The 136,127-nt window shown below is 42.5% G+C and overlaps 5 protein-coding genes, 2 long non-coding RNA genes and 69 other non-coding genes across 79 annotated transcripts; 5 read left to right on the forward strand and 71 right to left on the reverse strand.

Annotated features, from left to right (window-relative positions):
• The first annotated feature begins 2,532 nt into the window (after nucleotides 1-2,532).
• kcnj13 (potassium inwardly rectifying channel subfamily J member 13) lies at nucleotides 2,533-27,650 on the forward strand. Of its 3 annotated transcripts, XM_074639990.1 has the most exons (4): nucleotides 2,533-2,606; nucleotides 14,048-14,341; nucleotides 19,842-20,398; nucleotides 23,677-27,650. In XM_074639990.1, exons 3-4 carry the CDS (start codon nucleotides 19,882-19,884, stop codon nucleotides 24,237-24,239), a joined length of 1,080 nt encoding a protein of 359 aa, XP_074496091.1. In that variant the 5' UTR covers nucleotides 2,533-2,606; nucleotides 14,048-14,341; nucleotides 19,842-19,881; the 3' UTR covers nucleotides 24,240-27,650. The 3 variants fall into 3 exon arrangements, with proteins under 3 accessions (XP_074496091.1, XP_074496092.1, XP_074496090.1); XM_074639991.1 differs by lacking the exon at nucleotides 2,533-2,606 and having other exon boundaries at nucleotides 13,819-14,167; XM_074639989.1 differs by lacking the exon at nucleotides 2,533-2,606 and having other exon boundaries at nucleotides 13,825-14,341.
• Nucleotides 6,799-8,243, forward strand: LOC141770815 (uncharacterized). The gene is made up of 3 exons (XR_012594626.1): nucleotides 6,799-7,017; nucleotides 7,193-7,262; nucleotides 8,103-8,243. It is a non-coding gene; the product is annotated as an uncharacterized LOC141770815 (long non-coding RNA).
• A 3,098-nt stretch (nucleotides 27,651-30,748) lies between the features above and the next one.
• efhd1 (EF-hand domain family, member D1) lies at nucleotides 30,749-47,658 on the forward strand. The gene is made up of 4 exons (XM_074639993.1): nucleotides 30,749-31,180; nucleotides 38,007-38,154; nucleotides 41,180-41,314; nucleotides 42,825-47,658. Exons 1-4 carry the CDS (start codon nucleotides 30,852-30,854, stop codon nucleotides 42,957-42,959), a joined length of 747 nt encoding a protein of 248 aa, XP_074496094.1. The 5' UTR covers nucleotides 30,749-30,851; the 3' UTR covers nucleotides 42,960-47,658.
• LOC141770470 (uncharacterized) lies at nucleotides 38,434-39,539 on the reverse strand. Its single transcript, XR_012594571.1, has 2 exons — nucleotides 39,362-39,539; nucleotides 38,434-38,745 (listed from the first exon to the last, which is right to left on the reverse strand). It is a non-coding gene; the product is annotated as an uncharacterized LOC141770470 (long non-coding RNA).
• Nucleotides 47,659-47,991: 333 nt separating the features above from the next.
• Nucleotides 47,992-48,065, reverse strand: trnan-guu (transfer RNA asparagine (anticodon GUU)). The gene has a single exon. It is a non-coding gene; the product is annotated as a tRNA-Asn (tRNA).
• A 295-nt stretch (nucleotides 48,066-48,360) lies between these two features.
• On the reverse strand, nucleotides 48,361-48,434 carry trnan-guu (transfer RNA asparagine (anticodon GUU)). Its single transcript has one exon. It is a non-coding gene; the product is annotated as a tRNA-Asn (tRNA).
• A 374-nt stretch (nucleotides 48,435-48,808) lies between these two features.
• trnan-guu (transfer RNA asparagine (anticodon GUU)) lies at nucleotides 48,809-48,882 on the reverse strand. The gene has a single exon. It is a non-coding gene; the product is annotated as a tRNA-Asn (tRNA).
• Nucleotides 48,883-48,992: 110 nt separating this feature from the next.
• On the reverse strand, nucleotides 48,993-49,066 carry trnan-guu (transfer RNA asparagine (anticodon GUU)). Its single transcript has one exon. It is a non-coding gene; the product is annotated as a tRNA-Asn (tRNA).
• Nucleotides 49,067-49,176: 110 nt separating this feature from the next.
• Nucleotides 49,177-49,250, reverse strand: trnan-guu (transfer RNA asparagine (anticodon GUU)). Its single transcript has one exon. It is a non-coding gene; the product is annotated as a tRNA-Asn (tRNA).
• A 295-nt stretch (nucleotides 49,251-49,545) lies between these two features.
• On the reverse strand, nucleotides 49,546-49,619 carry trnan-guu (transfer RNA asparagine (anticodon GUU)). The gene has a single exon. It is a non-coding gene; the product is annotated as a tRNA-Asn (tRNA).
• Nucleotides 49,620-49,914: 295 nt separating this feature from the next.
• trnan-guu (transfer RNA asparagine (anticodon GUU)) lies at nucleotides 49,915-49,988 on the reverse strand. Its single transcript has one exon. It is a non-coding gene; the product is annotated as a tRNA-Asn (tRNA).
• Nucleotides 49,989-50,098: 110 nt separating this feature from the next.
• Nucleotides 50,099-50,172, reverse strand: trnan-guu (transfer RNA asparagine (anticodon GUU)). Its single transcript has one exon. It is a non-coding gene; the product is annotated as a tRNA-Asn (tRNA).
• A 110-nt stretch (nucleotides 50,173-50,282) lies between these two features.
• On the reverse strand, nucleotides 50,283-50,356 carry trnan-guu (transfer RNA asparagine (anticodon GUU)). The gene has a single exon. It is a non-coding gene; the product is annotated as a tRNA-Asn (tRNA).
• Nucleotides 50,357-50,651: 295 nt separating this feature from the next.
• Nucleotides 50,652-50,725, reverse strand: trnan-guu (transfer RNA asparagine (anticodon GUU)). The gene has a single exon. It is a non-coding gene; the product is annotated as a tRNA-Asn (tRNA).
• A 295-nt stretch (nucleotides 50,726-51,020) lies between these two features.
• On the reverse strand, nucleotides 51,021-51,094 carry trnan-guu (transfer RNA asparagine (anticodon GUU)). The gene has a single exon. It is a non-coding gene; the product is annotated as a tRNA-Asn (tRNA).
• A 110-nt stretch (nucleotides 51,095-51,204) lies between these two features.
• trnan-guu (transfer RNA asparagine (anticodon GUU)) lies at nucleotides 51,205-51,278 on the reverse strand. Its single transcript has one exon. It is a non-coding gene; the product is annotated as a tRNA-Asn (tRNA).
• A 110-nt stretch (nucleotides 51,279-51,388) lies between these two features.
• trnan-guu (transfer RNA asparagine (anticodon GUU)) lies at nucleotides 51,389-51,462 on the reverse strand. Its single transcript has one exon. It is a non-coding gene; the product is annotated as a tRNA-Asn (tRNA).
• Nucleotides 51,463-51,757: 295 nt separating this feature from the next.
• On the reverse strand, nucleotides 51,758-51,831 carry trnan-guu (transfer RNA asparagine (anticodon GUU)). Its single transcript has one exon. It is a non-coding gene; the product is annotated as a tRNA-Asn (tRNA).
• Nucleotides 51,832-52,205: 374 nt separating this feature from the next.
• On the reverse strand, nucleotides 52,206-52,279 carry trnan-guu (transfer RNA asparagine (anticodon GUU)). The gene has a single exon. It is a non-coding gene; the product is annotated as a tRNA-Asn (tRNA).
• Nucleotides 52,280-52,389: 110 nt separating this feature from the next.
• trnan-guu (transfer RNA asparagine (anticodon GUU)) lies at nucleotides 52,390-52,463 on the reverse strand. The gene has a single exon. It is a non-coding gene; the product is annotated as a tRNA-Asn (tRNA).
• Nucleotides 52,464-52,573: 110 nt separating this feature from the next.
• Nucleotides 52,574-52,647, reverse strand: trnan-guu (transfer RNA asparagine (anticodon GUU)). The gene has a single exon. It is a non-coding gene; the product is annotated as a tRNA-Asn (tRNA).
• A 295-nt stretch (nucleotides 52,648-52,942) lies between these two features.
• Nucleotides 52,943-53,016, reverse strand: trnan-guu (transfer RNA asparagine (anticodon GUU)). The gene has a single exon. It is a non-coding gene; the product is annotated as a tRNA-Asn (tRNA).
• A 110-nt stretch (nucleotides 53,017-53,126) lies between these two features.
• trnan-guu (transfer RNA asparagine (anticodon GUU)) lies at nucleotides 53,127-53,200 on the reverse strand. Its single transcript has one exon. It is a non-coding gene; the product is annotated as a tRNA-Asn (tRNA).
• Nucleotides 53,201-53,310: 110 nt separating this feature from the next.
• On the reverse strand, nucleotides 53,311-53,384 carry trnan-guu (transfer RNA asparagine (anticodon GUU)). Its single transcript has one exon. It is a non-coding gene; the product is annotated as a tRNA-Asn (tRNA).
• Nucleotides 53,385-53,679: 295 nt separating this feature from the next.
• trnan-guu (transfer RNA asparagine (anticodon GUU)) lies at nucleotides 53,680-53,753 on the reverse strand. The gene has a single exon. It is a non-coding gene; the product is annotated as a tRNA-Asn (tRNA).
• Nucleotides 53,754-54,127: 374 nt separating this feature from the next.
• On the reverse strand, nucleotides 54,128-54,201 carry trnan-guu (transfer RNA asparagine (anticodon GUU)). Its single transcript has one exon. It is a non-coding gene; the product is annotated as a tRNA-Asn (tRNA).
• A 110-nt stretch (nucleotides 54,202-54,311) lies between these two features.
• Nucleotides 54,312-54,385, reverse strand: trnan-guu (transfer RNA asparagine (anticodon GUU)). The gene has a single exon. It is a non-coding gene; the product is annotated as a tRNA-Asn (tRNA).
• Nucleotides 54,386-54,495: 110 nt separating this feature from the next.
• On the reverse strand, nucleotides 54,496-54,569 carry trnan-guu (transfer RNA asparagine (anticodon GUU)). Its single transcript has one exon. It is a non-coding gene; the product is annotated as a tRNA-Asn (tRNA).
• A 295-nt stretch (nucleotides 54,570-54,864) lies between these two features.
• Nucleotides 54,865-54,938, reverse strand: trnan-guu (transfer RNA asparagine (anticodon GUU)). The gene has a single exon. It is a non-coding gene; the product is annotated as a tRNA-Asn (tRNA).
• A 110-nt stretch (nucleotides 54,939-55,048) lies between these two features.
• On the reverse strand, nucleotides 55,049-55,122 carry trnan-guu (transfer RNA asparagine (anticodon GUU)). Its single transcript has one exon. It is a non-coding gene; the product is annotated as a tRNA-Asn (tRNA).
• Nucleotides 55,123-55,232: 110 nt separating this feature from the next.
• Nucleotides 55,233-55,306, reverse strand: trnan-guu (transfer RNA asparagine (anticodon GUU)). The gene has a single exon. It is a non-coding gene; the product is annotated as a tRNA-Asn (tRNA).
• Nucleotides 55,307-55,416: 110 nt separating this feature from the next.
• Nucleotides 55,417-55,490, reverse strand: trnan-guu (transfer RNA asparagine (anticodon GUU)). The gene has a single exon. It is a non-coding gene; the product is annotated as a tRNA-Asn (tRNA).
• A 295-nt stretch (nucleotides 55,491-55,785) lies between these two features.
• trnan-guu (transfer RNA asparagine (anticodon GUU)) lies at nucleotides 55,786-55,859 on the reverse strand. The gene has a single exon. It is a non-coding gene; the product is annotated as a tRNA-Asn (tRNA).
• Nucleotides 55,860-55,969: 110 nt separating this feature from the next.
• Nucleotides 55,970-56,043, reverse strand: trnan-guu (transfer RNA asparagine (anticodon GUU)). The gene has a single exon. It is a non-coding gene; the product is annotated as a tRNA-Asn (tRNA).
• Nucleotides 56,044-56,338: 295 nt separating this feature from the next.
• trnan-guu (transfer RNA asparagine (anticodon GUU)) lies at nucleotides 56,339-56,412 on the reverse strand. Its single transcript has one exon. It is a non-coding gene; the product is annotated as a tRNA-Asn (tRNA).
• A 110-nt stretch (nucleotides 56,413-56,522) lies between these two features.
• Nucleotides 56,523-56,596, reverse strand: trnan-guu (transfer RNA asparagine (anticodon GUU)). Its single transcript has one exon. It is a non-coding gene; the product is annotated as a tRNA-Asn (tRNA).
• Nucleotides 56,597-56,706: 110 nt separating this feature from the next.
• On the reverse strand, nucleotides 56,707-56,780 carry trnan-guu (transfer RNA asparagine (anticodon GUU)). The gene has a single exon. It is a non-coding gene; the product is annotated as a tRNA-Asn (tRNA).
• Nucleotides 56,781-57,259: 479 nt separating this feature from the next.
• Nucleotides 57,260-57,333, reverse strand: trnan-guu (transfer RNA asparagine (anticodon GUU)). The gene has a single exon. It is a non-coding gene; the product is annotated as a tRNA-Asn (tRNA).
• Nucleotides 57,334-57,443: 110 nt separating this feature from the next.
• Nucleotides 57,444-57,517, reverse strand: trnan-guu (transfer RNA asparagine (anticodon GUU)). Its single transcript has one exon. It is a non-coding gene; the product is annotated as a tRNA-Asn (tRNA).
• Nucleotides 57,518-57,812: 295 nt separating this feature from the next.
• trnan-guu (transfer RNA asparagine (anticodon GUU)) lies at nucleotides 57,813-57,886 on the reverse strand. Its single transcript has one exon. It is a non-coding gene; the product is annotated as a tRNA-Asn (tRNA).
• Nucleotides 57,887-57,996: 110 nt separating this feature from the next.
• On the reverse strand, nucleotides 57,997-58,070 carry trnan-guu (transfer RNA asparagine (anticodon GUU)). Its single transcript has one exon. It is a non-coding gene; the product is annotated as a tRNA-Asn (tRNA).
• Nucleotides 58,071-58,549: 479 nt separating this feature from the next.
• On the reverse strand, nucleotides 58,550-58,623 carry trnan-guu (transfer RNA asparagine (anticodon GUU)). The gene has a single exon. It is a non-coding gene; the product is annotated as a tRNA-Asn (tRNA).
• A 110-nt stretch (nucleotides 58,624-58,733) lies between these two features.
• On the reverse strand, nucleotides 58,734-58,807 carry trnan-guu (transfer RNA asparagine (anticodon GUU)). Its single transcript has one exon. It is a non-coding gene; the product is annotated as a tRNA-Asn (tRNA).
• Nucleotides 58,808-60,556: 1,749 nt separating this feature from the next.
• trnan-guu (transfer RNA asparagine (anticodon GUU)) lies at nucleotides 60,557-60,630 on the reverse strand. Its single transcript has one exon. It is a non-coding gene; the product is annotated as a tRNA-Asn (tRNA).
• A 110-nt stretch (nucleotides 60,631-60,740) lies between these two features.
• Nucleotides 60,741-60,814, reverse strand: trnan-guu (transfer RNA asparagine (anticodon GUU)). Its single transcript has one exon. It is a non-coding gene; the product is annotated as a tRNA-Asn (tRNA).
• A 110-nt stretch (nucleotides 60,815-60,924) lies between these two features.
• Nucleotides 60,925-60,998, reverse strand: trnan-guu (transfer RNA asparagine (anticodon GUU)). Its single transcript has one exon. It is a non-coding gene; the product is annotated as a tRNA-Asn (tRNA).
• Nucleotides 60,999-61,477: 479 nt separating this feature from the next.
• Nucleotides 61,478-61,551, reverse strand: trnan-guu (transfer RNA asparagine (anticodon GUU)). The gene has a single exon. It is a non-coding gene; the product is annotated as a tRNA-Asn (tRNA).
• Nucleotides 61,552-61,661: 110 nt separating this feature from the next.
• trnan-guu (transfer RNA asparagine (anticodon GUU)) lies at nucleotides 61,662-61,735 on the reverse strand. Its single transcript has one exon. It is a non-coding gene; the product is annotated as a tRNA-Asn (tRNA).
• A 110-nt stretch (nucleotides 61,736-61,845) lies between these two features.
• On the reverse strand, nucleotides 61,846-61,919 carry trnan-guu (transfer RNA asparagine (anticodon GUU)). Its single transcript has one exon. It is a non-coding gene; the product is annotated as a tRNA-Asn (tRNA).
• Nucleotides 61,920-63,476: 1,557 nt separating this feature from the next.
• On the reverse strand, nucleotides 63,477-63,550 carry trnan-guu (transfer RNA asparagine (anticodon GUU)). Its single transcript has one exon. It is a non-coding gene; the product is annotated as a tRNA-Asn (tRNA).
• A 110-nt stretch (nucleotides 63,551-63,660) lies between these two features.
• On the reverse strand, nucleotides 63,661-63,734 carry trnan-guu (transfer RNA asparagine (anticodon GUU)). Its single transcript has one exon. It is a non-coding gene; the product is annotated as a tRNA-Asn (tRNA).
• Nucleotides 63,735-63,844: 110 nt separating this feature from the next.
• trnan-guu (transfer RNA asparagine (anticodon GUU)) lies at nucleotides 63,845-63,918 on the reverse strand. Its single transcript has one exon. It is a non-coding gene; the product is annotated as a tRNA-Asn (tRNA).
• A 479-nt stretch (nucleotides 63,919-64,397) lies between these two features.
• Nucleotides 64,398-64,471, reverse strand: trnan-guu (transfer RNA asparagine (anticodon GUU)). The gene has a single exon. It is a non-coding gene; the product is annotated as a tRNA-Asn (tRNA).
• A 110-nt stretch (nucleotides 64,472-64,581) lies between these two features.
• Nucleotides 64,582-64,655, reverse strand: trnan-guu (transfer RNA asparagine (anticodon GUU)). Its single transcript has one exon. It is a non-coding gene; the product is annotated as a tRNA-Asn (tRNA).
• A 110-nt stretch (nucleotides 64,656-64,765) lies between these two features.
• On the reverse strand, nucleotides 64,766-64,839 carry trnan-guu (transfer RNA asparagine (anticodon GUU)). Its single transcript has one exon. It is a non-coding gene; the product is annotated as a tRNA-Asn (tRNA).
• A 110-nt stretch (nucleotides 64,840-64,949) lies between these two features.
• Nucleotides 64,950-65,023, reverse strand: trnan-guu (transfer RNA asparagine (anticodon GUU)). The gene has a single exon. It is a non-coding gene; the product is annotated as a tRNA-Asn (tRNA).
• Nucleotides 65,024-65,318: 295 nt separating this feature from the next.
• On the reverse strand, nucleotides 65,319-65,392 carry trnan-guu (transfer RNA asparagine (anticodon GUU)). The gene has a single exon. It is a non-coding gene; the product is annotated as a tRNA-Asn (tRNA).
• A 479-nt stretch (nucleotides 65,393-65,871) lies between these two features.
• Nucleotides 65,872-65,945, reverse strand: trnan-guu (transfer RNA asparagine (anticodon GUU)). Its single transcript has one exon. It is a non-coding gene; the product is annotated as a tRNA-Asn (tRNA).
• Nucleotides 65,946-66,055: 110 nt separating this feature from the next.
• Nucleotides 66,056-66,129, reverse strand: trnan-guu (transfer RNA asparagine (anticodon GUU)). The gene has a single exon. It is a non-coding gene; the product is annotated as a tRNA-Asn (tRNA).
• A 110-nt stretch (nucleotides 66,130-66,239) lies between these two features.
• Nucleotides 66,240-66,313, reverse strand: trnan-guu (transfer RNA asparagine (anticodon GUU)). The gene has a single exon. It is a non-coding gene; the product is annotated as a tRNA-Asn (tRNA).
• Nucleotides 66,314-66,423: 110 nt separating this feature from the next.
• trnan-guu (transfer RNA asparagine (anticodon GUU)) lies at nucleotides 66,424-66,497 on the reverse strand. Its single transcript has one exon. It is a non-coding gene; the product is annotated as a tRNA-Asn (tRNA).
• Nucleotides 66,498-66,976: 479 nt separating this feature from the next.
• trnan-guu (transfer RNA asparagine (anticodon GUU)) lies at nucleotides 66,977-67,050 on the reverse strand. The gene has a single exon. It is a non-coding gene; the product is annotated as a tRNA-Asn (tRNA).
• A 110-nt stretch (nucleotides 67,051-67,160) lies between these two features.
• On the reverse strand, nucleotides 67,161-67,234 carry trnan-guu (transfer RNA asparagine (anticodon GUU)). Its single transcript has one exon. It is a non-coding gene; the product is annotated as a tRNA-Asn (tRNA).
• A 110-nt stretch (nucleotides 67,235-67,344) lies between these two features.
• Nucleotides 67,345-67,418, reverse strand: trnan-guu (transfer RNA asparagine (anticodon GUU)). Its single transcript has one exon. It is a non-coding gene; the product is annotated as a tRNA-Asn (tRNA).
• Nucleotides 67,419-67,528: 110 nt separating this feature from the next.
• Nucleotides 67,529-67,602, reverse strand: trnan-guu (transfer RNA asparagine (anticodon GUU)). The gene has a single exon. It is a non-coding gene; the product is annotated as a tRNA-Asn (tRNA).
• A 295-nt stretch (nucleotides 67,603-67,897) lies between these two features.
• trnan-guu (transfer RNA asparagine (anticodon GUU)) lies at nucleotides 67,898-67,971 on the reverse strand. Its single transcript has one exon. It is a non-coding gene; the product is annotated as a tRNA-Asn (tRNA).
• Nucleotides 67,972-68,081: 110 nt separating this feature from the next.
• On the reverse strand, nucleotides 68,082-68,155 carry trnan-guu (transfer RNA asparagine (anticodon GUU)). Its single transcript has one exon. It is a non-coding gene; the product is annotated as a tRNA-Asn (tRNA).
• Nucleotides 68,156-68,265: 110 nt separating this feature from the next.
• On the reverse strand, nucleotides 68,266-68,339 carry trnan-guu (transfer RNA asparagine (anticodon GUU)). Its single transcript has one exon. It is a non-coding gene; the product is annotated as a tRNA-Asn (tRNA).
• Nucleotides 68,340-68,449: 110 nt separating this feature from the next.
• On the reverse strand, nucleotides 68,450-68,523 carry trnan-guu (transfer RNA asparagine (anticodon GUU)). Its single transcript has one exon. It is a non-coding gene; the product is annotated as a tRNA-Asn (tRNA).
• Nucleotides 68,524-68,633: 110 nt separating this feature from the next.
• trnan-guu (transfer RNA asparagine (anticodon GUU)) lies at nucleotides 68,634-68,707 on the reverse strand. The gene has a single exon. It is a non-coding gene; the product is annotated as a tRNA-Asn (tRNA).
• Nucleotides 68,708-68,817: 110 nt separating this feature from the next.
• On the reverse strand, nucleotides 68,818-68,891 carry trnan-guu (transfer RNA asparagine (anticodon GUU)). The gene has a single exon. It is a non-coding gene; the product is annotated as a tRNA-Asn (tRNA).
• Nucleotides 68,892-69,001: 110 nt separating this feature from the next.
• Nucleotides 69,002-69,075, reverse strand: trnan-guu (transfer RNA asparagine (anticodon GUU)). Its single transcript has one exon. It is a non-coding gene; the product is annotated as a tRNA-Asn (tRNA).
• Nucleotides 69,076-69,370: 295 nt separating this feature from the next.
• Nucleotides 69,371-69,444, reverse strand: trnan-guu (transfer RNA asparagine (anticodon GUU)). The gene has a single exon. It is a non-coding gene; the product is annotated as a tRNA-Asn (tRNA).
• A 1,056-nt stretch (nucleotides 69,445-70,500) lies between these two features.
• nlrx1 (NLR family member X1) lies at nucleotides 70,501-88,455 on the forward strand. Of its 2 annotated transcripts, XM_074639982.1 has the most exons (13): nucleotides 70,502-70,702; nucleotides 72,423-72,476; nucleotides 75,264-75,376; nucleotides 75,691-76,084; nucleotides 78,702-78,933; nucleotides 79,639-80,797; nucleotides 83,019-83,202; nucleotides 83,436-83,531; nucleotides 84,205-84,291; nucleotides 85,499-85,750; nucleotides 86,102-86,306; nucleotides 86,412-87,194; nucleotides 87,560-88,455. In XM_074639982.1, exons 2-12 carry the CDS (start codon nucleotides 72,460-72,462, stop codon nucleotides 86,559-86,561), a joined length of 2,889 nt encoding a protein of 962 aa, XP_074496083.1. In that variant the 5' UTR covers nucleotides 70,502-70,702; nucleotides 72,423-72,459; the 3' UTR covers nucleotides 86,562-87,194; nucleotides 87,560-88,455. The 2 variants fall into 2 exon arrangements, with proteins under 2 accessions (XP_074496084.1, XP_074496083.1); XM_074639983.1 differs by lacking the exon at nucleotides 84,205-84,291 and having other exon boundaries at nucleotides 70,501-70,702.
• A 14,725-nt stretch (nucleotides 88,456-103,180) lies between these two features.
• ccdc150 (coiled-coil domain containing 150) lies at nucleotides 103,181-105,481 on the forward strand. Its single transcript, XM_074639984.1, has one exon. The coding sequence runs from the start codon at nucleotides 103,237-103,239 to the stop codon at nucleotides 105,361-105,363; it is 2,127 nt and encodes a 708-aa protein (XP_074496085.1). The 5' UTR covers nucleotides 103,181-103,236; the 3' UTR covers nucleotides 105,364-105,481.
• Nucleotides 105,482-113,784: 8,303 nt separating this feature from the next.
• On the reverse strand, nucleotides 113,785-133,543 carry nlk2 (nemo-like kinase, type 2). Its single transcript, XM_074639985.1, has 11 exons — nucleotides 131,628-133,543; nucleotides 125,509-125,638; nucleotides 125,204-125,259; nucleotides 123,119-123,225; nucleotides 122,408-122,493; nucleotides 120,633-120,842; nucleotides 119,348-119,449; nucleotides 118,885-118,971; nucleotides 117,414-117,612; nucleotides 115,375-115,468; nucleotides 113,785-114,292 (listed from the first exon to the last, which is right to left on the reverse strand). Exons 1-11 carry the CDS (start codon nucleotides 132,134-132,136, stop codon nucleotides 114,238-114,240), a joined length of 1,635 nt encoding a protein of 544 aa, XP_074496086.1. The 5' UTR covers nucleotides 132,137-133,543; the 3' UTR covers nucleotides 113,785-114,237.
• Between the last annotated feature and the right edge of the window lie 2,584 nt (nucleotides 133,544-136,127).

Below are 136,127 nucleotides of genomic sequence, written 5' to 3' on the forward strand. Positions count from 1 at the left end.
TCATCTACCGTTTTTTTCTTTCTCACCGTGGACGGCCACATCCACACACATATCTCTCTGCTCGAAGAAGGAAGAAGGTGGGGTCACGCATCATCAACGCGTCATCAGTTACACTGCGCATGTGTTATACCCTGTGGTCTTAATGCTCAGGCTGATTGGAATTCTTAAAAAAATTCGATCATGATCCAGATCGCCACCAAAAATCTAATGGATTATTCATTGTGCTACACCCCATCCCTCCTAAATATTTCACGAAGATAATGATGCCACCTCCTCTTTGGTGTAAAGTCTTGACCTGTGGTAGTGCCCTTCATCTGCTCACAATGGCAAGGATTCTGCTGTCCATTTTCATTGTGGATGCACTCATGATCTTTGCATCAGCTTGTAGTTTTCGTCACTGTACCAGTACTTCTCTCCTATTCTGTCCCTTGGAATATTTGTCGGTTTTCTGATCGGCATTCTGCGCGATAAGTCCTAGATGTGCTCGAGGCATGTCGAGCTGCTCTCTTAGATTCTTTCTCTTCAGCAGAGCCACTATAGCACTTAGCTTTTCTTTGGTATGTCTGTGTAAATCACCAATACAAGCTCATGAAAAGATCAAATAAAAAGAAGATGAGGTGGTGAGCAGAGAAACAGTGTGTCTTCGGTGGGAGTTTGTGTTTTACAGGTGGGAGATGGTGAGGACTCCGAGAGGAAAGAGAACAGAGATTGTGACCCCGGCACTCTCAGCTTTCCCCTGAATACAATCAAGTTTTTATGAAGCTGAGATGGCCTGTCATTTCCCAGAGTGCAACCTGAAATGTGACCCCACTGTACACACATCCAACAACCCCACAGCACACACACACACACACACGCACTCACAGAGACAAAGACACAAAGAGAGACATCATCCTCAGTTCAAGACTTTATTTTCTTGACAATAACACATCACATTTTGATCCTAGCAGTCTTATCTCATCATAATGTCTACTTAGCTGTTCTGGAGCACTTTTTCCTCGCACTGTTTTGTTTTTCTTTTCAATTATACATCTACCCCCATCATATACAACTCAACGAACAAACGAAAACTAACAAACTAACAAACTAACAAACAAAAAACATGATTTTATGACCACCACATCAAACTCACAAATGGAAAAAACAAACAACGGCAAAAAACAATTTACCACACAACCATAACAGAGAAAAGTCTTCATAGTCAGTCCATCTTTATGGAGAAAACAAAAGTATTAGTATTACCATTAGTATTATTCTATGTGGATTCTGGCTTTGTCACCCTATGTTACATACTATAGGCTCAGATTTTTGTGAACTCACTCTTTTCCATGCATACATTGTGTCCGAGGATACACAGATTTCCAAAAGTACAGGTTTCTTAAATACAGTTGCTGAAAAAGTACAATAAACTCCTTTTTTACCTCACTGTCTCTTGTAATATATCATGAAATGTAAAAAGTAATGGATTAAAATTAGGTGTCTCTGATAACCAATGTTCAGTGGCAGTCCCAGAAACCATTGATGCAATCCTCTGGGAAGTATAAATTAAATCATTTATTATAAATTATTATATAATGTGAAATTTGAGAATATAGAAGGGAACTTGAGGATAGTGAATGAAACTTGAGAGCTGTTACGCATCACTCTGTGCTCTGTTGCTTTTTCCTTGTGTATGTCTGTTCTATGTCTTTGTGTTCCAGGTGCAGCTGATTGAGGGCACCTGTGTGAAGCTGTGGGCTGTATTCGAAACCATCTACTACATACTACTGACGAACGCAGTAGTATGCAGTATACAGTACATACTACTGCATTTCTCAGTAGTGGACCAGGGGAATTATTATTTTTTTTTGTATTTTTGTATTTTTTTTATTTAGTGAAGCAAGACAAAACAGGTGACATTTGACAAGACAAACAGAAACAAACAAAAGAGAAAAAATAAATAAATAAAATCGTGTGACATGACAGAATTAACGGGACAGGGCAATTCTAACAAAAGGAACAAAATGAGACAAATAAATAACGGCCGTTGGTGGAGGGAGGGGGATGTTATTGACAGTGCAGGGCAGTCTGTTGTGTAAGGTTCTAGTGTGTGTGTTCAGTTGTGTGCGTTTGTATGTATGCAGTGTGGGTGGGATGTAGGGTGTTTGTTTGTATTTAAAGAGGAGAAAGAAAAGGGTGGGAAAGAGAGAGAGGGGTCGGGTAGGGTGGGGGGGGGAGTATTTTTCGTGGCAGGGGTGGCTTATAATATCTCATGGTCCGACAATGTTATGTTTTAATATTTTGTCTTTATATATTGATATTTATTTGTATTTGCATTTGTATTTTTTTGTTTCCTGAGACGGGTTACTCCCCTTAAGCTGCCCCTTCTCTGGGGGGCTAAGAGAAGAGAGAGAGGGAACAAAAAAAAGGGATGACGCACACATAAAATAGTTAAGAGATAGGGTTTAGGAAAGGAAGGAGGCTGTAGATGATTGTGATGATGTAAGTGAGCAGAGTGTGAATAGATGATGTATTGAGGGGTATAGATGATGTATTGAGGGGTAAAATGTGAAACAGTTTGGTTCTGAAATGTTGAGTGTGTGACATTCATATGACTGCATGTATGGGTATGTCTAAGAATGGAGATGTAAGTGGTTTAGTGGTTTGGTGGCATTTGCTAATCAGCAAAATTGAAATTGAGGTTGAGATTTGAGAGAAATGGGGTCCAGGTTATCAAAAAGTGTGAGATTTGTTTTTTTTAGAGAGGCAGTTGTTTTTTCCATTGATATGTGTTCTGTAATGAGATTTAGCCAATGATTGATGTTTATTGTTGGTTTGTTTTTCCAGTTTGTAAGTATGACCTTCTCGGCGATAGCTAGGGCAACCAGTGTGGGTTTTGTGTATTTTGGTGGAAGATCTACTGAGGTTAAGTCACCAAGTATGCATAATGAGGGAGAGAGGGGAATGCTGCAACCCAAGATTGTGGAGAGCTTCTGTGTTATCTGAAACTAAAAGTGTTGTACGGGTGGACAGAGCCATAAGGAGTGAAGGTACAGTAGTCATCTTTAGTGCCTAGAGTGCAATGTGAACATTTATCTGTGGTGGAAAAGACCCATTTTGTGCATTTTGTATTGAGTAATGTGTGTTCTATGGAGGATTTTATACTGAATCAACTGCAGATTTGTATTCTGGGTCATTTCAAATGAATTTCTGCAGACCTGTGTCCAGAGGTCAGTGTCAGAGGGGAGAGATAAATCTCTTTCCCATATAACAGTTGGCAGGTGGGTGTTGTTATCTATATTGGAGATTAATTTATATAAGTTTGAAAGAATTTTGGTTGATGTAGAATATTTTACGATCTGTTCTGCTGGATGGGGTGGTTGGAGTGAATTACTATATTAATTTTATTTTTAATGACTGATTTAATTTGTAGGTATTGAAGAAAGTTTCCCCCTCTGACCCCAGACCCCTGGACCAGGTCTTTAAATGAGATAAATGAGTTGTTTTGAAATAGATGGTGGAGATGTGTGATTCCTTTTTGTTCCCATGTGTTTAAGTGAAGTGGAGATTTGTTGAGCTGAAAGACTGGGTTGTGCCAGAGTGGTGTGTACATGCAAGGAGTCAATTCTGATTTGTTAATTTCAAGTGTTTTCCACCAGACTGTCAGAGTTGAGGATATGAGTGGGTTTTTGAAGCAGTTTGATGTTTGAGCCAATGAAGGGTAAATCAGAGATGTTTATGTTCCTGCATTCTGCTTGTTCTAATGTAATCCAAGATATATGAGCTGGGTCAAAGTGGATCCATTTAACAAGATACTGTAGCTGGTTGGACAGGTAGTAATGAAAAAAATTGGGTGCATCAAGCCCCCCCTGAGTTTGTTTTTCTGTAGGGTGTTGAGACTGATTTTAGTTTTTTTGTTTTTCCAGTAAAAGTGTGATATTACGGAGTTCAGTGACTGGAAACATTTAGCTGTAGGCTTTGTTGGAATCATTGACAAGAGGTAATTGATTTGAGGTAGAATTCTCATTTTTATGGTTGCTATTCGTCCAATTAAAGTGAGGGGAAGGTTAGACCATCTCTTGAGGTTATTGCTGATTTTTTCTAGTAGTGGAGTGAAATTGAGTTTAGTTAACGCTGACAGCCTGGAGGAGATGTTGATACCCAGATACATGATATTACCAATAGTGAAAGACTGGTGTGTGTCTTGGGTTGCAGGATTCCATGAGTTCACTGAGATGGGGAGAATAGTTGATTTGGACCAGTTTATGGTATAGTCTGAGATTTGTGAGAAATTATTAATGACATTGATTACCTCCTGTAGTGAGTGTTGTTGATCTTGAAGATAAAGTAAGATCTTGTCGGCATATAAATTAATTTTGTGTTCTATGTTTGCAGCGTATATTCCTTTTATTTTATGGTTTTGTCTGATGGCGCAAGCAAGTGATTCAATGAAAATGGCAAAAAGCAAAGGAGAGAGTGGGCATCACACTACACAGCGGCACCTGCACAATCTTTGTGATGTTATACCATTAGTGGTGACTGTGTGCTGTGTAGTGTTTTTATCCAGTTAATGAACGACTCTCCAAAACCAAGCTTTTGTAGAACAGTGAAAAGGAAAATCCAGTTAACTTTATCGAATGCTTTCTCTGCGTCCAGTGAAACTATAATCATGCTGGGAGTGCATGAAGGTTTTAAGCAGAGCTTCTGAGTTGACAGATGTGTGGTTTTCCTGTATGCCAGTGAATATTAAGTTGTCGCGCATACCCCGTGACTGAATGTCTAGCATGGTTTCTTTGATGCGCTTATTTTCATGTGTTATTATGTCCATTTGTTGAGTGAGGGTCTCCACGGTAGTTTTGAGGGATTTGTGTCTGTTGAAAAGTGTTCGATCAGGTTGTGGGCAAAATCTAAGCTAGCTTGCATGTCTTTTATTTTTCCGAGTGAAGTGTGGCAACCAGGTCGAGTTTTCGGTTAATGGAGTGTAAAACTGACCTCTATTTCAGTTGTGAGTAGATCGTGTGTGTCTGCTGCAGAGTTGTTTTTTTTCCTTTTGGCCGGGTTTGTATTGTCGTCTGAGGAGTTGGCTGGAGTGGCTGTGGTTGTATCCGGCGTGGTGCACTGTAGGTAGTAGTGATCGATATAGTTTTCCAGGTCCGTTATATATTCCACTTGTTTTGGTGGACAGGTCAGCGTGTGTGACAACAAGAGTTTGTGCAGTTTTGGTTAATATATGTCCGTGATTTTAGTCGTTGCAATGCTGTTTGTTGTGTTGACAGTAGCTGATGCCGCTAGCTGTAGTCGGTGCCGTAACACGTTCGAATCTAAAAGTTAATCCCGAAGGTTAACCACAAAAATCCCAGGCAATTTAAAGGGAGAGGGGACACACCAAATGAAAACTGGCCTAAAAGGAAGGCTCCCTACACTCAATATATCTTGAAAAGACTAAAACTAAAACACTGCTGCCGAGCAGCTGACTAGAACATAAATGAAACAAAAAGAACCAGTGAAGGCAGGCCACACAGACCTAACCCACTCTAAGAGACTCTGAGAAGAAGCTAAATGGTGAGCAAATCCCACAGATAGGTTCACGTGTACTTCTGCAGATTCACACACCCCTATACAGATAGAGCAAAAACAGGACAGCACTCTCACTACCTCTGACAAAGAGAATGAGTCAGCACCTGATCACTGAAACCAGGGGTATATATACACTGTAAGACTTCGATGTAAATTTACAGCGAGATTCTAACAGTTACATACTGTAAAATGCTTTTACTGTATATTACTGTGAAAGCAATGCATTCTGGGAGTCAGAACGCTTGCTCCCATGATCCCAGCGGTCAAGTGTATCTTTTCACAGTAATCTACTGCTTGCCGCTGAGAATCTCGGGAAAATAAATTAACGGCTATTTTTCTAAATTCTCGCGCGTATTTTTTTCGAGTTGACCGTTGAGCGCCGCAGCTCAACGGCTCAACGGTCAACAGCTCAACGGTCAACGGTCACTCTGGCAGCAGCAGCATCGTTGTTGTCCAGTGCAACTTGAGAGACAGCAGCAGTTTGGATAAACACTTTTTATTTTCACCACCGCCAGTTCCATTTTGATCGTCAGACCAGACGAAGGGAAACTCCAGTGGTTACATTACGTTACTTTATGGTAAGTCAAATCATCAAGTTGTATTGTACCTTTGCTAACACAGTGCACGTTCCTCCATGGATGTACATTAGCTAGCTAACGGTAGGTCGTTAGCTATTCTTAGCTTTGTCTATATTTCAATACTCATTAGTATCACAGGTAACAAACATCAGTAGTCTATCTTATATTCACGGTAGCTAGCTAGCGCTAGCACGTTAGCTAGCGCTAGCTCGTTAGTTAGCGTTAGCTAGCTGGTTTTAGCTTAGTCAGCATTTAAATTCTCAATATAATTACTAATAGGTAGCAGCAATCTAAAAGGGAGACGAGGCAGTATCTATCTTGTGTTTCAAGAATGTTCAACTGTCAATTTTGCCGCCATGCATGTGGTACTAAATATGCCTTTGTTAGGCATATGAAAGTTCATCAAAACACCCCACACATCACATTTAAATGTGCTTTCCACGATTGTTACCGTTCATTTGGCAAAGTTACAGCTTTAAAATGCCATGTATATAGAGATCACCCAGATCAGAGGGAGTCAAGCTTGAGGGAAGGATGTTCTGGCATAAGGACATTAACATTAGACGTTTTATCATGCCACATCGATTTCTGTACTGTCAAATGTGACAGTTTGTCTACATTATTTTCTCACTTGAAGACTCACATTAAAGAGGGGAAACCAGTCTTATGTCCATTCACAAATTGTGGTAAAATGTTTACTGTGATATCCACTTTTTCATCACACTTGTCAAGAACACATAAAGGTTGTGTAGTTGGTAATCTTTTGAGTCAGATCAGGTCAGGTAGAGATGATGGAGAGAATACTGTTGAGCAAGCAGGGTGCTCACATGAGCATGCAGGGTGCTTCAAATAGAAGAGAGATGTCCTCATCTTGCAGGCAGATGTGAGTATAACTGATGTAGTTTATTTCAGATTAAGACATTGAAATGCAATGAGTGGAGCTCAGTGTGATTTTAAAAATAATTTCTTTAAACAGGAAAATTGATGACAACTATAGTTAAAGCATTGTTTAATTGTATTAACTTAGAATTGCAATGCCTTTATTGTCTCCTATATAGGTGTCAGACACAGCGGCGACTGTGAAGACATCCCTCACCCTTCCTGATAGCCCTTGGTTGATCATTCTAGGTAAGCACTAAGCCCCACGTTTCTACTTACACTGTACTAGTGCACATATGCAGAGTACTTCTATTGAGCCTGTCAGCAGGCAGTCAGAAGGTGTGGGGCAGGCAGGAAGACGCTGCTTGCCGCTGGAGTTGGAGTTCAGTTGTAGTGAGTTTCTATGGTTATGTCTTCTATATTGTATATAATACACACAACTTTACATTCTTATAAATAGATACTGATTCTGAAACAGTTGTGCATACAGAAATGGATAAATAAATATGTAGTTTTAGATGGTTAATAAATAGTTGACTATAATACATACACAGTGGGCTATGTTTTAGTTAATAAATAGTTGACTCTATAATACATACACAGTAGGCTACGGAATAATAATTTCTCTGATTCTTCTCTGATATGTAAATAGTTTGTTTAAGCTTTTCTCTCACTCTTTCTGGATTAGGGTGTTCCTATAGCTTGTAAATATGTAAATAGTTCGTTTGATATTCTCCCTCCCTTTGTAGATTTTATTTTATTTGTATTAACTTTTTTACTTGATTTCTCCTTCACTGCAACGGACACAACCACTAAGCTTTATGAAAATGAGTGCGCGATGGTGTCGCAAGTATGTAAATGGCTACCTGGATACATCAAAGAGCAGTACAGTAGATGAGTAGCATCTCGCATCCTACATCAAGAATTCCTGATATCTAGTGGAGGCTTACATTTTTTTAGAAAGGTTTTCAAATATCAGTTGGAAATGCCAATACCATACAAAAACAATAAAGCGGTAAGTGGCCACTTGATAATTCGTCAAATGGTCAATTTGGTATTCAGCCTAAAGCTTTTTGCATTGTGTTTCAGGTCCAATGATTTCCGACCAGCGCTGGATGGTAAGCATCGAGGGTCAGGTGGTGTGTGAAGGGGCATTGTCTGCGTTGGGGCTTGCTGTTGTCTTCACATCCTACTACAACTTCAACCTCCAATATCAGGATCACGCTGCCTGGACACTTGAATTCATACAGAAGTAAGTTTGAATTCCATATAGTCATTTGTGTCAGATGTTTGGGCCTTACAGCTATCCTTGTATCTATCTATGTGTGATAGACATACGATCAGAGAGTAGGGTATGGAGAGTTCATTCCAAAATAAGCTTAAATGATCACTTGGATGTTTGGGTGTGTATGTGTGGTTCTAAAATATATACAAGAAACATAACAGTATTAGCCTTCAATAATATCATTTCATATATAAATTAATAACCCATTGTTATTAGTCTTGAATAATTAAATTAAATAGATAATTATCAAAGAGTCATCAAGTTACCAAAAAAACTCAATGTTATATTCATATTCCAAAAGTGTGACTCATAAAACATCAGGCAAGTAAGCTATATTAGCAAGAAGTATTTCACCATGTCCACGTGTATCTACTCTAATATGCATTGCAAACATAAAGCATGAAAAAGAACGATTTGGGGACTTATAATAAATCAGGTATTATTTATACTAACAATATTTAGCGGTCTAATTTTAGGTAAGAGGTGGTTTGATTCACATTTGTGTCTTTTTGTTTTACCTTGCTATGCCTTGTAGATGCTGTGTCAGGATCAACCCAGAGAGAGGGACAAAGGCACGACAGGGAAAGGTGACCAGCAAGAAGAGCGGGGAAATGGTTCATAAGAAAGGGACATCCCTGAATCCTCATGTTTGCACCCTCCTGCGGAAGCTCATGGATTTCGAGTGGGACTTTGTGTGAGTTTAACAATCACATCCCTGGCTCTGTCTGTAGAGACAAACCCTCCATATCTCACTCAATTACTGAAAATCCCTTTATGTCTGTGTCTCACTTATTCACAATGTTATTTTTTATTTAATTTTGCTTAAAATGTTCAACCTGGCATTATTTATACGTTTAATAATTGACCATATTGAGCCAGCACACAGTATTGTTCAACAGTATTGTTCTGTCTAGTGAACCCCCGCAGTGTAACGGGGGAGGCTATTTCATTTTGAAACAGAAAAGTTACAGTATTTACTCAGTCCACAAAGTACAAATGTTTTAAGCCCGTCACTTACTCATACACTCACACATGAATTCATTCATTCACAACAGTATTTTTATTTGTAATGGCTATTTTTGTATTTTTGAATTTTATTCTATTTACAATGTTCAACCTGGCATTATTTCTACGTTTAATATTGAAGATGTTTAGCCAGCACGCAGTATTGTTCAATAGGATGGTTCTGTCTAGTGAACCCCCTCAGTGTAACAGGGGAGGCTATTTAATTTTGAAACAGAAAGGTTATGGTATTTACTCAGTCCATGGACTCAGATATTCATACACAGTCAAATATACACCCTCACTCAGTCAGTCAGATACACACACACACACACACACTGTGTCTCTTACTCACTCACAACTCATCACACCATTTTTATTTGTAAGAGCTTGAGTATTTGGATGTTATTTTCTGTCAAACTCAGGTTATTATAATAAACAAGAATAATATGAATATGCCATGTTGTTGTGTTTATTGTTCAAAATTGTTATTTTTCATTTGCTTAGTTTTTATAGATGCTTAAGATACTGTAATTTGTGGAATTATTACAGGAAATTATTGGACATTTTGATTACAACAAGTTACTGTATTTCTCTGATACAGTAGAGATACTGTAAATTGTACAGTATCTTGCTGGTGAAACTGCAACCAATAAATTACTGTATTTGGAATTATTACAGCAAGTTACTGTATGCTTTGATTACAGTAAGCTGCTGTATTCTTTTGATACAGTACAGATACTGTAAATTTTACAGTAACTTACTGGCGAAACTGCTGCCAGTATTTTACTGTAATTTCTGAAATATTACAGCAAGTTACTGTATGCTTTGATTACAGTAAGCTGCTGTATTCTTTGATACAGTACATATACTGTAAATTTTACAGTAACTTACAGGAGAAACTGCTGCCAGTATTTTACTGTAATTTTTGAATTATTACAGCAAATTACTGTATGCTTTGATTACAGTAAGCTGCTGTATTTTTTGATACAGTACAGATACTGTAAATTTTACAGTAAAATACTGGCAGCAGTTTCTCCTGTAAGTTACTGTAATTTTACAGGAAAAAGTTTTACAGTGTAGGCTTCAACCACCTGATCCTCATCAGGGACAATGAGGCTCCACAGCTGCCTCTCCTCAGAGATAATGAACCCAACCAGCCTGCTGAGTGGCAAGTGACCCTCACAATGAAACAGTTAAAGTGATTTATTTTGCAGTATGCTAGACCAGGCTTTAACCTTTAAACCAACTGTTGAAGCACTGGACAAACACGTACCACTATTGCAATATTATCTTAAAGCTCTTTCAACCCTTAAATTTACCTCCTTGGAGAAAAACCACACAAGAGAGAGAGAGAGAGAGAGAGAGGGTGTGAGTGAGAGGGTGGAACAGGGGAACATTTCCCAGCAGCGGGTGCATGACCCGACTCTTACTCTTCAGACTAATGAGAGGGAATGAAGGCAGAGCTACAGTAGAGCAGCTACAATAACTCCCATCACCTCCACTGGGACCAGTCAGCCCACTGCAGGACAACAGAGGGGGCTGGAGGGGCCGCCACTCTCACACAGATGAAAAGCAATGACCCACTCTGTCAGACTGACTGGCAACTGTTTGAAATTGAAGTTATCATCCTCATTGTTATCAACTCATCACCATAATAAAAATGAAAAGACTAAAGCATATAGCTATTGTGTTCATCACAGTATGAACATATGATTTTGTTATTCACACAGAGTCTAAGCATGTAAAACACTAGAATGGCACTCAGAGAGCGCAGACCTCTGCCAACGTGTGACCTTAAAAACAGAATACAGCTCACAGCTGGCAGTTACGTGAGGTGGTCGGCTTATCATTAACACGGTATGTGTCTGTGTAACGTATTGGCGGATGCCTCTCTCATTCAGCAGCCTTGTTATGTCTGTTATGTTATGTCGTTATGTATAACGATACACTACGTTGTCTCTCATCCCGACAGCTACAGATTTTTTCTTTGTCACCGGACAGCCAGCAGCTCCCACACACACATCCACACACGTATCTCTCTGCTCTCAGGAGGAAGGAGGCGGGGTCACACGTCATCACCGCGTCATCAGTTACACTGTCCATGTACCCTGTGGGCTTAATGCTCAGGCTGATCGGAATCCTTAAAAATAATCCTGAATCCGGATCATGATCCGGAACGCCACCAAAAATCTAATGGATTGTACATTGTGCCACACCCCATCCCTCCAAAGAATTTCATTCATATCCATCGCAGACTTTTGGAGTAATCCTGCTGACAGATAAACAAACAAACAAACAAACAAACAAACAGACTAGAATGGCACTCGGAGAGCGCAGACCTCCGCCCCCCTCTCCGTTCAACTTGTGCCATCAGCCACGTGTTAGAGTTTTGACAGAGTGGAGGGAGAGCAGCTGTAGGGATAAACGCCAACACTGAGTAGGATAGTCAATGAGCTCTCACCTTCAGTTGGAGGCGCGTGGACTGCTGTGGTTGTGCTGTGTATGTTGACCAGTGTTGGACTGCTGTGGTTGGGTTGACCAGTGTCAGGCTGCAGGGCCTCCAGTAGAGGGTGGTAGCGTGCCGTGTTCCAGTGGTGGGCCTTTAGCTAGAAGTCTAGCTCTGTGTTGAACTGTGTGTGATTTCACAGCTTAGTGAGAGCTTCTGATGTGTCTCTTGGTGTATCCCTCCTCCCTTTAAGTATGAATTATGGCTTCTTCAATAATAAAGACTCACTGTATTTTGTTATTTGAAGGTTCTGATTTAGTGGTAGTGTTTTCATGCCACACCTGAACAAAAACCCATATTTATTACATACATGTGTATGAAATGACTCACAAAACATCTCCAATATTACCATGAAATTATGATTCTCTCAGTAAGGGTTTAACATGTATTACTGTCGGATATGATAGGACAGAAACCACATGAATGGAGAGACAAAGTCCCGCCCCTTCTGGTGGACACCATGGGACCTTATTTTGGAAAAATAGGAACGATAGTCAACAGAGAGAGATAAATATTTATTTGATCCCGTTTGAATTGCGCCATGAATCACACAGATGATGTTGGTCAATTTAAAATACATAATTTATCAAGTCCAGATAGTCTCAGTTTTTAGTAAAACTGTTGAAGTATCAGACTGTGAAAATACGTCATTAGAAAGACGACAGAGCCTAAAGTGTGGGAGTGACTCTGTGAAGCTACGATGTCTGAGTGTTTCCTACTGGGATGAACTCACACCAGCAACGGGTCTGATCCTTCTTTCTCTTCCTGACTGATAAAAAGATCAGGAGTCACTGATAAAACACATCAGGTCAGATAACGGTTCATCTGGGACTCGAACAGAGCTAAGTTAGCTAGCTAGTGTCGGTGACGTGCAAGGCCTATGGAAGGAGGCTGGGACACGGACGGACATGGGTCTTGGGGTATGGGGTATAACACATGCGCAGTGTAACTGAAGCTGCGGTCGTGCGTTGCGATTGGCTCAATTTTGGCGAGTGCAGACCAGATTTTACAGCGCATGTGTTGTACCCCAAAGATATGACACGTGACCCAGCCTCCTTCAATAGGCCTTGGTGACGTGGAACGTAGCTAAGTTAGCTAGCTAGCTACAGTGTGTTCCAATCCACATACTTGCTGAAGTACACTTCAATGTAGTGCACTCTGTGCACTCTGTACTAACTTGAGTAGTGTGTGAATTTCAACGGGGTAGGGTCGTCTCAAATCGAATACTCTGCGGCACACTTACCGGAAATGACGATCGCAACATTTGACCGCAGCTCGCTACCGGCAAAATATCTTCTTTTTCTTCGGGGTTTTACGGCAGCTGGCATCCGTTGTGTTGCACTGCTGCCTCCTTCGGGTTTTACCCGTCCACTACCCGCCAAAATATCTGCTTGCTTTGTTGATCCAGAATACACAGAAAATGAAATCAAATGAGTAGATGTGAAACGTTATAACTTACATAAATAAGGTACGTTGTTCAGCACCGCAAAAGCTGCCGCATCATTTGCTGCCATTTTCACATATTTGAATAGTGGTCGTGGTCCCGTCCCTTCCGCTACGTAGCCAAGATGGCGACAATTGAAAAAAAAGTGAAAAGTTTCCAGCGTTCCACACTCAACAATTTGACCGTTTTGAGTACAACATCCGGGTACTTCGAGTGCACTGCATTTTGCCATACTTCACAGTGTGAACGCACTTATGCACTCAAAATAGTAAGTGTAAGTACGGAAGTACGCGGATTGGAATACACTGCTAGCTGTTGGTGACGTAGTATATTGTGCGAGACGAGAGATGTATTTCACTGAGCGGTTTCACACAAAACTTAATGATACTACGACAAACTGAGACTTTCTGGACTTGATCAATTATCTTTTAAATTGACAAACATCATCTGTGTGATTCATGGCGCAATTCAAATAATAATAATAATATTTGTCTCTCTCCGTTGACTACCGTTCATATTTTTTCCAAAATAAGGTTCCATGGTGGTCCACCGGAAGGGGCGGGACTTCACCTCTCTATAAAGAAGGAGAAAAGATGGACAAAACATGTGGATGCAGGCAAATACCTGAACATACCTTTACACACACAGATGCATCACCTTATCAGCAAACCCAATTTGTCCCAGCAGCAGCTGCAGGACACCAACCAGCAACAAGCAGCTCGTTGAATGAACTGTGACAAGGTGTTGTTCTTTCCCCCCTCCCTCTGTCCTCTGTCTTCCGGGAACACTAATAGGCTCCATGCAGGGTAATGTGACCAATTGAATCATCCTCGCCCCGGAGCTGGAAGCTGCAGATCGGAGGAGCAGAGAGCGCCGCGCTCAGTCTGCCTCCCACACCAAGGAAAGCTCTCGGGGTAACACGATCACTTTCTGATTGGGATTCCTCTGGGATTTTACACCCTGTCCTCCAAGGAACTAGTGGAACTAATCCCATCTGCCTTGGCCCCTTTGCTCACTTGGCAGACCTCAGACCAGCTCTTAGGTGAAAAGGTCAGAGGGCCCCTGTTTAGCCCTCACTGCAGCTCTAGGTGAGTACAATCTCCAGCATGTGATGCTGGGCAGAGCTGAGGCACTGATACCCGGAGAATCAGCTGTGATCTGATCAGTGTTGGCGAGCTTTCAAGGAGCCTCATCACTGTAACTTGTTGGATCCATGGATTTGTCAGATGACATCAATTATGTGCACTGTATAGACTTTGTAAATTACAATAAATGCAGTAAAGAAAAACTTTTTATCAGCTAAACTGTTTCTACAACCCAGAGGTGGTAGACGGACTGTGACTAATCCAGGTTGTAGACGACAAGCATGGACACAAGGGCATCTGAAAGTTAAGACAACAAACTTTTTTTATCAATACAATAACACATGACAGCTGCAGACTGAATGTTACATAAACCCCTCTGCACCTCTCCGAGTCGGTGATACAGAGACATTTCCACTAACTTAACTCTCTTAACTTCGACGTTAGCACAGATCACTTAGAGACGGGAAAATGGCTGACTAAGCACCGTCACGCGTAGCCATCATTGAATCATTGAATACAGTAAGTCTAAGTATTCCACCAGCCCCAGGGACTTCTCCCTCCTCACAGCAGTTACATAAAGTCTTGTTTGTTTGCGTCGTCGTACACAAGGAGGAAAAGCTGTTAATGTCTTTATATAAGTTAATTACCTTCATGGAATAATACTTAAAGTTGAAGTTATAGATTCCACATTGTGCTTAAATATAAGTGAGTATTTGTTCACAGTCAAGTATCAAAAATGTGCAGATGTGAAAGTCAACAAAGACACAGTAAAGGAACATCCCCGCTAAGCATCCCATGATTGATCGTATACTTTAGTACTGTACTTTTCTCTGATTGTAAACATTTATAAAGTTCAAAGTTCATAATATGAGCTGAAAAAATAACTCAGACATTATTTAAGATGCATAATTCACACGCTGCAACTTAATCTAGTGTGTATGCAAAACCAGGATATAACACAGCTGGATGAACGGTGTGTAAACTGTGAAGGTGTCTGTTTTTGAAGGTTTAGACTTCAATAACCAGCACCACACACACACACACACACACACACACACACACACGTACACACACTGCAGACAGATCTGTGGCTTTGTCACTACCCTGTCTCTGAAAAATTCAGTTTATATACGACTTACTTGCATCTGCAAATTAGTTTGAAGGGAACATAATGCCCCCGAAATTACAACTAGGAAGCAAATATTTACAAAGTCGCATTAATCTTAAAAGCTTTATTTACATTTTCAGCTAGATTTGATTTCTAATTATAAAGACATTATTGTTCTTTTAAAACATTCCGCTTTGGTTTAGGTTCTAGATAGATCTTTCACTAACCAGAATGTTTTTGTAGCCTTAACGTAGCCACACGAGGGACGCTCAACACGAGCACCTGTCTGAGCTCCTGTACGCCCGACCACCCCCAACACCAATACAACACTTCCTGTACTGATTCACCAAATCCATTCAGTAATGTTTAGACATAGTTTTAGGAGACAATGTTGGACTTTCAACTCGCAGTTTGTGACACTAAAGCAGCTGAAATGTTCATATAGTGGGAATATACTTTATACAGAGATAATTATTATATTATTGTTATTATACAAGAGATTACATTAGAACAATTAATGAACATCATCACAATTTTAACCCATAAAAATCTTGAGAACCATTTATGTAATAGTATAGGAGGCTTTGTATGTGTATCATACTGTACAATATTTTATTAGCAGCCACGTTCATACCAGTGTCACCTAACTTCATACTCACTGGTATATGGTGCCAGTTTTATACGGAACAATATGTTTTATGTGCTGTTTATGTGCGTACAACATGTTGTATACATGTAGAGATACAAATAGATATACTACTGATGATACTGCTACTATCATTATCAGCCTTTTTATTAGTATTAGTTATATTTCTATTATTATTACAGCTATTATTACTGATATTTCTATGATGACTCTATTACATCCACCACTATTGATTATTGTTGTTGGTCGTATTTGTATTACTACTATACTACTATTACTACTATTACAGCTGTTGCGCTATTATTGTGGTTGCTGTGCATCTGTCTGCCTCTCTCTCTCTCTCTCTCTCTCTCTCTCTCTCTCTCTCTCTCTCTGTGTGTCTCTGTGTGTCTCTCTCTCTCTCTGTGTGTCTCTCTCTCTCTGATGGCCGCCCACCCAGAGCCTGGTTCTGGTTCTGGTTTTGGTTCTAGTACTAGTTCTGCCCGAGGTTTCTACCTGTGAAAGGGGAGTCTTTTCTTGCCACTGTTGCTCATGATTGGATATCTCTTGTTGGGTCTCTAGATTATAGAGTATGGTCTAGACCTGCTCTATATGAAAGCGTCTTGAGATAACTTCTGTTATGATTTATACAAAGCATTAAATTGGACATTGTATAAATATGATCCTGTACTAACTGAATTAGACCCGTGTGCTTGTTGTACATGCACACGCTGGTCTAATACACTGTATAAAGAGCTCTAATGGCCAGTCTGCTGACTGACTGACACAATTGACACTCTGAGGTCCTCAGCCAGCACATGGCTCTCATGTGACGACCTTTAGCCTCCGAACAAAGACAAACTTCTTACCAAAATCAACTACACATTCACCCAACACACTCCTCATTACCCTGCTATTGCTTCAGCTTATGCCCCAGATAAGTGCTCAGTTGGTTGGCTTCACAGATGAACACAGAAAGTTGTCTGTACTTTGTTAATGGTAACTCTCACTCTCCCTGCTTTTTGTATTTGAAAGCTATGCAAAGTCCACAGCAAATGCATCAGAAGAAGTTGCAGGTGCATAATAAGTGCGTGCGTAAAATGATAGTGAATGTATATTGTAATTGGGGAACAAGATGAGTGGAGAGCCATGCAGTGCAGTAAGTTTAAAGCTCCCTGCAGATGAAAGACGCATTCCTACTCTGCATGTCGCTGTGTTCCTCAGACAGATTCCCAGCTGGGACCTGCTCTAATCTCCTGGCAACAATATTGACATAGAAATAGAAACTCTGACGAGTACAGGACTCTAGCTGTCTGCCTGTCAGGACTGCCTTCACATACATCTGGTGTTCGGAGTTCCTCTCCAAACATATGTCCTGTTTGAATTAGATAGCCTACATACAGCTTAACCTTTGGGATTTAAAGGAACGTTCCACATTTTGAGAAATATGATGTTTACTGTTTTACCCAGACTTAAATGAAAAAATGGTTATCAACATCATCAGGATTTGTTTAGCCTAGCTTAGCTTCTAGCTACTGCTAACCTAGATCCATCAAAATGGAAAAAAAGTCTGTAGTAAGGCTAAAATGACAAGGTTGGTCGTGTTGGTGCCACTACAGGAATGGCCAATTAGTCACTAAAATCAGACGGTTTTATCACTTTGGGATCAACAGTGCAGATGTGTGGACCGAGACTCAAGTCATTAATCTGATGAGATTTTTACTCAACATAGACTTTAACACCAATGACTCAGACATGAAATGACTTGATATCCTCCCCAAGTTATTAATAATAAATAGAACAGTATTATTTTGTAAATGTGTTACTACTGTTGCTCAGGGTTAAAGTTTAATTCTTGGATTGGACATGGGACTTTTTTGTCTTTACTTTATAGCCTAGACTTGACACTTACTCTGACTTTTACCCACCTTTGCAAGAAGGTTTTCATGGCAGTCCTCCTAGAAGATTATAGGATTAATTGTGTGCAATGTTTTGGTAGGGTCAAAGGGAAGCTGGCGGGGTGTCAAAAATGGAAAGAGTTCATTCTTTGTGTAGCATGTACATGCATTCATCCAATCTGCCCATTTTTCAAAAAGATTTCTCTACAGTTGGTGCATATTTTTTAAACTTCTAAAAGTATAATTTGGGATTTAAAAGTAACAAGACTACAGCCATGCTAGTGCTAGTCTGACTCAATGAATGTAGACTGGGGGTATAAGGCTGCATAAGTCATGTGGCATTATCTTCCCCTTCAACTGTCTATTTTGCAAGGGTATTGTTGCTGCATCTTGTGCTTGGTACCGCCCAGGGCTGGCTCGAGCCCTTTTGGTGCCTTCGGCGAAATTCTGATTTATTTATTTCCCCCCAGAAGGTGGCACCCTAGGCGACCGCCTATATGGCCTATGCCTTAAGTCAGCCCTGGTGCCGTCCAAGACGATTGTGATTGGTTTAAAGAAATACAAACAAGTGTGTGGAAGCAGATCTTTCTCTAGCTGACACAGAGCTGTGGAGATAGGTCTGGCTATGTGAGACAATGGTGCTTTGTGCTAAATGCTGATGTATAGCAGGTTATGTTTACCACATTCACCATCTTATTTTACCATGTTAGCATGCTAACATTTGCTAATTAGCATTAAACTGTACAGCTGAGGCTGATGGGAATTATTTTTGCAGGTATTTGGTCATGAACCAAAATATTGGACACATTGAAATTTTGACCTGATGATGGCGCTAGATGAAAAGTCACCAAGGTTGTTACATTTCATCCTTAGCAAGCCTCCAGGAAGAACGCCGGGCTTTGAAGCAATCTTTCGTAGAGGCCAAACGGCGGTACTACACCTTCCGTGTACGTCACGTGATGCCATTGGGCCCAAAAAGACTTTTTCCCCATAGACTTACATCGGGAAGGAGATGTCTGTAACTCAGAGGATCATTTTTAAATTTTTTTTTTAACTACCCAGTATGAACACTCTAATAGCCCTTATTTAAATCATTATGTCCTAAAAGTTGTAAAATGCACTAATAGCTGAATCCATAGTTATTTCCCTTCCTCCGTTCATGTGAATGAGACCCAGCCCGAGGCTGGAGCGAGGGCTGGGAGGTGGAGTTAAAGGAAACACTACTGCGCCTGTTCTATGGGCACAATGGATGAGGAAGATCGCAGGAAGATCCGAGTAATTTTATGCTTGGAAGTCGAGTTTTTTTTGCTTCAACTTTAATAGGAATGAACGGGGCCCTGCCTCGATGCTGTTCTCTTTATACATCCATGATCCTGAGGACCTGCACAAAATTTCATGACAATCCATCCAACAGCTATTGAGACATTTCAGTCTGGACCAAAGTTAGATAATGAAGGCTGATTCGCACATTAATTATTGACGACACAGGTAATGACAGAAGCGTAAAACCAAGTCAATATAGTTTTAGCAGGTAGCATTGGAGCTACAGTATTTCTGGAGCAGCTGACTGCAGCTACTCACATCATCAGCCCTGTCCACATTGCCAAGTTTGAGCACTAAAGCTGTCTTAACTGTGAGCTAACTAGCTAACAGGTTACAATGTGTAAATCAGACAGCGTTGACATTGTTTGAAGCTTCACTTTTGACATTGCTGAGCAAGTTTTCCCCCTACTTTCAGTCTTTTTGTTAAAATGGCGAGCACATCTTAGATCTATACCCCTGTACTGGACTGACAGAGATGAAACTGATATTGATATTGACTGATACAGTCTCATGAAATATCTCTTGGTGTCTTTTATCATTTCATTTCAGGATCATCTTGACTTACTGTGCTTGAGATCCACCTGCAACTATGACAACCAAATCCAATAGCAGCGTTCTGGGTGGCAAGGCTTCCTCCTCTCCTCTCTTGTCCTCTCCACCCCGCCAACGCCTGGTCACCAAAGATGGACACTGTGCCCTGCGTCCACCTATGTGCTCTGCAGGCTCGTGGCGCGCGGCCTTGGGCAGAGCCTGGTTGCTGGCCCTGCAGGACCTGTGGGGATTACTGGTGGGTCTGCGCTGGAGGTGGGTCCTGCTTGCCTTCTGCGCCTCCTTCCTGGCCCACTGGCTGCTGTTTGCCTGCATGTGGTACTTGCTGGCCCACCTCAACGGAGACCTGGCTGTGCAGGATCACGACGCCCCCCCACTGGGACATGTGGTTTGTGTGAAGCACATAACCAGCTTCACTGCTGCCTTTTCCTTCTCCCTGGAGACACAGCTGACCATCGGCTACGGCACCATGTTCCCCAGTGGGGACTGTCCGAGTGCCATAGCACTGCTGGCTGTGCAGATGCTGCTGGGGCTCATGCTGGAAGCATTCATCACAGGTACAACTCTCCCATTCCTAAAGCCTTCTCTCCACAAAACTCTACTCTGAGGTCACAGTCTCAATTGTAAGTGTAATGCACACACTGGAAAACTGGAGCTAAAACTGAAGCTAATTACCGTATACTGGCCAAAAATGAAGACGATATTTTTTCAGGACATTACATTTGAAAAAGTGGGAGTTGTTTGAGTGTTGAGTCAAAGTCTATTTTCCCATCGATTTGTTTTTCCCCTTCAATCATTCTCGGCCCAAATCCCAACCAGTCATCTCCTGTGGTGCTTTACCTCAACCAAACTTTCCCTTACCTTAACCCCACCAGTTATCTCATAAACACCATTAAGATAGTGTTGCTCTCTCTTTTGTTTGTAGCCTTAAAATTTAAAAAAAAAAAAAATTGGAAAGGGAGAAATTAAAGTTTATGAAGTTTTTCAAAGCTTTTGATGCAGACTTAATGTGACATCTGCTGGGCAACCCTTGGTATTGCATTTATATGAAAGGATTAAATCCAAGACTATGATGAAACCGTGAGTTATTATAAAAGTAGTCCAAAAGCTGCCATTTTAAATATTTTGTTCAGTAAACAATGTATTATAAAAAAAAACACTTTTAAACAGAGTGTACAGCCCTGCTTTTAAACAGTGTCATACCTTTTTCCAAACTATTATGAAACCTCTCTGATGTGAGAGTGACGTAACCGGTCTCAGTATGACCACATTGTTTCTTCAGTCCTGGCTACAGCCTTGGTAATGAGGACGTTCTGTCAGAATTGTGCAATTATCTCTGTCATCTCTGACATCCTCATCAGAGTTGATCAGAAAAGTGATGGAAAGTAACTAAGTAGATTAACTCAAGTGCATCACTTAAAGCTGCACTAGGCAGAATGTTTTTGGCATCATTTGGCAAATATTCCATAATAACCTTTCAGCATATTGTAATTCAAGTGTTCTGAGAGAAAACTAGACTTCTGCACCTCCTCATGACTCTGTTTGCAGGCTTTAAAAAATCTAGCCTGTGACGGGAGACTTTGGCCAATCACAAGTCATTTCAGAGAGAGAGAGCGTTCCTATTGGCTGTGCTCCGGCTGGTGGGCGGTGCTTGGTATTTCCTCAGCAGATCTCAACATGGCTGCTCCGTCACAAACTTTCTTTGTAATGTTCCAAATATAACATTACAACACCTCTGCTGTTAATGAAGACAATGAATAGTTTACAGAATGGATGTCTGTCTCCTACACATGTGTTTCATACATATTTATGCATTTTTTTCACTCTTGTTCTTCAATTTAAGTGACTTAGTTCTAAGGCTCCCTCTGGATAAAAGACGTCAATTTCATTGGTATCAATTTATTTTTAGTTTGTTAACTTCAGCTATCCTTTTTGCCTTTAACAATTCTTTGTTCCTTACTTACCAAATTACTGTTTAAGAAGCTCTGATCAGTTTCTCTTTATTCCCTTTGTATCTAAGGAAGTAGGCAAAAAAGCTTTTATGTTTAGGGCTCCCTATGACTGGAATATCTTACCTATAAATATCTGATCTCTTTTATCATTTCGTACTTTTAAAAATGTTTTTTTTTTCTCACCTTAAAACAAATTGCCTATGTTTTCAGTACTGCTATCACTGTTCCATCCCTTTACTTAGTTTCTTCACTTAGCTATAACTCGAGCTTGAATCTATGATTGTGTCCAATCTTATGCTCTAACAAAATCTTTATTATGATTATTATTATTATTTTATTTTACTGTCATCTTTATATATTTATTTATTTTCTGTTTTATTTTATTTTGCTATATTTTTCTGTTTTGTTTGTTGTTTTTCTGTTGTGTTTTTATCAGTTTGTTTGTAGTCTGTTCTGTTTCTGTCCTGTGTTTTCCTGTCTATTCCAGACTTAACTAAGTCACTGAAACTGAAGAACAAGAGTGAATAAATGCATAAATATGTATGAAATACATGTGTAGGGGATATACATCCATTCTGTAAACTATTCATTGTCTTCATTAACAGCAGAGGTGTTGTAATGTTATATTTGTAACCTGTGATTGTGATACTGTAGGTTCAAAAACAGGTTTCCTGCAAGAAAAGTAAAACAGCTGCTCATTTGGAAATGTTATCATGTATCATGGCACCATTAAATGGCACCATTAAAGTTGTGTCACTTTGGGTGGTACCGATATCTGGTCTGGCCTAAAGACTACTTTATTCTTTATTATTAGACCTTATTATTATTCTGTTTTCATTGTGTATTTAAACACATGTATAAAGACCAGTTTGTGACCTAACTGGCTTTGGTCTAGGTAGTTTCTCGGTAATAATGCCCATTTCATCGTTCCAGATGCCTGTTATAGGGTATGGGTATAAAAGTCATGTTAACTACAACAAAGCTGCCACACCGCAAAGTTTATCATATCAGAACATGTCCCACACACATGGAGGATTACAAAAAGCTTTACTAGACTTTGCCACCTTAGGTGCTACCAATAAGTGATTTTTTTGGTCTGGGCCCATTGACTACCATCGATTATCTTATAACCCCTCAGAGTTATCTGGTGAGCCCTATAGGTCAGAAACCACTGGACAAAACAGATAAACTAGCTCAACCTCAAGCAGCTACAACAGTAGGATGCTGCGTACACACTGCTGTATCAGAATGGACAATCTGATAATGTCTTATAGAATAATGTATCAGTCACAACAAGTACTTTTAAATACAGTACATACATCTGTACTTTTTCCTACTCAATTTTGAATGCAGGACTTTAAAAAAGGAACTGAAAAGTTTGGACAATGTGTCATCAACCATGTTGGAAAAAGTCAAATTGTTTATTGTTAGAGCAGCTGCCCAGTTGACCATCGATAAACCGGTTAAAGAAAGTAACATTTAGCATTTACAGGTAGATCACATGTAGCTACATTGAGCTGTAGCTCAGATGGTAGAACGGGTCGGCAATTAATGGTAGTGTTGGTGGTTTGACCATGTTAAACTGTCCTTGAGCAAGTCACTAAAGCCCAAATTACTCCCAATGTAAAAAATATAGTAAAAGTCACTTCCACAAAAGCGACAAAGCAGTCAACAAATCAAAATCAAAGACAGAACTATATTATCAATTGTGCTATCTATTCATTTTGAGCCTCTAGAACATTTTGTGGTATTACCTCTCCTGCTATACGGTCAGAGCCTGATTTCTTGTGCTGCGATGTCCTGCAAAGCAGCATGAGACAAACATGTTTACACCAACAAGGTGAAACCATCTCCTCATCATATCATATTGTCTTTACTTTCAGGTGCATTTGTAGCCAAGATTGCACGTCCCCAGAAGCGAGCGGGAGCCATCCAGTTCAGCCCCCAGGCGGTGGTGGGCCAACACCAGGGCCAGAAGTGTCTCATTCTACGAGCCACCAACCTGCTGAAGCGACCCCTGATGGACGTAAAAGTGAGTGCCGTGCTCTACGAGGAGCATGAAGGTCAGGCCCTGCACCAGACCTCTCTGGACTTCCACTTGGATCATCTAGGCCAGCAGCCGTGTCCCTTCTTCATCTTCCCACTCACCTTTTACCACCCCCTAGACCGTCAGAGCCCCCTCTACCCCTCCCTGTGTGAGGGCACATCCAACCACTTTGAGTTGGTGGTCTTCCTGTCGGCCTTGCAGGAGGGAACTGGCGACTCCTGCCAGAAGAGGACCTCCTACCTGCGCCAAGAAATGCAGTTTGACCGTTGCTTTGTCCCCGCCTTGGGGCTGGATGCTCGGGGGAGATACATGGTGAGCACCCAGCACTTTGACACGGCCCACTCAAAGGACTGTGTGGTGCAGATCAACGGTGATGGCAGCAACGACAGGATGGAGTAAGAATGCTGGGGGTACATGATTTAATTTGGTAAATCTGAATTTATGTCTCAACATTTGAAATTAAAATGTATATCAGACATGGGTGCTGCTTCGGACTGCCTCAGTTTCTCCCTCCAATCACTTGGAGTCCCTCGTGCAACAACCAGGGTGTTATCCCCCACTGGTTTCCCAACCATCAATATATCCAGTTGTGTTGGTTGGAACGCCTGGCTTACGGAACTGAGTGTGAACAAATATTGTTTATTACAAGTTGGGTTTTATTTTTTGTCGCTCTGGTCATTGGTCATGATATCATACTCAGAACGTGGTTACATCACTAAAAATATGTCCAGCAGGGCAAGAAACACAAGCAATAAGATGATCAGAGAGGTTGGGAACAATGCTATCATACCGGATAGAACTGATGGTCAGAAATAGAAAAGTAAAACCCAAGATCTAATAAACTTCAGTCTTTTAAATTTAATCAAAATTGATTTGCATGTCTTTATTCTTACTGTTCATGTAAGGATTTGTAACTGGATCGAGGATCGAGGATGATCAAGCTATATTTGTGGTGGCACAATCAATTTCAAATTCCGTTCCAGTAATCGATGTTTTATTATTAACACTGAATCAAATGTTTAACGTGAAATTTTGCTTTCATAGAGATAGACCCGCAGAGATTTATCACCAACTCTTTTTAGTGAGACTGTAGTGTCTTTCAGCTTATTGTTTTGGTTTTACAACACACTTGGTGTTTAGTTTAATCTCTCATTAAACTGGTTTCCAGCAGCAGCAAGCAGCTGTTTTTTGGCACAAAAAAAAAGCTGTAAAATCCCACAGTTCACTACCTGCTCAGCAGCAAACAGCAGACGGACACACGAGGACTAGACTAGCTGGTGAACATTAAAGAGCCAGATATTTCCCTCAGGAGTTGGAAGAGACCAAAAACAGTCAAGTCAATTTTATTTATACAGCCCAATTCCACAAATCACAAATTTGCCTCAGGGCTTTACAGTCTGTATGACGCCCTCTGTCCATAGACCGTTGCTTTGAATACGATAAAATCTAAATCTAAAAAAACTTTTTAACGGGGAAAAAATTTTAGAAACCTCAGGGAGAGCTACTGAGGGGGATCCCTCTTCCAGGACAGACAGACGTGCAATAGATGTCGCATATACAGAATAAACAACAAAATAAAATTACAGTATGGACAATCAAGAACATGATACATAGAATGTATATCACTATATGAAGAAAATGAATCCAGGAGGATGTCAAGCAGCTTCCAGGTATCACCAAACAGAGCCTGAGCAACACAACCTCCTCTCCACCATGGAACCTGGACAGAGGACAGACTACACAAACACACAAGAAGCAAAACTAAAACACATCATTCACACATGAGAGAGATAGAGATAGAGAGAGAGAGAGAGAGAGAGAGAGAGAGAGAGAGAGAGAGAGAGAAAGTTACACCGAATGAATTCACACCAGAGCAGCGGTGAAGTTGGCCTGCCATGCAATGTCTGTGAAAAGCTGCGGCAGCGGCTCCGAGCTCAGCGAAGTGCAGCCAAACTAAATGTTGGGGGTCTTTTAACTTTTAGTATGGAACTGCAGACAGAGAGCATCTGCAGCCAATCAGGACACAGATCCTCGGACTCCTCTGACATGTTGACCTACCTTACAAAGAATTTCTTCCTGCCTGAAACACATGAACACGCCACCCGGTGGCAGAAAAGTGTAATTATTGCAGCGAATTGCACCTCGCCGCTGCCTGGTGTGAAGCCAGCTTTAGAGACTTAGGGAGACGAGGAGAGACTGAATCTCCTGGAAGACGGAGATCCAGATCCAACATGTTAAATGAAGTACGAGAGCCAGGACAGAGCCAGGTCCCAGGACGGCCGATGGTCCAGCACAGAGAAGAGACAGAGAGGCACACAGCTGTGCTTGTGGGACACAAACCAACAGAGGGTTATTGAGAAGCATTGGCTTTCTGAAAGTTAATATTATTCTCATCGGCAGTACAAACGGGACTATAACACTAGGCTTCAGTTATACATTGAGGCTGAGACTGACCCTTCACCTGGATAATGAAGAATAAGCAACTAATGGAAAGTTATGGCAAAAACATGAGTTTTGAATTTGGATTTAAACAACCCTTATTTTGTGTTGATTTGGTTTTGTCCCTGTGGACAAAAGCGGTAGTGTTTCCGAGCACCAGAGTCCCTTTAAAAAAACTCTAATTTTACTGCAGCAGGGTCCGACAGTCTGCCCCCGCTCAGTCCTGGTTCTGGTTCTCCTGTGCCTCCCGTCCCTCCAGCGGGCCCAGTAATACGGCCTGGTCCTTCAGCAGTGTTGTGTCGGTGTCGGCTCCCAGCGGGGACCGGCGGAGCAGCAGGTGATGCTCCGCTCCTGGCTAGAGGAGGAGCCGCTGCTGTTGGCCGCGGAGCTCTCCACCTCCCACCAGAGCTCCGTCGAGCAGATTGAAGGCGGCAGCGAAGCCTGATCTGGATCTGTCCATGGTGGGCCAGTCGCTGCCGGAGGCCCAGCTGGAGTCAGCTGAAGATGTTTCTGGTGTGATTTCATTGATTTAGAGCAGAATCAGACCCGGTGGTACTGATGACAAGCATTAAGAATAACTAAATATAGAAAACAGCCAATCTCCTCGCTGATGGTCTTTTTTTTACTTCTGTAGGTCATATAGAGGTAACAGGATTAAACTGAGACTGTTTCTTAACCAGTTATATTTCAAAGTTCCTCACAGTAACTTGAAGCTCAGTGAGAGTGAATATTGGACTTCCATTCATCAGTTGGACACAAGGACGACTCCACATGAATGATAACGTTGCTCTGATTTATTAATAACATGCTAATATGTGACAGCTTGCTCTTCTGCCTCAAAGTGCCGGCAAAAAAAAAAAGCTAAATATAGCTTCAAGAAAAAATGTGAGGTCATCTCAAAGCCCCCTTGTGTATTTGAACATTTCTGACATTGTTGACAATAATATGAATGATGCTATGATGATGATCACATCAGGCGGTCTTAGGAAAACAAACATGGATTTATCTACAACTGATTGAATTTGATTTGAATGAGCATGATTTGCATGCTCTTCTCAGTCCCTGTGTGTCTCAGAAAGCTGTATCTGACTTTGAAGAATGAATCTGAAATGCTTTATGCCATCACAGTTTTAACTTGAAATTTGTCTACCTGAATTTATGGAAATTTAGTTTGATCAATCACAAACAATTATTTTTCCAAACTTCACAAACAAGTTAAGAATATGGATTCAATTCAAAGTTAACCATGTAGTGTGTATATGCTGGCACAGATATCATCCCACAGGCTAACAGGTAGTGTGGCATGTAGGACAAGCTATGACAGGAGCAATGATGAATGGAAACCAGACAGATGGAGTTCTAACTTCCAATCATTATTGGAAGTTAGAACACTGAGTTTATAGATATACTTGTGGTCCCGTCTGCACAGTGATGTTTTGGGCTAACATCAGCATGCTAACATGCTCACAATGACAATGGCTGAATCCAAATGTCCACCATGTGGACTTACTGGCTGAGCTCTCTTGGACACTTCTGTCTTACCTTCTGTCATCATGTTGAGTCTGCATGGGCTATGGCTCATCAGGTGATAACATGTGCTGTAAAATGGAGAGAGGTGAAAGGATAAAAGAGGGTAAAGGTTGACATGGACAGATTATCTGAACATTTGAAGTTCAGACATTTGGGTTCAGCCAATGCTACCATGGTCACCATATTAGTTAGTAGTCAGCAGAGGTTGATGGGAATATCATTAGTTTTGCAGGTATTTGGTCATAAACCAAAGTAGCCTACTTGACAAAGAGAAATGTTGTTCTCTTGATGGAGCGAGAGGAAAAGTCAGCAGGATTTATCCTCTGGGGAACATGAATGTCTGTACAAGATTTCACAGAAATCCATCCAATAGTTGTTGAGATATTTCAAACCCACCGACCAACAGACGGACATTTACTGAACAATTAAAACCCTATAGCGTTCCATCAGAAATGTAAAGTATATGTGATTTGTAGTGAATGTTTTAAACACTGTTATGGTCTTTAAACCTGTTTTGGATTTCATGGCATTTGATAATTTAATTGGTGTAGTTCAACAATACATTACACAGGTGGATTATATTTTTTTATGACACTGGAGTGAATATTTTCCACTTAAGAGAACTATTTTAGTCACAGAAGGTCATTTTAGGTTGACAGGCATCAGCGCCAGCCCTGTAAAACTAAACATGGCATTAGTAGGTAAGGCAGGTAAGCTATATTGAAAGTGTTGAAAGAGCAGGTACCAATAAGGAAGGGATACAAGGCAATGACTCCTCTGTCATCCCTTAAAAGGGGCATCCTCTACTGATGTTTGTGGACCAGCAACAGAAGGTTTACACTGTAGACATCAACATGAGCTGACAATCACAACATTGGTTGTAATTCCTCTGTCAATGTTAAGCTGCAAAGGTTATTCATTGGAAGTCTTTTGGAACAAAGACATCCATAAAGTGAGCTATCTAATATTAGACTGACATATGGCTCAGTAGTGACTGATAGAATGATACTGACAGCTCATTGATTTGTAGATTAATGCCTTTAGAAATCATTGCCTAAATCATTATGCAAAGCCAAAATCAATGTATTATGTTCATTTTGTACTATAATAAATGTCTTGATTTAGGAAAGAAATATAGGTCAGGAAGCAGCCTGAGTGTTGTAGTAAATGTGTGTGTTTGTATTTGGGGTATTTTCCCTTTAAAGGCTGTTGATATGAAGAGAATCACTATGTTATCTATATGGTTTAAAGAAATCATTAAGACATAAGAGAGGAAATGTTCCACAAATGTGATTGTGAAGGATGAGATCTCAGTGTATCTCACATGCTTCATTGCCTTTGTACAGTGTACATTCCATGAAATAAATATTTTCTAAACAAGCTTGGAAGTGACCGTTATTTCATTTAGCTTCTGGACTCCTTGAACTCCGACACCACCGAACCCCAACAGGCAACCTTGACTGCCAGAGCCACATGTCTGGCCTGTACCGACCCAGTGAATGCACCTGTCATGACGTGGAATAAAGTACAGGCTGCTCTACTTTATTTTGACCTCATCCAACAACATACACTTGATCTACACTGTACACACTGTCTATATGGTGCTGGACTAGACAGCTCAGCTGCTGTCATATTACCAGTAAGTCACAGATAATCAATCATTTGTGGAGAGCCTATGAGGTCATACTTAGGGCCCGAGCACCGACAACGTCGGGCCAGGTAAGGCCCTATTGAAACTGTAAGGATTATTCTTTTTCATGCAAATGAATCGCCTTTCTGAGGGCCTTAGCATGCTCCAAAAGTTGTTAAACTTGGCACACTTATCAGACGTGGTGAAAAATTTGATATTTTAAGGGTCTCGGGCTTGGGTGTTGCAAAATGGCTCACTAGCACCCCCTAGAAAGTTGGAAAAATTGAGCCCCTCGCTCCGGTTTCACCTATATGTATGAAATTTGGCAGACAGATGCAACATGTGGAGACACACAAAAAAGCCTCTTAGAGGTATGCCCAAAACTCAACAGGAAGTCAGCCATTTTTAATTTAATATGCGATCATTTTTGCCCATTTTTAGCGTTTTATAGGCCGCGTACTTTAACAAACTCCTCCTACAGATTTAATCAGAACGACTTGAAATTTGGTCAGGACCATCTCAAGACCTTAATGATGAAAAGTTATCAAAATGGTGAGTTTTCACAGAACGACCTGACCGTGGCATGGTGGCCATTTTGAGCCATTTGCCATGAAACAGGAAGTTATTGTAACTCCACTGTTCATAGTCCGATCTGCCCCAAATTTCTCAGGCATGATAAGGGTCCAGTCCTGATATGCATGCAAAAATATACTCATAGCCCCGCCCCCTTTCATTACTCATGAACCGCCTGTCATAGAGTCTTGTGGCAGGCGTCATTGCAGTCGTCAGAGTTTCGGTTTCATTGTGCCCTCGTCAATCGGCGTCCCGCCACTACCCCAACCCAAGGGAAGGTGCGAGGGCCCGTTCATCGCTGCTTGCAGCTTTAATTATTCCTGTATATTCCTGTTGCAGTGTATGTTAATGACATCAGCTGACAGGAAGTCCACATGGACCCAAGCTGTTGCCTAGCAACGCAATTCTGTTGCAATTCCATCAAAATGTGCTAAAACGGAGCGTTTCAGACAGAGGGTAAATACAGGTATATTCAGTCCGACAGTATGAGGAAAATAAAGTGGTTTTTTTAACATTATAGCATGTAAACATGTTCTAGTAGAAACACAAAATACAAGTATGAACCTGAAAATGAGCATAATATGGGACCTTTAAAGCTAGGCACTGATAATTAATCTGTGACCACAGGTATAGAAACTAAAACTAGACTCAGAACCCTCTTTGAGAGCACTACTGTATATAAGTGAAAGATGACCGTCTTTTATTTTGAAATGTGTGACCGGAAGCAGTGTCGGTGGTGTGCGGTCGCTTAGCGACAGATTGGTACTAGAGACTAGAGACGGCTGTCAGGCTCCATTCCTCCTCCAGCCTCCGTCAACAGCGTGCTACTCTCCTCCACCATGGCGTCTGAAGAGCTCGCTAGGAAGCTGCAGTCTCGGCTGGCCATTACGCAGGAGACTGAGCCGAGGCCGGAGCCAGACCACAACCAGAACCAGGACCAGAACAAGAGCCCGAGCCCAGTCCCGAGCCCGGTCCGACCCAAACCGCAGCAGGAGGCCGAGGCAGCCTGCGGAGACTCGTCCTCCGAGCTGTCCGCCAAGCTGACCCGCAGGCAGGACATCAACGAGGGCACCGCTGCTCCGAGACTCACCCGCGTCTTCAACCCCCACACGGAGTTCAAGGAGTTCTCCCGCAAGCAGATCAAGGACATGGAGACCATGTTCAAACGGTAAAGGCTCTTTCTTTTGTCCTTTTTACACACACGAAGCGGCGGTCACGACATGTTTCCCGGGTAGTAGTCGTGGTTGATCGGGGCTGAGTGGAGCTGCTGATGGGATTAAGATGCTGCTGAGGCTGCAGACTGTGACCACCGAGCGGTTCTCCCGCTGCTGCTCACCGGAGGCCCACCTCACCGTCAGCGGGCTGTTAGACCCTGTTAGTAGGCCCACTGACCATCTGATCCATCCGGTGGTGTGTCGTGATCACAACAGCAGAGCCCTGCGGGCTGGTAGACATGCCGGGGTGGCACCCATCACCTCATCATAGCACCCATCATAGCACCCATCAATCATCATATCACCCATCATAACACCATCACCCATCATAACACCATCACCCATCATAACACCCATCACCCATCATAGCACCCATCACCCATCATAACACCATCACCCATCATAACACCCATCATAGCACCCATCAATCATCATATCACCCATCATAACACCATCACCCATCATCCCATCATAACACCATCACCCATCATAACACCATCACCCATCATAACACCCATCATCCCATCACAGCACCCATCATAGCACCCATCACCCATCATAACACCATCACCCATCATAACACTCATCACCCATCATAACACCCATCACCCATCATAGCACCCATCACCCATCATAGCACCCATCATCCATCATCCCATCACAGCACCCATCATAGCACCCATCATAACACCATCACCCATCATAACACTCATCACCCATCATAACACCTATCCTCCATCATAACACCCATCACCCATCATAGCACCCATCACCCATCATAGCACTCATCACCCATCATAACACCATCACCCATCATAACACCATCACCCATCATATCACCCATCATAACACCTATCCTCCATCATAACACCCATCACCCATCATAACACCCATCACCTATCATATCACCCATCATAACACTCATCATAGCACCCATCATAACACCATCACCCATCATAGCACCCATCACCCATCACCTATCATAACACCCATCACCTATCATAACACCCATCACCCATCATAACACCCATCATACCACCCATCATAGCACCCATCACCCATCATAACACTCATCATAGCACCCATCACCCATCATAACACCATCACCCATCATAACACCATCACCCATCATAACACCCATCACATATCATAACACCCATCACCCATCATAGCACCCATCATAACACCCATCACCTATCATAACACCTATCATAACATCCATCACCCATCATAACACCCATCATAGCACCCATCCCCCATCATAACACCCATCATAACACCCATCATAACATCTATCATAACATCCACAACCGGCCAGACTGGACAGGGGAGTGGAAACAACCAAAAATATGTAGTTATCTGTCATTAGATGAAGAAATGAACCTGGAACAAGTGAATGTTTAAATGAGTAATCCATCATCAAAATAGCTGCAGCCCGATTTTTTTTTAAAATCTATTTATTAATCAACTAATCATTTTAAATTCTTTCAGAGAACAGATCTACATGAACATTTCTTGTTTTCCTTTTTGCTCATTAAATGCTTTAAGTTAAAGCTGAAGTAGGCGAGATTGGAGCAGATATGATTTAAAAAAAAAGTTATTTTTATAAAGCGGTCGCTATATCGTGACAGTAGTACATATAACCTGAAAAAAAGCATGTTTCTCCGGTGTCCTCCGGTGCTCCTAACGGCATCTGCAAGATTTCATAGAACGGAGGAAAACAAGCAGTAAGAACTGATCTGAGGTCTGCTGTCCAGCTGCTGTCTATGAGAGCCGGCTGTCAATCACTCGCGAACTCCGACCAATCGGTCAAACTAGGCAGCGCTAATCAAATATGAATCAATATTATGTTATGTTAATGCATATTTCTCGCCTCAAATGTTTTCAGAATCATCTTGTAGTGCACGGTTTAGCTGTAAAATGAGAAAGTTTGTGACGCCGCCGTCATTGTGAAATCTGGTGAAGGAACGCCAAGTTCCGGTCACATGATCGGAGCACAGCCAATAGGAACGCTCTCTCAATGAAATGACCTGTTATTGGTCAAAGTCTCCCGTCACAGGCTATATTTTTTAAAGCCTGAAAAAAGAGCCATGAGGAGGAGCAGAAGTCTAGTTTTCTCTCAGAACACTTAAATTACAATATGCTGAAAGGTTATTATGGAATTTCTGCCCAATGATTTAGAAGTAGTATTGATTTTCAGGTGACACGTTGTGAGTTGATTTGTTGTCATACATCTGAGATGCGTGTCTCGATTAAGGATGCACCGATACCGATATCAGATTGAATATCGGGCTGATACTGACTTGTATTATTGAAGTTCAGAAGGCATTGTTGGACAGTAATGATGTGTTGAGTCTCCAGTGTGAGTAATACAGGGGAATGGTCTGATATGACTATTGCTGAATATTCAGAGGAATGCATGGATGGTTGCTATATTATATTATTTCTATAATAACCTCTCCTGGAGTAAGTCTGATGTACATGAGAGAAAAATGAGTTAGCTCTGGTGTGTGAGTGAACACATCTCCAGGATCACAGCCTCCATAGTCCTTCATACATGATGTTAGTGCTATGGCCATCTTTGAGAGTGAGGTAACTAACTGGGGTTTGAACCATTCAGCTGGGTGTTCATGACACAGTTTAGGTCTCGTCCAAGAATTATATAATGTGTGTCTACATTTGGTATAGAGGATAGAGGCGTAGTCATACATTTGGCATCATCAAAATTATGGGGCATATACACATACAAATATAACCGGTATATGAAAGAACCTGTCGGAGATGATGATAACATGTCCATTACGATCAGGCGCTATTTTTCAGGTGTAAACTGAAGCTTTTTTTTTTTAAATCTTCAAAGCTGTTCCTCTGGCCTGGAGTTAAATAATGTATGGAACACCTGTCGTCTACATCGCCAAACAGAAAGTCCATACTGTGGTATCTTAAGACTTTGAAAGCCTGTGGTTATATTGGATTTTGAGGTGTTATCAAAACAACAATAAGTAAGGACCGACTCTCATACAGTATGTAGTTATCTTATATCTGATTAGGATTCTCGCTACGTTGTGGTACCTGTCTATCGCATGACTACTGCTTAGCTGGGATGTGTTGCTGTGGATGGTCCATGCCAGGTTCACCACTGTGGGCTGATGAATCTGCAGCTGATTTAAATTTAACATAGTATAGTCTCAACTTACAGTATGCAAAGCCTAGTAAAACATAGTCTTGTTTTATACTATCCAGAGCACCATTACAGGCCAAGAGTTTAATAATCGCTATCTAAATCACTTTTAAAAGTGATCAGAAAAATTGCAGTTCCATATTTTTGCCACCTATGCTATACTGATATTGATGTGTAGTGTTGATAGTGTAGTCAGAGACAGGACCTTAATGTGGATTCACACCATATTCAATTGTAACATGTATGTTTAGCAGTCTCTGCTGTTGGCCTTCATGCTGTGTTTTATGTACTTGATGCACAAGCTGTTCACTCTGTTGGCAGGTTCTCTTTTGTGTGTCAAATTTAAATGGTCATGCCCAGAAGGTAACCCCCAAGCTGCAAAAACGTGTGAAAGCTCTCGCAAGATTCGCTGCCCGACAACCTATCCTAACTTCAGAGAGTCGGGGTTACCTTGGCTCACCCCGGGTAACTTAGGTATAAATCCAGCAATGAACTCCGTGGGTCTGCCTTTCTCTTCACCCTGAGGGATCCCCACAATCTTGATATTATTACGTCTCGAGCACCCCACAAAGTCGTCAATCTTCGTTAGAAGCCTTTCATTTAACTTTTTCATATCTGTCAGGCACAGCTCCAGTGTCTGAATATGCCACTCGTGATCACAGCCTTGTTCCTCTGCAGCAACAGTTCTTTCAGTCGGAGCCAGTTGAGTTTTCATAACAGTTTCAAATTAGTAATCTAGGAAGTCGAATCGCTTATTGATTGATTCTAGAATTCTGTCGGATATCTTTTTCCACAAATGCAGCGATTCTTCCTCCACATCAGGCCCATCATGCTCAAGAGCCGTGCCAGATTGTTTGGCATGGCGTGGCGCGTATCAGACATCTTAACTGTTTTCAAAGTTGGCGTATGGGTGAAAATCACAAAGTCATAATAGTAAAACTAATAATACGGCACAGTGAAAGTCCTACATTCAAATGTTTACTTCCAGTGAAGAGTGAAAGAGAGGAATTACAGGCACAATGTACTGAAATATAGTTAACGTCGGTTCAAGGTCACGTTAAAGCTTCCAATTCTAATTTGATGCTGGATAATTTAATGAATAATTATGCATCATATCTGAATTGTTTTTTTACATACATATAAACAAATGCATCTAAACCACAGGCAAGATGACAAACCATGAAGGATACACAAGAAAAGAACGGGGGTTCATAAACATATAAAACCAAACAGGTCAAGGCAGTGTAGATGAACCGTAGTCCTGTAATGAGCGTTCCTGTGTGCCCGTGACCGTAATGCCTGCCTGCTTCGCTCATGGTCAGACGACAGCAGGGAAACACCCTGCTGTAGCTTGCCTCTGGCATTCCTCTGCTCCCACAAAGAACAGCTAAATGAGTCTATGGGTGCTTTGTGCTCCCGGGACTGGAATGCTGCCTGGAGAGGAAGCCCTTTCTCTGGCTCTAATCACTCCATAATGCAAATGAAGGACTAATTGTGATCACTTCCAACCTGGTTACAATTACCATGTAACTATATGCATCTTCTTTATCCCACATTTAAACCTTCTTCTACATTTTCCAACATTGAGTGTTGAGGAATCATGGCGATGTAGCAGAAGATGAGTTGTTGGTGCAGTTGTCTCGTTGCTGATACTAACAGCAGCTGTCAAAGGCACACTATAGATGAACATTGTGTGTATACTGGTACATGCAAACATGGTAACCCCATGTTTAAAGTCACAACGCTATGAACTGTGGTAGGCAATGTCTGCAGAAATGTGAAAAGTGTGCATAAGGGACCCAAAAAGTCTGCAAGAGACTCCTCATGCACGTGATGACTTGAAAGTGGGACAGCCCTCGCGGACCTAGGGCGAACAATGAAATTAGGTCATTGAATGTAGGGTGGGTTTCAGTATGTGATGATGTCGTATCACGCTGGTTGTTGACAGAGCTACATGGAGATTTTAGAGGGGCGAGGTTCTTGTGGCCTTTTCAAGAGCTGGAATGAAACAATGGCTTAGTTTCTGGCCTGAACAGAACAGTCACACACACACACACACACACACACACACAGCTGCTGAAAGCTTCTATAAATACTCGTCCTATCAAACAAGTCACTGTGGGCTTTGTTGTTGGCTCATCCAGTCAGAACAGCTGTCTCGCTGGTTGCTTGAATCTCTCACTCGTCACACTCGCTCGTCAGTCGAGCTATAAAGGAAAATCTCCTACATTGTAGAGCTGCTGTCAGTGAGAGGGGGACATCCATAGAGAGGAGAGGAAGAGTGAGAATTAGTCACATCATCAGCTTGGGTATTAAACCTCAGCACTTAATGAGATTTGAGGTCATCATTTATCAGTGTCCTTAAAGCCCCCTTCAGTGTATTTGGGCTTTCCTGTGATATTTCATATTTATTTGAGTCATTTCCTGTCTAAGTTAACAGGTATTTTAACAATAAAGTCATACAGAAATGTAAATATAAGAACAAGTTGTGATCAAAAGATAGGTGATCATTTTCTCATAAGTCTACAATATCATGCTTGGTATCGTTGGAAAATAGAAATTTCGAGCTTTCCAACGCATCTAAAACGCACCGCGACACAGTGTGAAACGAAGCCGTCAAACTTCACATTTTACAGTCACACTGGTCACACTGACACAAATCTATGTTCTTGCCAAAATTGCCAAAAGAAAACAAGGCATATGTTATTTGTTACAGTATATATACTGTATATATGTATAGATATATATATTAGGGCTGTCAAAATTGCCTGCTTTTTTTCACAATTGAATATTATTTTCATATTTCAATATGTTGTTTTTTTTACTATTCAAATATATATTTGAATTTAGTATATTCATTGACATCCCTAATATGTAGTATATGCATTGATTGTGTGTTCTATATTCTATATTCTTAATCTTCACGAATGATGAATTTATCTTTATATTTAGGTATATAAAAAAAACTGAAGGATATTTTTATTTTCATTCCAGAACATGTTGTAGGCCTACATGAAAGGGAACGAAATGAGGTACTCAGAAAAATAAATTAATAATTAATAGCATATTAAATAGCCTAATATTGCAAGATATATTGCCAAGACAACTTAAATATAAACTTATATCATACAAAAGTTTAAATGCCTCCGCTCTGCAGTGAAACATGTTGATATTCTTCAAAATCATTTGAAGTTTAAAAAAAAGTCTTGTTGTCTTCTACCCAGCTCATAATCATCACAGAAGAAATAGAGGAAAGCTTATATGTACTGCTGTTGTTTTTCATCAGAGCTGCTTGTTAATTGGTAGATTCTTGGATTGGGTCCCTAAAAAACAACAACTAATAACCAAATGTACATCAGGTTCAGGTAGGTTTTCCATGGGATCAGGACCTGGGTTTTGGTGCCAATTTGAGGTCTCCAAAAATTTACACCAGCCTCAAAAACAATACGTAGCCGTAGCTATAAGAGTATATAACACTTACAGGGTTTTGTTGCAGGGACAGAAGAACATGGAAACATAATAACTGTATGAGTTAACACTGTGCTGTGTTGGCTGTCATCATGCTGGACCTAACACTGTGTGGGGTTTTTGGTTTGTAGGTATGACACTGGTAAAGACGGCTTCATTGACCTGATGGAGCTGAAGCTGATGATGGAGAAGCTGGGAGCCCCACAAACCCACCTGGGCCTCAAGAACATGATCAAAGAGGTGGATGAAGACTTCGATGGCAAGCTGAGCTTCAGAGAGGTGAGCGTGTGACTTCGGTGTGTCCAGTTATACCTAGTTCACACTACACCAGGCAAATCAGCATTGGCTCGCACATCGGCGCTATGTGTGAACTGTTAAAAGACACGAGCCAAGAGGCTTGCCAATGCATGGCAGACGCATCCTAGACACATCTCAGATATCTATCATGCTAAATATCTGGACCTGTCGCGGGGCTGCAGCCAATGAGAGTGCAAGGCACTAGGGCTGCACCTAACGATTATTTTTTTAACGATTATTTTTTCGATTAGTCGATTAATCTAACAACTAATTCATCAATTATTAGAATTTTTTTTTATAAATAAATAAATATCAAAAACTTGACTCATTATTATTTCAATACTTTATTCAAATATCTTCTCTTATAAACATATACATAAAACAAGAATATTATTATGGCATTATTTCACAACAAAAAATATCCCAGTCTTTGCTGGTAATCTGTTTTCAGTCCAACATAAAATTTCTCCAAAATAAAATTAAAACAAGAGCTTGTATTGTAAATTCATGTAAAAGGAATAAAGTGCAATGTTCTTTTTGTAGAAAAAGTCCTCCACTCTGCTTTGTCTCGTCCTGAAAAAGAGACACAGAAAGCCCATTAGAATAATGATAATAGTGGCACATTTTAAAACGGGTCTAATTTCCACAGCACTGTTGTGTTATGACATTAGGCTAATAATAATAATAATAATTCTCATCAGTATTTTTACTTAAGTACTTAACTTAAAACTTAAAATGGTTTAGACATGGATTTATTTTTATCACTGTAATAATATGCAGTTAAGATAAACACTAGCAAATGTACTTTTGCATCAGTGTGGAGAAAGAGAAATAATTGAAACTATTTATAGACTAACAGTCACAGACTGTAGAACAATATGTAATGTTACTATAAGCCATTTTCTCACCCGTACATCGCCGTTAAGTAAACAGAAAAAATAAAAGGCAGAATAACAACATTAGATGACGCATGGTGTAACGTTACGTTACGTTACATTACGTTACGTTACGTTACGTTACGTTACGTTACGTTACTATAACAGTGGTCCATAAAATACTTTTAACATGGTGGTGATTAAGAAACATTTTAAAAACAAACTTTAAATGAGTACTGCTAACAGAAACACGCCCGCGCTTTTACAATCTTAATATATCATGCCTGGGTGATGAAAAAGTAAACGGGACTTACAGCGGTGTCTTGCTGCTGTCTTCTTCACTCAGCGCTCTGGGATGCCTTCTTGTCAGGTGCTTGTGCATTGCACTTGTACTGCTGTAGTACGCCATCTCCATCCTGCACAACTTACAGAGCACCACATTGTTGGGTCTCTGTTTGAAGTATTCCCACACCTTTGATGAACGTTGGAGAGGTTTTTTAATGCTTCTTGCGCTCTGGGGGAATCAGAATCCATGCTCGGACCGGGCGCAGCGCATTTTCATTACGTCATCCGATGCGTCGACGCACGTTACGTAAATCGACGTATTTACGTAATCGATTACGTCGACTACGTCGACGAATCGCCCCAGCCTTACAAGGCACAGGGGAAACCTGGGGGAGGAGGGGTCGCCTGTAACTGTGTGTGCTATGTGTTGCATTTGCAACACGGACCAAATTTGTTGTTGCCCCTAGAGGAAAACAGATAAATAGTAAAGACGTGCAAAAACATTTGTGAACACGTGCCAACGACAACATTAACAAGCATGACTACGCACATGGTATCAAGTCATTTACCGTTTGTTTCTTGCGTGTTTTCATGACAAAACGTAGTTTGGAGACCGCAAAAGGGGATTCCTCCCGGTGAAAGTTCTTTTATTGTGTGACCTCCTGTCGCCGGTCAGTCGTGTAGTCATGAACAGTGCAGTGGTCAGCAATTTATCTAAAAAGGCTCACCTAAAAAAGTCCATATCAGTTAAAGTGTATGCTATATTTAGAATATTTTCCGACAGAGACCCTAGCTGAAAGTGAACAGAGATCGGCTAGTCTGAAGAGAGCAGAGATAAGTTTCACTTCCAGTTCAGTTCCCCGTCTGAAAGGGCTGAAGGCAAGAGAAAGTGGTGAAAATATTCTAAATATAGCGTACACTTTAACGGATACTTAAAGCTGAAGTAGGCGAGATTGGAGCAGATATGATTATAAGAAAGGTATTTTTATAAAACGGTCGCTATATCCTGACAGTAGTGCATGAGACAGGTAATCTGAGAAAAATCATGTGTCCTCCGTTGCTCCTAACGGCATCTGCAAGATTTCACAGACCGGAGGAAAACAACCAGTCAGAGCTGATCTGGAGTCTGCCGTCCAGCTTCCATCTGTTCGAGCCGGCTGTCAATCACTCGGAAAGTCCGATCAAACGGTCAAGCTAGGCAGCGCTGATCAAATATGAAACAATATTCTGTTACAGTAATGCCTATTTCTCTCCTCAAATCTTCTCAGAAACATCTTGTAGTGTACTGTTTAGCTGTAAAATGAGAAAGTTTGTGACGGAGCAGCAATGTTGAGATCAGTTGAGGAAATACCAAGCACCGCCCACCAGCCGGAGCACAGCCAATAGGAACGCTCTCTCTCTCAATGAAATGACCTAGATTTTTCAAAGGCTGTAAACAGAGCCATGAGGAGGAGCAGAAGTCTAGTTTTCTCTCAGAACACTTGAATTACAATATGCTGAAAGGTTATTCTGGGATTTTTGCCCAATGATGCCAAAAAGTGTTGCCTACTGCAGCTTTAAATGGATACTGTTTGCATGGTATTGTATCAGAAACAAAAAAACAAAACAAAAAAAACCCCATAGAATTGAAGCTTAACTCATCCATCGCTTGACCTTGGACTTTGATGAGCTTCTCCCTCTGCGGTGGCTCATCAAAAAATGGTTGCCCTGCGGATGTAGACTAGAATAGAGGTGGGAAATCGTGCCTTGTCAATGGGTGTGGAGACGGGCAAACTGAGGTGACCGACACAATTTGTCACATAAACACAGCAAGACTTCTTTACTAAATGTAACTCAACTCCCTGCAGTTCCTGTTGATCTTCCGGAGAGCAGCAGCCGGCGAGCTGCAGGAGGAGAGTGGTCTGATGGCTCTGGCCAGGCTGTCCGAGATCAACGTCTCCACTGAGGGGGTGATGGGGGCCAAGGACTTCTTTGAAGCCAAGGTACTCTATGTCTGTACTGTATGTAAGGGTGCTCCAGTCTGTAATAATAATAATAATAGATTGGACTTATATAGCACCTTTCAAAAAACCCAAGGACGCTTTACAAAGAGGGTACTCAAAATCATACTAATAAATAAAACCGAGGAAAACTGTAGCTCCCTTTTCATCACAACAGTCCGGAAGGCAAAGCTCTCGATTTACCAGTCCATCTACGTTCCAACCCTCACCTATGGTCATGAGCTTTGGGTAATGACCGAAAGAATGAGATCATGGATACAAGCGGCCGAAATGAGCTTCCTCCGTAGGGTGGCTAGGCTCAGCCTTAGAGATAGGGTGAAGAGCTCAGACATCCGGAGGGAGAAGAGACGCTGCTCATTTGCGTCAAAAGGGGCCAGCTGAGGTGGTATCTGATCAGGATGCCTCCTGGACGCCTCCCTTTGGAGGTTTTCTGGGCACGTCCAACTGGTAAGAGGCCCCGGGTTAGACCCAGAACACGCTGAAGAGATGGGTGGAGAGCAGACCAGTGTCGGAGGAGTGTAGGTTTCGGGATGAAGTGCAAGGGTGGAAAAGGTTGGTTAGGTACTGGGGGGCAAGGGCATGGAAAGATTTGTATGTGAGAAGGAGGAGTTTATAGGTGATGCGGGACTTGATTGGAAGCCAGTGAAGATGGATGAGAGTAGGGGGGATGTGCTGCCAGGGCCTAGTGCAGGTGAGAACCCTGGCAGCCAAGTTCTGAACATACTGGAGCCTGTCCAGGGCTTTGCTGGGTACCCCGGACAGGACTCCATTACAGTAGTCCAGATGGGAGGTGATGAAGGCGTGGATGAGGGTCTCTGCCACGGAGTCGCAGAGTGACGGCCAGAGTCGAGAAATGTTTTTGAGGTGGTAGAAGGCAGATTTTGTGATAGATTTGATGTGTGACTGAAATGAGAGGGTGGAGTCCACGGATGACGCCTAGGTTGCGTACCTCGGAGGATGGGCAGATGGAGCTGCCATCCACGTCTAGGAGGAGATCTCCAACCTTTCGGAGCAGGCTTGGTGCTGAGGTAGAGCTGTATGTCGTCGGCGTAGGATTGGAAACTGAGACCATGGTGACGGATGATCTGACCGAGGGGGAGCATATAGATGTTGAAGAGGAGGGGTCCAAGCACAGAACCTCGAGGCACGCCTTGGTTGACTGATGGAGATGAACTGTTTTCTGTTGGAGCAATCTGATTGAAACCAGGAGAGAGCTGTGATGGTCGGAGATGGCTAGGTCCAGGCATGGTTGTCAACACAGATGAGAGCACCATATTAATAATTGTTGTTATAATTATCACAGTTATCGTTAATATCGGTCTACTGCGACATCCCTACTCCCAAACCACCGCACAACCCTGCAACGAATTGCCGCAACACCTGATCTGGTGTGAATGCAGCCTCAGATGAAGCAGAGGAAGCAGCCCTGCAGGGCTGCTCGGGGATGATTTGTGTTGATGGGAATAAACACTGTCCTTCTGTTTGTTACCAGATGCAGGCTCTGTCTGTGGGCAGCAAGTTTGAGGCTGAGATTCGAGAGGAAAAAGAAGAACGCAAGAAACAGGACGAGGATAAAAAACAGAGACAAGCCGCCTTCAAGCAGCTGCAGTCGACCTTCTGCTCCTGACCCTCCACAGGAGGCAGATAGCTATCCTGACATGCACAGTCAGTGCCACTGAAATTTTAGAAAACGCTTCTCATTCCACCTACACTTTAATCAGTGGCATTGCTCAGAAAACAGCAAGATGCATTAAAGTAAATACTCACTAAAATACTTGAAAATACCTCATAACACGTCACAGGCGAAGTTTATTCATTCCAGACTTCCGCAGCCGTTCCACAGAAAACAACAAGGCAAAAACCCGACTTCAGATGTGTCAGGAAATATTCATTGAAATATCATAGATTTATCGTGCAGTTCTGTGGAATTTGTCTTTGTGTCCCTCCGTACAAGAACTGGAAGTTTTCACCGCGAGGGAATATTACATGTTTAGGTAACGTTAAGCTGTACTCGCCATGTCCTGTTCATGTTGTTAGTTGTTGTTTGTGTCATATGGTCTTATGATCCTCACCTTGTTAACATTGTTACAATGGACACCTACTACAACCTGCAATGTAATAGAAATAGTACAGTAATAGATAATAATATGAAAAACTGTATCATTATAGTATAATAATAATAATAATAATAATAATAATAATAAGGATTAACATCACATAGTGTGGAACCATCTGTTGTGGAGTAGTATACCGTCTGTAGATTGAAACAGTCTTGAGCAGCTTTTGATAATGATTTGATCCACAAAAGGTTCACTCCCTGGTTCTGATATTTTGCCCCAAACCCCCATGACCACTAAAACTCAACTGTGAACTGTTTCAGAATCAGGGAGGTTATCTTTAAAGGGATAGTTCAACAGTTTGGGAAATCGATTTATTTGCTTTCTTTCAGAGAGTGAGAAGATGAGACTGATACTAGTCTCATATTTGTGTCTTAAGTACAGAGCTGGAGTCAGGATGTAGTTAGCCTAGCTTAGCATAAAGACTGGAAGCAGGGGGAAACAGCTAGCCAGACAACACCTCTAAAGCTCAGTAATACTCACTTGTATCTCGTTTGTTCAATCCATACACTAACAGAGATTTTAAATTGACAGTTTGTGACCTATGTGCTGGAACTTTCTTGATGAACAATAGTTTCATACCTGTAGTTTCAAAGCACGCAACTCCCCCTAAAACCACAACCTTTTATTTTCACATTTCTGTTTGTGTACAGATGAAATTAATATAGATATAATAATATATAACATGTTAATCAGTGAGCTTTAGAGGGTTTGGTAGTGGAATGTTTTTACATTGGAGAGAGTCTTTATGCGAAGGTTGGTTAACCAATATCCTGACTCCAGCTCACTACATCTCACTCTAAGAAAGAAAGCAAATAAACCTATTTTCCAAAATGTTAAACATTTCCCTTTAAATGATTATTTTGTGTCTAAACCAAGATCAACAACAGCAGACTGAATTCCAACTGCATTAGTAAAAGCACACGTTAAGGTTTAAGCATGTTTACCTGTGGTTCAAGGGTTCCTCAAGCTCGGCTTGTGATTCTGTTTTTAGGATCTAAATTCTCATGATTCCATTATTGTACAGTTGACAAGTGTCAACGAACGTCATGCGAATTTGAGTATGGTGTAGTTTAATATTCTGTTTTCACGAGCATGCAATGCATGCAGTGCAAGTGTTATCTAGGCTAGATATCCTCTTAAGCCCGACAGACCCGGAACTAGGTCATAATGGGTCGTACCCTGTGGTGTAGTCACAAAAAAGTCTCAATGGAAGATATGCATGCTACACTGTTTTGAAAACCTGAAGTATTCAGCTTTCAGAATCTGTAAACCAACTGTATGTTGTCCAAACAATGTCTTATTACAAAGTATTTTAACAATAAAGTCGTACAGAAATACGTTATGTAAATATAAGTCAAGTTGTGATCAAAAGATCGGTGATCATTTTCTCATAAGTCTACAATATCATGCTTGGTATCGTTGGAAAATAGAAATTCCGAGCTTTCCAACGCACCTAAAACACAAAACAAAGCCGTCAAACTTTACATTTTACAGTCACATTAACATAAATCTATGTGAAAGTATTTCACCAAGGCATATGTTGTTTTAGCCCAAAATGGCAGATTTGAGTTACTTACATACACACGATCATAAAACACCAGAGAGCCAGAATGATCGGCTGTGAGACGAGCCAGGCGCCATCTTGGGTCAAGAGTCTAGTTTGGTTTCAGGGGAGTTTTTGCTCAATTCAGCCACCAGATGGTGACGGACACCAACAAACTAACATTCTCTTCCTCTGGTTCTGAAGGATAGAATATACCTTTAATTCTGCATTAATTTGCTCTATAGCATGGTTGTCTTTGGTCATATATGAATTTTGATCAGTATTCATTGTGTTTATTACTATTTCAGTGTTTTTGGGATATTTATGTTATTTGTAACATGGTTATATGGAAATATATAGTGTTTGAAGTAAAACTCCCAGTAAACACACAACATGGCCAAAACATGGAGAGCGCCTGAATATATCTTCATGAATTGAATCATAAATGATATATTTTTGTGTATTTTCATTAAAATGTACAGTCCCGGTTGTAGTAAAGAGTAGTAGAATAGATAAAGGATAAAAATCTCAATTTTTCCTTTGGTGCATCTCCATGGTAATATAGTTTATTTTACTAAGAATGGATTCTTATTCCCAGATATATGCATCTAAGCCTTATGGTTTAGGAGCTAGTCCTGATTCATTTTGGGCAGTTATTTAAGGTGTTTTTTCCGAGGCATAGGGTAATGGGCTTAACAGGATATTCTTATATATGTTTAAATCAATGGAGCTTATTTTTCATGTAAAATATATCAGTATTAAATGTCTCCTGCAACCCTGTATGCATAACAAGTGACTGAAGCGGGGTCCCAGCCTTAAGGTTGAGAGTCTGGGGGAAATGGAAGTCATGCTTCTTGTGGTTTAACTCTAAAACAGAGTAGTCAATGATCCTCCGTCTGTTTTGTAAGTGACATCTTTTTAAGTGTGGGGCTGACTGGAATCGTTCTCCATCAATCTGCTTTAGTCTGTGTGGATCCACAACACTACATGAATGGTCAGCATTGTTTGAATCATTTATTTAAAGCAGACACTTTGATGGGTTACACACTGTGACGTAAGAATTTGTTTTTAGTTGTAGTCTAATTCAAAGCATATGTGGGTTTGAAAAAGGAACACCAGTGATTCCGTATTGCACTTTCATAAAGTTGAGGAACTCGCAAGAGACCGATTTAAAAGACTTGTCAAAACTCCCTAAACACAGGATCCTACATTCCCCACAATGCAATGCTTGATATCATCTTTGATAAGACAGAGCCTCTCCCTGGGTAAATGCCCAGATCTGTTGAACTCCACGACCCCCTGTTGTACCGCAGGATTATGAATTTATAGTCTACAAGCCTGATGACATCATTATGAAGTCATCAGGTTTAACTAAGCTCCTCCAGGCCTTCAGAAGATATTATACAACTGTTCACAGGCTAAAGAGTACTAACCTACTACTGTGTAAAATCAGTCATTCATATGCATACCATGTGCTTAATCTGTCCACTATCCACTCCAGTTCTAATCTCTATAAACAGATTCTGCATTCACATGTAGAATCTGTAGTAACGGGGGACAAGATTTTGGTACCAGAAGAGTTCTGGTTTCCATTTGTAGTCCAAGTAGTATTGAGCAATCACGTTCGAGTAGGCTTAAACAGTCCATGTGGAGAACAAAAGAGACTGAACGCATTGGCTGAAATGCATATGGGAACCCACCGGCTATCGTCTGACGATGGTTTAGCTTTCTTATTGGTTTAAAATAAGCTTGTTAACTGGCTACTTATGAAACAATCTGGTCGTACACGTCGTCTCTCCAACTCCAGTCTTGCATCTCCAGTTGCTAATGGACTGTAAGCAATGAGCAGCGCACGGAAAAGGTAATCCAGGAAATACAGCTCATCCGTCATCAGAGCGATAGCCGATAGGTTCCAAGATTGTTCCAGTTCTGCATCTGTGACTCAAAACTTTCCCTACCTTAATTATGTAAGCAATATCCCATTTCAAAGTTCTTTAAATGAGGACCAGAACCTTTACTGAAAATGTAGTCCACTCTCCTCATCAAGAAAACCTATACACCACTCTGGGTACTGTGCTGGGTTTCTTTCTTGGCATTAGGCTGCAAACTTCAGAAGGACAGTACCACAAATATACACCACATCTGCAATATGCCAAACCCCAAAAATGTGTAAAGATAGCATATCTTTGTCCAGAATCTGTTCTATCCTACACCTGACTGCTACAAATGTCAGCGCTTGTCAGCTTTGGGACTATACAGTAGTATATATAAACACAAACATACAAAAGGAATCACTGGTCCTAAAAGCCTGAAATGTTGACCTAAGCAGTGCTTATTGTTAAGTGCAGTTCGTGCATCCGGCCCTTTATTTTCTCTGTTGTAATATATTTAAGTTGTAGCATGTTCAAGTTGTCATTTAACCAAACTACTGTACGTATTACACACCTTCTTTGGAATTTGTTGTGGAAATTGACAATGTATTTTTTCACGAATAAAATAGTATATATTGTTATTTGTTTTAGCAGAGACTTGTAAGTTGCCAAATATGAAAAAGGTCAGTGAAATATATATTTTTTGGGCACTTCTTGTGTTGTTATAGTCCCTGTCAGAATGGAAGTTTGACTTGATTGCAATAAAGGATAAATAAAACTGATATTAAGAAATACTGAATCCATGTCATTACTCATGAAGGTGGCTTGGTAGCATTATTGGGAAATCATACATACTGTACATACTAGGACTGGGTATTGGTACTCGATACCTTTAAGGTAAGTAAGATTAATTAGCTGACAGGTGCGCAAAGAAAGCCACAAAAACAAATGAGATTGACATCACAGTTCCCTTTAGTATGATAGCTAACGCGCTAACCAATTGCGCCACAGAGACTCATATGGCGGGCTGCTTAGGGGGCGTGGCGTAGTTCTTCAGCCCAACCGAATTGCAATTGCAAATTTAACAGCCGAACGCGCTAACCAATTGGATATATAAGCACAAAACGTCCCTGGGTGGGCTTGAACCACCAACCTTTCAGTTAACAGCCGAACGCGCTAACCAATTGCGCCACAGAGACTCATATTGAAGGTTGCTTAGGGGGCGTGGCCTAGATCTTCAGCCCAACCGAATTGCAATTGCAAATTTAACAGCCGAACGCGCTAACCAATTAGATATATAAGCACAAAACGTCCCTGGGTGGGCAGTAAACCACCAACCTTTCGGTTAACAGTCGAACGCGCTAACCAATTGCGCCACAGAGACTCATATGGCATGTTGCTTAGGGGGCGTGGCCTAGTTCTTCAGCCCAACCGAATTGCACTTGCAAATTTATCAGCCGAACGCGCTAACCAATTGGATATATAAGCACAAAACGTCCCTGGGTGGGCTTGAACCACCAACCTTTCAGTTAACAGCCGAACGCGCTAACCAATTGCGCCACAGAGACTCATATTGAAGGTTGCTTAGGGGGCGTGGCCTAGATCTTCAGCCCAACCGAATTGCAATTGCAAATTTAACAGCCGAACGCGCTAACCAATTGGATATATAAGCAAAAAACGTCCCTGGGTGGGCTTGAACCACCAACCTTTCGGTTAACAGCCGAATGCGCTAACCAATTGGATATATAAGCACAAAACGTCCCTGGGTGGGCAGTAAACCACCAACCTTTCGGTTAACAGCCGAACGCGATAACCAATTGCGCCACAGAGACTCATATGGAATGGTGCTTAGGGGGCGTGGCCTAGATCTTCAGCCCAACCGAATTGCAATTGCAAATTTAACAGCCGAACGCGCTAACCAATTGGATATATAAGCACAAAACGTCCCTGGGTGGGCTTGAACCACCAACCTTTCGGTTAACAGCCGAACGCGCTAACCAATTGCGCCACAGAGACTCATATTGAAGGGTGCTTAGGGGGCGTGGCCTAGATCTTCAGCCCAACCGAATTGCAATTGCAAATTTAACAGCCGAACGCGCTAACCAATTGGATATATAAGCACAAAACGTCCCTGGGTGGGCTTGAACCACCAACCTTTCGGTTAACAGCCGAACGCGCTAACCAATTGCGCCACAGAGACTCATATGGAATGCTGCTTAGGGGGCGTGACCTAGTTCTTCAGCCCAACCGAATTGCACTTGCAAATTTAACAGCCGAACGCGCTAACCAATTGAATATATAAGCACAAAACGTCCCTGGGTGGGCTTGAACCACCAACCTTTCGGTTAACAACCGAACGCGCTAACCAATTGCGCCACAGAGACTCATATTGAAGGTTGCTTAGGGGGCGTGGCCTAGTTCTTCAGCCCAACCGAATTGCAATTGCAAATTTAACAGCCGAACGCGCTAACCAATTGGATATATAAGTACAAAACGTCCCTGGGTGGGCAGTAAACCACCAACCTTTCGGTTAACAGCCGAACGCGCTAACCAATTGCGCCACAGAGACTCATATGGAATGCTGCTTAGGGGGCGTGACCTAGTTCTTCAGCCCAACCGAATTGCACTTGCAAATTTAACAGCCGAACGCGCTAACCAATTGAATATATAAGCACAAAACGTCCCTGGGTGGGCTTGAACCACCAACCTTTCGGTTAACAGCCGAACGCGCTAACCAATTGCGCCACAGAGACTCATATTGAAGGTTGCTTAGGGGGCGTGGCCTAGTTCTTCAGCCCAACCGAATTGCAATTGCAAATTTAACAGCCGAACGCGCTAACCAATTGGATATATAAGTACAAAACCTCCCTGGGTGGGCAGTAAACCAACAACCTTTCGGTTAACAGCCGAACGCGCTAACCAATTGCGCCACAGAGACTCATATGGAATGCTGCTTAGGGGGCGTGACCTAGTTCTTCAGCCCAACCGAATTGCACTTGCAAATTTAACAGCCGAATGCGCTAACCAATTGGATATATAAGCACAAACCGTCCCTGGGTGGGCTTGAACCACCAACCTTTCGGTTAACAGCCGAACGCGCTAACCAATTGCGCCACAGAGACTCACATGGAATGCTGCTTACGGGGCGTGGCCTAGTTCTTCAGCCCAACCGAATTGCAATTGCAAATTTAACAGCCGAATGCGCTAACCAATTGGATATATAAGCACAAAACGTCCCTGGGTGGGCTTGAACCACCAACCTTTCGGTTAACAGCCGAACGCGCTAACCAATTGCGCCACAGAGACTCATATGAAAGGCTGCTTAGGGGGCGGGGCCTAGTTCTTCAGCCCAACCGAATTGCAATTGCAAATTTAACAGCCGAACGCGCTAACCAATTGGATATATAAGTTCAAAACGTCCCTGGGTGGGCTTGAACCACCAACCTTTCGGTTAACAGCCGAACGCGCTAACCAATTGCGCCACAGAGACTCATATGAAAGGCTGCTTAGGGGGCGGGGCCTAGTTCTTCAGCCCAACCGAATTGCAATTGCAAATTTAACAGCCGAACGCGCTAACCAATTGGATATATAAGTACAAAACGTCCCTGGGTGGGCAGTAAACCACCAACCTTTCGGTTAACAGCCGAACGCGCTAACCAATTGCGCCACAGAGACTCATATGGAATGCTGCTTAGGGGGCGTGGCCTAGTTCTTCAGCCCAACCGAATTGCAATTGCGAATTTAACAGCCGAACGCGCTAACCAATTGGATATATAAGCACAAAACGTCCCTTGGTGGGCTTGAACCACCAACCTTTCGGTTAACAGCCGAACGCGCTAACCAATTGCGCCACAGAGACTCATATTGAAGGTTGCTTAGGGGGCGTGGCCTAGTTCTTCAGCCCAACCGAATTGCAATTGCAAATTTAACAGCCGAACGCGCTAACCAATTGGATATATAAGTACAAAACCTCCCTGGGTGGGCAGTAAACCAACAACCTTTCGGTTAACAGCCGAACGCGCTAACCAATTGCGCCACAGAGACTCATATGGAATGCTGCTTAGGGGGCGTGACCTAGTTCTTCAGCCCAACCGAATTGCACTTGCAAATTTAACAGCCGAATGCGCTAACCAATTGGATATATAAGCACAAACCGTCCCTGGGTGGGCTTGAACCACCAACCTTTCGGTTAACAGCCGAACGCGCTAACCAATTGCGCCACAGAGACTCACATGGAATGCTGCTTACGGGGCGTGGCCTAGTTCTTCAGCCCAACCGAATTGCAATTGCAAATTTAACAGCCGAATGCGCTAACCAATTGGATATATAAGCACAAAACGTCCCTGGGTGGGCTTGAACCACCAACCTTTCGGTTAACAGCCGAACGCGCTAACCAATTGCGCCACAGAGACTCATATGAAAGGCTGCTTAGGGGGCGGGGCCTAGTTCTTCAGCCCAACCGAATTGCAATTGCAAATTTAACAGCCGAACGCGCTAACCAATTGGATATATAAGTTCAAAACGTCCCTGGGTGGGCTTGAACCACCAACCTTTCGGTTAACAGCCGAACGCGCTAACCAATTGCGCCACAGAGACTCATATGAAAGGCTGCTTAGGGGGCGGGGCCTAGTTCTTCAGCCCAACCGAATTGCAATTGCAAATTTAACAGCCGAACGCGCTAACCAATTGGATATATAAGTACAAAACGTCCCTGGGTGGGCAGTAAACCACCAACCTTTCGGTTAACAGCCGAACGCGCTAACCAATTGCGCCACAGAGACTCATATGGCATGTTGCTTAGGGGGCGTGGCCTAGTTCTTCAGCCCAACCGAATTGCACTTGCAAATTTATCAGCCGAACGCGCTAACCAATTGGATATATAAGCACAAAACGTCCCTGGGTGGGCTTGAACCACCAACCTTTCAGTTAACAGCCGAACGCGCTAACCAATTGCGCCACAGAGACTCATATTGAAGGTTGCTTAGGGGGCGTGGACTAGATCTTCAGCCCAACCGAATTGCAATTGCAAATTTAACAGCCGAACGCGCTAACCAATTGGATATATAAGCACAAAACGTCCCTGGGTGGGCTTGAACCACCAACCTTTCGGTTAATAGCCGAATGCGCTAACCAATTGGATATATAAGCACAAAACGTCCCTGGGTGGGCAGTAAACCACCAACCTTTCGGTTAACAGCCGAACGCGATAACCAATTGCGCCACAGAGACTCATATGGAATGGTGCTTAGGGGGCGTGGCCTAGATCTTCAGCCCAACCGAATTGCAATTGCAAATTTAACAGCCGAACGCGCTAACCAATTGGATATATAAGCACAAAACGTCCCTGGGTGGGCTTGAACCACCAACCTTTCGGTGAACGGCCGAACGCGCTAACCAATTGCGCCACAGAGACTCATATTGAAGGGTGCTTAGGGGGCGTGGCCTAGATCTTCAGCCTAACCGAATTGCAATTGCAAATTTAACAGCCGAACGCGCTAACCAATTGGATATATAAGCACAAAACGTCCCTGGGTGGGCTTGAACCACCAACCTTTCGGTTAACATCCGAACGCGCTAACCAATTGCGCCACAGAGACTAATATTGAAGGGTGCTTAGGGGGCGTGGCCTAGATCTCCAGCCCAACCGAATTGCAATTGCAAATTTAACAGTCGAACGCGCTAACCAATTGGATATATAAGCACAAAACGTCCCTGGGTGGGCTTGAACCACCAACCTTTCGGTTAACAGCCGAACGCGCTAACCAATTGCGCCACAGAGACTCATATTGAAGGTTGCTTAGGGGGCGTGGCCTAGTTCTTCAGCCCAACCGAATTGCAATTGCAAATTTAACAGCCGAACGCGCTAACCAATTGGATATATAAGTACAAAACGTCCCTGGGTGGGCAGTAAACCACCAACCTTTCGGTTAACAGCCGAACGCGCTAACCAATTGCGCCACAGAGACTCATATGGAATGCTGCTTAGGGGGCGTGACCTAGTTCTTCAGCCCAACCGAATTGCACTTGCAAATTTAACAGCCGAACGCGCTAACCAATTGGATATATAAGCACAAAACGTCCCTGGGTGGGCTTGAACCACCAACCTTTCGGTTAACAGCCGAACGCGCTAACCAATTGCGCCACAGAGACTCATATTGAAGGGTGCTTAGGGGGCGTGGCCTAGATCTTCAGCCCAACCGAATTGCAATTGCAAATTTAACAGTCGAACGCGCTAACCAATTGGATATATAAGCACAAAACGTCCCTGGGTGGGCTTGAACCACCAACCTTTCGGTTAACAGCCGAACGCGCTAACCAATTGCGCCACAGAGACTCATATGAAAGGCTGCTTAGGGGGCGGGGCCTAGTTCTTCAGCCCAACCGAATTGCAATTGCAAATTTAACAACCGAACGCGCTAACCAATTGGATATATAAGTTCAAAACGTCCCTGGGTGGGCTTGAACCACCAACCTTTCGGTTAACAGCCGAACGCGCTAACCAATTGCGCCACAGAGACTCATATGAAAGGCTGCTTAGGGGGCGGGGCCTAGTTCTTCAGCCCAACCGAATTGCAATTGCAAATTTAACAGCCGAACGCGCTAACCAATTGGATATATAAGTACAAAACGTCCCTGGGTGGGCAGTAAACCTCCAACCTTTCGGTTAACAGCCGAACGCGCTAACCAATTGCGCCACAGAGACTCATATGGCATGTTGCTTAGGGGGCGTGGCCTAGTTCTTCAGCCCAACCGAATTGCACTTGCAAATTTATCAGCCGAACGCGCTAACCAATTGAATATATAAGCACAAAACGTCCCTGGGTGGGCTTGAACCACCAACCTTTCAGTTAACAGCCGAACGCGCTAACCAATTGCGCCACAGAGACTCATATTGAAGGTTGCTTAGGGGGCGTGGACTAGATCTTCAGCCCAACCGAATTGCAATTGCAAATTTAACAGCCGAACGCGCTAACCAATTGGATATATAAGCACAAAACGTCCCTGGGTGGGCTTGAACTACCAACCTTTCGGTTAATAGCCGAATGCGCTAACCAATTGGATATATAACCACAAAACGTCCCTGGGTGGGCAGTAAACCACCAACCTTTCGGTTAACAGCCGAACGCGATAACCAATTGCGCCACAGAGACTCATATGGAATGGTGCTTAGGGGGCGTGGCCTAGATCTTCAGCCCAACCGAATTGCAATTGCAAATTTAACAGCCGAACGCGCTAACCAATTGGATATATACGCACAAAACGTCCCTGGGTGGGCTTGAACCACCAACCTTTCGGTTAACAGCCGAACGCGCTAACCAATTGCGCCACAGAGACTAATATTGAAGGGTGCTTAGGGGGCGTGGCCTAGATCTTCAGCCCAACCGAATTGCAATTGCAAATTTAACAGTCGAACGCGCTAACCAATTGGATATATAAGCACAAAACGTCCCTGGGTGGGCTTGAACCACCAACCTTTCGGTTAACAGCCGAACGCGCTAACCAATTGCGCCACAGAGACTCATATGAAAGGCTGCTTAGGGGGCGGGGCCTAGTTCTTCAGCCCAACCGAATTGCAATTGCAAATTTAACAGCCGAACGCGCTAACCAATTGGATATATAAGTTCAAAACGTCCCTGGGTGGGCTTGAACCACCAACCTTTCGGTTAACAGCCGAACGCGCTAACCAATTGCGCCACAGAGACTCATATTGAAGGTTGCTCAGGGGGCGTGGCCTAGTTCTTCAGCCCAACCGAATTGCAATTGCAAATTTAACAGCCGAACTCGCTAACCAATTGGATATATAAGTGCAAAACGTCCCTGGGTGGGCAGTAAACCACCAACCTTTCGGTTAACAGCCGAACGCGCTAACCAATTGCGCCACAGAGACTCATATGGAATGCTGCTTAGGGGGCGTGACCTAGTTCTTCAGCCCAACCGAATTGCACTTGCAAATTTAACAGCCGAACGCGCTAACCAATTGAATATATAAGCACAAAACGTCCCTGGGTGGGCTTGAACCACCAACCTTTCGGTTAACAGCCGAACGCGCTAACCAATTGCGCCACAGAGACTCATATTGAAGGTTGCTTAGGGGGCGTGGCCTAGTTCTTCAGCCCAACCGAATTGCAATTGCAAATTTAACAGCCGAACGCGCTAACCAATTGGATATATAAGCACAAAACGTCCCTGGGTGGGCTTGAACCACCAACCTTTCGGTTAACAGCCGAACACGCTAACCAATTGCGCCACAGAGACTCATATTGAAGGGTGCTTAGGGGGCATGGCCTAGATCTTCAGCCCAACCGAATTGCAATTGCAAATTTAACAGCCGAACGCGCTAACCAATTGGATATATAAGCACAAAACGTCCCTGGGTGGGCTTGAACCACCAACCTTTCGGTTAACAGCCGAACGCGCTAACCAATTGCGCCACAGAGACTAATATGGAATGCAGCTTAGGGGGCGTGGCCTAGTTCTTCAGCCCAACCGAATTGCAATTGCAAATTTAACAGCCGAACGCGCTAACCAATTGGATATATAAGCACAAAACGTCCCTGGGTGGGCTTGAACCACCAACCTTTCGGTTAACAGCCGAAGGCGCTAACCAATTGCGCCACAGAGACTCATATTGAAGGTTGCTTAGGGGGCCTGGTGTAGTTCTTATGCCCAACCGAATTGCAATTGCAACTTTAACAGCCGAACGCGCTAACCAATTGGATATATAAGTACAAAACGTCCCTGGGTGGGCAGTAACCCACCAACCTTTCGGTTAACAGCCGAACGCGCTAACCAATTGCGCCACAGAGACTCATATGGAATGCTGCTTAGGGGGCGTGACCTAGTTCTTCAGCCCAACCGAATTGCAATTGCAAATTTAACAGCCGAATGCGCTAACCAATTGGATATATAAGCACAAAACGTCCCTGGGTGGGCTTGAACCACCAACCTTTCGGTTAACAGCCGAACGCGCTAACCAATTGCGCCACAGAGACTCATATTGAAGGGGGCTTAGGGGGCGTGGCCTAGATCTTCAGCCCAACCGAATTGCACTTGCAAATTTAACAGCCGAACGCCCTAACCAATTGGATATATAAGCACAAAACGTCCCTGGGTGGGCTTGAACCACCAACCTTTCGGTTAACAGCCGAAGGCGCTAACCAATTGCGCCACAGAGACTCATATTGAAGGTTGCTTAGGGGGCGTGGTGTAGTTCTTATGCCCAACCGAATTGCAATTGCAACTTTAACAGCCGAACGCGCTAACCAATTGGATATATAAGTACAAAACGTCCCTGGGTGGGCAGTAAACCACCAACCTTTCGGTTAACAGCCGAACGCGCTAACCAATTGCGCCACAGAGACTCATATGGAATGCTGCTTAGGGGGCGTGACCTAGTTCTTCAGCCCAACCGAATTGCAATTGCAAATTTAACAGCCGAATGCGCTAACCAATTGGATATATAAGCACAAAACGTCCCTGGGTGGGCTTGAACCACCAACCTTCCGGTTAACAGCCGAACGCGCTAACCAATTGCGCCACAGAGACTCATATTGAAGGGTGCTTAGGGGGCATGGCCTAGATCTTCAGCCCAACCGAATTGCAATTGCAAATTTAACAGCCGAACGCGCTAACCAATTGGATATGTAAGCACAAAACGTCCCTGGGTGGGCTTGAACCACCAACCTTTCGGTTAACAGCCGAACGCGCTAACCAATTGCTCCACAGAGACTCATATGGAATGCAGCTTAGGGGGCGTGGCCTAGTTCTTCAGCCCAACCGAATTGCAATTGCAAATTTAACAGCCGAACGCGCTAACCAATTGGATATATAAGCACAAAACGTCCCTGGGTGGGCTTGAACCACCAACCTTTCGGTTAACAGCCGAAGGCGCTAACCAATTGCGCCACAGAGACTCATATTGAAGGTTGCTTAGGGGGCCTGGTGTAGTTCTTATGCCCAACCGAATTGCAATTGCAACTTTAACAGCCGAACGCGCTAACCAATTGGATATATAAGTACAAAACGTCCCTGGGTGGGCAGTAAACCACCAACCTTTCGGTTAACAGCTGAACGCGCTAACCAATTGCGCCACAGAGACTCATATGGAATGCTGCTTAGGGGGCGTGACCTAGTTCTTCAGCCCAACCGAATTGCAATTGCAAATTTAACAGCCGAACGCGCTAACCAATTGGATATATAAGCACAAAACGTCCCTGGGTGGGCTTGAACCACCAACCTTTCGGTTAGCAGCCGAACGCGCTAACCAATTCCGCCACAGAGACTCATATTGAAGGGGGCTTAGGGGGCGTGGCCTAGATCTTCAGCCCAACCGAATTGCAATTGCAAATTTAACAGCCGAACGCGCTAACCAATTGGATATATAAGCACAAAACGTCCCTGGGTGGGCTTGAACCACCAACCTTTCGGTTAACAGCCGAACGCGCTAACCAATTGCGCCACAGAGACTAATATGGAATGCAGCTTAGGGGGCGTGGCCTAGTTCTTCAGCCCAACCGAATTGCAATTGCAAATTTAACAGCCGAACGCGCTAACCAATTGGATATATAAGCACAAAACGTCCCTGGGTGGGCTTGAACCACCAACCTTTCGGTTAACAGCCGAAGGCGCTAACCAATTGCGCCACAGAGACTCATATTGAAGGTTGCTTAGGGGGCCTGGTGTAGTTCTTATGCCCAACCGAATTGCAATTGCAACTTTAACAGCCGAACGCGCTAACCAATTGGATATATAAGTACAAAACGTCCCTGGGTGGGCAGTAACCCACCAACCTTTCGGTTAACAGCCGAACGCGCTAACCAATTGCGCCACAGAGACTCATATGGAATGCTGCTTAGGGGGCGTGACCTAGTTCTTCAGCCCAACCGAATTGCAATTGCAAATTTAACAGCCGAATGCGCTAACCAATTGGATATATAAGCACAAAACGTCCCTGGGTGGGCTTGAACCACCAACCTTTCGGTTAACAGCCGAACGCGCTAACCAATTGCGCCACAGAGACTCATATTGAAGGGGGCTTAGGGGGCGTGGCCTAGATCTTCAGCCCAACCGAATTGCACTTGCAAATTTAACAGCCGAACGCCCTAACCAATTGGATATATAAGCACAAAACGTCCCTGGGTGGGCTTGAACCACCAACCTTTCGGTTAACAGCCGAAGGCGCTAACCAATTGCGCCACAGAGACTCATATTGAAGGTTGCTTAGGGGGCGTGGTGTAGTTCTTATGCCCAACCGAATTGCAATTGCAACTTTAACAGCCGAACGCGCTAACCAATTGGATATATAAGTACAAAACGTCCCTGGGTGGGCAGTAAACCACCAACCTTTCGGTTAACAGCCGAACGCGCTAACCAATTGCGCCACAGAGACTCATATGGAATGCTGCTTAGGGGGCGTGACCTAGTTCTTCAGCCCAACCGAATTGCAATTGCAAATTTAACAGCCGAACGCGCTAACCAATTGGATATATAAGCACAAAACGTCCCTGGGTGGGCTTGAACCACCAACCTTTCGGTTAGCAGCCGAACGCGCTAACCAATTCCGCCACAGAGACTCATATTGAAGGGGGCTTAGGGGGCGTGGCCTAGATCTTCAGCCCAACCGAATTGCAATTGCAAATTTAACAGCCGAACGCGCTAACCAATTGGATATATAAGCACAAAACGTCCCTGGGTGGGCTTGAACCACCAACCTTTCGGTTAACAGCCGAACGCGCTAACCAATTGCGCCACAGAGACTCATATGGAATGCTTCTTAGGGGGCGTGGCCTAGTTCTTCAGCCCAACCAAATTGCAATTGCGAATTTAACAGCCGAACGCGCTAACCAATTGGATATATAAGCACAAAACGTCCCTGGGTGGGCTTGAACCACCAACCTTTCGGTTAACAGCCGAAAGCGCTAACCAATTGCGCCACAGAGACTCATATTGAAGGTTGCTTAGGGGGCGTGGCGTAGTTCTTCAGCCCAACCTAATTGCAATTACAAATTTAACAGCCGAACGCGCTAACCAATTGGATATATAAGCACAAAACGTCCCTGGGTGGGCAGTAAACCACCAACCTTTCGGTTAACAGCCGAACGCGCTAACCAATTGCGCCACAGAGACTCATATTGAATGCTGCTTAGGGGGCGTGGCCTAGATCTTCAGCCCAACCGAATTGTAATTGCAAATTTAACAACCGAACGCGCTAACCAATTGGATATATAAGCACAAAACGTCCCTGGGTGGGCAGTAAACCACCAACCTTTCGGTTAACAGCCGAACGCGCTAACCAATTGCGCCACAGAGGCTGTTTTCGAAACCGCATACTGCATACTACTGAGGAGCGCAGTATGCAGTATGCAGTACATACTGCATACTGCATTCCTGAGTAGTATGCAGTATGTGACAGTTAAAGTGATGTATTTAGCAGTATGCTAGACGAGGCTTAAGCCTTCAAACCAGCTCTTAAAGCACAGGACAAAAAAACTAACTTGTACCACTATTACAATATTATCAAAAAATACAACTTTGATTTTGTTGTTTATGTTATGCTTGTTTACTTTATAAGATACTGCAGGTTTAAACTATTTATTCTGACAGCTCATAAAGAAGTCCGACAAACAGGATCATCAACGAGGAGAGACGGGAAATATAAAACATTCATCCACAACATTTACTTTACTCAAACTGCTTTTTCAGTTACAGCAACAGGACTGATCTCCCTCCAGATATTAGAGACATGTTAAAAAAGTGTCATGTTGTCTCATCAGGAACCTCTCTGCCCCGTCAGAAGCTGCTCTTTCCCTCTCCTCTTCTCTCTCCTCTCCTCTTCTCTCTCCTCTTCCTCTCCTCTCATCTTCCCTCGCCACTCTGCTGCTCTGCAGCCGCTCTGTGAGCATCACTGGCCGGCTCTCCAGCGAGCTACGCCCGCGGGCGATTGTGGAGCTTTTTAACTCGAAAAAAGGCAGATAAACACAGGTTCCTGTTAATTTATAATGGACATCTATGTTGTGATATTTAAACAAACTATCCGTCAACAAGGAAATAAAAGCCTCTTGTCTACGAGACCGGAGTGAGCTCCAGCAGCTCATAGCGGTCTCTGAGCGTGACTACCCGGCTTGCTGGCAGCGACCCGGGCAGGCGCTCGCTGGCTGTCACGGTATTCTGTGGAGCTTCTAAACTCCGACAACGGTGGAACAAATGTTCGATTCGCCATCTAACTTCGTAAAACTGCCAATATTAATAATCTACACAGTTGATTTCTCGCCTCAAAAACTTTCAGAAGTGAATTTAGTGTTGAAACGGCTACAAAAAACGTAAAAAAAGAGCAGCTTTTGGCTGCTGTTGTTGTAACCGTAGACTGTGCTGTTCCGGCGCTTTGCATTGTGGGATACAGTAGGCGAGATAGACTGGTCTGATGCATACTGGAGAATTTTTCCAAATCAGTACGTCATCCAGGTATTTTTGGCATACTGGAGATTTTGCTTTTGTTCGCATACTGCATACTACATACTACATTTTGGCCAAATCAGTACGTACTACTAGTATAGTATGCGGTTTCGAAAACAGCCAGAGACTCATATGGAATGCTGCTTAGGGGGCGTGACCTAGTTCTTCAGCCCAACCGAATTGCAATTGCAAATTTAACAGCCGAACGCGCTAACCAATTGGATATATAAGCACAAAACGTCCCTGGGTGGGCTTGAACCACCAACCTTTCGGTTAACAGCCGAACGCGCTAACCAATTGCGCCACAGAGACTCATATTGAAGGGGGCTTAGGGGGCGTGGCCTTGATCTACAGCCCAACCGAATTGCAATTGCAAATTTAACAGCCGAACGCGCTAACCAATTGGATATATAAGCACAAAACGTCCCTGGGTGGGCTTGAACCACCAACCTTTCGGTTAACAGCCGAACGCGCTAACCAATTGCGCCACAGAGACTCATATGGAATGCTGCTTAGGGGGCGTGACCTAGTTCTTCAGCCCAACCGAATTGCAATTGCGAATTTAACAGCCGAACGCGCTAACCAATTGGATATATAAGCACAAAACGTCCCTGGGTGGGCTTGAACCACCAACCTTTCGGTTAACAGCCGAACGCGCTAACCAATTGCGCCACAGAGACTCATATGGAATGCTGCTTAGGGGGCGTGGCCTAGTTCTTCAGCCCAACCGAATTGCAATTGCGAATTTAACAGCCGAACGCGCTAACCAATTGGATATATAAGCACAAAACGTCCCTTGGTGGGCTTGAACCACCAACCTTTCGGTTAACAGCCGAACGCTCTAACCAATTGCGCCACAGAGACTCATATTGAAGGTTGCTTAGGGGGCGTGGCGTAGTTCTTCAGCCCAACCTAATTGCAATTGCAAATTTAACAGCCGAACGCGCTAACCAATTCGATATATAAGCACAAAATGTCCCTGGGTGGGCAGTAAACCACCAACCTTTCGGTTAACAGCCGAACGCGCTAACCAATTGCGCCACAGAGACTCATATGGAATGCTGCTTAGGGGGCGTGACCTAGTTCTTCAGCCCAACCGAATTGCACTTGCAAATTTAACAGCCGAACGCGCTAACCAATTGAATATATAAGCACAAAACGTCCCTGGGTGGGCTTGAACCACCAACCTTTCGGTTAACAGCCGAACGCGCTAACCAATTGCGCCACAGAGACTCATATTGAAGGGGGCTTAGGGGGCGTGGCCTAGATCTACAGCCCAACCGAATTGCAATTGCAAATTTAACAGCCGAACGCGCTAACCAATTGGATATATAAGCACAAAACGTCCCTGGGTGGGCTTGAACCACCAACCTTTCGGTTAACAGCCGAACGCGCTAACCAATTGCGCCACAGAGACTCATATGGAATGCTGCTTAGGGGGCGTGACCTAGTTCTTCAGCCCAACCAAATTGCAATTGCGAATTTAACAGCCGAACGCGCTAACCAATTGGATATATAAGCACAAAACGTCCCTGGGTGGGCTTGAACCACCAACCTTTCGGTTAACAGCCGAACGCGCTAACCAATTGCACCACAGAGACTCATATTGAAGGTTGCTTAGGGGGCGTGGCGTAGTTCTTCAGCCCAACCTAATTGCAATTACAAATTTAACAGCCGAACGCGCTAACCAATTGGATATATAAGCACAAAACGTCCCTGGGTGGGCAGTAAACCACCAACCTTTCGGTTAACAGCCGAACGCGCTAACCAATTGCGCCACAGAGGCTGTTTTCGAAACCGCATACTGCATACTACTGAGGAGCGCAGTATGCAGTACATACTGCATACTGCATTCCTGAGTAGTATGCAGTATGTGACAGTTAAAGTGATGTATTTAGCAGTATGCTAGACGAGGCTTAAGCCTTCAAACCAGCTCTTAAAGCACAGGACAAAAAAACTAACTTGTACCACTATTACAATATTATCAAAAAATACAACTTTGATTTTGTTGTTTATGTTATGCTTGTTTACTTTATAAGATACTGCAGGTTTAAACTATTTATTCTGACAGCTCATAAAGAAGTCCGACAAACAGGATCATCAACGAGGAGAGACGGGAAATATAAAACATTCATCCACAACATTTACTTTACTCAAACTGCTTTTTCAGTTACAGCAACAGGACTGATCTCCCTCCAGATATTAGAGACATGTTAAAAAAGTGTCATGTTGTCTCATCAGGAACCTCTCTGCCCCGTCAGAAGCTGCTCTTTCCCTCTCCTCTTCTCTCTCCTCTCCTCTTCTCTCTCCTCTTCCTCTCCTCTCATCTTCCCTCGCCACTCTGCTGCTCTGCAGCCGCTCTGTGAGCATCACTGGCCGGCTCTCCAGCGAGCTACGCCCGCGGGCGATTGTGGAGCTTTTTAACTCGAAAAAAGGCAGATAAACACAGGTTCCTGTTAATTTATAATGGACATCTATGTTGTGATATTTAAACAAACTATCCGTCAACAAGGAAATAAAAGCCTCTTGTCTACGAGACCGGAGTGAGCTCCAGCAGCTCATAGCGGTCTCTGAGCGTGACTACCCGGCTTGCTGGCAGCGACCCGGGCAGGCGCTCGCTGGCTGTCACGGTATTCTGTGGAGCTTCTAAACTCCGACAACGGTGGAACAAATGTTCGATTCGCCATCTAACTTCGTAAAACTGCCAATATTAATAATCTACACAGTTGATTTCTCGCCTCAAAAACTTTCAGAAGTGAATTTAGTGTTGAAACGGCTACAAAAAACGTAAAAAAAGAGCAGCTTTTGGCTGCTGTTGTTGTAACCGTAGACTGTGCTGTTCCGGCGCTTTGCATTGTGGGATACAGTAGGCGAGATAGACTGGTCTGATGCATACTGGAGAATTTTTCCAAATCAGTACGTCATCCAGGTATTTTTGGCATACTGGAGATTTTGCTTTTGTTCGCATACTGCATACTACATACTACATTTTGGCCAAATCAGTACGTACTACTAGTATAGTATGCAGTTTCGAAAACAGCCAGAGACTCATATGGAATGCTGTTTAGGGGGCGTGACCTAGTTCTTCAGCCCAACCGAATTGCAATTGCAAATTTAACAGCCGAACGCGCTAACCAATTGGATATATAAGCACAAAACGTCCCTGGGTGGGCTTGAACCACCAACCTTTCGGTTAACAGCCGAACGCGCTAACCAATTGCGCCACAGAGACTCATATTGAAGGGGGCTTAGGGGGCGTGGCCTAGATCTACAGCCCAACCGAATTGCAATTGCAAATTTAACAGCCGAACGCGCTAACCAATTGGATATATAAGCACAAAACGTCCCTGGGTGGGCTTGAACCACCAACCTTTCGGTTAACAGCCGAACGCGCTAACCAATTGCGCCACAGAGACTCATATGGAATGCTGCTTAGGGGGCGTGACCTAGTTCTTCAGCCCAACCGAATTGCAATTGCGAATTTAACAGCCGAACGCGCTAACCAATTGGATATATAAGCACAAAACGTCCCTGGGTGGGCTTGAACCACCAACCTTTCGGTTAACAGCCGAACGCGCTAACCAATTGCGCCACAGAGACTCATATGGAATGCTGCTTAGGGGGCGTGGCCTAGTTCTTCAGCCCAACCGAATTGCAATTGCGAATTTAACAGCCGAACGCGCTAACCAATTGGATATATAAGCACAAAACGTCCCTTGGTGGGCTTGAACCACCAACCTTTCGGTTAACAGCCGAACGCTCTAACCAATTGCGCCACAGAGACTCATATTGAAGGTTGCTTAGGGGGCGTGGCGTAGTTCTTCAGCCCAACCTAATTGCAATTGCAAATTTAACAGCCGAACGCGCTAACCAATTCGATATATAAGCACAAAATGTCCCTGGGTGGGCAGTAAACCACCAACCTTTCGGTTAACAGCCGAACGCGCTAACCAATTGCGCCACAGAGACTCATATGGAATGCTGCTTAGGGGGCGTGACCTAGTTCTTCAGCCCAACCGAATTGCACTTGCAAATTTAACAGCCGAACGCGCTAACCAATTGAATATATAAGCACAAAACGTCCCTGGGTGGGCTTGAACCACCAACCTTTCGGTTAACAGCCGAACGCGCTAACCAATTGCGCCACAGAGACTCATATTGTAGGGGGCTTAGGGGGCGTGGCCTAGATCTACAGCCCAACCGAATTGCAATTGCAAATTTAACAGCCGAACGCGCTAACCAATTGGATATATAAGCACAAAACGTCCCTGGGTGGGCTTGAACCACCAACCTTTCGGTTAACAGCCGAACGCGCTAACCAATTGCGCCACAGAGACTCATATTGAAGGGGGCTTAGGGGGCGTGGCCTAGATCTACAGCCCAACCGAATTGCAATTGCAAATTTAACAGCCGAACGCGCTAACCAATTGGATATATAAGCACAAAACGTCCCTGGGTGGGCTTGAACCACCAACCTTTCGGTTAACAGCCGAACGCGCTAACCAATTGCGCCACAGAGACTCATATGGAATGCTGCTTAGGGGGCGTGACCTAGTTCTTCAGCCCAACCAAATTGCAATTGCGAATTTAACAGCCGAACGCGCTAACCAATTGGATATATAAGCACAAAACGTCCCTGGGTGGGCTTGAACCACCAACCTTTCGGTTAACAGCCGAACGCGCTAACCAATTGCACCACAGAGACTCATATTGAAGGTTGCTTAGGGGGCGTGGCGTAGTTCTTCAGCCCAACCTAATTGCAATTACAAATTTAACAGCCGAACGCGCTAACCAATTGGATATATAAGCACAAAACGTCCCTGGGTGGGCAGTAAACCACCAACCTTTCGGTTAACAGCCGAACGCGCTAACCAATTGCGCCACAGAGACTCATATGGAATGCTGCTTAGGGGGCGTGGCCTAGTTCTTCAGCCCAACCGAATTGCAATTGCAAATTTAACAGCCGAATGCGCTAACCAATTGGATATATAAGGACAAAACTTCCCTGGGTGGGCTTGAACCACCAACCTTTCGGTTAACAGCCGAACGCGCTAACCAATTGCGCCACAGAGACTCATATGGAATGCTGCTTAGGGGGCGTGGCCTAGTTCTTCAGCCCAACCGAATTGCAATTGCGAATTTAACAGCCGAACGCGCTAACCAATTGGATATATAAGCACAAAACGTCCCTTGGTGGGCTTGAACCACCAACCTTTCGGTTAACAGCCGAACGCTCTAACCAATTGCGCCACAGAGACTCATATTGAAGGTTACTTAGGGGGCGTGGCGTAGTTCTTCAGCCCAACCTAATTGCAATTGCAAATTTAACAGCCGAACGCGCTAACCAATTCGATATATAAGCACAAAATGTCCCTGGGTGGGCAGTAAACCACCAACCTTTCGGTTAACAGCCGAACGCGCTAACCAATTGCGCCACAGAGACTCATATGGAATGCTGCTTAGGGGGCGTGACCTAGTTCTTCAGCCCAACCGAATTGCACTTGCAAATTTAACAGCCGAACGCGCTAACCAATTGAATATATAAGCACAAAACGTCCCTGGGTGGGCTTGAACCACCAACCTTTCGGTTAACAGCCGAACGCGCTAACCAATTGCGCCACAGAGACTCATATTGAAGGGGGCTTAGGGGGCGTGGCCTAGATCTACAGCCCAACCGAATTGCAATTGCAAATTTAACAGCCGAACGCGCTAACCAATTGGATATATAAGCACAAAACGTCCCTGGGTGGGCTTGAACCACCAACCTTTCGGTTAACAGCCGAACGCGCTAACCAATTGCGCCACAGAGACTCATATTGAAGGGGGCTTAGGGGGCGTGGTCTAGATCTACAGCCCAACCGAATTGCAATTGCAAATTTAACAGCCGAACGCGCTAACCAATTGGATATATAAGCACAAAACGTCCCTGGGTGGGCTTGAACCACCAACCTTTCGGTTAACAGCCGAACGCGCTAACCAATTGCGCCACAGAGACTCATATGGAATGCTGCTTAGGGGGCGTGGCCTAGTTCTTCAGCCCAACCGAATTGCAATTGCAAATTTAACAGCCGAATGCGCTAACCAATTGGATATATAAGGACAAAACTTCCCTGGGTGGGCTTGAACCACCAACCTTTCGGTTAACAGCCGAACGCGCTAACCAATTGCGCCACAGAGACTCATATGGAATGCTGCTTAGGGGGCGTGGCCTAATTCTTCAGCCCAACCGAATTGCAATTGCGAATTTAACAGCCGAACGCGCTAACCAATTGGATATATAAGCACAAAACGTCCCTTGGTGGGCTTGAACCACCAACCTTTCGGTTAACAGCCGAACGCTCTAACCAATTGCGCCACAGAGACTCATATTGAAGGTTGCTTAGGGGGCGTGGCGTAGTTCTTCAGCCCAACCTAATTGCAATTGCAAATTTAACAGCCGAACGCGCTAACCAATTCGATATATAAGCACAAAATGTCCCTGGGTGGGCAGTAAACCACCAACCTTTCGGTTAACAGCCGAACGCGCTAACCAATTGCGCCACAGAGACTCATATGGAATGCTGCTTAGGGGGCGTGACCTAGTTCTTCAGCCCAACCGAATTGCACTTGCAAATTTAACAGCCGAACGCGCTAACCAATTGAATATATAAGCACAAAACGTCCCTGGGTGGGCTTGAACCACCAACCTTTCGGTTAACAGCCGAACGCGCTAACCAATTGCGCCACAGAGACTCATATTGAAGGGGGCTTAGGGGGCGTGGCCTAGATCTACAGCCCAACCGAATTGCAATTGCAAATTTAACAGCCGAACGCGCTAACCAATTGGATATATAAGCACAAAACGTCCCTGGGTGGGCTTGAACCACCAACCTTTCGGTTAACAGCCGAACGCGCTAACCAATTGCGCCACAGAGACTCATATTGAAGGGGGCTTAAGGGGCGTGGCCTAGATCTACAGCCCAACCGAATTGCAATTGCAAATTTAACAGCCGAACGCGCTAACCAATTGGATATATAAGCACAAAACGTCCCTGGGTGGGCTTGAACCACCAACCTTTCGGTTAACAGCCGAACGCGCTAACCAATTGCGCCACAGAGACTCATATGGAATGCTGCTTAGGGGGCGTGACCTAGTTCTTCAGCCCAACCAAATTGCAATTGCGAATTTAACAGCCGAACGCGCTAACCAATTGGATATATAAGCACAAAACGTCCCTGGGTGGGCTTGAACCACCAACCTTTCGGTTAACAGCCGAACGCGCTAACCAATTGCACCACAGAGACTCATATTGAAGGTTGCTTAGGGGGCGTGGCGTAGTTCTTCAGCCCAACCTAATTGCAATTACAAATTTAACAGCCGAACGCGCTAACCAATTGGATATATAAGCACAAAACGTCCCTGGGTGGGCAGTAAACCACCAACCTTTCGGTTAACAGCCGAACGCGCTAACCAATTGCGCCACAGAGACTCATATGGAATGCTGCTTAGGGGGCGTGGCCTAGTTCTTCAGCCCAACCGAATTGCAATTGCAAATTTAACAGCCGAATGCGCTAACCAATTGGATATATAAGCACAAAACGTCCCTGGGTGGGCTTGAACCACCAACCTTTCGGTTAACAGCCGAACGCGCTAACCAATTGCGCCACAGAGACTCATATGGAATGCTGCTTAGGGGGCGTGACCTAGTTCTTCAGCCCAACCGAATTGCACTTGCAAATTTAACAGCCGAACGCGCTAACCAATTGAATATATAAGCACAAAACGTCCCTGGGTGGGCTTGAACCACCAACCTTTCGGTTAACAGCCGAACGCGCTAACCAATTGCGCCACAGAGACTCATATTGAAGGGGGCTTAGGGGGCGTGGCCTAGATCTACAGCCCAACCGAATTGCAATTGCAAATTTAACAGCCGAACGCGCTAACCAATTGGATATATAAGCACAAAACGTCCCTGGGTGGGCTTGAACCACCAACCTTTCGGTTAACAGCCGAACGCGCTAACCAATTGCGCCACAGAGACTCATATTGAAGGGGGCTTAGGGGGCGTGGCCTAGATCTACAGCCCAACCGAATTGCAATTGCAAATTTAACAGCCGAACGCGCTAACCAATTGGATATATAAGCACAAAACGTCCCTGGGTGGGCTTGAACCACCAACCTTTCGGTTAACAGCCGAACGCGCTAACCAATTGCGCCACAGAGACTCATATGGAATGCTGCTTAGGGGGCGTGACCTAGTTCTTCAGCCCAACCGAATTGCACTTGCAAATTTAACAGCCGAACGCGCTAACCAATTGAATATATAAGCACAAAACGTCCCTGGGTGGGCTTGAACCACCAACCTTTCGGTTAACAGCCGAACGCGCTAACCAATTGCGCAACAGAGACTCATATTGAAGGGTGCTTAGGGGGCGTGGCCTAGATCTTCAGCCCAACCGAATTGTAATTGCAAATTTAACAACCGAACGCGCTAACCAATTGGATATATAAGCACAAAACGTCCCTGGGTGGGCTTGAACCACCAACCTTTCGGTTAACAGCCGAACGCGCTAACCAATTGCGCCACAGAGACTCATATGGAAGGTTGCTTAGGGGGCGTGGCATAGTTCTTCAGCCCAACCTAATTGCAATTGCAAATTTAACAGCCGAACGCGCTAACCAATTGGATATATAAGCACAAAACGTCCCTGGGTGGGCTTGAACCACCAACCTTTCGGTTAACAGCCGAAGGCGCTAACCAATTGCGCCACAGAGACTCATATTGAAGGTTGCTTAGGGGGCGTGGTGTAGTTCTTATGCCCAACCGAATTGCAATTGCAACTTTAACAGTCGAACGCGCTAACCAATTGGATATATAAGTACAAAACGTCCCTGGGTGGGCAGTAAACCACCAACCTTTCGGTTAACAGCCGAACGCGCTAACCAATTGCGCCACAGAGACTCATATGGAATGCTGCTTAGGGGGCGTGACCTAGTTCTTCAGCCCAACCGAATTGCAATTGCAAATTTAACAGCCGAACGCGCTAACCAATTGGATATATAAGCACAAAACGTCCCTGGGTGGGCTTGAGCCACCAACCTTTCGGTTAACAGCCGAACGCGCTAACCAATTGCGCCACAGAGACTCATATTGAAGGTTGCTTAGGGGGCGTGGCGTAGTTCTTCAGCCCAACCTAATTGCAATTGCAAATTTAACAGCCGAACGCGCTAACCAATTGGATATATAAGCACAAAACGTCCCTGGGTGGGCAGTAAACCGCCAACCTTTTGGTTAACAGCCGAACGCGCTAACCAATTGCGCCACAGAGACTCATATGGAATGCTGCTTAGGGGGCGTGGCCTAGTTCTTCAGCCCAACCGAATTGCAATTGCAAAAAATATGATATATATATATATTTATATATATTCATATTTTTGTTTCATTTATTGTTATTCAATTACGGAGTATTAGGGCCATATTGAGGGGGGAAAAAATCTGAGATTTTGAGAATAAAGTTATAACTTTACGAGATAAAAAAGTAATTTCCTCCTCCACCAAAGGGTCAGTTTTCCCATCTGGTCCGTTTTTTCAGAATAAACTCAGTTTCTTGCACAGTCTTTTCAAGGTCCTTCTGATACTGATGATAATGTGGTGCTGATGTGCCAAAAGATGAAGTATTTGGTTATTTGTGAAACCTAAACTAAAGTATAACTTCACAAGATGCTCCACGTTCCTCATTTTCACACTATTTCCCCTCTAAACTAACACGTACAATTACTACTTTATAATATTATGACTTTATTCTCATAATATTATGACTTTATTCTCATAAACTTGTGACTTTATTCTTATAATATTACGAGTTTTTTTCTCTTAGACTTATGACTTTATTCTCATAATATCACGACTTTATTCTCATAAATTTATGACTTTATTCTTAGAATATTATGAGTTTTTTCTGGTAAACTTCTGACTTTATTCTCATAATATTACGTCTTTTTTCTCGTAATATTATGACTTTATTCCCGAAATCTCAGATTTATTTTTTTTCATCAATGTGGCCCTAATACTCGTATTCTTATTTTCATTTTCTTCAGTAGTTAAATCAGTGAGTAGTTCTGATCCTGATCTTCACTCCAGACCAGCTGGTGGCGGTAATGAGTCATAAAGTAGTGACCAATAAATCTCCAACGAAGATGAAGAAGAAAAAGAAGAAGAGGAGGAGGAAGAGGAGGAAGAGGAGGACATATGACCGAAGTATTTCTTTGGTGTCACGCTGCAGTATTTATTTAGTCAACAGGGAGACACCAATATAAATTATGAAGAATGAGAATGACTGAGAGTAAATGAGGTAAAGACACATCGACCGATGGGAGAGGAGGACACAGGACCAGAAGACCTCTGTGAGTTATATAACTGTTTTATTTTCCATGACAGGACATTATGATTCAGAGTGTACATGAATAAAACTTGTAAACGTTAAAGTCAGCTGTGAGACATATTTTAGCTCCAGTTGCTCGTTTTTCTTGTTAGTGTGACTTTATCATAAACTATTATTAAGTTAGGAGTGCCAGTAGGTTGCTCCCTTTTTATGAGACATGTCTTTATACCAGCAACACAGCAGCACTGCAGAGAGAAGTCAGCTGGAGATGTGTGAAACAAACCCTGAGGACCTTCTTACTACAATAGTAAATACACTACAAATATTATTATGTATTATATTAGTACATAATTCTAACTTCCCTAAAAATCTGCTCTGTCTTAAAAATATGAGACGACCTGATAGTTTGAGGAAGTGGAGGATGAGTAGATTGTTGTCACATTGTTTTAAAGGTCCCATATTATTAAAAAGTGTTTTTTTTTTCACGTTTTTTTATTATAAAGCAGGCTTAAGTCCTGTATAAATACTGTGAAAGTATCGAAACACTCAATCCACAGAGAAATACACACAGTTCGTATTCAGAAACTCTGCGTTTGAAACAAGCTGTCAGGATTTCTGCCCATTCGTGATGTCACGAAATATACAATATTTAGACCCTTGACACAATTTTAAATGTAAACATTCTAAATGTGTCCCAGTTTATTCCTGGTTGCAGTGTATGTGAATGACATCAACTGACAGGAAGTACACATGGACCCAAGCTGTTGCCTAGCAACGCAATTCTGTTGCAATTCCGTCAAAATGCGCTAAAACAGAGCGTTTCAGACAGAGGGTAAATACAGGCATATTCAGGCAGACGGTATGAGGAAAATAACGTGTTTTTTTTAACATTACAGCATGTAAACATGTTCTAGTAGAAACACAAAATACAAGTATGAACCTGAAAATGAGCATAATATGGGACCTTTAAGTCTCTTCAGAGCAGGGCCGTAGGAAGCTCTGGACATGTGGGGGGGCCTAATGTAACGGGGGTCTGGGGGATCCTCCTCTATGGCGTTTAATTTGTATCGAAACCTGCGTGCACACAGAACAGTAATCGCGAAAAGCATCCTCTCGGGGGAGAATTTCTGCTCCGCGTGCACAAATGCAGCAGCGCAACTGCTCAACTCGCTCGCTCATCAGGTTGACTTTTGAGACTTTGGAGGCGGGGGTTGAATAGACAGTTGCTGATGTGTCCGCTCATTGATTGGTCACTTTCAACACCTACAGTCTCTGACGGCGAAGGCAGATCATGAATAATTCATGAACATGTGACACCGTTGTCCTTGTCCATATAGTTGTTATTTCTATTTCTGTGTAAGTACTTATAGAGAGCTGCATAACACCGGGCTCAAATTCCTTGTACGTATGTATGTACACATACACACAGGTGTCAAACTTTCTCTCCTTATTACTCAGCTGCCCGTACAACTCGGTTGTTGAATTGGTGCACAAGGACTTATATTGTGCGATTGGCAGTTAATATCTGTGCGTGTGAAATAATATACAGTAATTTCCTGGTGAGCATGTTTTATCACACTTGCAACATACAACGTAAATCTGACGCCATTTCTCTTGAGTCCTTCTCTGAAAGGATAACATTTTTATAACACAAAGAATCATTAACGTATGTTTGTAATGTAAATATAAGGACTGAAATGTCTTTACGTTGTCTCACTTTGGATGCTAACTATTGTTCACAGAAAGCTCCTGGGCATAAAGAGGCAGCAGAACAGAAGGATGAGCTCACTGCACAGGTTGGTGACAAACTGTTATCGATACTGAGCCTCAAATGTCAGTCATGTGTAAACTGTCTGATGGTTATTGATTTGGGATGCAGATGTTAAATAATTCTCTGCAACATTTTTCATTACAGCTTGGTAATAACATGGTAATAGTGGGGTAATAATTTGATAATGAAGAGGACATCTTGTTTTTTTTTTTTATTTATTTATTTTTTATTTTATGCCTTTATTGAAGGAGACAGAGATAGTACTGAAAGGGGATGAAAAGGGATGACATGCAGCAAAGGGCCACAGGTCGGATTCGGACCCTGGGCCGCTGCGGTAAGGACCTTGGTACATGGGGCGCCCGCTCTACCAGGTTAGCTACAGTGGCGCCCCAAAGAGGACATAGTTAAAGCTGCAGTAGGCAGAATATTTTTGCCTTCATCGGGCAAAAATCCCATAATAACCTTTCAGCATATTGTAATTCAAGTGTTCTGAGAGATAAGTAGACTTCTGCACCTCCTCATGGCTCCGTTTTCAGGCTTTAGAAAATCTAGCACCATGATGGAAGACTTTGACCAATCACAGGTCATTTCAGAGAGAGAGAGCGTTCCTATTGGCTGTGCTCCGGCTGGTGGGCGGTGCTTGGTATTTAGTAGTTGCCGACATCGCGCTGCAACAGGAAAGAAACTGGGACACATTTACGTTTACAACTGTGAAATGATCTGCCGGCTACTATGAGCGTAATACCTTCAAAATCACATGAAAAGTCTTAGACGTCAAAATTGATAATTATAATATAATAATGGTAAAATAAAATAATATAAAGATGATGAATATTATAATGCTGAAATTCATTCTCTCATTTGTTCCAAACATCGCCTTTTGTTTCTTAGTAGTAGTAGTTTCTTTTATATAACCAAGAATCAACGAAATGTTTCTATTTCATTTCTCACTACTTTCAACAAACACATTCGATGCTATTGGTGACGTTTTGAATAATTATTGTAAGTTTGATTGAAATGCTTCCCTTGGTGTTCTGAGGTGAATCCATTTCGATCCCTATGTACACTGTGTTGTGGAATTTCTGACACTCAGGTTAACTCAGTCAACAGGAAGGAAGAGGCCCCGGAGCTGTTGATGTCTTACACATTAAGTTTATTGAAGCTTGATCAAGGAGCAATTATCAGGTCTCCACATTTGATGTGCTCTCTGCGTGAAGGCCTCACAACTCTGCCCTTTCTCCCTGGTGCTCAGTGTTTTATCCTTATCATGTTTTGACTCACGTGATTCCTCTGGCATCTCTGACCCTGGTTGCCCCAGCAACTGGCTCTATGGTCCCCACTACAGACACAGCTGTACAGATAAGGGTGGCGCCCCTAGGCAGGACTCCAACCCAATAATGTCAACACGAGGGACACTCTGAGAGACACTCTGACCTCCCGACCAAGGAGAGAGGAATTGATAGAAAAATTCCATCACACACTGGGTCATGATTTTTGCAGCTGTTTTGCAGGATTTTGAGGTCAGAATTTATGAATAGACTTCTTGGTTGTTGAGTGTTTTCACATATGTTGCTGGGCCTTCCTGGTTTTTGTCACAATATGATTAATGAAATGCTTCCAGAAACATTTCCAATAGTAGTTTCAGTAATTGTGTCCATGATGCACACTTAACATTGCATTATAGCGCCACGTGTCATTGTTTATGAGTGTAGTCGCAGGTGCAGCAGACCACACTGCTAACCAGTCACCCCTGATGTGGAGTGTGATGGAGTGTGTACTTATGAGGTGCCCTGTTTCTCACAGTGCATTTGAGTCTGATGACCTTGTTTTACATCCGTCTGTGACCACATGTATTTCTTTTTTCACCACCACTTTGGTATCTGTGCTGAGGTGAATGAACCCAGCAGGTTTTCTGTGCAGCCTCTCTGCTGCATGTGTTTGGATGACTGTCAGACATCTCTTTCTGATGCTCCTGTTGTCCTGGAGTTGCTGTGACGAATTATTATGGCTGTGTCAGGGCTCCAGACTAACCTTTTACATCAGTTGCACTGGAACTTTTTCTTTTAGGTGCACACAAAATTCTTCACCGTGCCTTTTGGCACCGCAATATATTTTAAGCGTTTTGAGAGTTCCCATAGGCCTACACTAGTGATGTCACCATAACAGACATTTAGTAGTCGACACCAACACGATTCTCGATACCAATTCGATACGAAGGTAAAAAACAAAAGTCAAACAATAAATGTACCATGTATTTCAACATCCACTCCTTTATTACCGTTGTCATACTGGTTTTTGTTATGAAGCTAAACCGGTCATAATTCCCTCTCTATTATATATTGCTTTAGTTTTTACTGTCTCTCCTCCTGCGTAATAAGAGGAAGTAAAGAGCTACTCACATGAGCTTCACTTTATTTTCTCTGCTGCCTTCTGGGAAAGAGACATTCATCATATTGCTTCATATTCTTGCTTCATTCCTTAGATTGCCACACAAAGAAATCCTCTTTGATTATACTTGTCGTGCCATTTGGAGTTTCTCAGAGCAGCATTGGACAAGTCTTAGTTGAGTTTCGAGATGTGATTGTGTGCGTTTGTATAAAATGTCAGTGCCTTGGGGTATGTCAGTTTACCTGCTATAACCTGCCTAACAGCTGTTCTCTGCCAATAAACTACCATGTGAGGCTGATATAGGATCAGTTTGAATAAAACCGCATTGTGAGGAGAGTGTGTAATTAACTGTGGGATTGAAGTGACCTTTCTAGCTTGTCTCTGCGGATTAGAACCAAACTGTATGATGTGTTGTGTTTTCCAGACAGCTGAGTCAGCTGCTTGGAGCATGGAGGTGGAAGAGGAGGGTGGAGGTTTCTCTGTATGCCGCCACTGGCTTTCACTGCAGGACCTTCTGCTCCACCACTTCAGAACCAGGTGCACTACTCAGTTTGAAGCTTTATTGCTATTTGACAACATACAGTGTGGCTTCCTTACATACAACTACAACAGTAAAATAAATGTTGATTTTAACTGTTTAGACTTCATTACACTTTTATCCACTGAGTCTTTCAGTCAAAGGTTGCAGGACGGTGGTAAACGTGACCATAGTGTATATGTATGAAGTACTATTAGTTGTAGCAGTAGCAGTGGTAGAAACATTAGTTGTTCTTCCCTGATGATGTCATAGCGATGCCAGAAAGGGAAGGCACATATACTCAGTGTAACTACGCACCTTTTCTCTCTTACAGTGGACCCAATAGAGATCCACAAGAGGAAGCTCTTCCTGTGGTTCAGCCACCTTCCTCAGGAGGAGAAACAGTTCGGTGGTTACTTCAGCCCTGAGACCATGCATGTGGATCCACTGATCCTGGAAAGAAAAGCTGAGGAGAGGGCAGGACTGCTCAGCTCCCCCCTCCAAACCCAGTCCCCCTCCACCCCCTCTGTGATTGTGGAGCAACTGTTTGAGCCCACCGATGCCTGGAACGAGGGCCGGGGGCTCAATGTGCTGCTGTACGGGGCCGTGGGAACAGGGAAAAGTACAGTGGTCCGAAAGCTGGTGCTGGATTGGTGCGCTGGGACCACCCTGACCAACTTCAAACTGCTGGTTCCTTTCTCTTGTGAGGACCTTGGCCAACTGTCAAAGTACGATAACCTTCCTCTACTCAGTGGCATTTTTCACGGTTCTCTCATGTCATATATATTCAATTCAATATTTGTATTGCCATGTCAACCCACAGTTGATTGGAATTTGTTTCGGTGCAGTGCTCATTAAAAACAGACCAAAGCACACACATATAAAAAAAAAAAAACATAGTGCACATAGGAGACGACCACATACATTTATACAATCATTCAAACCAATAAAATCCTAAAATGCTAAAATACTGTGAAGAGCCTTGTGCTATTGCATCTTCCCCTAAAGTGTCTAGTGCAAAGCATTCCTAAAGTGCATGTTGGATGGAGCTCAACTTCCTCCTGCAAAGTGCCTATGCATTAGAGTTTAGGTGCCTAATAGCATCAGGGTTCGTGCTGTTCCTGAGGGGGGATGTCCTACACCTCAGACTCTGAAATCTCCTTCCAGAAGGAAGGAGTATGAAGAGAGAACTAGCAGGGTGGGAGGGGTTGGTAATCACCTTCTGCGCCCTGTGGCTGATCCGTGTGGCATAGATGGAGGCCACAGATGGGATGTCACATCCTATGATTTTAGAGGCAGTTCGCACCACTCTCTCTAACTGTCTCCTCTCAAAGGCGGTTGTGCTGCCGTACCAGACTGTGACAGAGAAGACCAGGACACTCTCCACTGTGGCTCTATAAAATTGGAGCATTGCCTCTCTAGCCACACCAAACTTTCTAAGCTGGTGCAGGAAGTGAAGCCTCTGGTCGACCTTGCTGATAATAAGGCTAGTGTTGTCCTCCCACTTCAGAGTGTGGCATATGCTGGTGTCAAGGAATCTAAAATTAGCCACTCTCTCCACTAGATTGGAGACCAGGATACCAATTTTAACCACCTGCTTTCTATCTGACAAAAGTCCAGGATCCAGTGGCAGAGGGACTGAGCAAGATATATCTGATATCTTGAATGTGGAATCATGTTATATTAGTCATTTCTCCAGCATCAGAGCCGATCAACACATTCTAAGCATACAGCAAACTACTGTTATTGTTGCTATGGCAGTATACAATATATTTGGAAATTTTTTTTGTTTATTTTTCACATATTTCCTGTTGTTTTATTATTTTAAAGTGTTTTCACCTCCTTTCACCACAGACAAACTGGGAATTACATTACATTTAAAATAATTTACATCTTTGACATAACCTTTTACATTTAAACCCACGTGAAGAAAGAGTTTGAAGATATCCAGCGTAGAGTCCAACGCTGTTGGACCAGTACTGTGCAGAAGACACATGGACCGCGGGCTGCGCGGCTCGGCTGCGCGGCTCGGCTGCGCGGCTCGGCTCATCTACAGATTCGACGTGTGTCGCCTATTTTTTCCGCGTGATGCGTTTGGCTCTCAGCAAAAATAGACAGTGAAAATGATCTGTTGAGGGCTGCAGTAGCAGCCTTGCAGCAGCAACGCTGTCTGTGTGGACACACGTATGAGCGGCTGCAGCCGCACTGCTCACCCGGTCTGTCGGGTGGCTCTAACCTGTTAACATGGCTGCCGAAATGAAAAGTAACCGGTGACGCCCAGCCCTACAAGCCGCTGGGGTTGGGCTGGTTGATATTAAGCCAGAACACCGGACCTGACGGTGTACTGAATTTAACCACTAGGTTTCGCACTTGAGTCAGCAGCCGCTCCACCAAAACTTGGAGGAACGGTCACTAAAATGAAAATTAGGGGCTGCACGATACTGACTTTTTGCCGATATCCGATATGCCGATATTTTCCAACTCATTTTGGCCGATGCTGATATACGCACGTTTTTTTTCCACCCAACTGCAGAGAACCTCAAGTCTAACTTTCTAGTAAACAAACACAACATGCTCCTCTTCCCCCTTCCCACCTCTACTGAAATGTGATCTTCTTCATGTTGTCGGTGTCAGTCGAAGACACCGGCCTCGGCTCAGCAGATTCCCACGACCTGTCAGACACTAGTGGCTCCGTCAGTCCGTTTATAAACGAACATAATATTATGTTAATCACGTTGTCATATTGCTTATTACTAATGCAACATGCTGGATTTGAGGATGTGAGGCCATTGGCACCTGTTGCTGATGTCGGCTACTTTTTTAATTTGCCAGAACGTGTCATGATGACAAATTGCCGGATCAACCGGTTGGCATAAAATCAAAGCGGTGTAAGCTGGTGGCCAATTGATCGAAGCATCCATAGAAAAAACAGATACCGCCCGCCCAGCCCTATTGTACAGGTGCTTGATGCGTAACACTCAGTACATGGATTTGATTGAGTGTACAACTTAAATTCAATGAATTGAATATGGGTATGGTCAGTGGTCAAGGTCAAGGACCCCTAAACTGACACAAATTAGCCTCGGACCCCCATTTGATAATATTTTGTCCTTCTGATTTTTGATTTTTTATGTTTTATAATAGAAAGTGTATGAAACCCATGACCAAAATAGTCATACGTTATGTCATTGTGTTACTTATGGATAAATTATTCCCCTTTTTGCGGGGGACCTCCTGAAGGACAGACCCCACTCTGAAAACCACTGAGTTATACAACATCAGCTGCGTCACACTGCTGTTAGTACAGTATGTTAGTAATACAGTGATAAATTCCCTGCCTCATAGGGCGGCTTCCTTAAGGGCCCTGGTGAGCAGGAAGTACCTCCACCTGAGGAACCACCCCCTGCTGAGTGGGGAGGGAAACCAGGCCAAGGATGTGCTCTTCCTCTTCAATGGGATGGAGAAGATGAATCTGGACTTCCGAATGGGAGCCACGGAGCTGTGCAGTGATCCTAATGAGTCGCTGCCTCCAGGTGTAGTGGTGGTCAACCTGCTGAGGAAATACCTCCTGCCTGAGGTAAGGCACAGGCCACCATCACTGCCACGTTATTTCTGATTCTCTGAAATCTGCCTTAGACCGTCATCCATCTATTTGCCATGTTGAAATGCCGCCATGATAATGGTTGGTAATGTGGAGCATTACTTAAAGGGCAGAAGGACAATTCAACTTCATTCTCGATGCCATGCCACACAGTTACTGTTAACTTGGTAATCTGAAGAAACAAAAATAATTTAGTTTGGTACCAAATACAAGTACAGAGGATCAGTACACAGCCTTCCTATCCTCCCCTTTACTTTTAGAATTTTAATGTGAAACATCTGCAGGAAGTACTGAGTTTCTCTGACAATATTTTAACAAAGTAAAACATTTGTGAATGAAAGCAGAATTTTGTTAAAAAGAGAAAATATAATCAGAGTGGTTAGTATGACAAGACTCTGTGGTTATACTGATGGAATTAGAGCTTTGAACAATGTACCACGTGAGCCATTATAGTCCAGGTCATTTCCCCCATTTTTCATTAGGGACTGGGCTCTGTTCTTCAGAGGCATGCTGTGTTCCTGCCCAAGCAAAATCAATGAAAGTAACTGAGGCGTAACAAGCCTAGGAGTTTGCAAAAGTATCCTTAGTAATCAAAAACATCTTTTTTTTAATCCTTGTTTAGTTCTAAAGTGTGTTAATTTATTTCCAAGTTATGGAAGTTGGCTGCTGTATGTTTCCCAGGCCAGCATCTTGGTTACCACCAGACTGTCTGCCCTGGATCGTATTCCTCAGAAGTATGTGAGTCGCTATGCACAGATTTGTGGCTTCAATGACCCGGACCGCCAGCGGGCCTACTTCACCAGCCGCCTACTGCAGCACAGCGAGGAGACTACACGTAACCAAGGGGCCCATGCTCTTATAGAGCTGCTTTACCTCAACCTACAGAGAGAAAGCCAGCTGGCTACAGCCTGCTTCCTCCCCTCCTACTGCTGGCTCACATGTGCTACCCTACACTTCCTCCATTTCACCGACGCCAAGGCACCCATCCGCACGCTGACTGGCATATACACCAGTTTCCTCAGGCTCAACTTTGGAGGTGAGGTGCTGGGCTCAGGAAGCAGGCCCATTCAGGAGCACCACAGTCCTCTGATGTTGAATGTAGTCCGTAGACTTGGGAAACTTGCATTTGACGGTGTGACATACAGACGCACGTCATTCTCAGAAAAGGAACTGGAGCAGTGGATCGGAGGGAAGACCAAGACGGATGAGGAGCTACATGAGCTGGCTGTGTTCAGGATTGACGTACTAGACTTCTTCTTGGTTCCCTGTGTAGAAAGAGGCAAGCATTTTCCAAAAGACCCCAGTGAGCAAGATGAGAAACGCTATGTATTTGCTGTCCCAGCCATGCAGGAGTACCTGGCGGCTCTCTACGTGGTTCTAGGAGAGAACAAATCGGCTCTGGAGAAGGTGACCAAGCAGGTGTCTGTGGTCATTGGTCAGGCAAGTGAGGATGTCGGTGCCCTCGTCACCATCCTTTCTAAGTTCACCGTTCTCCGAATAATTCCTGTATTCAACCTCCTTAAGCTATTTCCAAAGCTCTATGACAGAATCATCAGTCACAGCAGAGGCAGCATTGCCAAAACCATGGCAGCTGAGATGTTCCGCACCGAGGATAGCCACAACGAAGATGTCCTGGATCAGGTGGAGCAAAGCCTCCTGGGAGTCCACGGGCCGCAGCCACAGCAGTACAGTGAGGGCCAGCCTTTTGAGCTCTACCCCATCTTCATGGGCGGACTGTTGCATTACGGTAACCGTGTCCTTCTCCAGCAACTTGGATGCACTATTCAGAGCACCACTGTGGCCCAGATCACACACGTCCTTCGGAAGTACCTTGTCAGAGGTAACGTGTATGTTCCTTTTTCAGTCTTGTTTATACAGCATGCTTTGTTTTCATGTTTCAAGAAGCTGAACCTACCTTGGTTTCAAATATTACAAATCTACTGACTTTAAGTTGATATTAATGATTGTATTGTTAAGTGCTGTGAAGTCTTTTAACTTAAAGGTCACCTATTATGCAAAATGCACTTTTCCATGTCTTTTAAACATCAATATCTGTCCCCAGTGTGTCTACAGGCCACCATAGTATCATAAAAGACCATCCTCTCTCTTTTTCTCCTCCTCCGTTTGTCCGGAAATGGGTGCAGAAAAAAAATTCGCTTTTTTTCCTTCTCTTCTGACGTCATTAGAGAAATGCAAGCCATGTAAGGGTTTCCTGGTCGAACCAGAGAGAACCTTCAGTAGCTGACCCCGCCCCACAGCGCGTCACTGTCTCTCCTCCTCAACCGAACTTGAGCAAAGTCTGCAAGAACCATCAGAACAGGCTTCATGTACTCCCATCATCTAAATATAACATGTTCTTTCACAAAGGCTTTATGTAATTACACTGTTTAAACAGATGATATTTATATATTATATATATTTGATGTCATGCATGTAGCAGAGTACAGGTAGTAAATAGTGACTTGTAAGCAACACAACACATTTCTGTTTCACAGTCAAACTTTATTTGAGTTGACAGATGACAATATTAATTATTCACAGCATTTGTAATCATCTCACCTGTTAGTTAGTTATGTTAACATGGTACAGGAGAAAGTCTTCAGCTCTGGTAAACTATGGTAAGCTAAGCTCCGGTGGTCTGTAGTCATGGTAACACAGAGACAGCTACTACTGTAAATAATATACCATTACTCTGATCTTCCATACATTTATCTTTTAGCAGAAATAATGAACTGACTACTGTTTCACATCTTCTATTTTCCACCCTGATGGTCGCTGTGTTTACACACCGTGTCATAGCGGTAGCATGTAGCTAACCCGTTAGCATGTAGCTACATGCTAACGGGTTAGCTCTGTATCTCCCATCTGCTCTCAGCTGTCTGCTCTCCTCTGGGATGATTCTGTCGGTCATTTCTCACAGATGGATCTGTAAAGACAGACGTAAAACAGAGTGTATGTTTACGGTTTACAGAGTTGATGCATAAGGTAAACACTGAGTTAACTAACAGAGCTATAAATAGTATTATTTACCTGAGAGAAACCGTCAGGAAAACCTGGAATCTGGACCGCAGATGTTCATCATGTGTCGCCGATTTCTGATCAGATTCCTCCGGTAACGTGCGCTGGGTGAAGTTTCTGGTTTATAAACTTTAAAGTGGTTTATAAGCTCTATTCTAGCTGCCTCTCCCTCCACTCCTCTCTCCAGAGCTTCTCCGGGAGGGAGGGGGAGGGTGACGCTGTTGTTGAGGACGTTTGATTGACAGAAAACGCTGACCAATCAGAGCAGAGTGGGAGGAGACAGGCTGTGAATCAGTGGTTTTCAGACAGAGGCTGAATTAGGCTCTGAGGCAGGCAGACTCAGGCTGCGGTATGAGAAGAATAAAGGGTTTTTTGAACATTGCAGCATGTAAACATGTTCTAGTGCAACATTAAAATACATCTATGAACCTGGAAATGAGCATAATATGTGACCTTTAAAAGAAACTTACAAGAAAGTCCTCATTTGCTCGTAACTGGGCTAGTGTGAGTTGAGACAAATGAGAAAGTTTGTGACCCGGCAGCCATGTTGAGATCTGCTGAGGAAATACCAAGCACCGCCCACCAGCCGGAGCACAGCCAATAGGAACGCTCTCTCTCTGAAATGACCTGTGATTGGTCAAAGTCTCCCATTCTGCCTACTGAAGCTTTAAGTTGCACAAATAAACACTTTCAACTAAAAAGTTTTGAGTATTTCTCAATTCTCAGACGTTGTGTGACTTCAGTGCTCGCGAGGCAGAAAGCCGTGGGAGTAAATAAGCATAGTTAAAAATGTATTTTTGGAAGTTGTGAATCGATTCAGAATCTTAGAAGATAAGAATTACATTAATACATTTTCCCCACCCCTAGAGGAAATATGCCCCAACATTGTATACCAGGATTAATGGCATTGTGTATTGAGCCCTGCCTGAGCCAAGACTGGAGGTCTTTGGTGCATTTTTGTCTGTTAAGTACACTTATTTCTCTTTTGCTTTAGACAGAAAGCTGAATGGATAATGAGATATTTCTATCTTATTTAATGCTAGAGCTCAGCAAGCCGCAGCCACCAGAGGAGGTGATGGATCTACTGGTCCTTCTGTATGAGTTTCAGAACCCCAGACTGACTGCCGATGTTCTGGCCTCAATCAGAACCATCCGCCTCACCAACATTCGTATGACGTCACTCAAATGCTCCGTACTGAGTTCTGTGCTGTCATGCACCCCTGCAAGGTAAAGTATGGATTGTGGTCTTACTGGTACCTGTTCAGTATGTAGCGACTAGTATTATAGAAAACAGTGTTTTCTGTTTTCTTTTTGCGGCTCTGTGTGATATTTTTATTTCTAAATTACCTTTTATTTACAAAGTGGATCCAAAGAATCTCCTTCTGAACTGGAGTTGCAGCTTCAACTGTTATTGTAATTATAATCTTGGTCATATTTACTGTTATGATGTCCTCCTGTAGTTATCAGCTTGAACAGCTGGACCTGTCCTCCTGTCTCCTGACTCATGACATGCTTCAGATTCTGGGACCTGCCTTCAGACACACACATAACCTCAAGTGAGACAAAATCAATAACTTTGTTTTTTTGTTTCGTTTTTGTTCTTTGTGGTTTGCAGTGAATATACACACGTATGTGTATATATATATATATATATATATATATATGTGTATATGTTGATTTACCAAGTTGATAACCACCATCATTACACGGCTGTGTTGAATACGCGATTCTGATTGGTCAATCACAGCGGTCTGTAATTTCTGTATAACAGACCGTTGCTATGTATAACAGACCGTTGCTATGGGCGCAGCTCTGATGTTGGACTCTGGAGGACCGTTTTTGTGTCAAAATATTGATTTCTTCAGTAAGTAGCCGTGTAATAAGCGGGATAATGTACAGCTAGCGGGTCATTGTTGTGAAAGAATCAGCATCGCAGCATCGCAGCATCGCAGCATCGCAGCTTCGCAGCATCGCAGCATCGCAGCATCGCAGCATCGCCCTGTCTGGGATTCTTTCACAACCGACCGAAATCTTGCATCGGAATGATTTCAATCAGAATGAAACAAAGTGTGCATGTAAATGTAGCTTGTGTTAAACATAATCCTCATTACTGATGTTTTTTTTAAATGCAATTTAATTGACTTCAGATGACTCCCATGCTCGTCTAGCATGTGTATGCTGTGTGTGTGTGTTGTGATTGTTGTGTCTGCCTGTCTCTGTTGTCCTCAGTCTGCAGTTTAACAGCCTGGGTCCTGAGTCCTGCATCCTCCTGAGAGATCTGCTGCTCGACCCCAAGAGCTCTATTAGATCTCTACAGTAAGACGACGCTTTTATTCATGTCTTCATGTTTTTTTAGCCTGAGTGTCCAAAGGAATCCTCGCTTTACGGTGCTGCTGTCTTTTAATTTGGAATATGCAAATTTCAATTAATTATACACAGTATATTCCCAGAGATTGACAGATAGAAAAGACAGGCACTTTGGATATTTCACCTGGAGCCTGTACAGCAGATTAACGGCCTGATTAAATCACACAGTGGCCTCAGCTCAATTTCATTCCATCAGCGGGGCGTTTTCATGTATACAGGGACATTATTAAAACAAATGCATATGTAACAGACAGCTGTGTCTGCAACATCCTGCTTCAGCCTCCAGACTGTGGTTGAGAGGCTAAGAGGAGAATCCTCCCCAGCTCCTGACTTCATGAACCCGGGGGTTAACCCATCTCTATTCTCAGCAGCTGGTAAACTATATTCAGCACACCTACCTGTCCTGAGCTGCAGACACACACACACATACTGGACATGCCCAAATAGTCTGTGATCTCAGTGCTTCTTGCTATTTCTGAAAAACAATTCTCAACTGTTATGATCCAACTGTTTTCACAGGCTGAATGGTTCTAACCACGACAAATAAACTGAATTTTATGAGCAAAATCAGCTAACTGCCCCTTTTAACCAGTGCTTGCAGCTTTTATTTTGAGGTTGCTGTATAAATGCAGCGTTTGTCAGAAGATTAGTAAAACTTTGTTCAAGGTTCATTTATTGTCATTCTACAATGCAGGGTTGCACAATGAAATAAATGCAAGTTGTCACTTTATGCTGCACAAGACAAACAAAACAAAAGAAAGAAACAATAAATGTTCAATAAAGACACATTCAGTACTGTAGATCAGGTTTAAACATTGCAATTCCAAAACTTGTTGTCCGTATAGGTTCACTTTACTTCCAGGCAACAGACTTGTCATCAATGTAAACTTTTACCACGTCATTGCTGTACCAGCACAACTTAAATGTGTCATGGTGGCTCTTGGCTCAGCTCTCTGTGAGTACCCTCCACTATGTAGAAAAAACACATGACGTCTATCCATAATACAGAGTCCATACCTCTTTCTGACCATTTGCTAGATGTCAAACACAGTCTTTCTTTATGCCATCAGGCCTCTTGCAGGTGTCGGTATTTGCATGTACAGTCTGTTCTGGGTAGAAGACCAGCTGTGTCTCATTATTTCCATGTGTTCTTCAGACTGTGTGACAACCCTCTGCTGGAGTCTGGAGCATGCACCCTGATGGAGGTTTTGCCAGAGAACCAGTCCCTAACACACCTGTCCCTGATGCACACCGGGCTGGGGGACCAGGGGGCCTTGGATCTGGCCGAGAGGCTCCAGCAGCACACGGGGCTCCAGGAGCTCAACGTGGCCTACAACAACATCGGAGACAACGCTGCTCTGACTTTAGTGGACGCCTGCAGGGAACACCCCAGCATTCACACTGTGCAGTAAGCAGCTCTTCACTACATCCACAAACATGAATTGCAATCTGACAGCCTCATTCAGACATTAAATCACTTCAATGCTCATGTGATAGTTGGGAGCTGGTGTGTGAGAGGGGAGGCTTAAAAAGAAGGAAAATAAAATTCACAAAACAGTGAAAGAAAAAGAAAGAAAAGTTTCAGTGCAGATACAATAGAGAGATAAAAAGTCCCAAGTTTAGTAAAAGCAGTTGCAGACAAAACCATTTTTAGCCTGGATTTAAAAGAGGCTGACATTGTGCTTTAATGTCCAACATGCTAGCTGTTACACATAATCCATGAAGAATGTCTCACATTATGTGTTGTGTCTTTGTATAGCTTGTATCTGAACCCTCTAAGTGATGTGGGGAAGCAGTCCCTGTATGTCCGAGGTGTTCCCAAGAGCCACAGTGGCCGGCGAGTCAAGGTCCTGGCTTCAGTCACTGAGGGCTCAGACATCTCCGAGAACTGGCACCCCATCCTCAGTGTGATACGAGAGAACGCCTCATCCTGGGACCGGGAACGTGTCCAGCAGCAGCTTAAGGTACACACGACTGTGCAGTGCAAATTAGGGAAAAACTAAGTTCCATAAGCATAAATGAGGTCCATTGTTAGGCGTGTGTCAGTCACCCAGTCTCCCTCTGTGCAGGTTTTCCTCAGGGATCTGGAGTGGGGGCGTCAGCAGCAGCCGAGCCTCTGGAAGAGGCTGCACTTCCGTAGGGTGGAGAAGGACGTCCGGCAGACTCTGCGGATGCTGGAGAAGGACGCCCCGCCTCCATCCACAAGAAAAAGTAAATAAACAGTAAACACCAAGAGGCATGTCAGGTTTGAATCAGAGTGTGTCCACACCACAGTTATTATCCTAAACTAATACTAAAACCAAAATAAGCGGTGAAAACTGAAATTAAATAAAAAACAATATCCTTTACTGTAAGAAAAACTAAACTGAAACAATATTGCCTGGTTAAAAACTGAGTAAAAATAAGGCAAAAGTGAGCATGGCTCACGTACCCCCGCTCACTGCTTGACCTCTACTAAAGTAGGGCCAACGGTTTTGCCCTTTTGGAAACATTTAAAAAATGTTGGGCAGCCTGGACTTCTAATGTTACGCTGTCAACTCACATTGTCACTTTGTTACGTTACGCTGTTGCGTTATGCTGTTGCGTTATGCTGTTGCCTTATTTTGGCTTTCATTTCATATCAGATGTCTATTCTCAGAACAAAATGATGTAATACATATTCTGTGCTGTATTTGAAAAGATCAGTGCTGTAATGTTGATGAGAGAGTGTAATTTAAACGCTGTTGCATTACGCTTTTGCGTTACATTACGTTGTTACATTACGTTACGTTGCGTGTTAAGTGTGATAGGTGGCTGATATGAAACATACTGTGTGTTTGGTTCAGGCAAGTCGACATTCAACGTATCCCATGGTTTGCAGAAACGTACAATGCCGACATGTTTTCTAGTGACTCGGTTGTGTTTGATTCATGCTTGTGAAGTTTGATCAACCTCAGTAACCCACTGGAGCAAGAGATGGAGACAGTATTAGGTTAGGGTGAGATGTGTGGTACACAGTATACACAGTGTAAGATATATGGGGATATAGAGGAGCTGACTTAGTTCAGTTGGTAAACCGCCTCTCTAAACATTGTAAATGTTGTTAGCTGAGGTTAGACCTTCAGTTGGATTTATGGTGTGTCATTATGTTGTAATGGGATGCACAGATCTGATCCACCGATACTGATTTTATTAATTACTTTTTCCATGTCACTGTAAAACTCTCTTTTACTATCAGCTACAGTCATCCAGTCACAGCAGGCCGCCCACAGTGCATAACAAGAGCTTATTAAAAACAAACTATACACCCGCCGTCATTCTGTCACTGTAATTTATCGTTTTATCTGAAATGGTATCAGGAGAGAAAAGTCCAACTGGTGCTTCCCTAACGTCTTCCAGACTTTTGGCTGTCATTGTATTTGGAGCCACATGCAGCCACATCTATGCAAAGCCATATTAATAACTTTTGAAATGCAGTTTTTAAGCTGCCGAAGTGTACATTATTGTTTTTTCTTCCTAATCTATTTCAGCAGATCAAATCTTGTTACTGTACTGTATTAACATTCAAGTGTAATCTGTCTTTGTTGTTCTTATCTGGAGCCAACAGATTGTGTCCTCAGATATTTTCAGCTGCCTTATTTCAACACCAACAGTGCTGCTGTAGTTTGTTTCACCCCGTTAATGCGTGTTGGATTTAATAATGTGTTCAACATCTGTACTTTTTTTTTTGGGACAAATTCAATTGTGTCCGTTACTTAAAAATTGGCATTTTTAGAATATTTTATAGGCAAAGTTCTTGCACACCTGCTTTTGTTTCGGTAATATTTGAGAACTTTGGTTAACAGACAAAATAGTTCTGTAGAAAATCATGATTAAATTGAGGTATCCAGTATCAAAACGACTCAGATGATACACATCCTTGTTGTTTTTGTTAAAAGTAAATACAGTGTGTCTACATTGTTTTGATTTTCAATGTGCAATGTTGCCTTATTTTGGCTTTTATTTCATATCAGATGTCTATTCTCAGAACAAAATGATGTAATACATATTCTGTGCTGTATATGAAAAGATCAGTGCTGTAATGTTGATGATAGAGTGTAATTTAAACCTGTTACATTAAATGTTATGCTGCAATCAGTGTTCTCATAGTTATTGTTAAAACGGACACAGATCAGCCGTAACATTCAGACCACTGACAGGTGAAGTGAATAACATTGATTATCTCGTTACAATGGCACCTGGCAGTGGGGGGGGATATATTAGACAGCAAGGGAACATTTTGATCTTTGAACTCTGTGTTGGAAGCAGAAAAAATGTGCAAGCATAAGGATGATGTGAGCGACTTAGACAAGGGCCAAATAGTGCTGGCTAGACGACTGGGTCAGAGCATCTCCAAAACTGTAGCTCTTGTGGGATGTTCCCGGTCTGCAGTGGTCAGGACCTACCAAAAGTGGTCCAAGGAAGGAAAACCGATAGAAGAGCTACTGTAGCTCAAATTTATGAAAAAGTAAATACTGGTTCTGATAGAAAGGTTTCAGAACACACAGTGCATCGCAGCGCAGTTTGTTGCGTATGCGGCTGCGTAGCTGCAGACCGGTCATGCTGACCTAATGTTATGGCTGATCGGTATATATTGTTATCGATTAAAATTTTAAAAGGGAAGAGGCATTTTCAGCTCTTAGGCTGCCAGCTATGCAGCACTTTCACTTTGAGAGGTTGTTTGATGGCAGCTGTCCAATGCACCAAGATTTTAGAAGCTCCATTGTAACAGCGTTGTCTCTTCCACCATAATGTGTCACTCTCAGCACACAGCTTTTCTCTAGCAGTCAGTAAATGTTTAACCTAGATGGCTGTGGAGAAAGGAGTCGACATCTCACCTGCTCAAAGCGTCTTTTATTGTCTTTGTGTGCTGTGAACCTTGTTCGTCCACAGCGCTTCAGTCTGAGCAGGAACACACACACACCCTCGAGACTCCATGAGCTCCTCCACAGGTAGGCTCTTTCTCTTTTCTGCTTCACAAACTAATGACTCTCCATGATTTGACTATTCAAATATAAACTCCCATGCCAATTAGTCTTGACGAAACTCACCTGTGGAGAAGTCTTTGTGGCTGCGGTGGTAAGTCACTATTACCTGTGTGCTGTATTTGAAGGTAAATTCATAGTGCCTGCTCTTTATTTTGATGAATTTGGGAACTGTTTGCTCCATTGTCTCAAATCTGTTAGATACTGCACGACTGCTTTGGATTTAACACCACAGAGTGACTCCAGTTGTTTTCTTCCTGGTTAACCATTGCCCACCCACATTCCTAGTCTGGATACTTTTGTGCAACACTGACGCTTTTACAATTCTCAATAGAGACCAGACAGCAGAATGTTGTTGTGCGTACACGGCTCTGTCCTCCTGCTGCTGACACACACACCGAGCAAACAGCCCTGAGCTCAGTTATGACGGGTGTCATCTTGATGGTTTCCTCTTCACAACGTTGATTTTGAAGGTTCTTGTGCAAATGTTCATAAAAGAGCTGTTGACCACTGGAAGTCCATTTCCACAAAGAACAATAAAGAATTATAAATAATTAAAGGCTAAGGTGCAGCGGTTAGCACAGCAATAAGGCCCTGAGTTTGAAACCAGACCCAGCCAGCTGGAGGCCTTTCTGTTTGGAGTTGGTTTTCTCTGTGCTTGCATAGTCAGAAGTAAACCAGGCAGGGCACATCCCTCCTGCCTTATTCTCACACTGTCCCTATTAGAGTGTTCTTGGTATTAACGAGGTTATTGAATGGAGTCATTTACCCTGACATTTAAGATCCAGTGACTTCATTAGGCTCATCATTCCAAAAGTCCGTACTGTCTTTGGCCATAATTCCTTTAATTTTGCTGCTGCAAATGACTAGAGCTCACTACAAAACACGCTCAAACTCACAGCTCTCACATCTCTCAACATGTTCAAACAAAAGCAACAAGTCATAGATGACTGCTGTACTTGCTGACCAGCCCTCACTTCTCTCTCTTCCATTACAATTTAACAAAGAACATCCAGTAATCCACTTTTTTTTGTACATAGTGTTTATTAATTTCTGACTTATTTATTTACCTATGCTGTTTTTTGCCATTTTCTCATGTCTTGTCATGGCATACTGTATGTTTGTCATACTGTACTGTATCTGTGCTGTTTGTGTCACTTTTGTGGACTGTGTTTTTATACTCTTGCTGCTGCCTCTTGGCCAGGCCATTATTGTAAATGAGAATTGGTTCTCAATTGATTTTACCTGGTTAAATAAAGGTCAAATAAATAAATAAACATGAACTCAGGGGCCGACTGGCCATCAGTGACATCCTTTGGCTCAGGGGCCAGTGACCAGTTCCTGCAACTATCTGGTCAAAGAGGGATAATAGTGAGCCTCTCTTGTGGGAAATGAACGGTGACTGTACCGTAGGTGTCACCTCCTCCATTACTACATGATGTGGTGCTCTACTTTTTATTTGACTGGTTCCGACTTATAAAAGTTGGTCATCTTTCAGCAGTGCTAATGGCTCAGTTAGTTGTTATTCTGAGCTTGTCATCACAGAGCTACACCTTTTTAATTTGGGCAGCAGCCGCCTGTATTCTCTGAGATATACACATACAGTATACAGACAGACAGGGTTTTACTCTGCGTATTTCCTGGTTCCAAAGAAGACGGTAGATTTTAGACACATTTTGGATCTTCGCTGCCTAAACCGATGCCTTGCCCACAAGACAAGGTCGGTTGACAAGACAAGTATGTTGACCACCAACAGATACTGGAACTGTTTCAGCCGGGAGACTGGTACACCACCATTCGACTTAAAGAATGCATACTTTCTCGTCAAGGTGGCACCGAAATACAGGACATTCTTGCATTTTGCCTTCCAGGCGATAGTCTACGAGTACAACAGACTACTGTTTGGCTATTCGCTGGCCCCCCGCACCTTCAACAAATGTGTGGACACGGCGCTGCAGCCACTACCAAACCGTGGCATGAGGGTCTTCTTTTAGCTTGACGACCTCATTGTCATGGCCAAGTCAGAACTAGGGTTGCAATATCTTGTCTGATCATCATTTTGACTGAAGGCATGAGACCTAACAGTGTTTTATCAGTCATGTGATGATGGCTACAGCTGTCTGTCTGTGGCTGCAGGAAGGTACGAATATCTTATTGTGTCACTGTCACTCCCACAGGTTGCCAGGATGCGATGGAATTTAAACGGTAAGTACAGCTTTGGATGCTCTGTCTTAGTACTAATACCTTCTAATGTCCAGTTGTTGAATACGTATGGTTTCATAGTTTTTGAACAACTTTAACAATACACAACACAAAACAGCAGAAGTTCCAATGTTGTCAATAAGGTAGAAAAAAGTCTAGTCCAGATGGGTCCACAGTGTCCAGGACTGGTTGCCAAATCTGAGGTCGACGCTGTCGTATACGACAGAAAAGTACTCTAGTTACTACAGTATTTTTAGGATTTCTCCAGAACGCTGCAATGTAGAGACTGACTTTAACTTGTAGCTCCTTTGTCACCACCGTAGCTTTCTAATGACGCACTTCCATATTGTTTTCTCTCATCTTTATGGTCATATCATTATTTATACATTCATGTGACGTCACTGCAGCTTACATATTCTGAAAGCCCAGTTTGTCTTGTCTGTTTTAGGAGAGCTTAGACCAAACAATAATGGTGTAAAATGAAGCCTGTATAATATTTTAAAATGTGTCTCTTTATCAGTATTACAGCTCAGAATAGGAAGTGTGTTTCTATAACTGCTGCCCAGATATTTTCTTCTATTCTATATGTTTTGGATGTGATCAGTAGAATAATTTAAATTTAAGCCAAAGGTTTCATAGACATAAGAAATAAATCTTTTTGGTATGGGTTGTTTAAGAATGTCTTCCAAGAAAGACGATTTGGAGCATGTATGTTTCTCTAAATAATGAAAAAATGAGACTGTTGTAAGGAATATTTAGTCTTTAAAGCCATTGTCGCTCCTTCATAGTTTAAAAATCTGCTTTTAAAGGACCACACCTGTGTTTTAGACCATTCCCTACAAATACAAACCTGACATTAATGCCCATTTTTAAAATATATCAAAGCAGTAGTAGTAGTGGTTGGTTCTGTTCAAATAAATGACAAAAAACAAACTAAAATAGTTCTCACTTCTGTAGTGGTATCTCTCCATGCAGATAGTTTTGGTTTGATTTGTCCAGGTTTGCAGATATCTCTCAGAGATGACTTTTTCCACAACAATACGATGGAGCTGGAATTATTTTATGCCGCTCGCAGCGTTGAACATGACATGAACAAAGTCAACACCAACCTCTTTCCAGGACTATTGGGCCTCATTCAGTAAACTGTTCTTAAGAAGAAATTTCTTCACATTCACCAATGTTTTCTTAATAAGAGTTGTTCTTACATAAGAACAGAATCGACGCACACTTAAGAGTGCATTTACATTTTTGTGCAAAGTAATTGTTATATTGTAAATTCTACATTTGTATAACATATGATTCAGATTACAATAATATTTTTTATGAGTTTTAATAATTATTTAAAGTTTTTTACAGCAGCACATTAACATTAACAGCATTATGGTCTTTTAAAATAAATAAACGCTACACTAACACTTAAACATTGATCAAGTAATAGCCTCATGCATAATTTTTTGTTTTCGTGTTATTTTAGATCCACTACTGAAATATACTAAATATGACATTTGGTGCTCACTTCCTGCATTACAGTACCTCTGCTTCAGAACTATTGAAAAAACTTTATTTTTACTTTTTTACGTTAGGAGTAGTATTAGTGGTAATTTATTTCGGTCCTTATTGACAATTTTCCAAAAACATTGCACATACAAATTAATAATTAAATAAATAACAATAAGGTATTCAATTAAAGAGAAAACAATACAATACTGACCGAAAAGTTTAGGCTGAAGCTTATTATTATTATTATTATTACTATTTTTACATTATTTATGTGTGGTTTCCAACATAATTTATGATCAATTATCACACCCAGAAATGAATTTTCATACACTTGTTACTTTGGTCCGGTGCTCCACCCTCTTTAGATGTTTGTTGGGTTATTCTCTCTTCTGGGTGTGTGCACACCGACCTGCAGTATCATGCCCTTTTTATAGACTGGCAGGGCTTTTACCTTATAATTAAGATCAACTGGCACACGCCTTCAACTTACAAGGAAATGATTCATTATTATAAGAAAACGGGTACGAATAATTCTGCGGTTTAAGAAGACGTCATGAATGTGTCTTAGGACCTTTCTTAAGAAGAAACTTAAGAAGAAACTTAAGAAGATATTGGTGAATGAGGCCCATTGGAACTATTCCCTATGTGTTGTGTTCATTGCCATGCAGTGGTGACATAACTTTGATAACACTGAAGCAGATAAAAGCTGAACTGTGAGCTCCTTATCTTCTGGATACTTTCAGCAGCCTCGACCACAAGCACATTTTAGCTTCTGTGCCACATGTGTTGACCTTTCTAACCTATCGGCAGACAAGAATGTTGATATTCAATGACAAAGTTATTGAATGTCTTTCTACAATATCGGCACATGCAACTATGGTACGGTTAAGGTTAGGGAGAGAGGATAGTGGTTATGACAAATAAACAATGGTTGGTATACCGTACATTGCACTGGGCCTCAATGGTGCACTGGAGAATCGTCCAATATGGATGTAGTTCAGAGGTTCCATGATGCTTTGTCATAAAGTGATGCTGACACAGGACTTACTGGTTTGTTTTTGACCACATGACTTATAACCAGTTATCCATTTTTCATCAGTTTTACCTTCAATCCAAAGGAAGGGATTGATAATCCAGCTCTGGTCATCACAGATGATCCTGGTGAGGTTTGATACGCACGCCTTTACATACAGAACCTTTCAGAACTCCTAAAATCAGTCCCCTTAGTGTTGATGATCTTTACTAACCATGTGTGCAGAGCCTGATCAGAGCCCCGTGCCCAGACTGTGCCAGCTGAAGCGTCTGGAGGGGCAATGCTTTGGCTTCTACCTGCGGATGGACCAGAGCAACCAGAGCTTTGAGATCAGAGATGTGGAGTCCTGGAGTCCTGCAGAGCTCAGTGGCCTCAGAGAAGGAGACCGAGTGCTGGAGGTCAACGAGGAATATGTGGGACACACGGACTTTTACAGGGTTAGTGTCCAGAATTTGATAAATAAACAGTCCATGTTACAACATGTCCTGGACCCATTCCTATGAAATCGATCATTTGTATTGACGTTGGTGACCCCTGAGACCTTTCATCAGGCTCCACCATCTGCCCAAACTTTCCCCACTTGTCTACAATAAACAGCTAGCTATTTCTCATCACAGTTTGATTAATAAAACCAACTTCTTGTTGAGTTTTCCTCTTGTATTTTACCTCTGGTAGCTTTAAGACAGCTTTCTGTCAGACAGTATCTTGTGTATCAGCTCTTCATTGAGTTTGTGCGTGCGTGCGTGCGTGCGTGCGTGCGTGCATGCGTGCGTGCGTGTACCTTTTATTGCCTGTTTGATACTAACATTGACTGACTGCCAACTCCTCACTCACTACTCTGCCCTCAACTGCACCATTCTCGTATTTATTTTACTTTTTTGTATATAGTTTTTTCACAACCTCACCACAACCAGCATTAACTGCTTGTTTTTCTCAGATTTAAACTACAAATACAACACACGCCAGCCTCCGTGTGTTCTCCCTCCACCACTCGGCCAATCCCTCTCGCCATGTTCGTGAAATATTGGAGTTATCGCGATTACACATTTCCGACTTTTAAACAGTGCTGTTGTTTTCGTTTTATCCTCACACGACCTCTACCTCTGTAATCACACAATCACCTCGATGACGTCACGGCTCGCAAGTTGTTAACATTGGAATCTTTCCATCTTCCGCCCTCCGTCCCATATCACGTGAACGGGGCATAACTGATAATCTGATAAACACACAGAGAGAGAGAGAGAGAGGGAGGGAGGGATTGATGTCAGGATGTAATGAGAATTTCAACAAATATGACACACATTTTTTTGGTGAAGATCACCAACCTTAGCTTTAAGTGCGGCGCTGTAGCAGCCAGATGGCCTTCAGTAGGGGAACTTCTAGGTGGCTGCATCTGTAGTTAAAAGTAAACAGACTGGACTAATCTGAAGGTTTTGGCATTAACTTTTCCTTCTGTCTTTATGTTAACCTGAGTTCTTCACAAAAGTTGTTCCTTTAATTTAGGATGGACCTAAATGTTTAAGGAACAGGACCTCACAGGCATTAGAGATTAAAATGAAAGTTTATTCACTGATTCATTTGTCTCTCTCTGTCTCTTCCTGACAGATTGTGAGGAAGATCGAGTCGTGCGGCTTACACTTGTTTCTCCTGGTGTTGAGACGGAACGAGTATCAACAGGTACTGTAAGAGGATTAAAAAGACATAATCTCATCACTATACCATCCCCCATGGTGAGGACAATAGGCTGGTCTCACAGTAGACATCATGTCTTGTCGTAGCAGGACAGGCACAGGTGAGCTACTGGTTTTATATGGTACCTACTGGCACTGGCTGGCCCTCGCCGGGGGGCATTTCCTCCAGTGCGCCGCGACCCACTCTAGGTCGGCTTGGAAAGGCCTGGAGTGAAGGTGGCTTGCAGCCCTGTCAGTGAGCATTACAGTACCCAGACCTCGCCACTTCCCGGGGCCGTGGACTGTGCTTACTGCGCCCTCTCTCCCTGAGGAGGACGGACGGGGCTCAGCCGGGGCGTCAGGAGTCGATGGAAAACATGTTTTCGCTCTTCTCCGGACTGGCTTTGGCAAGAGTTTGATTGACAGATGGTTCATCCAATCACCTGCCAAGTATTTTTTTGAAAGCCTGCCCTTTTCCAAACCGTTTCCATTGACTGCTTCTCAGGTGGTTCTGTTTAACAAACCATCTGGCGGGTCAGGTTTGGTCTACCTACCGCAGGAAACTCTGTATTACGTCATCTAAAGCTGGATGTCCCCACACTTCAAAACTCATTCTGGCGCCGCTGCCTGCTGGTAAAAAGTGTCACCTGTCAGTGGAAGACGAGCGTCATATATGTGACACAGCAGAGGCAGTAAGAGTGGTCATACATCAGTAGGGGATGTGCCAGTGGAACACCAGTTACGTATTGTTTGCATATGCCATAGGCTATGGCATCTTCTAGCCATGATTGTGCTGGTTCCATAGAGGTGCAGAACTTTTATACTGCAGTGAAAAACAGGGCTGCTGTTTGTAAAATGTGACGGGAGCAAAGAAAAACGCCCTGGGGTTCAGAGAGTGATGTGAGTTTATATGTATGATGTTATTTTCAGATTCATCCTTCTATGAGTTGAATCCTGCTCATGTCTCTCTCCTCCAGGCGGTGTCTACAGGTGTGGATCTGCAGACGCTGGCCAAGTCCTCCAAAGGGGACCGCTGGTCAAGACCCAGACTGTGTCACATCAGCAGACACCCGGAGCATGGCCTGGGGATGGCCATCATCTCAGTGGAAGGTACCTACACACTGCTGTCATTGAGTGTTATCTCATTTACGGCTTCTTCTCTACTACACATAGGCCTACTCATCACGGCTTCTCTGTCTTCAGAGAAGGTGCTCTGAGCTTAAACTATTTCACAAGAAAGCCAAACAGCTCAAATGTCAGCAGATGTCGATGATACACCGACCGTTACCGATTCACTTCCTGCTCCATAGAAGCACCCTAGTAGGCTGCATTTGTGTTAATAATACTGTGTTCAGTTAGAAGCTGGAATTATGGATTCCTCACGTTCCTCCTCAGGTTGTCATATACGTTTGGTGAGCAGAGCTTTTGGTTTTCATCGTTGTATCAAACTTGACAACCTCCCTGTGATGACACTGTGCAGCTTCAAGCTTCCAAAAAAATAGCATGTAACTCCCCCTAAACCATAAACTGTGAAACTTTATAAGCTTTGGTCGGTGTGTTTCTGAACATTGGACCGAGCCAGGCTAGCTGCTTCCCCCTGGCTGCTTCCCCGTCTTTAAGCTAAGCTATAGGCTAACCCCGTCCTGACGTCAGCTCTGTACTTTACGGTACTCAATACGGAATTCAGAGACGTTGTGGGTCAGGACGGTGATATCAGCTGTAACCGCCGTCTGAGGGCAGTGCAGAGTGGCGGCGATTAGCTCTCCAGTGGGGCACGCTCACATGCACTAAAAGCACAGAGAAGCTCTGATCACAACACACAGAGAGACTTCATTCTCTGCTCAGGTAGACATTACTCCTCTATATCTTTACATAGACAATAGTTGTTGATGATATCTTAATGGTCTGAATCCCGTATAGACAACCAGACAAGAGATTTACATCATCTCACGCTCACTGGATGCATTGTTCCACCCCTACAGAGATACTTTGTTCCTACTCAATTAGCCTAATAATTTATTAACAGCAGAGAAAGACTTTCTCTGTAAACTTTAGTTTATCTTGTTACAAAGTACAGCACTTTTATTCCACACCATACTGATAAAAATGATTATGATTATGTTAATAGTTACGTTATGTGTCACCAGGTCAGAAGGGCCAGTATATCGTGAGCACAGTGGGTGATGGTCCAGCAGAGAAAGCTGGTGTCTGCACTGGAGACAGACTGATCTGGATCAACGGAGTCATGGCGTCAACGCTCACATACTCCACTCTCAACAGAACTGTACGAAACCAGTTTCCTCAGTCAGATCAAACTTAACTGTGTTTTTTTTAGACTGAACATGTGTGTGACTCCTGCAGTGTGTTTGGTTCTCAGGTGAAGAAGAGTGGAGACCCAGTGACGGTGATGGTAATTGACCGTGAGAGTGAGTCTTGCAGTGTCAGGAGGAAGATGCCCATCCTGCCTGTGGTGGCAGAATGCTGCAGCCTCCCCCACACTGCCAAAACCATGCATCTGCTTAAAGGTGACGATGGATTCGGCTTCCTGCTGAGACAAGAGAAGCTGGCAGGCTCTCGAAGGATAGGTGAGAGATACACTGATGGCCATGTCATCCATACAGAGACACAAACGTACGCACACACTTCGTAGAGCCAGCGCACCGTTTTATAAAGACAAATGGTGCTGTGTAAACCTGACATAACGTGTACTTCAGATTATGCAAAGATAGTGAAGAACTGAGATAACAACAACATAATTTGAGGTCTTCAGAGACATCTCTGTCCACAACAACTAAGCAATTTCCATTTTGTCATGATGTGTCTCAATATATAATATTATCTTAATACAAAGTACATCATTTGTTGAGGTGCACTAGTTTCCTCTCGGCAGTTTCTCATATCTGATATAAGTTTATCTGGAGTCAGATGCATAAAACTGTTTAGATGACTAAGACCGAAATAACCATGAGCATTCTTTTCAGCAGGCTGATAAAACAATGTGTATGTTCTGTTTTATAAATGTCAATCATTGTAGAACTGGGCTGCATACATCAGCTTAATTTATGCTCCCAGAGTTAGCCATAAATAGACGTAGACACGCCCTAATCATCTGTTTGCATGTCAGAACTGTCTGCTCCACCAATCATGAGACCTAGAACCTAACCGTAGCTTCTACAACAACGCTAGAGCAGGTGTCATTATGAGCAATCGTTTATAGCACCATTATCATAATAATTGGTCACATGTACCTGTCAATCAGCAGAGGTATCTCAATTATTAAATGCATTCTTATCAAAACATATTTCACAAAAAAGGATTAAATGAAAATCATAAACAGGGAAATAAAATGATGCCTCAAATGTAAATAAAATTACAAAATTGAGCACACAAAAGTAATAAATGCTCCTTTGATTGCATTTTACAGGTTTACAGGTTGTAGAAGATCAGATTAAAATGAACTGCGAGTTACTGCTGAAAAAAACACCAAAACAGTTCATGGTTAAAATGATTAATGGAGACATTTTACAATTAAAAGGTTGTGCTTTCAGGATTCAGAAACCCTAAATGTACTGAGGCTGGTGAATGGATTGGCAGGCTACCAGAAATTTCGTAGCAGATACCATACCAGTGGAATTCCACGATTCTCAATACCAATTCGATAAAGTAAAAAACAAAAGTAAAACAATAAATCCTCCTTTATTACCGTTAACATACTGTTTTTTGTTATGAAGTTAAACTGGTCATAATTCCCTCTCTATTATCTATTTTATATTGCTGTGAAAACCATCTCCTTCAAACAACTGGATTTATTCAAGTTTCTCACCAAAAAACTATATTTTACAAGATGACATTTGAACACAACATTAGAATTTATCTTCACCCAATACTCATCTTTACTGAATAGAGCCTTAACACATAATAATAATAATAATAATAATAATAATAATAATAATACCCTAGACGCAAATGATGGCAGGTGAAATACATGGCCAACCTTTCTTTAAGATGGAAGACTTTTGTTTTGGTTTTGGATTTAGAATTTTGGTTCCTTATATTTGGAAAAGTTTACATTTTTTGCTCGCAAGGACAAATAGATGTCGGAGTGTAGGTCCTCATTCAGAATATATTATTGTATATTATAATTTGTGAAAATTTTAACTTTTTTGCCCCATTAGATATTTCGTTTATTAACTTAGTAAATTGGTTTATTATAAAATGTCATTATGGAAATCCAACATGGGATCTTGGGTGGGCTGCCGTCATCACCGCAGACCCCTGACACACCAACATATTGCGCCACATAGACATTATCGCCAACGTTCTATGATCTTAATACATGGCTTAGATGTTACCACTTTATTACCATAACACCCTAAAGTGGGATTGATCCTGTGGCGAAGTGCGGCCAAACTAAAAGTTGGGGATGATTTAACTTTTAGCAGCAAAGTGCAGCCAGAGAGGACCCACAGCCAATCAGCTAACAGTCCTGTGACTGTGACATGTTGACCTGTGTTACAATCTCCTTCCACCTGAAACACATGAACGCGCCTCAAGGCCACAGAAAAGGACATAGGACTAGAGGATTCTAACCTCTCTCTCAGTAATAATCAGGTGATTTAAAGTATCTCTAAACTTCTACTATTTCCTCTCTAATCCTGCTGCGACCCAGTTCATGTGCTGAGGGAGGTGGATGCGGGAAGTCCAGCTGAGGGGGCAGGAATGGAGGATGGAGACCTGCTGCTAGCTGTCAATGGGAAACCTGTTGAGTCTATGGAGCATGAGGACATTGTCAGAAAGGTTAGACGGAGTGGCGACAAAGTCAGCCTCACCTCTATATCTATACCAGGAAGAGACTTTTACAGAGAGGTGAGTACAGTTATATCAATATGTTCACACAACTACAGCTGGACAGAACTTGCCTTCAACTGCTTTCTGTTGTTTTCCTGCAGTTAGGCATTCCTCCCCTGTTGTTCCATGACAAGTGTACGCTCCAGGATGACGGGCAGCCGACCGTCTCCCACTGCACCAAGAACCAGAGCGAAACCCCTCTGAGAGACAGAGATGGATGTCTGACACAGCCCACAATGTATGTTCAGGATGGAGAGGAGACAGGATCTGGTGTCCACTCAGACTGTGTCCCCGATCAGTCAGGAACTTTAACCACACAGGTAATGATCATACTATTCATTACATCCTCTATTCTACGACTCTGTGTACTTCAGGAATAACTCTTCATATGCACAAGGACAGAAATATGCATATGCTTTCTTCATTAGATGTACAGTATAATGCTGTGCATACACCTGGTTCTGTTTTATAAACATAAATGGACATAGACATGTTCCTTAATCCACTTTTTGTATACCGATAACTCCGCCTGCTTCTCCACTTGTTAGTTCAATCCAATTAATTTTTATATATGTCCCCTCATTAGAAGAGCATGTGGTTATTCGGACTAAATGTTTTGTGTTTTTCAGCTGTCAGAGACAACAATTGATGCTTTCTTGTGATGGAAATGAACAGAACACGAATGACATCAGCAGACGGAGGAAGACGAGGAGCTCAGGTCATAGAAGCAGATGATTTTACAGCAGTCTGAGGTTAGACGCTCTGAGATGAAGTTATGTTATTATCATAGATTTGTTTTAATCCGTCACTAAAATCACCTCTTCTGGGACCAGGCGTTGGGGCCATGTTTGGAACTGGATGCTCCTCCAAATCTATAATAAGATCACTTGACCTGTGTATTTAACCTTGTGATCTCCAACTGTACATTTTGATTCATATTTTTTTGTTAATTATAAAGAATGGTCATTATTTTGTATGATGTAAGCTGTGAAATATCTTTAAAATATTAAGCACCATATATAGAAGCTGAACATTTTTAAATACAGTACTTGTTTGTTATGGTCTCTACATGATGCACTGTAGCTTATACACTGTGTGTGGATGTATTCATTCATATCAAATGTCTTTGTGGCAAATGTTGACCTTTTATCAGCAAATAATTTTTTTTGTTCTGTGTGCGGCAATATTTATTTTGGGGTAGACATGATCCATGGTAGTCCAGGGATTATACGACATTACCCCGCACACATTGCAACAGAAACTCTTTCAACTGCTAGTCTCATAAATATGTCTTTTATAACTCTAGTGCAATGCCCATTGAAAAAATCAAAAATTGTATAAATGTATAAATTGTAAAAATATTGTCGGTTCATTATGAAACTGTGGCGGGCATAATTAACGGGAAAAACTGGAGCCTGATCCATGTCCCTCCAGCTGATCGATGAGAGATGACGTTACCTCCAGAGGGTCGGACTCGTACACACATTCAGATGTCCCAAATCATAAATATAAATATGAAGTAATGGAACTTCTTACTGTATATGATAAAGTATGATGATAGTGAAGATGAAAATGAAGACAAAGATGATAGAAGTTGAGTTGATTAACTAGATTCACATGATTTGAGTCAAGTGATTGACGTGTTTTGTTATTTCAGAGATCTTTTTGCCATAGGTTTATTTTATAAATAAACTGTCCACTATCACGGACTAATTTCACTTCAGAATTATAGCAGGCTACCTCAGAGTGTCACTCAAAAGGATATCAGAACATTCTGATACAGAATTTCAAAATTAAAGCCCTTTAAAAGTCATAGTTTAGTATGTCACAGAAAAAGACATAGTATTGTATGTCGAAAAAAATCGTATGTAAAAAGCAATAGTATAGAAAACATTTTTGGACATATTATACTATGATATCTTTTTGACATACCATACAATTACTTTTTTTTTTTTTAACTTACTACACTGACGATTTTCAACATACTATACTATGACTTGTTTTCATTTTTCAACCTACTGTAACAGGACTTCTTTTCAACATACATATGATTTTTTTCGATATGCTTTAGGGTATATTATATAGAAAAAAGTCATAGTAACCTTATGTTAAAAATAAACAAAAAACAGTAAGACCTTCAAGTGATTAAATTAAATATGATGGAAATAACTCTGGCATTATGAAATGAAAATGTAATTAGTATTTTTTTTTTAATCTTTTTTTTTTTTTTTTTTAATTCTACGTATGTTAGTACTTCAGTATATGAACATGTGTACAATAAATAAAGTATATAAAAAAATCGAATGCTCCAAGTGATTTGATGACATCATCGAATGCTCCAAGTGATTTGATGACATCATCGAATGCTCCAAGTGATTTGTGATGTCATCGAATGCTACAAGTGCCTTTATGACATCATCGAATGCTACAAGTGCCTTTATGACATCATCGAATGCTACAAGTGCCTTTATGACATCATCGAATGCTACAAGGGATTTGTGATGTCATAAAGCCAAGTTTGGGAAGTTTACATGTGATTCTCAAGACATGAACCAACCATTTGAACTCAGAATCGAACTCGAGATCACACCTTTGTGAGAGAGAGAGCGAATTTTCAATTGAAGCAAACTGTTCATCAATGACAGACTGCATCTACACAAGAACAATGGATCAGCAACAACTCTACGAGGATGCCACAGCGATCAGCTATCAACAGCTCTCTGCAGAGCTCCAGGCTGAAAAAGATAACAATTATTATCTTCAGCTGCAATTCGCTTCACGTGAGACAAACCTGAGCTGTGAGGAGGAGCAGGTGAACCACCTTAAGAATGAAGTGATCAGACTGGTGGTCCTAAACGGGTCCCTCCAGCAACAAGTGGAGACTACTGCACTTCTTCAGTGGGAAAATAGCAACCTGCAGGAAGAAATCCGCACCTTACATGATCAGGTGCACGTCCAAACATGGTCCCTCCAGCAACAAGTAGAGACTACTGCACTTCTTCAGTGGCAAAATGGCAACCTGCAGGAAGAAAACCGCACCTTAAATGATCGGATTCTCGTCCAAACGGGGTTCCTCCTGAAACAAGTGGAGGATACTGAACTTCTTCATTGGCAAAATAGCAACCTACAGGAAGAAAACCGCACCTTACAGGATCAGGTGTTCGTCCAAACGGGGTCCCTCCAGCAACAAGTGGAGAATACAACGCAGCTTCACGAGGAAAATAACACCCAGCAGGATGAAAACAGCCCCCTGCATGAGGAGAACCGCATCCTGCAGGAGAAGCTGACCCAGAATAACACCGAAGTGGTCAGACAGAGCCTCCAAAACGAGTTCCTCCAGAACCAAGTGGACCACTTGAATAAGCTCCTGGAAGAGAAAGACGGCACCCTACAGGACGAAATCCGCACCTTGCAGAATGGAAATAGCACCCTGCAGGACAAAATCAGCACCTTGCAGAACGAAAATAGCACCCTGCATGATGAGGTGCTCGTCCAAACAGGGTCCCTCCAGAAACAAGTTGAGAAAACTGCACTTCTTCGAGAGGAAAATAGCACCCTGCAGGATGAGGTGCTCGCCCAAACGGGGTCCCTCCAGAAACAAATGGAGAATACTACGCTGCTTCGGGAGGAAAATAACACCCTACAGGACGAAATCCGCACCTTGCAGAATGGAAATAGCACCCTGCAGGACAAAATCAGCACCTTGCAGAATGAAAATAACACCCTGCAGGATGAGGTGCTCGTCCAAACAGGGTCCCTCCAGAAACAAATGGAGAATACTACGCTGCTTCGGGAGGAAAATAACACCCTGCAGGACAAAATCTGCACCTTGCAGAATGAAAATAGCACCCTGCAGGATGAGGTGCTTGTCGAAACAGGGTCCCTCCAGAAACAAGTTGAGAAAACTGCACTTCTTCGAGAGGAAAATAGTGCCCTGCAAGACGAAATCCGCACCTTGCAGAATGAAAATAGCACCCTGCAGGATGAGGTGCTTGTCGAAACAGGGTCCCTCCAGAAACAAGTTGAGAAAACTGCACTTCTTCGAGATGAAAATAGCGCCCTGCAAGACGAAATCCGCACCTTGCAGAATGAAAATAGCACCCTGCAGGATGAGGTGCTCGTCCAAACGGGGTCCCTCCATAAACACATGGAGAATACTACGCTGCTTCGGGAGGAAAATAACACCCTGCAGGACAAAATCCGCACCTTGCAGAATGAAGATAGCACCCTGCAGGATGAGGTGCTCGTCGAAACAGGGTCCCTCCAGAAACAAGTTAAGAAAACTGCACTTCTTCGTGAGGGAAATAGCGCCCTGCAAGACAAAATCCGCACCTTGCAGAATGAAAATAGCACCCTGCAGGATGAAAACTGCACCTTGCATAATGAAAATAGCACCCTGCAGGATGAGGTGTTCGTCCAAACAAGGTCCCTCCAGAAACAAGTTGCGAAAACTGCACTTCTTCGAGAGAAAAATAGCACCCTGCAGGATGAGATGAGCGATCTCAAAGAGGCTCACAAATCCAGCCTAGAAAAGCTCCAGGCTGTTCAGGAGGTCAATCAGGGCATCCGAACTGAACTCGAGGACCCCAGCGACTTTCACGACGTGAACGTGAAGATGCTTACCAACAAGCAGCAGAAAAGCAAGACCCAAACCGAGTCTCTCCAGAAAGAAGTGGCAAACTTGAGTGATGACCTTCAGAACGATAACAGCAGCAAACAGAAAAAGAGGAGAAGAAAGCAGAAAGGAGCAGGACAGTGTCTCTAAATGAAACCACATTGCGGTTTCATGTGTATATATATATGCATATAGTGTAATGTGCATATTTATGCATATAGTGTAATATGCATATATATGTACAGAGTGTAATGTGTATATATATGTATATAGTGTAATATGCATATATATATATAAACATAAAAAAATAATTAAATAAATAAATAAATAATAATAATAATAATCATTATCATCATCATCATCATCATTTAAAGTTCAATAGGTCCTCGGACCTACGTTGTCGGTGCTCGGGTCCTAATTACATCGGTATCAATCACATTGCTATCTTAATGAAGATGGGTTCTATGGGTACCCACGAGTCTCCCCTTTACAGACATGCCCACTTTATGAACCTGGGCTGCAGGTTGCCATGTTGTGATTTGAGCATATTTTTGTATGCTAAATGCAGTACCTGTGAGGGTTTCTGGACAATATCTGTCATTGTTTTGTGTTGTTCATTGATTTCCAATAATAAATATATACATACATTTGCATAAAGCAGCATATTTATCCACTACCATGTTGATAAGTGTAAATACTTGACATATCTCCCTTTAAGGTACATTTTGAATAGATAAAAAAAATTGTGATTAATTTGAGATTAACTATGGACAATCATGCCGATTAATTATCTTAATCGATTGACAGCCCTAATTTTTATTCCATATTCATAAAAAAACTGGTCAGGAACCAACTTTACTGCACTTTATTAATTAATTGAAACACCATAGCACCGTCTATGTCGAAAAAAAAGTCATAGTATAGTATGTAAAGAAAATACACTTAGCAGGGGTAATTTCAAAATAATTTCCAAGCGTGTTAGTCTCTTGCTTTGACATAACCACTGCAGTTATAAAGTAGAGCATAGATTTAAGATCAGAGGTGTTTTTCTGTTGGTAACATTATTAGTGTTATAAGTTATTATCAAGTCTGACACCGGGGAAATACAGTGTTATTTACCGGGAAAAATACACCCAAGTTGCTGCTTACTCACCATCACACGGTGAAATACTGGTTCAGTTCTTCTTCCAGTTAACATTTGCTCGTGTTGACTCCAGGGAAGTAAAGTAGAGTCCGGATGTAACGTTTTATGCAGCATCCATGTAACGTAGGCTATAACATTATAAATGTTAGAAAATAGTTACTGAAAACATGTGAAAAGACTGTGAACATTGTAGTCCTGGATTGTGGAGTTAAACCGTTAAACTTTTTTTTCGCCAGTTTTGTGTTCAGGATTTTTTGGGCGGGGCTGAAACCATGGCTCGATGACGCAGCGGAGCCATCCTTAGCATGACCCTACCCGTCTTCAGAAACCTGGTTTTTGGAAGGAAAAACAGAAGCCCAGGAAAATGACAAATTGTCGGAGTATGGAGTACCATGGCCGCGAATGTCTTTGAGACTACCAGGACCACAAAAGTTAGCACTTTGTCCAGGGCCCCAGGAAGCGGCAAGGTCCGGGCGCCCTGAGCCTTTCCATGCTGACCTATAGCTGGTCGCGTGCCGATATTTAGCCTTAGATGGAGTTTACCACCCGCTTTGGGCTGCATTCCCAAACAACCCGACTCCAAGAATACCGGACCCCGGCGTGACGGCCTCACACCGTCCACGGGCTGAGCCTCGATCAGAAGGACTGAGGCCCCCGAGCGACACCGGGCAAGCGGTCTTCCGTACGCCACATTTCCCCAATCTGCCCGTCGGACGGCGATTCGTTGCTGGGCTCTTCCCTCTTCGTTCGCTGCTACTGAGGGAATGCACCTTCCCCGCTTGTGGGCGTGGTTTCAGCACCTTCAGCGGACACGCCCCCAGCGGGTACACCCCCAGCATCTCAGAGCAGAAAATACTGCTTATTTTGAATAAATAATCCATGATTTCGAAAGCTAATTTTATATACTTGGTGATTTTTTTTTAATCATTCAAATTTGTCTGGGTGGTTAGTAACACATTTTTCTGTGGTGTGACAAACCCAGAATGCATATTTATGCAGTCTTGTGCTGCGAGTTTGTTTTTTTTGCATTACGAGAGAAGTATGGACAACACGGTTGGCCATTCTTTAAATGTCACATTTAATGTTTTCACCATTATTTTTCAAATGGAACCTTTTGGGTATAGACCTAACTCTAACTCTCCAAAATGACAACTGATATCTAGTCATTAAATTTGATTTACAGTGCTTGAACGCAGAGTTTAATAGATACATCTTTGTACTGTATATACTGCAAGTTTTATTCAAATTACAATGCATCTGATTAAAACATCAAATATACAAACATTGTATAGGACAGCAAATTATATGAATCCAAATAGTCCAGTAGTTGCTGAGTTGTGGTTAGTCTCACACAAGTTTGTCAGTTATTACTCTACCATTTTTAAAATTTAGCATCATTTGATTCAAGTACTTAATTCAAACACAAAATAAAACATATAGGAAACTAATATATCTATACAAAGAGTTGATAGAGGCGATGGGGAGGGAGAGGGACTCGTACCACTGCTGGCTGTGTTCATTCCTGAGAAAATTCCCATTCAGTTCCCAATAAACACCCACGGCATGTCTCTTTTCTATGATCTCCTCTGTTAGAGAGTAGTCCTCGTTGAATGGCTGAGGGTTAATCCACAATGATGAATAATCCACAGTGCCACTGGGAAGTTATTTGGAGTGGATTATCCCATGTAAAACTATGGCCACGTGACAGAAATCAAATTGTTATCATATTATTGAAAGTCTGTACTCATAGAACTGGAGTTAGATCCAGGTCATTTCATACTTTTGAGCAATATTATAGTGGCCAAGAGAGTTTAATGCACTAAGAAAATACAAGTATATAGGAAAAGACCTTTAACATTTTGACAACATATATGAAAAGAACACAAATTGATAATAAAACACAATGAAATCTCAATGTGATCATGATTGTAGTTGCATGAAGAAACACATTCTCCATCTTTAATCTCAGCAGCAGCCTTCAGACATTAGCTGCGGTCACAAAGGTGCAGCTGAGGTCAAAGTTCAACTAATCTGAACGTCCACGCAGCTGCTTTTCTGTAATAATGTCAATATGGCGTTACATTAGGTGTACAGCCATTAAAAACATTTTTAGATAATATTCATACATCATTCAATGTTTTTTAGTGTCACCTGTAAATGACTGTTATTAGACGTGCAGCGTTTCTCTGTGTGCGTGTGTGGTTTCAAATTGACAACTGTGTTTTTTCTAAATGCTGATTTGTATTTTGAAAATGGTGAAGGTGTTTTCTTTATTTCCTTGTGTTTTGGTTGCAGTGCATTAAGGTCTCTGAGCCACCGTACAATATGCGCTCTAAATGGAAACAACCGAGGAAGAAACAGAAGTCAACAAGCAGAAGAAGCTACAGTGTGCAGTTACTGGAACATAAACACCCTGCAGACGATCACAACTCTATGAATAAATGGAAACTAATGATATACTACTACAGCTGGCTTCTGATTGCTCTTTTCTTTGAGCAAACCATTTCACATATTAATATTTTAAGCAAAAAAAAAAAAGATCTAAAAAGATCTAAATTTAATTTTTGTTTTAGTTACTCATAAAACTTTAGTTTCTTGCTAATATTGAAAGCCAAATCTAAACTCTGTTCAATATGGATTCAATAAGTGAATTCAGTTATTCTCATTGGATAAGATGCTACTGAACCCCAACCATATATATATTTATATACAGAGCCTGCAAAGAAGTAATGAAAAACTAGTCTAAGGCTGCATCCCAAATTCCAATAGTACGTGAATTGCATACTATACTCCCGGTGAAATACTACAGTAACTAGCTGGCATAATGACGACAAAGTTCCTAACAGACAGCTCTGTAAAGTCAATAACTTTATAGGATTTAAGTGACAGTAAGATTCCTCTTGGCGATGCGTAATATATATATATTTTTTTTCTATTTAGTTCAGACCTGTGATCAGTCTCAGGAGGTGACGTGGTATAGTTACAGCTCAGTGCGTCACATATTGACTAAGTTGTGCGTATAGTATGCAAGCGTAATTCTCAGTAGCCTGAAAATAAGTCAAAAGAAGACGCAAGCTTATTATGTGAAACTTTAAAAATCTTCTTGAATCAAATGGAGTCGTTGACACGGAGCTTTGAACACAGCGCTGTGGTGGAGGAAGTGACTCTCCCTGCCCATCAGCTCCTAACAGTCAGGGAACCCTTGGCTACTGCTAGATACTACTTTGTAATACAAACATCTGATGATTCAAAATTTCAGGTGAATTCTTTGCACTTAGATAGTGCAGGAAAGGTCTGCAAGGAGGTGGGGGTTGGGATGGGGGTACATGTTATCATTTCCATATAAAAGCTTGAATGGACATTCAAGTGTTTTTAATTCATCCCCACATGAAGTCAGAAAGGTGTGGAGGTAAACAAAGCCAAGTTATTGAGCTCAAGAGGTAGAGACCAACACGGTGAATCATTTCTATATATATTCACACAGTGCTGCTGTGATGAAATAATCAACAACAATAACAAAAAAAGGCTTCTCCTTGGACATATCTACAACTCGGCTGTACACACACAGGATACAGTTTAACATGACAGTGTGTTCTGTGAATCAGTACAGGATTTTGTTGTTCTCTACACATCTCAGTTGCAGGGTAAAAATCAAGAAAATATATACATTTGTATGCAAGTTTAAAAAATAAAAATTAACTTCACAGCCTTAGAAATGTGCAGGCTAATACAATTTCTATACAGTGGTATTGTATTTCAGGTTGGTGTGTAGATTTTGCTTCTCTATTTCACATATATACATGATCATACTTTGAGGTGTGAGAAGAACGCATGCCGTATAGAACACAAGAACAGGAATAGAAAACAATTCTAAAAAATATATTAAATAATTTACTTGAAAGCTCTTCGTTTTTCTGGAGACAGTGTAAATGTATAAGGAGGAGCACTGGATTACCATTTATAGATGAGACCATGCTATCATTAATACATCATTCATATGCTACTTGTTTCCGTTCTATGGTGTGAGCTGCTTGAATGCGATCCATGACGACAGAGTCGGTCAATAGCATGTGGTGATATATTCAAGTAGCCACAACACAGAATAGACACCCTTAAAAGATGATATTGCTGGTTAAACTGGCTTCCTTACATTTTGATATCTTGTTCGTAACACTGACAGTTCTCCATTTGTCACTTCTGGTCCAAAGAACAAGCTGAACAGACCTCCTGTTTTTCATGAAGGGAAGACTGGATCTTGCCTGTAGCATGCTACTGCAGCAGCTCTCTCTCTATGCTTCTATAGTACTTTGAAGGATTTCTTTACAATCTGTCGGTCTGATTCTCATAGTGTTGGCCATCATCCCCATTACTTAGAACATCTGGACAAACATAGCCTTAACCTTTAACCCTAACCCTTTACGACCGACAGAACAAACTAAATGAAGACTTCAAAAGAAATACACATTTCAAATGAGACAAGGTCAAAATAAGAGACTCTCTAGTCCTTCTCCACTGGTCTGATCTATTAAAAACGGAATTGGTCCAAAGTTAGATGGTGCAGCTTCAAACAGACCGTAATCACACATGTGACTGTTGCTGACATGACCTCCTAAAAATGACATTCTCCTCTAGATGTAATATGGTGAACCAGACAAGCAGCTTTAATCCAGTTAACTAATCAATTATTTGAAGAGAGAAAGCCAAAATGAAGCAGCAGAACTGGATGTGAATAACCACAGCAGGTCAAAACAGGAAGTATAGCTCTGGGCTGAATGGGTATAATCTCACGGTCACAGCTGAGAACCAAACAGGAAATGTAGGGAGAAAGAGAGGGATGAAATGCAACAACTCCAAGCAGAGACATGACAGCCTTATGGCCACTGGCCCTCAGAAAAACAACAGGAAGGATGGCCCACACTACACAAACTGTTGTGAAAATCAGAATGTTTCTTTACCACAAGATTCAACTTTAGTGGTATGAACGGAGAGCAAATCAAGCAGCAGGTCATGGGGAACACCGGAGAGCTGGCACATTTAACTTCAGAGCAGTTTTGACTGTCTTGTGTTGTTTTCCCTGAATCTTTCTCTTCCTACTCTTTGGGGTAAAATTTTGCTCAGTTTGGCTGAGTGTGTTAATCGTTACCGTATACTGTCCAAGCAGTGAAGTCAGGAGGCACACAAGAAGACAGCACACGTTCATTCATAAAAAAAAAAGAACAACTATTCATTTGAATGTTTGGCCATACATTAGTACTGAAGTGAAGATTAGCAGTACAAGTGCTGTGGCTGGTCAAAGGAGAACAGAACAGGAAGTGACTGTAGGCTCTCTGAAGTCGGAGGAGTCGTGTTTGGAAGCAGGGCGCAGTGTGAGGACAGCTTGTAGTCTCATCCCTTTTTAAACTTATTTTCATATTCACAGACTGATTCAATTCTTCATGTGTCATGCACGTGAGCATTTAAACCCTCACCTCCAAGGAGAATTATCTCAACAACTAAACACAATTCATCTAAAAACCCAAGCAGATTCCATCTCAGCTCAACACAACAGTATCTTAATAATAATAATAATAATAATAATAATAATAATAATCTACTGACCACTGTGGACAAACAGAAATAAAGCTGTTGGCTTTTTCAGGGGATACCTGACACACCTCTCCACTGTGACTGACCGAGAAAGGTTCAACTTAAAATTACAAACAAGATTTAGAAACAAATATTTAGGGGCCTCATGTATAAACGGCTGCATTCTATATTCTCCTCTGAAATCATGCGCAAAATAGCACATACATGCATACATGTACTGGTTCTAATACCTGTTTGTTATACATGTATGTAAAGCTTCCAATATATTTAAACAATACATACATTCCTGTACGCATGTCCACTTTTTAAGACACCAAACATTTGTGGATTTGTGTATACTCTCATCTTCTTTGACAACAGCCGTGAATAGTTGATGTGTCCGAGGCTGCAATTTAGTTTCATTCTATTAAATTCATCTCCGTTATATTTTATATAAATAGACAAAAGTGCCATGTTACGGCCGTATAAGTTAAGTGACAGAAGCTTTGCCAACTGTGAACTGATTGGATGTGCGTTCTATGTGGAAGGACACCACCATGAAACAGAGAAAACTATACCAACAAACAGGAATAAGGAATGACAGGTAAGATCTCCAGTGGGTATGTGCCTCTTACATTTCACCGTACAACTTCAACAAGTCAAAAGTAATCACGCACATTATGAATGAAATTAATATACTGTTCATCATTCGATCACTACCCACTTTTGACCACCAGGGGACAGAAGAACTCTGAAAGGAGCTGACAGACACACAGACTTATTAACCACTTATACAGTTGTAAAAGCCAATGTGTCGAGTGTTTTGTCGGATCATCTAAAAGTGTCTGAACCTCCCTCCACACCTTTCCCGCATCACATATACAACAATTCTTGTGACTTAGACCCCCTTAACACCTGGCATTAAAATGCATTTTGGGTGATCAGATAGTGCTTGACCACATGAAAGTACAGGTGTAAATGCACCCAAACCGCATTGAGGACGGATTGTGATCGGCTCGGCCTCCAGAGGAGGAGGTCAGGGACGCATTGTGACCACACTGAACACAAGTGTAAATGCAGTTGTGTTTTCAGTCCACATACAACAACTACGTGGGTGGAAATACGTAATGCTAGGGCCGTCCCGAGTACCATTTTGGGGCTCTGGAGCTTCGGACAGCGAATATTCGAATCTTCGTCTGGGTGTGCACTCTCAGAGCTCCTCCGGTCCACCACTTTGCCTTCGTCTCAGCCATTTCAGACAGAGAGATCGGATCTCAATGTGGACGCTGGAGACACGTTACTACCAGGTGTAAATGGAATCAGGTTAAATCATATCTAGATACAAGACACATTTTAATGCCACGTGTAAAGGTCAGTGTTTGTGTTTGTGGCGAGAGAACAGGGAGGCAGTGTGACTCAGCCAGGTGAGGCTATGATGGCACCCCGCCTTCAAGAGAGATTGCTTGGAACAGTTAGCAACGCCTTAGTCTCATCAGAGGACACGTACAAACTAGTTTGTTTCAAATATACTGAACCCCTAACATGTGGCCCGACATGTCCACTCAGACACATTACTGAGCATAATGTAGAAAACAATAAACATTTTTTGAATCCCAAACCTTCATATTTCTGTTTCATTTATACATGAGGCTCCTGATCTTTGGCAAATTAATAGTTAGAGAAGTAAAAACTATGGCCGAATGTGCAGGGGAACACGTGATGCAGGGGAATGTGCCTGTAATAACTCATTTCTAATAAGCTAAAATATCAATGTGCCCGAGAGCACGTTCATATAAAATATGGGGAGCTTTCAGTTGGACAAACGTTGAGCCTACCAACACAATTACAATCGATTATCTGAATAAGAAGCAAAGTTGGATTTAATTTACACTTGCAGAGGTGAAGGTGGGCATAATAATGCGGAGTAGCCTGATCGCATGGGAAATGTTAAAATAGACATCTTTTTTAAAATTTATATTAATATATATATATATAGCAAAACAAATGTACAATAACTGTTAAATCTTATCTACCTGGAAGTAACCAGATGAGTTTGTTTAAAACATTCTGATTTGGTCTACAGAGCATTTTGTCTCAATCATTTGCATACCAAACCCCTCTAATAACCCCCCCCACCCCCCCATAAAGCATTTATCAGTGGATTTCTCTTCATATTTCAGCATACACACAGCAGACCTGTGAGTCCTGCTCTCCAGTGAAATGCTACGCAGATGATAGAAGACGGTGAGACGCATTCTTGTTCCCAGTTTAGCAGCTTGTCAGTTGGGAAAGATGATGACACACAGCAGCAGCAGCTATTCCCACACCAGCGGAGACGGAGGCATTTCAGAGGGCTGAGCCACTGTGGAGCTGTTCAGAAGGAGGCCAACCAGTGGGTGAAGTTAATATTAGCTATTCATGTGTCTCCTTACCTAAACACATCTCTCACTTGGTTAAATGTGTAGTGGTTGGTTAAGTTGTGTTCCTCAAATATTAAAAAAGACGTTAGAAGATAATCTTATAATTCTCCAAATATACTTATCGGAAAAAAAACAATCATCACAAATGAAAGCTTAAAGTGTTAAAAGCATCTCTGAGGAAAACAGCATCAGGTAATGATGTAGCCTTAGGCCTCATGACGTATATTTGTGAGCCTGGTCGATAGCTCAGGGCTTTTGCCCTTTTCTATCAATAGGCAGTCATCATTCGAGGGAGGAGAGAGGAGATGGAGGAGGAGCCCAGTTGGTATGGAGGCAGCATGGCCCATGCCCGGCCAGTTGAAGAATTATTTATTTTTTCCTCTTATAACAAATAAAATAAAATGAAATATGAATATAACAAAATGGAATAAAAAAACTGATAAAATAAATAAATAAATATATAAAGTGAAAAATAGAAAAATTTAAAAAAAGCCAACAGAACTGGGCAAGGATCAATATCCTGTGACTGTGTACAGTGTGTGTGATTGAGAGGGTGGGGGTGACTGGTGGTCAGTCAGGGTGCAAATCAAATTAAGGCAAGATAAAAAAAAATTTTTTTAAAAAAATGGGCCTCATGAAGTTCCTAAAGGGGCTGATGTGGTGCAGCGAGACCCACAACAATCCTGGTTCACAATCACAGTTTTTTGGGGGGTGTGGCTGGCAGGATCTTTTAACACCCATGCCTTCAACAATCCTTGAACTCTTGCTTCCAAAAAGGGTTCTTCAGGGAACCCTTAGTCTTACAAAGAACCCTTAAAAAAAGACCACAGCCCTTCAGGAAGAACCCTTTTGGAACTCTTATTTCTAAGAGTGCTGCTGGCTAGCAGCTATTACAGCAGCAGCAGCTGGAAGAATCTTTTAAAAGGAGCTTTATAAATAAGTAAACACCCAAGATGTCTCACTAACATGTTATCAACACATACAGAATCTGTAGTTCTATGTTCTAGTGCTGCGTATCAAAGAGCCTCCTACCTGATAAAGCTTTTGAAAGCAGCTGATTGAGGGTTGATGCAGAGCGGCACTCGACTCCCCTTCTGCTGCTCCAAAATGAACTGATGGATGATCTCTGTGAGGGGAAGACACAGACCAGCAGAGGACGATCAGAGGGACTAAACTAATTATTACTTATTGTAACGTAAAGTCAGTAAAAATACATTTCTCACATTTATGCGTAGCTAGAATCTTTGCTTGCCTTTCTTTATTACTGTTGACAATATAACCAACATTAAATGTCATTTGATGCCCTACATCTGAAGGCCAGCAGTTCCTCTCCTCTCCTGACCTCCAGTTAATGAGCTTAATGAGCTCTAAAGGTTCCCTGTGGACTTTTTTTTTTTTTTTTTTTTTTAAAGTTATTTTTTGGGGGCATTTTTTTAAGCATTTATTGATAGGACAGTGGATAGAGTGTTGGAAAGGGGGAGAGAGAGAAATAACATGCGGAAAGGACCACAGGCCGGATTCGAACCCAGGTCCACCGCTGCTAGGACTGAGCCTTGGCCATACATGGGCGCTCGCTCTACCAACTGAGCTAACCAGCCGCCCCCCTGTGAACTTTTTGACCACTGCTAGCGCTGTGGAGGAATCTTTTTTTTTAAGTGGGTCCCCATTTTGTTTGTATTGTGCATACAGTAGGCATAAGGACGCATGATTTCTATGGATGGTTTGCTGCTATCTGATCAGCAACTGGCAGCACTAACACGCAGAGAAGCATAGCAATGTGCCAGCAATGGCAAGGGAGAAGAAGACTTCGAGCAAGTAAACAATCAACTTTGAAATTATGAGGAAGGAAATGCATCAAACACATTAGTTAGACCTCAGGGACTCAAGCAACCTGGATCACAATACATGTTTATCAGTGAGGATGCGGATGAGGACCAGTGTCATAAAGGAACTAGGATGCAGAGGTAAAACTCCAGCAACACTGAGCAGCATGCAAACTCTCTACTACAGAAGAACTAGGATGACAGGAGCCCAATATCTGAATATCAGGAGGCTTCAACACAAGTACAAATTTGAACGAGCAAGTGTATTGAAACACTCAAACCAGTTGGCTGACTGACTCAGACGGCAGACTGCCGAGTGAGAAGCCCTCGGTTCGCTAGCAAAGACCACACATCTGCTGTCCTGATCTCTCACTCATTCATTCTGCCTGCTTTTCCCCTAACTGTCCTCTCATTTCAGACCCACCAACAACTAATTAACCTCCATTGTGGGGTCTCTCTAAAAAAAATAAAAACAAAGCCGTGGATGCCATCTGCGAACAGCTTCAGCTGCTCTCCCTGCCGGCCTCCAGTGACCTCATTCAACAAGTCTGCACGAGACTCTGACATTCCACCTGATTAATGCACCTGATCAGCCGGTGATTCCGAGCTTTCCCTGGATCTGGAGGCATAATCCACATATTGACTCGGTCACAAGGCTCCATTCTCCAATGAATCCACCACTGCCATGCTGTTGGCCTCACGTCTGCTCTGTCTCCTGTTTATAGTGACATTCCTCCTGATGAGCTCCCTGACCTCTGAGGGATTACATAACTTCTGTTTGTTTACAAGAAAACCTCACAGGGCACCTTCTGGGAGGTCTCAGTAGGGCTTCTAGCAGATTGCACCGGATTGACCCGTTAGATTAAGACATGTCACTACTGTATGTCAGCTGCAACACTTTAGATTGTGCCCTTTTAAGTGTTTTTATGTTCAAAGTCTTCTTTGCCATTGAATAAGAAACACTTTGTACGGGCTAGTATCTGCTAGTACTCTTTTCTGTTCTGTTTTCTCTTCATTTCACTCACAAAGAGTCATATTGCTTGTGGTAGAATATTCTATTCTCTGCTCCTTGCCCACTCTTTGTTTAGCTAATGTGAATAAAATAGACTATCAATAGTTAGAAGCCTTAGAAGTTATTACTGAAATAAAACATAAGAGTCAACAACTGCTCTTTTTTAAAATCCCTTTGTCAATGTTAAAATATCTTTTAATACAGCAAACTCAACTCAACTCTGCAGATAAACGTACCTTTGACTTGTCTCACAGAGCTCAGATTCTTCTCAAAGTCATCATCAAATTTGGGATTAGTGACCGGCTCAAAGTCACTGGTGTAAACACGGCCAGAGGATGTGGTGTAGCAGCACTTGCACATGCATGTATGGTAGCGCAGTCGACCTTCGTCCAAGTAGGGGTGAGCCAGGGCGTCCTTCGCTGAAATCCTCTTTGTCTGGAGACCAAACAGACACGTTATATGAGATTAACAAGACTATTAACAGCATTTTATATTCACCTTTGCCTCAGAATACATGTAAAGAGAGATCAAATAGCTACTAAGGGACAGTGTAAAAGTAACTGAGGTGAGGAGGGGGGCTTTGGTTATTCAGAATTTCTTTGAGTTCTCCTCAATTGGCTTCAATAAAAATTCAACACCATGTCCCCAACATTCCCATATAATATGACACTATTGAACTGGTACAACTCGTTTAACCATTAACAACTCAATAAGGCAATGCATAAACAACTGAGATGATGAACACTACCTTAAAATCTTAATGGAATAATATTTTCACTTTAGTCACCAATACGCACATTTGAGTTGAAAATGGTAATTTTTTATTTTATGGCAAACGGTAAAATGGTAAATATCCCAGTCATTCTTTCTTGAATAGACGACTGCTGATAAATGAATGGTTATCACTGGTCCTGAATGAATGAACTGGGAGCTCTGTGAATGCTAAGGGGCTGGGATGTTTTCACCCCACCCCGCATGCCAAATTATGACAAATAAATGAGATGATGTAGCGTTTGTAGATATAAGGTCAGTTGTGTCACAATTAAATTAACATGATGCATAAAGTGGCATGACAGGCGTGTTTTGAAGCAGGTGGAGCTCGTATGTGGGTCATTTTTCACCCCACCCCCACCCCAGTAATAATTACAGCCATAATGACTTCCTGTTTTTCTACGAACAGGCAGGTCCTCCTGTAATTCAAATACTGTCCGGAGCAACGTCGTTACATTTTAAAATGGATTCTGAGGTTTTTCCTTTTACTACATTTTATCAGTTCAGTATGAAATTAGATTTTTGTGTGAAAAGTCAAAAATATTTTTGCTGATAGATTGAAACATGCTAACACCAACATACAGGTATATTTGGTCCCTAATATGACTACAGAAAAAATTTTACAGGGAGGTACTGCTAGTCTCTTTTTCTCATATTTGTTAACATTTTGTCAAATTGGCAGAACTAAAAAAAAATAAAAAAAATAAACTACTTGTGGTAAAACATGTGGCTATAATTCTAATCAACATGTGAATCTTAAACTGAAGCACAGGTGTATACACAATGGACAAGGAAGCCTCCTCCGTTCAACGTCGTAATGACTGTGTCTACTGCGTTGCTCACTACATATCCATAATTATACTTCAGTGACTCACTGAATGGCTCACAGTCATTAACAAAACATAATGCAAAACTATTTCTAACAGAATGACTCACCGGATCAAACACCAGCATCCTACAGAGGAGGTGGACAGCTTCATGGGTTGCTTGGCTAGACAGCGTGTACAGAACAGGGAGGGATGGCTGCAGACGAAACAAACATCACAACAGCAACGTATTTAAACATCTGTATCAAATAATACATTTTAATTTATTGCAGTTCTTTAAAATGTGCCAGCAGAATGTGGGGGAAAAGACTGCACGCCCATTTGGATGCCTGGTTTTTAACCTTATATAATCTGCTTTGCAATTGTTAAATAAGACACGATATATACTGATAATTGTTAAATTTGTATGGATTGGGTTTTTTTTAAGATTTTGACAGTGACAGTAAACGAGGGGAAAGCAAACAGTCCAACCAGCCGTGAATCGAAACTGCGGACTGGAAACAGAAAACCCCAGAATCATTTCATTTTTTCAATAAGACAGGTGGGAAAGCTCTATGCAAAAAATTACTTACCTGTTTGTGAGGTCCTCTGACAATGTGCGCACGAGCGCCTTCACACGCCGTCCTCATCGCTTCCATAGAGGGAGTCCCCAACAGGTCAGTGATTAAATCCAGCTACAAGCAACAAGCACACCGATCACACACAAGAGTCTAAAAGATAGGAAGGTTTGTTTCTGCTAGTCAGGACTCTCAAGATGTTTGTCTGTAAGATCAGAAGCATTTATTTCATCTACGCCAGTGAGTAGTGACGGAGAGCCCAGCTGTAATACGGCAGCTCATTCAAACAAGACAATACAATGTAGAACAAACTTCAATGAGGCTCCACTCTCATGTAGCCAACATGGCTGCATCCCACCTACAATGCTCTTTTATTTGCATGAATTGGCAATCCTCTTCACTGACAAGCAATGTTATCATGTATATAATCATTGATATATATATATATCTATATATATATAGATATATATATATCAATTAGCATATACCGCAAAGTGATTCCACCATCTGTATTCCTACTGGTTTCGTTCTATTTGCAGTGCGATTAGCATTTATACAGTTTATTCAGTCAGTGTTTTCTCATTTACAGAGATGTGGCCAGCACAAACAGATAAAGGCCGGTTATAACATAGAATTACATGTACTCTAATGGCTCCCATGTTAAATTCAGTATAATGTCCACAGCACTTATTCAATCAACAGCCATGTCATACTCACCACACTGCTGCCGACACTTTTTTTTAACTGTTAACTGTAAACTGTTTTTCATTCACCAATCTAATCGCTTCCATTCCATTTTCTTCAGTGAAGTTACAGACAATTAAAATGAAAACCTCCTGAAGTTATTTCTTAATGGAAACCCTACCAGGACCGGGAGGGAGGATGTTCTCTGAGCCACTGAAAGGCTTTTAATGTCAAACATCTGAGCAGGAAGTGTTAGATAAACAGTGTTGGGGGAAAAAAAACACAAAATAGAAGTAATATAAATAATGAATGTTGTTGAAATGTACATTATCTTGAATTTATCAAGACAATAAAAACATGGGTTGAGTTTGTATAAACACTAAATTAAAAAAGGGAGGCTTTTTTACTAAAATAGAGTGAGATAGAAACCTGGAAATTCTCTCTGCAGATGGAAAAGGCCAATTATTTCCTGTCTTCTTTATTAAGACAACAGTTTGTTTTGCTGCCGCCAGTATGCTGGACCTGTAGCATTAAACCAAATTTGCTGTTACCACCAGTAAACAGGGCGCCGCCGAATCAACCAGGACTGATATCTTACAGAGAGTTCCCCTGTTACCTGCTGAATGGGACTCTGGGCTTGGAAGAGGATGCGTCGCCCCAGCAGCTCAGCGAAGATGCAGCCCACAGACCAGATATCGATGGAGTTGTTGTAATGGCGGCTCCCCATGAGGATCTCAGGAGCTCTGTAGTACTGGGTCACCACTTCCTGAGTCATGTGTCGTGACTCATCCGACTCCTCCACTCGGGCCAGGCCAAAATCACAGATCTGGAAGACGAAGGTCATTTAGAGTTCAGTTGTTCAGCTTCATTCTGACAACTAGTAGCTTTTGCTTGGTAAGTATGCTCGTCTCCCCTGCTCACATGGAAACAACCACTGCGTGTGTTGCTCATAGGTCACGGTATTACATCATGTAGTACAATTTTACAGTGTTTCCCACACATGCTCTATACTTGGACTGTCCACCCATGTATTTTAACGGCTGTCTGCACTTTTTTTTTTTTTGGTGCAATTTAAACAACAGCAAATGTTCATAAAGGTAGTTTGACTTTGTTTGTGAGTTTGCTCCAAATCCCCAGATCTGTCCTGAAGAACAGCATGATGTAGGATGCATAAAAACACCCTTCAATAACCGGTCTCCTTGTAAAGCCTGTAACGTTTAGAATTTGTTGACAGTGTCAAAGACGTATTGAAAAACTCTACAGTTATATGGTTACAGTTATACCCCCGCGACAACATAGCCGGGGTCTATAGCGTTCCGCATGTCCGTCCTTACGTGTGTCACACTTTCATTTCCGGAGCAGAACTCCGAAACTATTTAACTTAGGAACTTCAAATCCAGCGCTCTATGAATGTTTCTATGCATGTATGTACATTATGTATACTTGGGGAGATATGAATAATCTACAGCTAATGACTTGGCACCGTGTTTGTTGGATTCATCACATACTCGGAATAAACAAACTTGAATGGCAAGTACCCAAATCATGTAAAATTAATGAAATATCAGACACTATCACCCGGCACCGTGGACACAGAGTCCAGGTGTTGAAATACAAGCAAGTAATGAAGTGGTTAAAACCTGGAGAGCATCAACAACACAGACCATATTTGTCTTCTACTGACTTTATCCTGAGGAACTTGAGCTAATAACAAGCTTGATTGTGCTCAATAGACTAATTCCATTAGTTCCAAAACGGGGAAACCTTTGACACTACCTTAGTAGGGGTCAAGCAGTGAGCGGAGGTATGTGAGCCATGCTCACTTTTGCCTTGTAGGTGTTATCAATGTACTTAAAGACCCTGATCTGAACATTTCTGACTTTGGTGACTTCTAATGGCAGTATCTAAACTTACACTTGCACAGAAGCAAAAAAACAAAAAAAACGTGAAGGCGCTGTGATTCCACAGATAAATGCAGGCCTGCATTGAAACTGTGTTCCCTTTATTGTTTAGTGATTGTTCATTGAAGAAAATGGTAGAAAAGGCAGGTAATGATTATTTAGCATCATTGTCTTTGTCGATGAAATGAACAAAGGACTTAACTATTGTCCAAGGCAGTAGTGCTGCTGCATTGTATCCATGGTAGACTAAATAACAAAGAACCTTACAATACAGTTCAAATCAGTACAAACACCATCAACTACAGCCAGTAAAATGACCACGGAGCTGAATCATCTTAAGCCTTCAAAGATATGATTTACTGCAGGACTATTTTGGAGATGGCAGAATTTACAGAGCTTTCTGTTATCGTGGTGTTGTCCTCAGGGTTTGTTATATAGATTTAGACTTTCTCTCTGACATGTTCAGAAAAGGGTAGCCTGTTTCACGCACCTTGAGCACACAGTTGCTGTTGACCAGGAGATTTCCAGGCTTGATGTCTCTGTGTAGAATGCCAGCAGAATGAAGGTATTTAAGTCCTGTTGGTGTGGATGGTGTAGGAGGAAGAGACAACAGGATAGAATATTACATCAGATATTACAGACCTAAAACAGTGCTTACCAGCACCATGCAATGGTTGAGGGAGTCTGCTGACATTTAACAGAGATAAACTGGTGTCTGCTCATATATATGTAACATATTCAAAACACCACAATGTTTTGGATGAAGGAAGAATGGGATGGGAAACAAGGCAAAAGGGTTAGACATGAGAATTTATATTTCTTATTATAGTTATTCTATATGCTGAAGTCGTTTCAGCATAATACATAAGAAATCTGTTACTTACACCATGAATTCTCAAATAAAAGTCAGAATTCAAAAAACAGCTGAATGATAAAGGCCAGCACAAACAAATGAAGATAAGACACTAATAAAAGGTCACGTAAGACATGTGAGAGTTGTTCTGGGCTGCTGTAAGAAGCACTGAAATACTGACATTAATTTAACTCGGCTCACATCCTTCACTTCCCGTAAACACATATCTGCACATTTCATCCCCATTGCTGTTGGAGTGACAACATCTTTTTAATGAACTGAAGTTGAATAAATATATTCAATAATAACAAGAAGATGATCTGAAAGAGAAAGTAGAGGAGAACCTACCTCTTAGAATCTGATAAAGAAAAACTTTGGCGTGGTCTGAGCTCAGAGGCTGCGGTGATACGATGATCTTATGGAGGTCACTTTGCATCAGTTCAGTCACCACATAGCTGACCAGTGGGAAATTAAGGAAAAACAGAAACACATCCAAGAGCACAAACAGGAAAGAACCATTGGAAGATAGTGCTGATATTCAAAAGTTGTATTTACTCTATTAAAATGAGGGTTCAGCCTGAGTATCAGCCGGGCTTCTGTTTCCACCTGCTGCCACAAAAGCATTGTGGAAATCAAATTCGTACCTAACATGAAAACGCCCAAAAATGTACTTGCTTCAGCTCAAAGACTCTCAATGTTGGTAAATCATCAAGAACAAACCAAGGCTGAATTCACAAGGCAATGTCTGTAGTCTCAGGTGGATTTCTGATTCAAGTGCCCATCACTGAAGCTTTCACCTGCTCATACATGAATTAGCTGACATCCCTGCACAACTGAAATCTTTCCACTGTGGCGTTCTCTGTATGAATAATGATGCACGCCCAATAAAACTAATTGGAAGGCAATATTTCAAAGGGCCCTAATGGCCAGAGAGTCCTGAGTCAGCAGAATGCCTCAGCTGGAAGGGAAAACCACCTGGCAAAGACTGCCTGAACATGAGGTAGCGAGAAATACATCCTGATTATCATCCTCTGTGACTAACTGTACATAGCCTGTACATTAGGCTATAAATAAAGACCAGTGAACTACTCAGTACTGTGAATTATACCCAGACCCTGATATATCTTCCCCTTCGCTTTAGGCCTAATGCCCCACTTTACCTTGTACCAGGGCTTTTCAAAGTCTAACAGTTTCTATAATCCAATAGCAGTCAGGTTATAATATTTCTATCTAACTAGTTCATAGGGTTGAGTCCAATACTCGGATGAAACGAGTACCTGGTACTGTTTACGAGTATCATACGATAAAAATGTGTTAATATCCGTATTCGCGATAAAGGAAAACCCTCATTCCAGCCACACACAGAGCTCCTCCCCTACACAGAGTTCAACCAAGAAGTGTTGGTCGTGTTCACAAGTTCCACAAATAGCTCTTTCATCCGCTCAACAATATTCCCAGTCCATGTCCGCAGTTCTCCTCTCCTTTCCAGGACGCCACTCAGAGACTCCAAGAAGGGTACTCCGGCGCTCAGCCGGGGCTCTTGAGTATCCCCACATCTGCCCGGCACCTCTCACCCTGGGCAACTCCGGAAAAGATGAGAGTCCAGCCCCTCTCCAGGATTTTGGTTCCAGAACCAGGGACATCAGGACAGGGACACCTAGGTCCTGCCACCTAGCTCAAAATTCACCCGACCCCAATGCCTATCCCTGCAAGTGGTGGGCCCATATGGCGGTGGCTCCATGTAGATTTTTCGGGCTGTCCCCGGCCAGCGGACACTCACCGGCGAGCCCCCCTCCCATGTCTGGTTCCAGAAGGGGGCCCCGGTTGCATCAACATTATCAATAAATGATTAAATGAATACAGCAAGAGGGACAATGAGACTAAACTTCTCTTTGTATGGTGGCAAACTGTGTCTATGTGGAGGTCGGGTGTAACTATGGGGCCTGGGGTGTCACATGCTTACTTATCCTACTTCTCTGCTGCAGTTCATGATATCGGATAGATTTCACATACTGTTCTATAGTATTTAACTTTTTATGTTGTTAATGCCTGCTTAATGCATCTTGGCCACTTATACCACATACTCCAGTTTAAATAGAGACTACGTTAGACCAAACATGACCATCTGCCATCATGCAATGGTCAACTTGGTATATGGACCTTGAGTCAAGATTCTTTTCATCAAGAATGAACTTTCACACTGAACTGGAAAACTGCTTTTGAAATGGACATTTTGTGTGTTGTTACTATTTGCTGTAGTACTCAAACCAATAAAAGAATTAGCTGACAGATTTATTTTTAAACGTTGACTACAGAGCTGTTCCATTACCTGAATATAATCCACGCTGTCTGCTGGCCAAAGGTTTAAAATGATCGTACAACATATCAATACAGGAATCCAGCTTTGAATCCATCAATGGTAGGTAAGGATACATTTCTTCAAAGTAGTCGATGTGTGGAGGTTGTAGTATGTCCAGAGCAGAGAGCACCTGAGGAGAGAGAGAGTTACGGGTTGATACCAGGTGACAGAAAGAGACAGCCAAAGACATCTGTAGTTAACTAGGTCAACATCTGTTACTAACTACTAAATGTGTCAGTGGAAAAGCTTGCTACTGTATGAATCTGATGAAGGGCTCGTCTGGGTAACTGATCCATACCTTCTAATACCAGGTGGAAAGGGGGTTTACGAGAGTGTTTTTATCTGGAGATGATAAATTTGAGCATTGCTGTGTACTTACGTTTTCATGTTTGAAGAAGCATAGCATCTTCAGCTCCCGAAATACCCTCTTGCAAGAAACAAGGTTTTGGAAGACATTGGGCATTTTTTTGAGGGCAACTCGCTTTCCATCTCTGGGGTCGGTCACTGACCTGGGTGAAGAGGACAAACACAATATTACTTTTTTTATTTAGCACTTTCACATTGTTGATGTTAGATTGATACAGTAACTTTAATCATATAATGTTACATCTCTCTCTATCTCAGTGACTATGATATTTAGTGTGGATACTCAGGGGCCCCAGAGGCTGATTCCTAATCATTTTTGTGACCCCCTAACCTTTTTTTTTTACATCACTATGAAGCCGATTCCAATTTACAAACACTTTAGTTTACAACGAAGTATTTTGGAAACGAATAGCTGAAAAAATCCATAAAATATGCTGTGGTTATCCACAGTCCTCAGAGGATGATTGATAATGTGTTGGTGACCCTTCTGACCTTTTAATGGTAATTAAATAATCAAATAGATGAGAAGATATCTTGTATGCAAGCTTGATAGTTAAGTCAGAAATTGGATGAAGAAAGAGTGTGACAAGGTGATTGATGGAGGGATCGAGAAAGAAAGAACACACAGTAACACACAGTATGCTTTTCCATGTCTGTTGGTTGAGCTCCTTTTTTTTCTCTAACTGATAACCGACCCTCATTAACCGATTATTAACCCCTTAACAAGATTAGTGCGTTTCATGCAACGGTGCTTCGGTTGTAGTGCCTAACAAGCTGCCCGGCTGCAACGATAAGCTGATGAACAAACAGGTTAAATCCATCATTTATTACCAGCTGCAGTGTTTGAGCACAACAGACAACTGAGTCCCCAGTTCACCCATCATGGAGAGTTACTGTAGCAGCCACGATGCTGCGTGTAGTGTCGAGGACACATGCAACCACTTTCCCGTTAAAAGTCTCCACCACATCATTTAGTTTAGCTGTGAGGTTGTCAGCTGTGTGTCAGCCGGCGTAACGTTACGAGTGTCCGACAGACCACGTGTGTGTGTGTGTGGCGGCGGTGAGTGTGGGGTTGGCGATGGCGTTATAGCTGTGAACGTAGCAGTGCAGTATGTGTACAGTTTATTTGTCGGTGAATAAATGCTACATCTCCTCAAGACCCAAACCAAGCTCCTGTATCTGTAAGACCGGCTCAGACTCTTAAGGTGGACTGATAAGGTGGATCAGCTTTTCTCCTTTAAGTGACAAGCCACTCTTCACAGTTTTGCTCAGCTTTTTATTTAATTTTGAACATTTATTTTGAACCGTTTAACCGATAGCATTTAATCTGTAAAAACTCTTAATGTTGGTTAAACGGTTAATTATCAACATCCCTGGCTCCTTCCTTAGTGATTAGTGAGAGAATGTTTTTAGGTCAGAGCCTCGTTAGGAACACAGCAGGTGTATGTCTTCCAGCACAACCTTCAATTAACCTTTCCAAATAGGATCAGTCAAGGCGAACAGATGGCAGTGGACTAAGATCCAAGGTTTCACCAAGACGGTGCTCCAAACACCTTCTCAAACCACAACAGCCACAGTGCTACGGTAAAGTGTACAGCTTGAGGGTTTTATGTTGTTGGAAATTACCATAAACGCTCCTTTTATCATTCATTATTATTATTATTATTATTATTATTATTATTGAAATAGGCTTACATTAGGAACAGGGTTTTATTTATAGATTCCCCAGTGTCAAGTTTATGTCATCATATTTCAGGAAGAACCCCGTTTTCTGATCTGCTCCTGTTTTTATTAGTTATTAATGCTAACTCAACCCTTCCTCTGTGTTTACCTGTTGTCTTGATAAATCCAGAGTAACGTGTATATTTTCCATCAGTACATTATGTCATACTGTGCTCACTACTCTGTGTCTGTTTCTCTTCTGGAATTTGTTAAAGAGGACAATCATTTTTTTCAACTTCAGACCCCAAAGCCATCTATTAAGTGAACTTCACTTTCCAAACTGTTCACGCCTCCAGAATGTATACCCTTCTCACACCTGATGTTTCATTCAGCTCTGCTATCAATCAGCTAGAGAGGCAGAGTTATGTCCATTCCAAAATGTTTAAAACTTGGTTATAAGATGTGAGCAGCAGCTGGTCACCTTTCTAGGCTGAGTCCTGTAGAACTGGGCGATATGGAGAAAATCAAATACCACGATATTTTTAAACAAATACCTCGATATCGATATTGCGACGATATCGTAGGGTTGACTATTTGTGTTTTCACAAAATATTTACACAATGAGATTTTTGATTAATAATCATTAGTAATGTTGATATAATTAATATAATATATAATATATATTAATATATATAATGACTATGTGGGCAAAAGCAAATAATAGAACAGCTACAGAACGGTAAGTTCAGAAAATTAAATCACTTTACTGTATTGCAGACTTTAAAACCAGGAAAAGACAACACTTATACCACATTACGATATTACGATATCCAAGACGACATCTAGTCTCATATCACGATATCGATATAATATCTATATATTGCCTAGCCATAGAGTACTGTAGCTTGGCGGTGGGAGAAGTTGTGGGTCACAGCAGCATTAAATCTGCTGCTGTGGTAAATTTTGTTGATATTGTCTAGGAAGTGAATAAGGTGATTTGGGGGGGGGGGGCATTGAAAGAGTCATCATATCAAATATACCTCTGTTTATAAATGATGATCTGCTGCTGAGAGAACTGTCATGGAGAACAACATCAGCTATCTGACTGTAAATCACCACATTGTTTCACTCAGACAGACAGCAGGTTCACATAATCCAAACTAAAGAAAGATGAAGAACTCAATCTGGTGTTTAACCTGAAAACGGATGATTTTTATGTGTCATGTTAGTGAACTTTGAAGTGTTTTGGTTGCAGGCTCACTCAGAGTGTACCTGATAAAACACAGAGTGAGCCTCCTCAGAGGAGAAACACAGAGTCTTAGTAGCTCTCAGGCCAAGAAAGAAGCAGTAAACAGGATCAGAGGTAAACAGCAGCAGCAGGAGCAGCAGCCAGAGTCTGAGTCCTGCATGGAGGAGGAGGAGGAGGAGGAGGAGGAGGAGGAGGAGGTGGAGGACTGTGCTGAAGATAGCAAGCCTCACACTGACTAAAACACAGCAGGGAAAAATCTTGTGGAGTACATCAGATTAAAGGGTTCCTACAAACAACCAGAAGCATGAAAAAGGTCAAAGTAGGACAGTCAGTCTTTTTTAGTGCTGCTATCTTGTGTTACTTCTTACATGGATCATGAGTGATTTCAAAGTCTCCTTCCACACCTAAATGGAGCGAGAGATGTGAGGAAGAGAGTGTCCGTTTCAAGTGGTAGTCCTCTTTTCTAGGAACTAGTATATTCGTTTCTAGAAAAGAGGACGACCACTTACTATACACCAAGTATCCTCTCTTCACCCCAGATTTAAAAAATAAAAAACGATTTTATTTTATCCACATCGATTCATCAATATCAATGATAAAAATGCCACATTGAAATAATATGTTTTATTAATATCTGGTTGGTTGGTTTGGCCCTGTCACTGATATGTGGTTATGGCTAAAGAGGATCCATTCATGTGTTTCCATTCTGCAGACAGCCTCCAGTAATCCTCTATCTCTACACTTGTAGGAAGCTTCATTTGCAGTTGCAATGTTTTTCCCGGTAGTCTTTTCCTTGGACCGCTGACTTCTCGCGTCCGTTTTCATTTTGTTCTGAAGGCTGAACCCTCGCTCTGCTGCCACACTGGAGACTGGAATTACCAGACGCTCTGAACGTGGGATTTCCCGATCCTGCAAGCACTCGCTTCACCAGGAGGAAATCCTGCAGCATGCTCTCCTTCTGCATTACAATTCTTAAATAAAAGTGTTTCCCCACTGAGGAGAAAAGGAACACTATCTAGGACTCATACAACAGGTCTCTGAACCAATCAGGAATCTTGTTTGTACTATAGAGAAAAATGTAAATACGAGAGAACTGGTGAATATGACGTTCTCTTAAAATCACTCCTGCGTGCCACTTTAGATCGTATCGCTTTTTTGTGAGTTGTTTTTGCATGAGGCCCTATGAGAGTGTGTTACTGCTCTGCAGAGGTCAGCGTTTCATTCATGTGCTAAACCTTTGGAATAACTACTTCCCTTCCAAGACGTTGAACAGAAATGCAAGAAACTACCACATGAGCATCATGTTTTCACAACATTCGAGTTTGCTAATCGTCTCCCAGGCTTCATTTGCTGACAAAGTTTGAGAATGTTCAACAGAAATCCATTTAAGGCAATACCATTTCTTACCATTGTTTTAATTGTGAAGTGAAATCATTGCGCTCCTAGAAATTAACATAATGACACATACAAAATGATATTGATACATCAATGATGTAAACAATGCAGGTTTCAAAATGTCTATTACAATTTATTGGGATATAGGAAATGTGTTAACACATCTTTTAGGCTTCAAGGATGCATTAATTGTGTTTTAGTGAGAAACATTGAATATAAAACAGAAACCTCCACAGCCTCTTCATTCCTTTAGTTCTCTCTCTCATTTATACCTTTGGATTCTTTTGCTTATCTTTCTGTCAAATAGCTCAACGCACTGCAAAAAAAACACACGCAATAGATAAAACCCAAGCAAATTAAGAATACATCTTCACTAATCTGACAACACATGCTCAGCCTTTAAAAAAAAACACACTGCAAATACAGAAAGCACAACCAAAGACACAGAAAAGTGCTGCAAACAGCCCACACAACGACAGAAAGAGTTTCCAGGGGAAACACACGATACATGCTCACAGGCTGTTGATACAAAGCCACCTTGTTACTGTGCTATACAGCCACGTGCTGGAACTCCTCACAGATCTGATTTCTACACAGAGCTGACGTTTTTTTTAATGTTAAAACATATCTTATAGACTGTTTATGTGAGGCTACATTAGGACAGTCCTGCTGTCAGTTCACCACGTGGAGGAAGTTTAACACTCTGTGACCGATGGAGGTGAACTTCAAATCAAAAGTTACACCTTTTAGTGAAACCTGAATCAGGTGCTGCTGGTAAATGATAAAGGGACTTACATTCATATAGCTCCTTTCTAGTCTTCCGACCACTCACAGCGCTTCACACTACATGTCAGCATTCACCCATTCACACACCCATTCAGTAGTAATTGACTTTTGCATGTTTTAAGCCACTTGCTGCACAGTGTATATACATTACAGTACGTTACAGCTGATCACTGTCACCAGCAGGCTGTATATGATAGTGTTTGAACAGATATTTTTGTCATTAGTTTCCATTCATGTCACTATACAGGTACACTAATTCATCACAGTAAACATCACTGTTTGTTGTCAACTTAATAAGTTTTATGTGCACAGTTCAAATATCTGCACTTAGAACTAAAACATGAGTTGATAGTAATGCCAGCTAAATATAATTTGTATTATTTATAATAAAGGTTCCATATCATGCTCATTTCAGGTTCATACTTGTATTTTTTGTTTCTACTAGAACATGTTTGCATGCTGTAATGTTAAAAAAAAAACTTTATTTTCCTGATACTGTCGGCCTGAATATACCTGTATTTACACTCTGTCTGAAACGCTCCGTTTTAGCGCATTTTGACAGAATTACAACAGAATTGCGTTGCTAGGCAACAGCTTGGGTCCATGTGTACTTCCTGTCAGCTGATGTCATTCACATACACTGCGACAGGAAACAAACTGGGACACATTTAGAATGTTTACGTTTAAATCTGTGTAAAGGGTCTAAATATTGTATATTCGTGACGTCACGAATGGGCAGAAATCCTAACACTTTGTTTCAAATGCAGAGTTTCTGAATACGGGCTGTGTGTATTTCCCTGTGGATTGAATGTTTCGATACTTTCACAGTATTTATACAGGACTTAAGCCTGCTTTTTAATGAAAAACATGAAAATCTCACTTTTTTTATAATATGGGACCTTTAATAACTGAGAAAGTATAAAAAAAAAACTCAGATTTTCATATTATACTGACATGAATGGAAACCAGAGGCTGCCTGGAAGGTGCACTGAGCTAAAACTACATCACATGCATGAGTACTGGTACGGTGTGTTACTCACCAGACAACCCCAAACGCTCCGTAACCGATGGGCCGGTCGGGCTCGATATCCAGCGGCTGCTGCTGCAGGTGTTGGCCGCCGTGCTGCTGCTGCTGCCGGTGCTGCTGCTGCTGGTGAGCTTTGACCGAAGCGGCGGCCTGAACCTGGGCTGGAGCCACGGCAGCCGCCAGCCCGGGGGCTTGTCCGGGGGCTGGAGAGGGGAAGTAGGGCTGCTGCTGCTGCTGGCCGGGATTGAGCATCACCGCGGCCGCAGCAGCAGCCGTGGAGGAGGAGTGCTGCTGGACCACCACGGTGTGCACCGCGGCGGCAGAGCCCGGGTGCTGCTGCAGGTGATGCTGCTGGCCCGCGTGATGCTGATGGTGGTGTTGGTGGTGCATGTGGGGGGGCGGGAGGTGCTGGAGCTGGTGGTGGTGATGCGGATGATGGGCAGCCACTACTGCTGAGGAGCCACCGGTGTAAGCAGCCATCATGTTTGCGACATTTGTAGCCGTAGTGCCGCAAAGAGCCATAAAACAATGATCCAGGTACCAACACGCTCTCTGACAGAGATGCTCCAGTAGACCAACTCTCTTCTGACAGATGATGAGCAAACTTAGAGAAAACAGAGTGAGAGTGAGGGGTGTAGATGATCCAACACCTGCTACTTCCAGTCCGTGGGTAGAGAAACCGCTCCGGTGTGCCTCCTTATCATCATCATAATGCCAACAAGGATGTGACCCACTTCCTCTAGATTAATGCTCCTGCTCGGCCACCATGAGGCTGCTGCAGCCTGCAGCTAATAACAGAGAGGATAGCATGTCATGCACAGCCTCCAGCATCCAGCTGTGTCTACAGATGTGTACAGATGTGTGCTCAGAGCCCCTCCCAGCGATGATGAGAAATCAAAGGATGTAGAAGAGAAAACAACCCGCACCCCCCTCAGTGTAGATGACAGGTCGGTGGTGCTAGATGTCCCTCATGATGATGAAGGTGGTGATGATGAGCTTCAGCCTCCTGTCTCTCGGTACAGTCCGCTTTTAAAGAGGGTCACATGGGAATAAACAACGCATTCATCTTTTAAAAGTGTCCACACGGTGCTCCTCCGGTCCGGAACCCGCCACAGCATCTATTTCCCTCCTTGTGGTGGTGTAAAGGAGGCCAGACACGGCTAATCTCCGAGCCGTACAGTAATCACCGCTGCTGATCCGGTGCTGTACCGGGAGCTGCTGAATCAGAGCCAGGCCACAGTAGTAGCAGCAGGCCCAGGCCTCGGTCATCCGCTCCTCCTCCTCCTCCTCTCACATAGTATTATTACACCGACGACCCAACAACAACAAGGAGCCCCCCATCAGCCGGACACACAACACAACACACGGAGGAGCAGCTTCGACCATGACTCGGAACGCGAGAAGAAGAGACGGTTGCCAGGAGACCGATTCGATCTCCCCCATCGACAGACAGACAGCCTGAGCAGCTCAGCAGGTTCCGGTTCCCGGTGTCATCAGCGCACTTAACATCCAGAGAAGTTGAGTCGTTGTAACCCCGGAGACAGAGCGAGAGGAGACGGTGTTCAACCTGACAGTGTAGTCCCTCCTGGTCCTGTCGGTGTCGGTGAGCCCCGGTAAACCCTGTTGGTGTCCGTCTGAAGCTGTCTAAACGTCGGGCCCTTGTCGCTCCACCGCCTCTGACTCTGACATGATCCGACTCTAACGCTGCTGGTCACAAGGCGACTCTGATGAGCAGTTGATCCAACATGGTGAACAAACTGCTCGGCGCTTAGATTATTATTATGCAGGACGCACAGCCAATGGGCGTGCAGCACCGCAATGACGTCATGTAATCTCGTTGATTGACAGTGCGCAGGTCCAATGAGACCCATGATGGGGGGAGGATCCACACTGACCTGTGTTTACTGTATGTACGTGCATTAAAGGAAATTGTAAACAAATATATTGAGGTCAAAATTCATCACTTCTTATGTGTTTTATTGATGCTTCTAAAGCTTTTGATCGTCTGCACTATACTCACTTTCAACAGTCTCTTCTGCACTATATGAAAATCTGCTCAAAGATTGTAGGTCAACCCCTTGAGAAACTCTATGAATCAGCCTATCATAATAACATCTTAAGGCTGGCTAACAACATCGTCTCTGACCCCAACCATGTTTTGAACAGTGAATATCAATTGTTACCATCAAATCGGAGATACAGGGTTCCACGATTTAATAAGGTTAGACTGAAGCACTCTTTTGTACATCAGTCAATCCTTAAACTAAATATGGAGCCTAATCCCAGATCAAATGCGCGTTAAAGGGCCCTGAATATCGTCTTCTGTGATTGTAATGTTTAAATGTTTGTATCCTTGTTTATTGTCTTTGTCCTTTCTGTCGGAGCTGCTGTGATGCAAAACAAATTTCAGACCTGTCTGACAATAAAGTATTATCGTATTATCGTATCGTATTCACTTTTTTAATAGTCCTGTATCACAGCTGTTACCCTGCACTATATTCAGTTTTAACAGTTTTCTTCATCTCCTTGTATTTTTAAATCTGGTATATTTTTTTGTAGTTTGTACTACTAACTTTTTTACTGCCTTTTTACTAACATGTTTTGCACTATGGAACTGTGATGCTGGAAACTTGAATTTTCCTCGGGATCAATAAAGTTTCTATCTATCTATCTATCTATCTATCTATCTATCTATCTATCTATCTATCTATCTAATCATAGAAAGCTGTTTATTAAATTGAGTCAAAGAGAGGTGCCCAAATACAATGTGAGAATCCTGGTTTACTGGTATATGCTCACCAGACTGCAAGTGGGGCAACAGTGTCTCAGCCCCATTTGGGGTTAGCAATGGTGTCAGACAAGGGGGGATTTTGTCCCAAGTTCTTTTTTAATTTATATATTGATGATCTGTCCAATAATGGGTGCATGGTTGGTAATACTTTAGTGTACCATATCATGTATGCTGATGTTCTTGTGGTCTTTAGTCCAAGTAGCGCTGGTCTTCAGCAGCTCCTCAATGTATGTTCTGTGTATGGTGTGGAACATGATATCCAATACAATGCCAGTAAGAGACTTGATCTGTAGAACGAAGGAGGACAAATGTCTAAAATTTCAAGGCTTCAAATTGTCTGATAAAAATCTTTGTGTCTGTAATAAGGTAAAATATCTTGGATATTTCATTACTGAAGACTTGTCAGATGATGATGATATTTATAGGCAATGCCGCAAGATGTACGCACAAGCAAACATTCTCTCACGGAAGTTTAGCATGTGTTTGGATAGTATACACATATGGCCGCTTTGTATGCGGAGACTTGTGCTCGGTATCAGAAGCCGAGGGGCGTGAAACAGCGGTGGTATTTGCCCACCTGAACAAGCGACACACCCTGCGCGCTTTGGGCCCAAAGGCTGTTTGCAGAGGCCCATCAGCGTCCCGAGTAGGGGAGACTGGGGACGGTTGCAACATGTTGAAAATAGCCTACATTCAATTTCACTAATTAACTTTTATTGTACAAACTGCAACTGGTTTTAAAAAAAAAAGATTTTTCTCACCCCATTGAATGTGACCTGCTAACCCTGCAAAAGAAAAGTTTCTCAGTTTTCCTATTTGAACATATGGACACTTTCATGACAACAATTTGCTAATGGACCATTACAATAACATTGCATTAATAACTCCAATGATTATGTACATCACAATGACTTGTGCATGTATAAATGTAAACATTATTAACAAAATCTTTTTTTTTGTATAAAAAAAAGCAACACAAATTTGTATTTGGGTGAACTATCATTTTATGTACCCCACAATGACTTTTGTTATGTAGAAAAATACTGTTGTGTGGTCTGTTTTGATATGGCTGCTGCAACCGTCCCCAAGAAGACCATGTGCTAGCTAAACACACTGACACATGCTAACCATGTCACTTAGAAGTCCAGAAAACAATGATTCAAAGTACTAAGTTTTAATTCATTCTTACAAAAGGTCAGAACAGTATGTCAAAAATACAGATCTTGAAAAAAAAATACTTTCATACCTCCAAAACACATTTTCTTTCAATAAATGCAGGGACAGATGTATGTGTCTCCTGTCTTCTAGGTGAGGGGAAGGTCTAACTGAGCATGTGCAGTATGAGTGTCATCACTGTAGCATGATTCTGATTGGGGGAGCCCGTCTTGCAAAACATTGTTGGCCGTGGTCGGAGGACTCGGGGGAGACTGTAGCTTTGGTCTCCAGGGCCGGAGTCTCTGCTGCTCCACTGCCTGCTTACCTTCACTCAGCCCGCTCAACCTCACATGCATGCGCGCACACTCCACACTGCAGAAGAGTTAGTTAGCTCTGAGAATATCTAGTGAATGTACAGTGGACGTTTGTGCAGAAATAACTGCTGCAGCTCCTCCAGACCAACAGACATTTCCCGTGTCATGTGAAGTGACGGGGCTCCGCAGCGAGAAACGTTATCGTCTCCGACCAGGTGCCGGTGTCTCCCTCTGGCAGCGGTCGGGAGGCTGA

This window comes from Sebastes fasciatus, chromosome 7, assembly GCF_043250625.1.
Source record: "Sebastes fasciatus isolate fSebFas1 chromosome 7, fSebFas1.pri, whole genome shotgun sequence".
In the NCBI taxonomy this organism is placed as follows: Eukaryota; Metazoa; Chordata; class Actinopteri; order Perciformes; family Sebastidae; genus Sebastes; species Sebastes fasciatus.

Coding starts and splice junctions, on each gene's coding strand:
- ccdc150 (XM_074639984.1), top strand. CDS start 103,237: ATGACAGACTGCATCTACACAAGAACAATGGATCAGCAACAACTCTAC.
- nlk2 (XM_074639985.1), bottom strand. CDS start 132,136: ATGGCTCTTTGCGGCACTACGGCTACAAATGTCGCAAACATGATGGCT. Junction 125,639..131,627: donor GGAGCGTTTGGGGTTGTCTG/GTGAGTAACACA, acceptor CTCTTCACCCAG/GTCAGTGACCGACCCCAGAG. Junction 119,450..120,632: donor CCCAGAGTCCCATTCAGCAG/GTAACAGGGGAA, acceptor TGTTGCTTGTAG/CTGGATTTAATCACTGACCT.
- nlrx1 (XM_074639982.1), top strand. Junction 75,377..75,690: donor CTCCACCACTTCAGAACCAG/GTGCACTACTCA, acceptor TCTCTCTTACAG/TGGACCCAATAGAGATCCAC. Junction 85,751..86,101: donor CCCAGCATTCACACTGTGCA/GTAAGCAGCTCT, acceptor GTCTTTGTATAG/CTTGTATCTGAACCCTCTAA.
- kcnj13 (XM_074639990.1), top strand. CDS start 19,882: ATGACAACCAAATCCAATAGCAGCGTTCTGGGTGGCAAGGCTTCCTCC. Junction 20,399..23,676: donor GCTGGAAGCATTCATCACAG/GTACAACTCTCC, acceptor CTTTACTTTCAG/GTGCATTTGTAGCCAAGATT.
- efhd1 (XM_074639993.1), top strand. CDS start 30,852: ATGGCGTCTGAAGAGCTCGCTAGGAAGCTGCAGTCTCGGCTGGCCATT. Junction 38,155..41,179: donor GCAAGCTGAGCTTCAGAGAG/GTGAGCGTGTGA, acceptor AACTCCCTGCAG/TTCCTGTTGATCTTCCGGAG. Junction 41,315..42,824: donor AGGACTTCTTTGAAGCCAAG/GTACTCTATGTC, acceptor GTTTGTTACCAG/ATGCAGGCTCTGTCTGTGGG.